The following is a 144,179-nucleotide window of genomic DNA, read 5'->3' as shown; positions in this document are numbered from 1 at the left end:
AGCCGTGCTTTCTCTCTACACCTGCTTTTGAAGTATTAAATAGAACCCAGATAAAAAGAACTTGTAACTGTTGAAACTCAACATCTTCCCTTATTCTACTGGGTCTCTTTTATGTAATTCAGGTTTTTTGAAAATACATCTCTTTCTAGATGACAGCTAGACAGCTGAGTTCCTACATGCTGCAGCAAGTTCAAGGCCTATTTAGAAAAGTCTGAGCCTTACATCCTTTTCGATTTGAGAAATTCAGACTGTGAAGTGGCATTGAAAATAAAAATTGATGAAGAATGGGGGAAAGGTGGGTTTGTTTTTTTTTTCCAAAATGTAAATGCTACAAATTTGGTATGAAACTTGAAAGTTAAACTGTTTTTTCTTCTTCTCTTATTGTGCTGCATGCAGTAGAATTTTACTGTGGGTAGATTCTTGAGATTCTTCAACTCATAATGCCTGCAAAGGCGCATGAGGACTTTGCCATAAGAGGTGGTTCCTCTATGATGACACTGGGATGTCAGTCGTGTGGGTGCTTGGATAGGTTTCAAGTAATAAAGTGCAAAAGGCACCACTGTAAACATGTTCATTATTAAAAGCATAAGGATTTAGCACACGCTTATACTCCATTAAAAATCTTGTGCCTGAACGTAACTTGTGTGGTCAGCTCACACTGTACATGCCTCCCTGATGTCCTGCCTCCCCAGCTGCCACATGCATCCTTAGCACATCACCGTGCAAGTCCTTGGAGAAAGTCACGCTTTGCTCCTGGTCACCTTGTATTTAGCATAGGGTGAAAAGCCTCTGCTCACCTAGATTGGCAGAGAGTTGAGAGAAGCATGAGACTGAGATTGTGGTTTTCCCTTGAGGCTTTATGGCTTTCGAGGGCAGAGGCAGTGTGTGTACATATGCACCTCAGGGGGTCTGGCAGGTGTTCTGTGTATGTATATGAGCTGTACATCCGGGGTCTGACACTCGAGCCTGTGGTGCACTATGCAGAGCTGTTCCCAGATGTATTCTCCTCCTCTTGGCAGTAATACCTGTTCATTGCGCCCTCTGAAGTGGCTCTTACTGTTCATTGAGCCTCTGGAGTGGCTTGTGGCTCTATGGAGAACTGAGCCACAGTACCCCTACTGCTTCCCTCACAGGCAAATACTTGGCTTTGTTGTTGTTTCCCAGTGGGCTCCTATAGGAATTGCTCACTCTGCAGCATGAGGACGAGAGGCACGCAAACCAAGCCATATCTTCAGTGGCATTAGGCTGTGTATGGGTTGCTGAAAGTATAACTTTCTCATAAGAAATAGCTGCTGTGGATGAAACTGACAGATACAGAAAGAATCAAGGGTGACTAATATTTTCTGGTTGCCTATCATTTGAGGGGGTTGTTTAGTTTCGTCTCATAGCTAAACAACATGTTAGAGAAACAGGGGTCTATTTGACCCTCCCTACTGACGTTTTTTATGATAACCCATCAGATCTGGCACTGTATTATTCTAATGTAATAATAACAGCTTTATTTTTCTATTTCACATCTTTTCCCATGCTTTCTTTTCAATTAGATCTGACACCTTTTAGATTACAGATCCTGTAGGGTATGAGTTTATAAAATACACCACAGAAGGGCTATATATATTCTCTTAAAGCCATTATGAGGTAACCAAATACTATAATCCCTGGTTATGTGATGGAGAACTGGAGTCATAGACTTGTCCAAAACTGTAAAGTGTTTGGCATGCTAGAGTTGGAACCCAGAAGCTTTCTTGGCCCTATGCCCCAACCGCCAATATATAAGGCTGCTTCTTCTTAGAGCTTAAATATAACTTGAGCTTTTGATCTAGTACTGAGAGAGAATCCTGCTCTTGATTTAAAGATGCATTTAGTAAGCTTGTGTTCTTCCACAACTGATTTATGTCAAGCAGATTTATCACCTTATGTTATGTAAGAAGGAACTGGCCATGTGGGATGCTCCATAACTTGTAACGGCAGGATGGATATCCCCCGATTCCTGGTTCAGACTTCATAGAGCTAGATTTGCCTTTGGGCAAATATGCAGCATTTTGGTATGCTCTGAGATGAGCTCTTCCAAACATGTGCCATTTCAATATTTGGTTACATCCAGTCATTCCTTTCTATTAAAATAATGCTGTTTTGAATGGTATTCTTGCCAAATGCCCCTGGTCAGAAAAGTTCTTCCTCTCTGCCGAAGGTTCAGTTTCTTCAATTTCACTGCAGCAGGCCAAATTCTAGTTTTTTTGACAACCCTATGTGCTTCACTATAGGAAGACTTTGTTTTGTTGCATAGTCAAAATGGCTTCGGTTGTCTTTGATTAATAGTATGTGGAATAGGGATTTCCCTGTGTAGTCTGGGACACTGGTTTTGGCTGCTCAGTATGTGTTTCAGTCCTGCTGAGTCTTCCCTTTGCTGTTCCTCACATTTGTCTATATTGATTTTTGTCTGTGTTCAGGGCAAAGATTTAAAGGAGGGTATTGTCTAGGAGGCCACTGTAAGCAGTCCCGATAAGAGTAGTATCTTAAGCAACACTTACTAAATAAAGTTTCTTATCATCTTATCCAAAAAAGCTACATGAATTCAGAAGAGGCAAAGATGGTTGCTTAAAGCAAAACTGTAGTAGCTAGACATAAAGAGTGTATCTCTTCTCCTACATGTCCCTGGAGTTACAGTGGTTTGCACCAGCTGAGATCTTGCCTAGCATATACTGATTTTGCAAGAGAAGTCCTAGCTGGGATGGAGAGCTCTGGCTTTCCAGATATCTGATACAAGCAGAGTAGAACAATTCTAAATTTGACTCATCTTTAGCAATTGCACTAGCAAACACCTAACTGCTGAAAACATAGGCCTCTCACAGGCTTTTTATATAACTTCTATGTACTGAGAGAAGTAGTGAGCCTAAATACAAGCACTACAGGAGTTTTGATGTCACTTTTAATGTGTTAGTAAATGATACTGTTGTGCTGAAATGCAGAACTGCAAATTTCAAGTGCAGTTTACAGACTGCAAGTTTTCTAACCATGATTTGTCACAGCTGAATTGTGCAGCATTTGTGATTTCTGGTATGAACCTGGAAGGGTTATGTAAGTTGTATTCCTTTATAAGTACCTGATTATTTTAGCATAAGATAATTTTCTTGCCTTTTTCTGCATTTCAGATTAATCTGCTAAATACTAAGGGCTTTAGGAGCTCATGATATGATGTCAATGTACCTATTGTGACTTTAACTCCTAGTCCCTCATAGTTCCATTACTTTAACGGGCATGTAAAAATTAGTGCAAATAAAATATCAGATTAAAAGTGAGTGCATCTACTGGACCCTATATATAGTCGTGGAAGACATGACCCTATATATAGCTAGAGAAGTGAGCATATTGTAATACTGCAAAATATTTTTTTCTATATCCTCTTTAGTGGCTGGTAGCATTGCAACTCTCAACTACTATTTCCTGTAGTATTTGTAATTAATATTGAAAAGATGCTGGGGAAATACTCGTTGTATTTCACTAAATGATGTGTTGCTCTGGGTTTACTGATGTTCCACGGTTTCATCCAGCAAATACTTAGGGCTTCCAGTAGAGGTCAGGATGACATTGTCAGATATTTTGTAAACGTGTTGACCTAAGAACCTTCCAACGCTCCTTATTCTCACAGGCAAAACGTTTGGGTGGGTTTTGTTTGTTTTACTTTTTAATATGAAGATAAAGCATAGTATAATTATTTTTGTTTCCCCTGGGTTTCATCAGCAACTCTGTAAAGTTTGGTGACAAACGTGTCAAGTCTCTTGAGAAAATGTGAAGGTTGGGAATAGAGGAATAACAGTGGGAAAGAGATGACCCTGAAGAATTAACACTGCTATTGAGGTAAAGGTCTGTTAAAGTGCAAATGTTAGGACTAGAGGGCCTGGGAAATTGGTTTAGAATTGTTTTAATTCTTTATACCAAGTGTGTGTATGCAAGTGTATACCTACATGTATATGTATGTATATATGTATGCATATCACACACATACATGGACATACATATATACATGAGAATGCATGTATTTTTATCTAAGGCTGTGCTTCACCTACACAGCAGCAATACTTAAGCAGCCTTTGCTTTGGCCACTCATTTCTGCTTTGTCATTGTAGCTGCTGTGTTCAGCTTAAGTGAAAAAAAAGAACTGGCTGAAAAAGCCACCCTGTGGAAGCGGGGGGGGGGGGGGGCATACATTGTTTTCAGCCATGCCAATTATTTGATCAGTTTTGCAGCATAACCATGCAAATAAACATACCAACACAATGCACTGAGCTGCTTGAGGCAAACAGGGCTACCTAAGCTGCATTGAGGACTGAAAAGAGCTAAGGAACACATTATATATTTCTAAAAATTGAATCTTCTTCTAGACTCTGCAACATAGCTTTTCGACCAGGCAGATTTTGTGACAGACTCTGTAATGCAGAACCACAAAGTACGTGTGTGCTGGTGCTGTCACCTAACACTGTGGGTTTGTTCATGCACATACGCAGGCAGATCACAGAATAGCTTACTTAATTTTGCACAGTCCACTGGTAGCTGACATTGGAGTATGTGTTTCTGTTTTCAGGCTTGCTTTGCTCTAAGATCTCAAATATGCCCCCACAAGTGCTTCTGCACCCATGCTGCACAGGAAGTTATCTGTGGTGTATTACATGCCTTCTTGCCATTCCAAAATTGTGGTGGTTATGCTCCATATTCTTACTGGCACACCCATTAGTAGCACATCAGCAATTTACATGTATGTACACACAAAGCGCTTTTGCAGCAAATGTATGGTGGTCTTCTCTGGAGGTGTGTATGACCCAACTCATGCAACCAAGTTTTCAGTGGGCATCAATGCCTGGCACACTCATGTCATCATTGTATTCAGAGGTACTTCAGCATCTCTGTTCAAAAAGAGCTGTAGCAGCCTGTTTTTTTACTGCCTTTTAGACTAGCTACAAAATGGTTTACTCTACTTGAAGTAGGAGCCAACTACAAAATGCTTGTAACATTCAGGCCCCAAAATGCAACTTGGTTACCTAAAAGGAGGAGATGATGTTCACCATTTCTGAGTATATAAAACATTGTAGAGTTGCAACTGCAACTGAGGTTGAGGTGCAATAAGAAGAAAATGAAATAAAATCTGCTTTTCCTGATGTCTGTTCTAAATTATCTTGACAATAAAGGTTTTATCAGACTGTAGCATGCTTTCCAAGGGGAAGTGGTAGAAGTTCATATTGCTAGTGACATTAATTGCTAGTCTGGAAAAAACACTTTGGATGCTTATAGGGAATGAATCAAAAAAGTTCAGCAAGATATATGAGGTAGGTCAGGTGGCCTTTTCTGATCTACTTATTGTGACAAAATAAAATTAAATATCATGCTTTATCTCTCTTGTTTTAGGATTTATTTTACATCCACATAGATATTTCATCTTTTTATTGGAAACAAGGATAATATGAAATCAAGTGGTTCTGGACCAAGATGATTGCAAATGAACTAAAGCAATACTGTCTCACATTATATGCTCCATAATGTATCATATAAGCCAAGGATAGTTTACAAATGACAAGGTCACCTTGCGTTTTAGGAGGTTAGGTTTTCTTACCAAAAATGGGGTCTCTTTCCTCATAGTGATTATTATTTAAGAAGTCTACCTAACTAGGCAATGAATACATTCTTATTTGCACAGAAATCCTGAGAGAAGTCAGTTGATACATTGGGCATGAGATACAATTGTTGGGTAAAGAAGGGTGGTATTTTATCAAACTTATGGGCAAGAAAGCTGGTGAAGGGCCTAGAGCACAAGTCTTATGAGGAACAGCTGAAGGAACTGGGGTTGTTTAGTCTGGAGAAAGGAAGGCTCCTTACAACTACCTGAAAGGAGGATGGAGTGAGGAGGTGGCTGATTCTCCCAAATAATAAGTGATAGAACAAGAGTAAACTGCCTCAAGCTGTGCCACAAAAGGTTTAGACTGGATATTAGGAAAAAACTTCTCCACTGGAAGGGTAGTCATGCATTGCAACAGGCTGTCCAGGGCAGTGGTGGAATCACTAGGGCAGTGTCTGCCCAGGGCAGTGACCGTGTAGACAAGATCCGTAATGATATGGTTTAGTGGTGGATTTGGCAGTCCTGGGGTGTTGATCTTAAATATCTTTTCAAACCTAGTTGCTTCTGTGTTCAACACAGTAGGATCAAGCTGCTTCTTCTGAGCTGAGAGCTGTCTGGGTGCTTGAAATTCAGGCTCATCTTCACTAATCAACCATTAAAAAAATAATTCTTTAGTAGAGACACAAAACAGGCTTACTTTATTTTACACTTCAGGTGCATTTTTAAGAGAAAAGTTATTAGAATCATAGAATAGTTAGAGTTGGAAAGGACCTTAAAGTCATCCACTTCCAGCCCCACTGCCATGGGCAGGGACAACTCACCCTAAACCATGTCACCCAAGGATCTGTCCAACCTTGCCTTGAACACCACCAGGGATGGAGCATTTACAACTTCCCTGGGCAACCCATTCCAGTGCCTCACCACAATTACAGTAAAGAACTTCCTCCTTATATCCAATCTAAACTTCCCCTGTTTAAGTTTGAACCCATTACCCATTGTCCTATCACTACTGTCCCTAGTGAATAGTCAAACCCCAGCATCCCTATATTCCCCCTCAGATACTGGAGGGCTGCTATGAGGTCTCCATGCAGCCTTCTCTTCTCCAGGCTGAGCAGCCCCAACTTTCTCAGCCTGTCTTCATACGGGAGGTGCTCGAGTCCCTTTGTCATCCTTGTAGCCCTCCTCTGGACCTGTTCCAACAGTTCCAGCAGTTCCATGTCCTTTTTATGTTGAGGACACCAGAAATGCACACAGTACTCCAAGTGAGGTCTCGTGGGAGCAGAGGGGCAGGATCACCTCCCTGACCTGCTGGTCACGCTCCTTTTGATGCAGCCCAGGATACGGTTGGCTTCCTGGGCTGCAAGCACACACTGCTGCCTGATGTTCATTTTCTCATCAACCAACACCTCCACGTCCTTCTCCGCCGGGCTGCTCTGAATCTCTTCTCTGCCCAACCTGTAGCTGTGCCTGGGATTGCCCTGACCCAGGTGCAGGACATTGCACTTTGCTGTGTTGAACTTCATAAGGTTGGCATTGGCCACCTCATAAGCATGTCAAGGTCCCTCTGGATGGCATTCCTTCCCTCCAGCGTATCAACCGAACCACACAGCTTGGTGTCATTGGCAAACTTGCTGAGGGTGCACTCACTCCCACTGTCCATGTCACCGGCAAAGATGTTGAACAAGACTGGTCCCAACACCGATCCCTGAGGGACACCACTCATTACTGGTCTCCAGCTGGACATTGAACCATTGACCACAACTCTTTGTGTGCAGCCATCCAGCCAGTTCTTTACCCACCGAGTGGTCCATCCATCAAATTGATGTCTCTCCAATTTAGAGACAAGGATGTCATGTGGGACAGTGTCGAGCGCTTTACACAAGTCCAGGTAGATGACATCAACTGCTCTACCCCTGTCCATCAGTTCTGTAGCCCCATCATAGGAGGCCACCAAATTGGTCAGGCAGGATTTCCCCTTAGTGAAGCAGTGCTGGCTGTCACCAAGCACCTTGTTGTTTTTCATGTGCCTTAGCATGCCTTCCAGGAGAATCTGCTCCAAGATTTTGCCAGGCACAGAGACAAGACTAACTGGTCTGTAGATCTCTGGATCTTCCATTTTCCCCTTCTTCAAAATGGGGGTTATATTTCCCTTTTTCCAGTCATCAGGAACTTCACCTGACTGCCATGATTTTGCAAATATGATGGACAGTGGCTTAGCAACTTCATTCACTAGCTCCTTAGGACCTGTGGATGGATTTCATCAGGTCCCATGGACTTGTGCACGTTCAGGTTCTTAAGATGGTCTCAAACCAGATCCTCTCCTACAGTGAGCCCAAGGTCTTCATTCTCACAGTCCCTGCATCTGCCTTCCAAGACTTGGGTGGTGTGGTCAGAGCATTTTCCAATGAAGACTGAGGCAAAGAAGTCATTAAGAACCTCAGCCTTCTCCAAATTCAGTGTAGCCAGTTCTCCTGACAGCTTCTGGAGAGGGCCCACGTTGTCCCTAGTCTGTCATGAAATACCACTACTCTGATCGTTTTTTTACTTACCCGGTGAGGCAGGGGGGGCGAGCCCCAGGGGGGCTCTCGCTTCTGGTGCCAAGTGCCATGTGTGCGCCACGTGTGACCGGCTCCAGGGACAGTGGCAGGTGGGGAGTTTGACTGGGGTGGTACACCTGTCAAAGCGTAATGTATGTGTCCTAAGGTGAGCTCAGGGAGGACCAAAACCTCCCGCAGAGCAGAAGGGCAAAAGCTCACTTGATCTTGATTTTCAGTACGAATACAGACCGTGAAAGTGGGTCCTGACGATCCTTCTGGCTTTTTGGGTTTTAAGCAGGACGTGTCAGAAAAGTTACCACAGGGATAACTAGCTTGTGGCCACCAAGTGTTCATAGCGACGTCGCTTTTTGATCCTTTGATGTCTGCTCTTGCTGTCATTGTGAAGCAGAATTCACCAAATGTTGGATTGTTCTCCCACTAATAGGGAAGGTGAGCTGGGTTTAGACCATCATGAGACAGGTTAGTTTAACCCTACTGATGATGTGTTGTTGCAATACTAATCCTGCTCAGTGCGAGAGGAACCACTGGTTCAGACCCCTGGTGGGTGCAGTTGCCTGAGGACCCAGCGGCTTGAGGTGACCATCTGCAGGCTTATGACTGAGCGCCTCTAAGTCAGAATCACACCTAGACGCTTGATGTTGTGCTGTTGCGTCATTGGTCGCTCAAGATTGACCCACGAGATGACAGTCTTGTTCAGAATGTGTGGGTTAAAGCCCTTCCCGAATCTTCGTTAGCAAAGACAGGCCTTCCTCATAGGAGAAGGAAAACTCGATCTTCAAACCCTGGCAGATGGAGCTTATCTACCCTTGTAAGGTCTTCCATCTAAGAGAAGGACACTCTTACAAAATCTACGACCTGAGCACTCTGCTGTCACCATCCTAGCTAGCCAGGCCGTGGCAGTTAAACCTCAGGTGTAAAGGGTGGGGCCAGTTCTGTGCAAGCTGCGCCTCACCTAACAAATCCACTGTGCAGGCTGGAAGGGCTCACTCACTTGTCTGTATGGACGGGCGAGGGTCGAAACAGCAGGTGACAAGGTGCATGGGAAGCTGCAGATCCAACCTTGCATGCGGGTGGACCAGCGCATGGGTAGCTCAAGATCACTCAGGAGATGACAGTCCTGGTCAGACACTTCCTGATTGCCTAAGCACCCTTTTTTCCAACCAGATTTGCATATCCCACATGCCCTTGGTCATTGTGCTTGTAGTAAGCATGGGTAAAGCCGTTCCCAAATCACTCACGAAGCCAAGCCATCAGTCAGTCAAACCTATAGAATCCTTTCCTGTTATCTTTCACATCCCTAGCCAAGTTTAATTCTAACAGGGCCTTAGCTTTCCTAACCTGTCCCTAGCTTCCCAGACACCATCCTTGTATTCTTCCCAGGCTGCCTGTCCTTGCTTCCACCTTTTATAAGACTCTTTTTTCCCTCTGACTGTCCTCAGCAGCTCCTTATCCATCCATCCTTATTCATCCAGGAAGTCTCCTGGCTCTCCTGCTGCATTTCCTTCTAGTCAGGATGCAATGCGTCTAAGCTTGTAGCAGGTGATTCTTGAACATCAACCAGCAGTCCTGGGCTCCCCTGCCCTCTAGGGCTGTATCCCATGAAATTCTACTAAGCAGGTTCCTGAAGAAGCCAAAGTCTGCTCTCTTGAAGTCCAGGGCAGTGAGCTTGCTGCATGCTCTTCCCACTGTCCTGAGCATCTCGAACTCAACCATCTCATGATCGCTACAACCAAGGCTGCCCTGGAGCATCACATTTCCAACCAGCCCTTCCCTGTTGGTGAGTACTAGGTGAAGCATGGCACCTGTCCTTGTTGGCTCCTCTATTACTTGCAGAAGGAAGTTGTCTTCCACACGTTATTGGTAGTGCAGTGGCATTTGGATTACTTGGGATTTATAAGGAGTTTTAAATGAGACATCTTTGGTGGTTTTAACCTGGTCCCTCTTCAGTTCTTGTCTGTCTCCCCCTAGCAGTTACACGCAGTGTAGGAATACAAAGTGTGTTCAGGTTCTGCCAGCTTTTATTCTGTTTGGCTTAAGCAAGATGCATTCCTGCAAAGACCTCCCTGAAGACAGTCCCATCACTCCCATGCTTCTTCTGGTAGCTATTTTCTGTCACTGGCCTAACTTTAACTCCTGTTTCTCATAAATGGCAGACTTTCTGATAGCCTTGTCCAATGGCACTTCATCCTGCCTAGCCCTAGCCCTAGCCCCAGCCCCAGCTAGTTCTGAGCAAGGCAATGCTGATGGTTACTGGTACTGTATCAAACTGGGTACTGATACTCGAGTCCTCCTTGCATTCGTTTTCCTGAATAGCTGCCTTCTGCTATGCTAGAGTACCTAGCCTTTTGTCTAACTATAAACTTATCACCCAAGCTTCACCAGTGGAAGATCTTGATCTCTTATAATACTCCAGCTAAAAACATTTTCCTTTTTAACTGTTAACGTATACATCTCTGCAGCACCTACCACACCAGTGAGGAGGAAGGGTATCCTTTTCAACTTTGCCAAACTCTAATTTTGCCTGTCAAACTCTTTTCTCTTCTTGAGTCCTATTGTGTGTGTTATATCTACTTTGTCAAGAAACAGTAAGCAAGGCTGGAGAGATGGGGATTTTTTTTCGTTATTTGTGGGGCTTTTTAGTCCTTTTATGCTATTAGGTAGAAACCAGTTCACTCTAGTTTGTTGTTTGGAATGTGTAAAAAGGGTGAAGTCAGCATATGTCTGCCTTCCTGGTCAGAGCACAAAGTTAACACTATTGATAGAGCAGATATTAAAGAAATAAAGCACAAAAATATTTGTAAAAGACTGCTACTTCATTCTGGAAAAAGTTACACACTTATTTCTGCAATACACAAAGTACCTATTCTCCAGGGAAGTGTTTTAGGAATGTGCCGTCCTCAGGAAAAGGCCTACCATAATTATAGTTATTGCTGAGCAGTAACTCAGCATTGTTTGACTTTCAATTTAAATGCAAAGATCTGATTTATACTTTTATTTCATATTCATTGCAGGCTTACTTCACTTTTGTTGATTCCTTTGCAGAGAGGTAAGAAACTTTACATTCAAAAAATTAACATTAGTAGTAGTTTTTTGTTCGAAATTTAAATTGAAAATGCCACAGAGCACCAACGGAACAGGCTCAGCTCCTATCCTGTTCTCCTTTTTGCCCCTATTTCTTACCTGTAATGTAGAATATGACCTCTAAGAACCATAAAGTGCTTACCTTTTAACCTCTGATATCCAAAGAACATCCAATGAAGTATTTATAAAGACAGGTTTTTACTGTTTCTGAAATACTGTAGTTAATACATGACACGTTAGTCTCTTGTTGCAGCCTGTTTTTAAATTTATTTCATTTAATACATCAAGTATTTAATAACCAGAAAGTTGTAAGTGTCACCATTTTTGTAACAAATATATAGTGTTGATCACTATTCTCAGATCATGGTTTGGAGCACAAATATAAACTGTGTACTGAATTTTGAATGTTTATGTGAGTACATTTTTGCAGGAAATCTTATGAGTACAAAAAAGATTAAATTCTGTCATTTAAATCTGTGTTGAGCTCTGTCCTATTGTGTTTACTGTTGCCCCATTCCATATGCTCCATATTTATGTGCACCTGCCTCCGAATTAAATCTTCATTAGCATGCACATCCACAGAAGGTCTACTTGCTTTCCTCTTACTTTAAGTAGTAGATATTTTATACCATATAAATTTCTAGCTTACTTCTGAACTTCCTCAAGAAGCACAGAAAGATTAAAAGCCCAGAAGTGAAAAAAACCCACCCCAATATTAACAAAATTTTCAGACTCAAAAGTCTTGTTAATTTTTTCTCTGGTTTCTTATTTTTTATATTTTTTCATAACTTTTTATTCACTGCAAATGTAAATATATATGGAGTTTTCATTAGACAATTTGGGACTGGCTGGCTGTTGTCTGGAATGGTTGTTGTTCTTCCAGAAAGCTCTTATTTAGTAAGAGAACCTCTTCAAAAGTCTCCAAATTGTGGGACTGATTACAATGGGAAGCAAGCAGTCCACTTTATGGCAGTGCTCAAGGAAACTAAATTTACCCCTGCTGCCATTAACACTTCAAGTAAATCATGTGCTGTACATGTATTGTGTACATTTTCAAATGAACTTGCATTGAAAATCTGACTGTGTAAGAAATGTAACAAATGCTCACTGGTATAATGGTTGGTCTCTGTTCAGTACTAGAAGCACAGAACTAATGTCTAGAATACAGAAGCTGTTACTCTTAACAAAAAAAAAGAAATATAACCATTACTTCAGGTCACCTCTGAGGTCACTGACAGCACAGCATGGGGGACTCAAGTATAGCAGCATGACTGCAACTAGTCATGGCTGTGAAAGAGATCTTTAGTCCCCATTGGCACTGTGTACTTAAACTGGAAGAAGCAAGAATACATTCTTTTTTATTTATTTACTTTTTGAAAAAGCAAAGAAAAAGGAAACCTTAAAAATGAAATTTGGAAAGAATACCTTATGATTAAACATTACTGTCTCTCTTGTCATATAGCGTGCCATCAAGATGTAGCCTGTAAAATTAGTAAAACCAATGGTGAGTGGGTTGGTGGGGAGACCCCTCTGCAATCCGTACACTGCTTGCTTTAATACTTAGATTTGGTCCTGTTGTCAAACTGTAGTCCAGCTTTTATCATTCTTGGCAGATAGAGCGGTACAACACTCTGGCACTTGACCTGCCCATTAAAACTTGAACAAGAAACAGCAATAAATAATCCACTCAAAAGGCCCTTGAGAAAAGCATTACACTTGATTTCTAATTGGAATTGCATGGTACACCGGGGGAAAAGTGCGGGCTCTTTCAAAACACAGGCTTTGTATTGTTAGCATTTTTGTCAATTTTTACAATTAAATGTCTCAGTGGTAGCTTGAAAGATTTTTTTTTTTTTTTTTTTGTATATAGCAGAGCTGAGAGAGGGTTCAAAATTTTTTTCACTTTTATTTCTTTTAACCAACATAGAAATCATCTTACAGTATATACATAGACAGCCAGTGTTTCAAACCAACCAACCAACCAACCAACCAGCACTCATATGAGGGCTTCAGAGTGGTCCTGGGTTATTTCAAATTGGGAGCCTGATCATTCTTGCTCTAAGTGGAAACCTTCATCATTCTGCAGTAAGAGTCTAATCGCGAATCAAACAAGGATGTACCTCGGAACATCCCTGCTAACTTGGTGCCTGTGTGTTGCAGAATGGCCCTAAGAGCAAGGCCATGGAGCCTTAGAGGCCTGTGCGAGCAAGGCAAGGGGTAGGCCCCACAGGTAACCGGAAACCGGAGGTGGGAGGAGAATGTGGAGGAAGCTGTGTGGATCTAACCAATACTGTTGTGCCTAGGAGGAGTGGCTGAATACCACTCCTATATATATGTGAACTGCGTCACAAATAAAGTAGAAGTTTGCTTATCACCCATATTGGGTTGGCCTGTCTGCTTCTCCTCGCCACTTACAAATGGCTCCTGAACAGGGACCATGGACTACAGGGCCCCGGCTACCGGGGACCCGGATTACAGGGACCGGGTTAACGGGGACCCGGATTACAGGGCCCCAATTAGTGGGGACCCGAAAAACAGGGCCCCGATTAGCGGGAACCCGGATTACAGGGCCCTGACTAGCGGGGACCTGGAATACAGGGCCCCGGTTAGCGGGGACCTGGAATACAGGGCCCTGAGTATCAGGGACCTGGAACGGTGAGTTAGCGGCGCCGGCGGCAGCGGCTGGGGAGCGCGGGCAATGCTGCTGCGGTGGCGTGACGGACCCGGGTGCTTGGACTAACCGAAAGGAGTCTGCCGCTGGGGTGAACCAGACACTGCTGTGTCGGGAGGCCGATCCGGAGACCGAGGTTACAGGATGATCCAGAAGAAGACGATCCGGAAAAGGCTGGCCATGAAAATGGACCAAGAGGTAGCCCTGGGCTTATTAGAGTGCTTTTTATAAAAGCGGGGAATTGAGCCTGAGACTCTAAAGTAGCTAGCGGGTCTAGTGGCTGTAGGGGAGGCTAAGGGATTTTTTGTAGATCCTAATACAGTTTTGAGGAGAGTGTGTGGCGAAAGTTTGGTGATGAACTATTTGACTCAATGCTTAATGATGATAAAATGGCAAAGAAACTCGGTAAGCCACAGAGAGAAGTAATAAATTGTATAAAAAGATACAAGGCGGAAAAGAAAACTGCCGTGGTAGCAACAGAGAAACTAGGAACAGACGTCCCCGGTCAGTTGAAGCCGGGGGAAGATTACAACTCGTTTCCCCCAACTCGCGGGAGCACAGGGTCCCCCCCACCTTCCTTTTCTTCCCCTCCATCAGAAGGTGCCGCGGAGGAGGTGTAACCCCCTGCTCCCCCACCACCCCAGTTCCGAAAGTAGGGACTTTGAAAAGGACAGAGAAAAAATTAGGAGGGATATGCATGATGAATGTCGAGGAAGCTGAAAGAAAGAGGGTGGTGCCTCGGCGCCGGATTGATTGGGGCACCATTTTGAAGCACGCAGTAGAAAATAGAGATCATGCGCTAGCGGGAGATTTAAAGGAACTGCGAGCTTCTCCAACCCACTATGCCCTAGAGTGGAAATTTTTAACTCAGCCACGGAGGAGCCAGGTCTGCAGAGGGCTACATACCGAATGAGAGACATCTGATAAGAAAGACACAGCTGCGAGCAGCGGAGACCCTGAGTTCGGCCCAGGATCAGACCCCGAATCCCTTGAATCCGAGCCAGATTTATATCCTCTGCTTCCAGACTCTGACTCTTCGTCTCCCGGGTCAGTCTGCTCAGACTCACTGGCCCTGGAGACGCTCAGCTGTAACAATGGTTAACCAAAGATGCGATCATTACTGGTGAATTTTCTGCAATGGGCATCTCTGCATATCCTGTGTTTACTACACAGCAGGGGGCTAAAGAGTGGGAAGCTCTTGATCTCAAAACAGTTAAGGAGGCCTGACAAACAGTGACCACGTATGGGTTAAAATCCTCTTATACTCAAGCTGTATATGTTATGATTTTTTTTGCAATTGACAGGGGGAGCCCATACAGTTTCTCTGTGACACTCATGTACTAGAAGTTGGTAAAAATAAGTATGTCCAGGTTTCTATCAACCCTTGGAGACCTCTGTAGATACTGCTGGCCACTTCTTCCAGCACAGGCTGGCCACCTGTGTTGGAATGAGTGTGCATTTTGGTCAGTGTAAAAGCCCAAGCCTCATACGATGTGGGGGAGGCAGAGCCTTTGCGGGGACGCCCGCTAAGGTTGAGCCTGCCACCTCGAACTGCAATGATGCTTCTCGGATCTGGTTTGCTGTTAGTCTCCACAGGGTCCTTGTGATACGTTCTGTACGTGGAACTGTAGTGGGAGTAATGATTGTCTGGATTTTGTGCTTCAAATATTGTAGTTGTGTGGCGTGTGCTTGGGGGATCCCATACGCATGTGTGTGTGTGTGTGTGTGTGTGTGTATGCTGAGGGCAGACAGTGTTCTGTGTATTTTTCTTGTTGTTGGGTTCATGTAAAAGCTTTCAATGGGTAGCTGTTTAACATTTTGGGCATGAAAGGGTTAATGTAAAGGTGCGGTTGCCGGCGGGTATTTATGGTTGCTGCTGAAGCTGCTATAGTTGCTGCCCAGCAGGACGGCTTTTGCAGGGACTAAAAAAAAAAAAAAAGGGGGGGGGTGGAGAGAGAGAGAGTAATGATGCTTCATTTAACCTGTCTGCTTCTCAAGAACTGATAACCTGGGGGAGGGGGTATATTTGTGCCCTCCTGCCTACAGGTCCATGGCGACTGTCTGCAAAGTTTGTGAAGCCTTGCCATGAGCTGGACAGACGGACGAATGGAAAAACCTGATGCCTCAGCTACAGGAGCTGACCGTGATTACCCCAAGCAGAATGAGATAGAGGAAGAGAAAGAATGAATAACTGCAAAACATCACTTGGGGGCAACTGAAAAGTAACATCCTGAATATGTGTGCTTGTAAAGTAGCTATTATTAGAGGTTGTGATTTTGTGTATAAAACCACCTGTATTTACTAGCTAGTTGCTAATAAGAAACTGCACCTTGTATTGTATAGATTTGTCACTTGTAAAAGAGATGTTAGATTATGGAAATTTGCAGTAGCAGCTAGAAAATGCTAAGGCAAAAGCTGGAAAGATTTTAATACAATGGTAGTGTTATAAAGCAGGTAATGGAACAAGTTAAGAGGGTGGGAGAATTCCACTGGTAAGAAATTTCTTTGGCTAGTCCCTCACTGCCATCAGCATCTTCAACATGCTGCTGCACCCTGTAATAGTTACTCTGCTAATGTAAATGTGTGTGTGCCTTGCTGTAGTAGCGACTTGTTACTGGATAAAACAAAAGGGGGGAGATGTGGAGACAGTGTTCTCACGGGAGAATGCATAATTGGTACATAAACTTTGAATAATCCTGAAAGATACAGCAAGGCCATGAGAGGCCTGAAGAAGCTTAAGCAAGCAAGATAAGAGGCTGGAATTCACCAAGTGAACTGTGGACTGTTGGCAAGCTTTCAAGGTTGAGTTCTCACACCTGTGTTTAACCAATTATATGCTAGTCACTAAGGGTCTTCAAGGCATGTATCCAATCATAATATGCCAAATCACTGTAAGTGCTTCAGCCGGGGCCTTGGCTCAACTAAGCAGACTGGGTTGCTGAGTTGCTAAGCAGACAATTCTACATCGAAGGCAATTTCTGATTTGTTGTTTAATGTTGACTCTCTAAGACATGCAACACTGCAGAACCTTTTGTTGTTGGAATAGGGACATGGATGTGAAGAGTTTGATGGAATGTGTTGTATGAATCTTTCTGGTCATTTTAATTCGATACATGCGCAGCTGAAAACCCTGGCTCAGTTTACCCAGCAACTGCAAGTGAGCAGTGACCTAGGGATAACTAAATGGTTGTCCTCATGGGGCATTACAGGTTGACTTAAAACACTGCTATTTGAAGGACTGCGCTTATGTATCATTGTTAGGTTAATCATTGTAGCTATTAGACTTGCTTATAGTTGTGTGATAAAACAGGTGAACAGAATAACCCACAATGTCTTGCTCGCACAAAGAAAAAGGGGGGAATTGTTGCAGAATGGCCCTAAGAGCAAGGCCATGGAGCCTTAAGGCCTGTGCGAGCAAGGCAAGGGGTAGGCCCCACAGGTAACCGGAAACCGGATGTGGGAGGAGAATGTGGAGGAAGCTGTGTGGATCTAACCAATACTGTTGTGCCTAGGAGGCGTGGCTAAATACCACGCCTATATAAGTGAACTGCATCACAAATAAAGTAGAAGTTTGCTTATCACCCTGTCGTGGTTTGAACCCAGTCAGGTAACTCGTTCACTCACTCCCCCCCTTCTTGCCCTCCCCCTACTCCCAGAGGGACAGAGAGGAGAATCGAAAAGAATGCAACTCCCATGGGTTGAGATAAGAACAGTTTAGTAACTAAGGTATAACACAAATCACTACTGCTACCACCAATGATAATAATGATAAAGGAAATAACAAGGGAAGAGAATACAACACTTCACCACCAACCGACCGATTACTCACCCCACCCTACCCAACTAAGCACTGACTGATTCCTAGTCCAACCCCCCAGTCCCTCGCCCTTCCGGGTAACTCTCAGTTACATCCTGGGCATGACGTGCTGTGGTGTGGAATACCTCTTTGGTCAGTTTGGGTCAGGTGTCCTGTCTCTGCTTCCTCCTGGCTTCCCCTCCTCCCTGGCAGAGCATAGGGCTCACAAAGTCCTTGGCCAAACCAAAACATCGTTGTTATCAGCTCTGTTCCCAGGCCGAAAGTCAAGACACTGCACTGCACCAGCTACCAAGGAGGAGAAACATGACTGCTGCTGCTGAACCCAGGACACACCCATATTGGGTTGGCCTGTTTTGCTTCTCCTCGCCGCTTACACCTGGGCATTGAAATGGGCATGAGGTGAAAAAGCTTACCCAGTTTTGCTGGAAATTTCCTCACTCAGTTTCTGAGGGAAGTGGAAGAACAGTTCAGTTCTCCTTCTAGCCTGAAAAAATAGACCACCCCTGTTTTTATTTTTGCAACATATTTTTAGGCTCTGAAGATGCAATTGGTTCCACAGACGTTTGCTTCAATCTCTGGCTTTCCTCATGAAGTGGATTAGAGAATTAAGGGCATAATCTGTAGTGGTTTTAGTCACAGAGTAAGTTGTCTTTTCATGTGTGTACATTTATTAATTTTTTGTGTTCATTTTAGTGCCCTGAATGAATCTTAACTAATTTGTGAGGAAAAGTATAATCTTTAATATTTACCAAGAATAATTTGTGAGAAAAAGGCTTATGCAGACTACTATTACACTTCTCACCTTTAGTAAATTAAAATGATTAGTAGTTAAATGCAGTGGGTGGGTTTCTTTTTTTAATGTTTTCATTCATATAGTCTGTTTCCAGCTGTGCTAGTTTCTAAGTAGATTCAGAAATTTTGGAAAAACAAAACACCAAAAACCAGAAACACAAAAAAAAGCAAAGCAAAACCAACCAACCATTAACTTATTTTTTCCAGTTTTTATAATTCAAACTCCTAGATTTTTGGCTGGTTAGATAAGTCAGCTTTATTGTAACTGTTCTCTTGGCTTGCTGAAGATATGTGTATTTAAATATCAGGGTAGTTATTGCTCAAAGCCAGAAATTCTATGAAATATTTTCCAATTTGACAGGAATGCTGTTGTTTGGAAATAAACAGTATGCTGCCTGAGGAGGAAATTAATAAAATTCTAGATCTTCCTAAGAGATCTTAGTCTTACACTTGGTCTTAGTTCAAAAGTTCAAACCCAAATGAACATGAATCTTGTCTTACAGGGGTACAGAAACTAATATCTCCATTTGGTTGCACTTTCTCCAGTTTGTGCCTGCACTTTATACTCCCTAAAAGAACCTGGAATAACTAATGCAGAAAGGTAACTGGGACCAGGTTAACAGTGTAGCAGCTAAAAACCATTACAGAAGTTGATTCATTTCTTCATTAAAGGTATATTGATGATGATGAGGCCCATACTTAAGTAGGCTTTGAACCCATTCCATCTTCTGACCTCTCCTCGCAGAGAAGGTGAAAACACATGCTCATCGCCACGTGCATGAATTTACCTATTTTACATAGGGGCAAGAAATCACTGCTGACCAAATATATATAGGGTAGTCAATGGCTGCTACTTGCATCCCTTACTGAGCAGTCTTGTCCCAGTCATATGCCTGCTGAGATTTGCTGGTAAGGGTATCTCGATACACTGTAATATTGCATTTATGTGCTTTACTTCTCATTCTTTCCTCTTGTATTTTTTCATAAGCAGAATATTGTGAATAGCTTGAATGGCTTGAAATGTTGGTAATTTCTATAGTATTCAACCAGATTGGAATACATGAGTGATTTGGTAGCAAGGACAGGTAAAACTTTTGGATTCTGCCTGGTACATAATAGTTAAGATATAAGCATTGTCTATTTAATTTTTCAATTTTTCCATTAAATGCTCAAAACTGTGTGTAGCTTCTGCAAACAGCCACCCGTCATGTTAACCTCATTTGTTGAGCGGTTTACCCTTATACCAAGTATTTATTTGCCTACGTGGACTTCATATGTTAGTGAAGAACTCATTTATTTATTTAGTAATTTTCTTAGTTATTGACTGTGCAAAAGTTTCCACTAATGAGAATTCTTCCCCATTGTGAATCATTAATACATTAAGTACACTTCAAATTCCTCCAGTAATGATACAATGAGAATTGCTTAGCTGATTTAAATGACACAGATGTGGTACTAATTATACATTTTAAATTGGCAACAAATACAATTAATTTGCTGATTATCTAAAACAAAAGTAAACTTTTTTATTATAGTAATTTACTATAATTTGTCACACAGCCATTTTCTTAGTGTAATATTTATACATTTGACAAACCTACAAAGAGACATATAATTAGACCTGTTTCATTCATCATTGGCTGCCTTTTAACCAGAGGTTTTACGTGAACAGTTTACAAAGACACTATCAGATTAACCAGATTAATGGTGGCATCTTTTCACCAATAAATTGGGGTTTTTTGTTTGGTTGGTTTGTTTTGGGATTTTTTCTTTGTTGGTTTTGTTTTGTTTTTTCCTAATTTGTATAGAGTATTAAAATTGATTAGTTTTCATTTAACTTACATTACTTGAAGGTATTTTACAGGGCTGTTGTTTGGATTGCAGTTTGATTTACTGTAGTTTACCACATCCATCTGTGTTTAGATTGCAAATTCTTTTGAAAAATTCAAAACAAAATTCATTTGTGGGCGTTTTTTTGAGGGGGAAAACTGCAACCAAAACCCAAGAAAACAAAAAAACTTTCCCTGGGGAAAAAAAAAAAAACAACCAAAAAACAACCAAACAAACCAACCACCCCCCCCCTCCCCCTTCCCCCAACCCCTCTAAATTCTTTATGCTCAGGGAAGCTTCAAATGATTTGTCCATTGATTTGGGAAATCAGAGTGAGGCCATTGTAATATTTCATTTTCATTCAAGCCTGGATCTGAAGCATTAATAATCTGCAACTGTCCTTATCAAACCCTGTTACCCAGTCATTTATTTGCTTATTAAATAGTGCAATGGTAGCTTTAGAGAGCTTTTTACTGGTACCTATAGTGTCAGTGAAATTTGCCAGATATATAGCATCATTAAAATAGTCTTCAAAGTCTATTTTAATGTAGAATAGAGAGGCACATCTTGTAAGAGATTATAATTGTTGGTTCTCATATAATTATTTAAACTGACTGTAGGACTAGGAATTAAAAATAACAAACAACAAGCCCAGCCTTGATCCCAGCCTCCCCCTTTCCAACCCAGAACAACCAAAAAAAATCTCTATTAGATGCTTATTCAGTATTTTAAATGTCACTGATGCTTCTAGAAGAAACATGTGCTAGTCATGGTTTTGCTAACTTCAAGGCCTTTCAGTTCATTTAGAAATTTTGTACGTTTTCAGCTAGTGGCACTGTTGTAGCCACCATAGGGTAGAGAAACATGTAATATCCTTTATCTGTGCCTTCCTCATTCTTGAGATCCTTTTTGAAGTTGAAAACCCAGTTGTTTTCTGTTAAATGCTTCCAAGTCAAAAATTGCAGCTCTTGATTTTTCTGGGTCTATGCATGATGGGTAGAATAGGGATATGCAATCCCCTATTTAAAAAGGAATTTAAAAATGAAAAATCCTACTTGTCATTATTTTTTCCACACTGGAAATTATTATTAACTTCAAGGAAATAATAATGTATCTAAAGGGAGAATGGGATCTATTAAAGAGAATCCAGAATTTCTTTCTATGGACACCACCAATATCAGTGCCAGTGGTGACAGGTGCCAGCAACAGGAGCAGCGTACTTGTCTTAGGTGAGCGCAGGTGCATTTGAAGATGTACCTCCATCCCCTCTCCCAGCATGTTCATTTACCCCTCATCATCTATCTCCAGCTAGAATCACAGCCACATGCCAAGAACCACTCTTCCATCTGTGATCTCAAACCCCCAAAATATTCTTCAAAACAAAAAAAACCTTAGCACCTGCTTGTATTGTATTTCTGATATTGAATCACCTAATTTAGAGGAAAGGCATCTATTTCTGTTTTAAAAAACATGGTGTAAAACATGGGCTCGGTAGAAAGTATTTGCACAATGTGTTTTCTCCCTAATTTTAATTTATTTTTCCTTCCTTATTTTTTTTTTCAGAAGGAAAGATGGGTAGTGGTGGGTATACAGGTATGGCCATGCAGTTATTTGGGAACAATTAAGATTTCTTTTTGAAAGCAGAAACCAGCAATTTCATTATGTAATATAATTTCACTGTATTGTACCTTTAAAAAGAAAAAATGTGGTTGTTCTTGAACTATTAAACTGTATGTGTCACTGATTTATCCTGTTACCAAAAGGATCTCATGTGTCACTTGGCAGACTGACAGCTTTTTTTCCAAGTGTATTGTATACTTGTGTTTTGTTAGCTGTTTTTGTTTTATAAATAGTGTTTGAAAGGAATCTCTGAAGATCTGGATTTTTGAGGCAGTATTTTTTTGCTGTTCTTTGATGTTGACCTTCCCCCACTCCCATCGCAGCAACAAGAGCAGTATTTTGTTCTCAAAAAGTCACCATTTCTATGTCAGGAATAAAGCATTTCTTTTTCATGTCAGAGTTTTTGCAGGCAGGCTGACTCCATTCCAACAGATTCCTCGCTGAAACTCTTCTGAAAAAATTTCCCCGGGAAAACTAGGTTTGTGAAAAACTTTTTTTATTTGAAAATCTGCGAAGAGACTCCAGCACTATCATTCTTCGTGTGTTTAACTACGTAAGCTTGCAATGTTAGCATTGGTATGTGCTCTTTTTCCTTCTGACAATTTCCCAATCTAGAAAGAACAACAACATGGGCTCTCGCTTTGCCTGTATATTTAGAGTAAGAAACTTCTCTTGTAGTATTAAATTGAAGTCCTACTTATTGAAAAATAATTGACTAAGTTCTTATTCTATCTCTTGGCAGTTATGGAGGGAAATTATTTGTTGCCTGCTTTATACCAGGTTTTACAATTTGGAAGTCTGTTTTTAAGACCTTCCTCCTGCTTAATCTCCTTTTCTTTTTACTAAACAAATGCAGTTCCCTTAACCTTCCTTCTCAGATCATGTTTGTGGAACATCTTGTTAGTCTTAAAGTTTCCCTCAAGGTTCTCAGCAATTTCTCTGCCTTTCTCAAGGAGAAATGACCCAACTGAATAGACTATTCCAGCCGAGTCTCTTCATTGCCAGGAGAGTAAAAACTTACCTCCTATGTCTTTTGCACAACACTTTAAAAAATATGTTTCGGATTGACATTTTCCAGTTTTGTAACAGCATTATGTTTCTGGGCTTCTAGTCAGTTTGAGCTATTAGAGCACATCAACTTTGCTTTAACTACTGCTGCTTAGCCAGGTAACTTCCATTTTATATTGTCCTTTCACTTTTTTTGAAGTTTGCCTTAATTGAACTGAATCCTGTTGGTATAATAACACTGCTTCAATTTCTGGAATGAGTACAAAATCTAATCCTGCTCTCGAGGGTGCCTGCAGCCTCTCCCAGCTCAGTGATAGCAATAAATATTCTAACTTTGTTGCTATCCAAGTTGTTGCTGAAAATATTTAAAACCAACCAGATTTTTGCCAAGACCTTGCATGATGCAGCCCTCCAGTTTGACAGTGAATCTTGTCTTTGAGAACTGTTCTTCAAATTGTGATAGACAACTGTTCTATAACTATTCTATGCTAAAAATTAAATGCACATATATTCTGTGTTGTGTTTCTTAAAAAGATGTGCGCTTGAGGTGCAAGCCTCAAAAGGGGGAGACAACAGCTGTGTTGGCAGTGCCTGAGTGTGCTTAGCTGGAGGAGACTTCTGGAGTGCAGGGTTAAGCAGGCAGGCAGCCTACAGTTCAAATGAGATGGAGATCTCTGTGGAGAGCAGGAAGCAATCACATAACCATGCCTCAGAGACTTATCACAGCAAGCCATTGTGTCCTTGCAAGAGACCCTATTTTCCAGTCTTGCTTTTCAGTGTGACAGCTTTCTGTGGTCGCAAAAATTTCTACCTTGTCTCCCAAGGACAATGGCATCTCATGGGCTAGAGGTTGTCAGTCCTGCCTATTGCTAATAGTATTATTGTTGTATTTGTATACTAAGATGAAAAGTAGTGAGTTTTAGAAGTAAGTTACATAGTAGGAAATGAAGTTGGGTTTTGATGTTTCTGCATCTGGCTATGTCAACTATATATGTAATCTTCTATAGAGAGATTCTCCAAAATTTAGATCAGTGCTAAGGCCTGGTCTGTGATATAAAGTAGTGATGAGGTAAGGGGGCAACCCTTCCCTAAAATTACAAAGCCCTGTAAGCACACTCTGCTTTGTATCATCCCAACCATGCAGAGGGACATAAAGGGAGCTGGGGAAGCAGTCATCATTCTCCAGCCTTCTTGCATGGTGGGGACTAGTGGATGACTTTGTCAGTCAGCATTATTTTCTGTTATTGAGCTAATGCTTAAGCTGTCTTTTAAGACATTGATGGTAAATCAGAATGTGAAATTATATTCTAATTATATTCTGCAAACACTTGTAGTTGTCTTGGGTTCTTCAAGTTTACAATATTGGTCTCAAACCACTCAGAAAAAAAATGCTTGACCTGATGTTTCTCTTAAACAAACTATGATTTGTACAAGAATATTTTCTCAGTACATTTGAAAAATAAATAATCAAAATTATCTAAACATAGGAAATTTATAGTCTGGCTCATCTTTCATTTTCTGGAATATGGGTTCACAACCTGATAAATTTTATAGCTCGGCCGACTAACTGATACAATGACACAGCCTTTTAGAATTGCCAGCTATAAAACTAATTCTGGCAGAAGGATTGGCCAGATGTATTCCTCACCGTCCTCAGTCTGAACTGGGTTAGTAGGGACTATAAACAGCTTCATAAATATTTTACTGTGTCTACATTTTGGTCTTGATATAAAAGACTGAGTAATAGATTGTTCAGATTCTTCATGAGTAATACCAAACAGGGTGAATAAAAAAATTATCCTTACTTTAAATAAGTCAATTTTCTCCTGTTTCTTTAATATCTCCCTTTCTGGCTGACCAGTGATTAATAGTATCAGCATCCCTCTGTTCTTCATCTAGAGGCTGGTGCTGAAACAATGGCCGCAAAAAAATGGTGATTGCTGTTCACTTCAGCCAGGAAAAGACTTTTATCATGGATGATTTTCTTGTGCATGTGGCCTTAATTTAAGAAGGAGATGAACTACAGAAGGTATCATTGTTCAAACAAAAGGGGAGTATTTTGTGTTTGTTGTTTTTTATCTGCTGTTCTGATCAGGAAGCCTTGTCCTAAATTTAAATACGAGCTTTCAATTGAAGATAGATGTGTCTATGCTCTCAGTCCAAGTGCCTCCACATATCCTTATTGAAGTTAATTTACTTATTGAACTTTGACAGGTTATTACTGAAGCTTATTTAAGGTGTGCTGTTTAACTTTATCTCAAAGGATCTTAACTAGCAATTTATGGAACACAGTGCAATATAGAAATTAGAAGGTAATCTACATGTATTTGTACCCTATGGCCGCAAGAGAAAAGAATCACAGCTTGGCTTTAGAATTTCTGTTGTTTTGAGCCAAGGTATTTTTTTAACCCAATATTTAAGGTGGCGGGAGAGGTGGAAAGGGCCTTGCTATTCTGGATGTTGAGTTTGGAAATTTAAGTGGTAATCTATTCAATTTTCTTTTCTTTTTTTTTTTTTTTTTTGTCTTACTCTTTCAAAGAAAGCTAGTTGTTTGCTCATGTTAATTTGTGTTTGTTTTAGGGAAACACAAGACTTAGTTTAAGGCAATATTACTAGAGAAATCTGTGTGACAGGTCTCATCTAAGTTTTGACTATCACAGTACTTTTCAGGCCTTTCACATATCAGCAAAGCTTTGCCCTCATTTTCTAGTTCTATTTTAGTAAAGAGAGTTTAAGCATGTTCTTAATATGTGGTGTATGGGGAATGCTTTGCTCATTTATGAAGTCCAGTCCTTAACTTGCAAAGTGCAGCTGTCCATCCTTGTTCTCATTTAGAGCAAAGATGGGATCCATGGCAGGTAAAGGCCACAAAATCTGATTTTATTTCATTCAAGAAACCGTTTGGCTGTCCAATGTCTGTAATCAGATGCATTAGTGTTCACTGGCTTTGCTTTACAAATTTGATAGAAAGCAAAAACAGATTCCTTGCCTGCTCCATAATTCTTAGAGAAAGCCAAAATTCCATGAACAAGTCTTTTGGTTTCCCTTCCCACGGCCTGCACTGGCATGTATCACAGGTGTGACTCTAGGACAAAAGTTATCCCACTTTTGTAACCTATTAGAATGTCTTTTTTTTACATGTTTAAAGCTCAATCTCCTGTTCCAGTAAAAATATTCCAGAGGAGAAAGCATATTCTGTGAGGGTCATGTTCTGTTGCATACCAACTATATATTGATACCCTCCATAGTTTTTTATTTGAGTTTCTGTAAAGTTTCGTTTGTTACAGATAATTTAGTTTCGAACTAAACACCCAATGGATGACTTCTACAGCTGAGTAGTAGTTATTTAATTTGTAACTCCGTCTGTATATGTTTTCCTTTAGAGCACTGTGATCAGGATCTCAGATGAAGGAAAACCCAACTTCTAAAGTTTCTTATGAATAAAAATATCTGTATGGTTTTCTTTTTTGATAACTGCTTTTTATCCCTCAGACCTGATTTTCTTTATGCTAGTTATTTTTCTTGATACTATGCTGCTGGAAAAGGCTAATGTCTTTAAACATACCTGGATTAAAATTACAAAAGTAATTGGTATTATCCTTTTTGGATATCAGTCAACTAAACCAAGTTGGGTAAAGCTTACTGTTTTGGAACTGGACATCCAATGGATATTCTTCCAGCAGGTTTCATTAGGGAATAGGAATGAAAAAGATGCTGTGATAGTCTAGAAAGTTTGTATCAGAATGTTTAGGTATAAAATGGTTTGGATTAAATATACACACATAGAACAGACAAGTCTCCTGAAAATACCACTGAATATTGCTTTGCTGGTTGGAAGTAGTGCCTTTTCAACTGTTACTCTATTTCTCTGTGGGCAATTCATGCTGCTGGGGGTGGAGAAGCTTAAAGGATTTTTTGCAGGTGTCTTGTCTCAAACCTATATTATGTATCGTGGTTTAAACCCAGCCAGACAGCTCATTAACTCACTCCCCCCCCTTTCCTCCCTCTTTCTTTCCTCCCCCCTACTCCTGGAGGGATGGAGAGGAGAATCAAAAAGAATGCAACTCCCACGGGTTGAGATAAGAACAGTTTAGTAACTAAGGTATAACACAAATCACTACTGCTACCACCAATAAAAATGATAAAGGAAATAACAAGGGAAGAGAATACAACACTTCACCACCAGCTGACTGATTACTCACCCCACCCTACCCAACCAAGCACTGACTGATTCCTAGTCGAACCCCCCAGTCCCTCGCCCTTCCGGGTAACTCAGTTACATCCTGGGCATGAGGTGCTGTGGCGTGGAATACCTCTTTGGTCAGTTTAGGTCAGGTGTCCTGTCTCTGCTTCCTCCTGGCTTCCCCTCCTCCCTGGCAGAGCATGAGGCTCACAAAATCCTTGGTCAGACTAAAACATCAGTGTTATCAGCTGTGTTCCCAGGCCGAAAGTCAAAACACAGCACTGCACCAGCTACTAAGAAGGAGAAAAAATGGCTGCTACTGCTGAACCCAGGACATTATGTCAAACAATAGCTGAAACTTCTTTGCTGTTCCCTGTGGTTAAAAAGAGGAAAAAGATTCTCTAAATGAGCAAGCTAAATTTCATCTTCACAGCGTCAGAGCTCCAACTACACTGCCCCTCAATTGTCTCCAAATATGTGGCAAGTGTCCTGGATGACAGAACTAAAGCAGCAGACCTAGGCCTGAAGTTTTTTTTCCCCCAAAACGATCTAAGTTGACCACAACATGTATTTTGTACACAACAGATACATACAGATTATTTTATATAAGTTGATCTGTGCACTGTTATCTCAAACTCATCAGCTATCAAGAAACAGACCAATGTTTGTCTGTGATGACTGTTAGGAAAAGGATTAGGAAATACCTTTTCCATGAATCAGACTATCAGGCTGGTCAGACATGATCAGCAGAGTTTTGTTACAAATACAAATTTAATTAATATATTGTTTCATACCCACATCAAAAGTTTTCTATCAACTACAGCTAAGTACTACAAGCCTAGTAAAAATGCTAACAAGAAGGACAGGTAATTCCTAGCTCTTACGAAGTGCAGATGCCCAGGGGTTTACAGAAATGCCACTTATCTTTTATTAGTGCTTAATGATCAGAGCTGTACAACAACAGCATCAGAGGAAAAAGAAATTGGGGGGAACCTTACTCTATTTTCTATCATGCAGAAAATAAGATCTCAAAATAAGATAAAACAGTGTGGTCAACATTCAGAGTTGGAAGAAAGGGGTGGCCTTTATTTTTTCTGAAGAAGTTTTCAGTCTCTGCTGTTGGACTGGCATGTGTTAGTGAAGCATGAACTGCTGTCAGAATTTTAATTAATTGATAGTAACATACGTATTTCATATCTCTTGTATGAAGCAGTAAGTTTATAGAATAAGTTATTATGATTTCATCACTGAGGAGCGAAAAATCTGAATACTTAGATATCCACTGATCATTTCTCAGTTATCCTAAAACAAAGCCTAATACATTAGGTGGTTACACAATTTTAGAAGCATTTGTTGTAGACCACTTTTGACCTCAAAGCAGCTTTTAACACTTTGTTGCTGTACTGCCTGCCCAGTATAATGTGTGAGACTGTGTCAATAACATAGATATGTTCTTATCAGAAGATGAAAAAAATTGTTATCATCGGGAGGATACTCTTTTAGGAATACACTGTTGGACAACAGCCTTATGAAGGGGAAGTTAACATTCTGGTTCTTAAAATATTCTACAAGGAATGGTTCCTGGTTAAAAAAATAAAATAGGTAAGTAAACTGAAATTTATCTGTAGCCTAACGTTGGAATCTGTGACTTGAAGCTAAATAATACCACAAAGAGAATTACAAAAAATAACCAAACTCTTCTATTTGGGGGCTGCAACAGACTATTTTTATAGTTCTTGTTTGGAAAGCAGTTTAAGAATGAAAGAAAAAGAAAGTGGTGCATGAAAGTAAGAAAGAAAGAACAACATATGAAGAGTATGACAGCAATGTAAATGTTAGGTAGAGTCAGGTTATCCATGTCCAGATCATGTATACTTGATTTTATGGCTGTCTTATTCTGGGGTAATTTTTGTTGTTCATTTTGGTTTAGTTTTTGTTTTTCAAAAACTGCATAGAATTTGCTGAAATTAACCGGTCCATTTGGAATCTACTTCAGGTATAGACTGTTAACATTTTAGAACATTGATGTGTGAGTTTTGAAAAAGCAACTCTCAAGCCTATTTCAACACAGAATGAGTGATGGGGATAAAATGAAGGAGGAACTATGGGAACAAATGAGGGCTCATGGGTCCAAGTTTTTGTGTTCAGTCCGAGTAAACATATAAGTGTGAAGTCTGAAGAGTGATTTTTTTAGCATTCCAGATATTCAGAGGCTTTTAGGCCTCTTCAAATGAGGTGGAAAATGGTGATATCAACAGTGACAGATATTATTTGGAGATGAAATCAGGATATTTTTTATTTACTTTTACAATTTATTGCTTTAAAACAATAACAAACTAAAAAAAAATAATAATCATCCTTTCTTTCTGCAATATTACCCATAGATCAATTCCCTCTCTTTGTATAAACCTTTGTTAATGGTGCTGCATCAGTTATAATACACTTTACAGGAGTATTTGCTATTACTGCTGTCAAGTAAATTTGGCCTTAATTCTGAATTGCACATCAGTTTTTAAAATGAACTAACAGCAGTGGTATAAACATAATTATGATGCCCTTAACTGAGCACCATACTTTAACCTTCTCTATTTCTTTTTATTTTCAGGGATTGAAAATTACCATTGAACTATTACTGAGAACTATTACTGTTGTTGTTTGTTGTTTTTAAATAATTCTGCAATATCCAGAGGCCAAGATCCCATACAAACATATAGTTGATTGCTAAACTCTGAAGCAGGAATGGTCTTTGCCTGGAGAGTCTGTTATAGATGGATGAAGAGAATGTGGTCCACTGCTTTGCATTTCTTCTGCCTGACAGTTTCAGTCTTTCACTCCTCCCCCTCCATTCTCTGGAAGACTGAATTTGATTCAGCTGTTCTTCATGCTTTCTACTCCCTTTTTATCATACATCCTTTCTCTTGCTGGCCTCCACTGAACCTCATGCCCATGAGCTCTACCAGCACACTCAGTGAGTTACATTGCCTTCCCTTTCTTGCTGAGACTTGCTTTCCTGGCTGGGTGCCTCTCTTCCTATCAAACAAAATTTTTCTCATTTTCAGCTCTGCCCAGTAGATTTGACTACCAGATGTGTACACCTATTTTCACTCATCTAGCTGCATTTATGGCTATGTAGCAGTAACTTCTGCATGGTTTTGTGTTTAATGTTCTTCTTGGATAGTTGTGTGGGACAGGGAAGGAGAAGGAGGGATTGTTCATTTGCACTGTCTCAAGAGTGCACAGAATTACTTGGGACAAACCAATCCCTTTGTTTCCAGTAATTATACTAAATGGTTGGATATGCATCTTTATTAACCTGCTAGAACCATGACTGGCAAGTACAACCATTTCCAGGCAATATGATTCATTCAGTACTTTACTGGAACATTCATTGTACACCATGGCTGATATGAGTAGCATGGCAGATAAAGGCAATTATTACTGCAGCACAAGAGAAATCTAGGTTATGGGTTTTTTTCTTTCATTTTCATTTTAAGTGAAAGCATTTCTGGCTCCCTATTAGACTGCCCATGCCAGGAAAAGTCGAATGTTACACCTTTTCATCATGTTTCCTGGTTTGTTAGAGTGTTATAATGAAATCTCTCAGAAGTTAAGGTAGCAGTTGAAACTGTAACGCTATTCAGTGTCCCCAAAAACTAATAAAGAATCATGTTCCAGTGGGTGTCATCAGTTATCAACAGCCCAATAAAAAATTAACAACAAGAATAGTGACACTATCCATGTATCTTGCACTTTGCTTCAGCTGGTTTGAGTTACTTTCAACACTTATGTAAGGGATTTAACAGCTGAAAGCGTTTTGCTGCTTGTGGTATTTGTTAGAAATGCAATCTGAACTGCTGCAGTGGAGGAAAACCTGATCAAATTTTCAGTGACAAGAGACCGTTTCAGTTTTGAAGTCAGCCTTGACTTTTCAGCATGAGAAGACAAAGATGAAGAAATCCCTTGTTGTGTGTTCACAAACAGCAGGGTGTAGCTTTCTAAACAGTGCCGGGGCAATGGGATGTGACACTTGAGAGGACATGGTTTGTGGCCATGTGAGACGCTCAGTGGTTTGAAGCTGGGCTATGTAAATTTCCACACCAAACAGCTGCAAAGCTTTTTTTTGGAGAGACTCACATAAGACAGCAGATGACATATATGTCATACATGTCATCTGACAATAATTAAGGGAATGTATTTACTTTTTTCTGTCAAGGTTTTACAAGATCTGACTGCTGTCCATTGCTGTATTTGCATTTGTCATGTTGACTTGCTCTATTTCCCTGCATATGGCAAAAATGTATCATATAAAGGAACTTTCTTGACTGGTTTTAGCCAGCCATGCTTGCATTTGAAGTATAACCTGGCTGGGCTGATACTAAGTATTAAAAGGTATATGCAACATTGTCTTTCTCCTTTACACACCTTCTACAGTATGTTTTGTGGAACATGAAGAATTTTTGATACATTGAGTGAAGTGTGTAGGAGGAAACAAAATAGCGGGATGCCTTCTGAAAAAAAGAAATAATTACTACTTCCCGTTTCAGAATTTGAGAGGAGAAAAAAAAAATCCTTGCATTTAGAATAGCACATATGTGAACAATAGCATCTAAACATTATTTTTTATAAATGTGCCTCTGTAGCAAATCTTATCATTTATCGTCTCAGTGTCCATGCGTAATATGCACACGTGAAACACATACCTTTACCTGACAGCAATACCCATTGGAGGCTTTTCAGTCTGACTTTAATCCTTTTCTTGAAAATTGGTGTGTTTCTTGTTGCTCTGTATAAATATAGTATTTCTTGATATTTTTATTTGGAGATACATATCCAGTATGTCCTGGAACAAAGTATTTTATATCATGCAAATGACTAGAAAGATCAGATATGTTCATGTTATTAGTTTTGGTTTACTGCAATTAAAAAAAGTTCATGATGCTTAAATCCTGTACTCCTCAGTGGTTTTAGCATTGGTTATTAGCTGGAAAGTGCCTCTGTATAACTGCAGCAATTATAGGAAACAAGACACCTGACATCAACAATGGTATTAATGTTCCTTATCTAACACTACTGATAAAGCTTGTCAAAGGCCACGGGGATGTATTATTTGGATTAATGCAGACTGGCATATGGAACAGCTGTATCACGGTTAGGGAAAATTGAGTTTTTTCATCCCAAGTTTTAGGGGCCAGAATCAGACCTCTGCAGCCTCTGAAAAGCAGGATGAAAATAGAAATGAAGGAAGCAGACGACTAGGTAGATCAGAGCCCTTGAGAATTATGTTCATTTCCCTCCGTTGCAAGAGGGAGAACACATACAAATCTGTGTGTTACATTTATGGAAAGAAACTATATGATGTTTCTCATCATCTTTGTGTTGTAACAGAAAGATGATGATAAGAAGATGTTGTAACTTTGTGTTGTTAACAGAATATGTATGGAGGACTTCTGTAGAATTGGACAATAAGTTAAACCCTCTCCGACTGTTGGACAGTTCTCATCATTGTTCTGCCAAACCAAGCAAGACACTTGCACCCGATAATATCTTTCTTGGGTGATTACGCTGAAAAAAAATGGGATGATATGTAATGTCTGCCTCCTGTTTAAAAAATAGTATTGCTGTGTCAACATATGGGACAGGTAGCTTGCAGCACAATTGATGATCAATGTCAATTCCTCAATGCCCTGAAGTTTATATAAAGAGGTTTACAGCAGCAAGCCATAGGTTCAGACATTGCATAGCAACATAGCAGACATTAGTGCTCGGACTTTAACTTGAAATGATGTGTTTCATATCCACGGTCCATTTGTACATCTCACATGCATCATGTTCATTTTGTCTTTATTCAGTAGTTCTTTATGTGGTCATATTATCTACATGGATTTCATGTCTGAAGACCTGTTTTGTAGTAGAGGGGGTACTCCCAGAAGATGTGGATTTACTGTACACTAGCATTTGGGAACAAAGTGATAGCATGATTGAGCTTTTCTTACCTTAGTACTAGCCACATGACTACTTTCTCGGGACAGTACTTTTCATGTCTTGTGTGCAGGTTTGCAGGGGAATGAAATTCCACATTACCCTGGCACCGTGAGGCAGGTTAGGATGCTGTCTTGTCTGAAGAGACCCATTTATTTCTCAACAAAAACTTGACAAAAATCTCACCACCAGGCAATTTCTACTCATAACTCTTGTTGAGTTCCTCCTGGTACCTGTATTCCTGAGCATTCAAACAATGATGTTGACTGCATCCTCGTTGCCTCATGGATTTTTTTTTTCTGTTCCTTTCCTTTTCTAGCTTCCTTCAGAACAATTAATGCTAAATATATCTTGCATGTCACATATGTATTGAAGATTGCTCCTTTTCAAATTTTTTTTTTTTTAAGTAACGTACGAACTAGTTCTTTAGATAGGGGTAGAAATAGAATTCTTAGCACAAAACCCCCTGTTACTTAAGGCTTTTATCAAAACAGAGCTATTTCATCAGTGAGAATGAAGAAAGCAGCTTTGTTTCTCTGCAAGTCCCTCTGCACATCTTATTTCAGTCTCCCTTGCCTTTATTTATTCTTAGAACAAGTTACTGGTCCTCAGAAATAACTAGATTGGAAATTGGTTTTGAAGTATGCCACAACTTGCAACCTAGTCCAGTGTCTCTCCAGGAAGGTGTGTTTGGCTGTAAGTGGCATCAGTAGGAAGGTCTGAAAGCAGGGTGTTGGTGATCATGGATCATGGATCACCCACAGATCTGGGTTTCTCAGGCAACCTCCCAGTGCAGAATCAATTTCTGACAACACTGTTGCTCATCAAGAGCCTTGTGGGCTGACCATGCAGGCTGTGAAACTAGGGTGACAACTGTTGAAAATAACTCTGGTGACTGGTCATCCTTTTGGTTAACTAACTTGGCTGTAGCAGCTCAGTTTTTCTAGCTAAATCCTTCAGGAAAGCAAGTAATGCAGGGTTACCAAAGAAACTTCATAGGCGTGTTCACTTTACTCCCAGACAAGTTGAAACAAACAAACAAACCAACAGCCTAAACAATTATGGGGAACAGCAGAGAATCCTGATTTTTACAGCACATATTGCTCAGCCCAGAACCTCTGATGAGGCAGAGACTCTTCTGACTTTCTGCCCAATCCCCAGAGCACAAGAAATCCTGAGCCCTTTTGAAGCAGTCCTTGACCTTTTCCATCAGGAAACCAGGGTGAGAAACCCAGCCATGTGCCTCTAGAGCAGGGATTTCCTAGCTCTGTGTAGAGAAGCCTGCTCACCAGACTAACTGGGCCAGACTCTCAGTGCTCAAGGGCAGTATCACTACCGGGAGGGATAGTGGGAGCCACACAACACCAGTATCTTAGTTTCATGTTCCCTTGTTAATTTCTTATGTGCCTTGTGTTTTATATCAGAAGATCATTGTATACTAACCTTGTCAAGGATTTCGGCATCACCAAGCCGTGTTAAATCAGGGAGAAGGCAGTGATACAGACTTTGGCTGTCAACATTGTAGGGAAGGTTGCTATTGCATCAAGTGTGCAGTTTGACTTGGGAACAGTCCAAATCCTTTCACAATTATCAACATGTTTCAAACAGCAGCTTGTACTGAATACATGCATATTTATACTAGGAAACCTATAATTTATTAATCCTAGCTATTTAAGTAACACATAGGGTGCTTTGATTGATACCTGGCTCTGCTTCTCAAGAATTACACAAAGGGGAAATACCTAATGTAATAGATTACAAGTTTTCTCCTTAGTAAAAAGGAAGTGTTTAGGTGGCCTCTTCTGGATATTCCCATGGCTATGTGTCTGGGGTTGAGTTGGTCAACCATTTTTGTCATTTTCCAGTTAAAGTAAGCATTACTATAACTGTTGTTCCTTTCTTCAGCAACATGCTTGTCTGGAGAAGCTCAAGAAGTCTATGGAGCAGTCTGTTATCTGTCAGTGGTTGGACCTGTAGGCCTGGGTAGAGCAGCTGCTGATAGTGAAAGCTATTTCTAATGCTTCTGCTCTCAAAAGAGTTGTCCTGCTCCTGCATTGCAGATTCATAAATGGGGATAGTAACCTCTTAGATCACTGCAGCATAATTGCTGGAGTAGTCAGAGAGAGGTTTTGAGCAATTCTTGTATGAGTTTTTCTTTCTATGTCTCCACCTTTGTGGAGGTGAAACAGCAGGCGGAGTTTCTTGTATCTGTTTGTGGAGGGAATTTATTGATCAGAAAATGGTCTTTATACATGTTTTGTCCTGAAGGCTCACTGAGGATACCTGTCCATGGAAAACTGAAACAGTCAGTAGAGAAACCTCACCTTGGGATACCTGTCCATGGAAAACTGAAAGTCTGTAGAGAAACCTCAGCTTGGGATGAAAAGCCATAAGCACTGTAGTGTTTCATGCAGGCAGACTATGAACACTGTGCATGTTCGTTTAAACACTTTATCAGTTAAGGAGAAACCTGTGTGAACTGTTGAAGTTTTTCAGTCAAGAGAGGCAACAGAGTACATTGGGTTCAGATGCTCCAGCTCTGTCAGGGGCTGCAGGGGCCTCTGTGAGAAATAGCCTGGGCTGCCCCATGCTGGACACATCCAGTTCCAGTGGACCCACCTCAGGGCACGGCTGAGCCCCACAGACAGGTGGTGGTGCCTGGGGGAGAAAGGGAAAACCCTGCTTGGATGGGAGAGGAAAAGTGAGAAACAGCCCTGGGAGCACTGAGGGGAGAGGAGCAGGAGGGGAAGAAGTGATCCAGGGGCCTGAGCTGGAATCCCCTGCAGCCTCCGGAGAGGGTCATTGTGGAGCAGGTATCCATACTGCAGCCTGTAAAGGACCCACACAGGAGCAGGTTTATCTCGAAGGACTGCAGCCTGTACGAAAGACCCATGCTGGAGCAGGGGAAGAGTGTGAGGAGGGAGTGGCATAGGGCTGCTTTTACTGGCTGACTCTGACTCCTGGTCCTCATCAGTTGCTGAGGTGAGCAGCTCGAGAGGACGCCTTCAACACCGGAGCGGGGGGAGATCAGCGTCCAGGCGCCTTAACCCAGAGCGGCGAGAGCCACCGAGGGAGCCTCAAGTCCTCGACAGGACCTGCCCAGGAGCCGGCAGCTCAGTGACGCGGGCAGGGACTCACACGGGGCGGAGCCAGGAGGGGCGGCACCAGCCCTCAGTGGTTAAAAACCTGCCCCAGGGAGCGCGGCGAGCAGAGAGGGTCGAGGCAGTTCTCGCGGGCAGGCGAGTGCTCGGCGTAGGGCCCGGTCCCGGTCCGGCAGCTCTGCTCTGGCTGCCCCGGCGGTGGCCAGCGTAGGCACCCACAGAGAGCCGATGAGAGGGGAGGCTGCAGTGCAGAGCTCGGGGTGTAGAGAGTGCCTGCCCTGGTCTGGTGAGGGGAGGGTGCACAATGGGCAGGGCTGCACTCGGTGCTCCCTGGTGGAGGTGCTCCGGCAGCGGGGGCTGAGCTGCGGGATGCTGTCAATAGGTTGCGAGATGTCAGGGAAACTGAGAGGAAGCAGCACTGCTTGCTCCAGGCCCAAACTGTGCAAGGGCCTCAAGCATACACTGTAGCTCCTGCAGGAAATAAGGTGGCCATTAACCCAGGAAGCTGGGAATTAGTAATTAAAAAAACCACCCCACCCCCCAAAAAAAAAAAACAAAAAAACCAAACAAACAAACAAAAAAAAACAAAAAAAAAAAAAGAAGAGGACAGTTAAAAGCAAGGGGCTTCCTCCTAAATCTGTTGTCCCCACCCAGAACCGCTTTGCAGTTCTGCAGGCGGCTAATGAAGAAACACTCGCATCACGAACAACAGCTGGCGCACTGGTGAAGAAGATCGCTGCTGGCACTGCCAGGAAGAAGTGGCAGGTCATAGTAGTAGTGGACTCTACTTTGAAAGGCACAGAAGCACTCATCTGTTGGCCTGAGTCAGTCTCGAGGGAGGTGTGTTGCCTGCCAGGGGCACAGATCAGGGATGTTGAAGAGAGGCTGCCTGGTCTAGTCCCCGCTTCTAGTCATCCGTGGGGGTGCTAGTGATATAGATAGCAGTAGCCCGGAGGACATTAAAGAAGGACTACAGAGCCCTGGGGGAGGTGGTTAGGGGCTCTGGAGCTCAGACTGTCTTTTTGTCAATTCTCCAGGATAAAGGAGAGAGGACCTTAAAAAGGCTAGGTGGATTTGCTAGGTTAATAAATGATTAGAACAGTGGTGCCATAGTCAGGGGTTTGGGTATTTAGAACATGGGACTCGATTTGGGAGGTCAGGTCTACTGGAGGCTGATGGACCTGGTCTGAGCGGTTTTGGTAGGAGGCTTGCCAGTCTGGTCAAGAAAGCTTTAAACTAGATGTGTTGGGTGAGGGGGGCATCATTCCATCCCAACACACCCAGCCAGTTGCCAGCACCTATAATAAATGCTCAGAGCGATGTAGAGATATTTCAGCTGCTTCAGCCAATGAGCTGGCTTCATTTGGAGCTCGGCTCAGATGCCTCTATACAAATGCCTGTAGCATGGGGAACAAACAAGAGGAATTAGAGATGTGTGCACATCTACAGGGGTATGATATAATAGGCATCACAGAAACATGGTGGGATGGCTCCTATGACTGGAATGTTGCAATGGAAGGTTACAGGCTCTTTAGAAAAGACAGGCCTGGCAGGCGGGGAGTTGCTATTTATGTTAGGGATAGGCTGGAGAGTGTGGAACTCTGTCTGGGGACAGGTGAGCAGTCCACAGAGAGTTTGTGGGTCAGGGTTAAAGGGGGAACAGCAATGGGGGACATTACCGTGGAAATCTCTTACAGACCACCTGATCAAGGAGAATCTATGGATGAAGCACTCTATAGACAGATAAAAACAGCCTCATGCTCGCAGGCACTTGTCCTCATGGGGGGCTTCAACCACCCTGATAACTGTTGGAGCAACGGTACGGCCCAGCACAAGCAATCCAGGAGGTTCCTCAGTTGTGTGGAAGGCAACTTCCTTCTGCAAGTAATAGAAGAGCCAACAAGGAGAGGTGCCATGCTTGACCTCGTGCTCACCAACAGGGAAGGGCTGGTTGGAAATGTGACTGTCGTGGTTTAAACCCAGTCAGGTAATTCGTTCGCTCACTTCCCCCCTTTCTTGCCCTCCCCCTGCTCCCGCAGGGACAGAGAGGAGAATCGAAAAAGAATGCAACTCCCACAGGTTGAGATAAAAACAGTTTAGTAACTAAGGTATAACACAAATCACTACTGCTACCACCAATGATAATAATGATAAAGGAAATAACAAGGGAAGAGAATACAACACCTCAGCACCAGCTGACCGATAACTCGCCCCCCAAGCCCGACCAAGCTCCGACCGATACCTCCTCCAACCCCGCAGTCTCCCAGCCCTTCCGGCTAACTCCCAGTTACCTCCTGGGCATGACGTGTTGTGGTATGGAATAGCTCTTTGGTCAGTTTGGGTCAGGTGTCCTGTCTCTGCTTCCTCCTGGCTTCCCCTCCTCCCTGGCAGAGCATGAGGCTCACAAAGTCCTTGGCCAAACCAAAACATCCTTGTTATCAGCTCTGTTCCCAGGCCGAAAGTCAAAACACTGCACTGCACCAGCTACCAAGAAGGAGAAACATGACTGCTACTGCTGAACCCAGGACAGTGACACTCCAGGGCAGCCTTGGTTGTAGCGATCATGAGATGGTGGAGTTCGAGATGCTCAGGACAGTGGGAAGAGCATGCAGCAAGCTCACTGCCCTGGACTTCAAAAGAGCAGACTTTGGCTTCTTCAGGAACCTGCTTAGTAGGGTTTCATGAGATATAGCCCTAGAGGGCAGGGGAGCCCAGGACTGCTGGTTGATATTCAAGAATCACCTGCTACAAGCTCAGGAGTGTTGCGTCCTGACTAGAAGGAAGTGCAGCAGGAGGGCCAGGAGACCTTCTTGGATGGATAAGGACCTGCTGAGGAAAGTTAGAGGGAAAAAAGAGTCTTATAAAATGTGGAAGCAAGGACAGGCGGCCTGGGAAGAATACAAGGATGGTGTCTGGGAAGCTAGGGACCAGGTTAGGAAAGCTAAAGCCCTGTTAGAATTAAACTTGGCTAGGGATGTGAAAGATAATAGGAAGAGATTCTATAGTTACATTGTGAATAAGAGACAGACTAGGGAAAACGTGGGCCCTCTCCGGAAGCTGTCAGGAGAGCTGGCTACGCGGGATTTGGAGAAGGCTGAGGTTCTTAATGACTTCTTTGCCTCAGTCTTCATTGGAAAATGCTCTGACCACACCACCCAAGTCTTGGAAGGCAGACACAGGGACTGTGAGAATGAAGACCTTAGGCCCACTGTAGGAGAGGATCTGGTTCAAGACCATCTTAAGAACCTGAATGTGCAAAAAAGTCCATGGGAAATGATGAAATCCATATGCAGGTCCTGATGGAGCTGGTGAACGAAGTTGCTAAGCCACTGTCCATCATATTTGAAAAACCATGGAAGTCAGGTGAAGTTTCTGAAGACTGGAAAAAGGGAAATATAACCCCCATTTTGAAGAAGGGGAAAATGGAAGATCCAGAGATCTACAGACCAGTCAGTCTCACCTCTGTGCCTGCCAAAATCTTGGAGCAGATTCTCCTGGAAGGCATGTTAAGGCACATGAAAATCAACAAGGTGCTTGGTGACAGCCAGCATGGCTTCACTAAGGGGAAATCCTGCCTGACCAATTTGGTGGCCTCCTATGATGGGGCTACAGAACTGATGGACAGGGGTAGAGCAGTTGATGTCATCTACCTGGACTTGTGTAAAGCATTCAACACTGTCCCACATGACATCCTTATCTCTAAATTGGAGAGACATCAATTGGATGGATGGACCACTTGGTGGATAAAGAACTGGCTGGATGGCCGCACACATTAGTTGTGGTCAATGGCTCAATGTCCAGCTGGAGTACCAGTAATGAGTGGTGTCCCTCAGGGATCAGTGTTGAGACCGGTCTTGTTCAACATCTTTGTTGATGACATGGACAGTGGGATTGAGTGCACCCTCAGCAAGTTTGCCAATGACACCAAGCTGTGTGGTTCGTTTGATACCCTGGAGGAAAGGAATGCCATCCAGAGGGACCTTGACATGCTTGTGAGGTGGGCTGATGCCAACCTTATGAAGTTTAACCATGCCAAATGCAAGGTCCTACACCTGGGTAGAGCAATCCCAGGCACAGCTACAGGTTGGGCAAAGAAGAGATTCAGAGCAGCCCTGTGGAGAAGGGCTTGGGGGTGTTAACTGATGAGAAGCTCAACATGAGCCAGCAGTGTGTGCTTGCAGCCCAGAAAGCCAACCGTATCCTGGGCTGCATCAAAAGGAGTGTGACCAGCAGGTCAGGGAGGTGATCCTGCCCCTCTACTCTGCTCTCGTGAGACCTCACCTGGAGTATTGTGTGCATTTCTGGTGTCCTCAACAGAAAAAGGACATGGAACTGTTGGAACAAGTCCAGAGGAGGGCCATGAGGGTGATCAGGGGACTGGAGCACCTCCCGTATGAAGACAGGCTGAGAAAATTGGGGCTGTTCAGCCTGGAGAAGAGAAGGGTATGTGGAGACTTCATAGCAGTCTTACAGTATCTGAGTCTGGGCTATAGGGATGCTGGGGATGGACTCTTCTTTAGGGACTGTACTGACAGGACAAGGGGTAACGGGTTAAAACTTAAGCAGGGGAAGTTTAGACTGGATATAAGGAGGAAGATCTTTAATGTAAGGGTGGTGAGGCACTGGTATGGGTTGCCCAGGGAAGTTGTGAATGCTCCATCCCTGGCGGTGTTCAAAGCCAGGTTGGACAGAGCCTTGGGTGACATGGTTTTAGTGGGAGGTGTCCCTGCCAATGGCAGGGGAGTTGGAACTAGATGATCTTAATGTCCTTTCCAACCCTAACTCTTCTGATTCTGTGATTGTATTATCTCTGTGCCACTAGAGCATGGCAATGAGTTAACTTGTTTTTCATGAAGTTGATGACTGAAGTTTTGCCTGTGATGGAAATTGGTGAGTGATCTCCCTGTCTTTATCCTGACCCAGGAGCTTTTGCATCTCATTTTCTCCCCTGTCCTGTTGACAATAGGGATGAGTTAGTGAGGGAGTGGATGGGTGGGCATCTGGCAGCCAGCCAACATCAACCCATCCCAATATAACATAATGATAGTGTACTGCAAATGGTGGGTAAGAATGCATATTTTTCTCTGCCAGTGCATTTAGTGTAGTAGACATGCCTCATAGGGATGGCACAGGATTCACAGTCTTGTGTCCCTTGAGGCCAGGTGGCACTTAATTGTTTAACACTAAACAAAGGCCGCCAAATCTTGCCCAGTGATTGTTCTTTGTATTTGAGGAGAGTTAACCTGCGGTTACAAAACAGCTGACAGAGAAAGGTAGGTACCATAGGCTTTCTGCTTGGTTGCTGGTTATGTGGTATGCTGAAATTTTAGCCAAAGAAGGCTCCATTAAAAGCAGGTTCTTGTGTTCAGTGTAGATTAAGAAATTCCAAGTGTGTCTTCAAAGCAAACAACAAAAATCCTTCATAATGAAGGTGGGTGTGTTCGGTGCTCTTCACAGCACTGGTACCTCATCATGAATAAAGAGACTAATAAAGCCGAAATTATTACCTGTGCCCTGGTAAGTCAAACATTCAACAGTACCATAGCATTCACTAGGCTTCAGACAGACTCACTCTGTCTTGAAATAAAACATTTAGAGATAGATCCATCATTTAGTATGTGGTTGCTTTTATCAAGTGATATAACCCAGAGTGTTTGCTACCGGAGAGGAACATTTATTGAGTTTTACTTCGTGCATGTGCAAGAAAAAGAAGCAATTTATCAATTTAGTTCAGGTAATACAGTTACAGCAACAGCTTATGGTAGGCTGCAAATATACAACAGGTCAGATCCTCACATAGCCCATGTAACTTCTCCCAGAGTATCCTGTTCCCAAGTAAATAAGAGACAGGTAAATTGAAATTTGGTTTAAGGTGGGTGGTGTGCTGCAAGCTAAAAGTGCTTACAGCACTATAGCTACTGTGGAGAAATAGATGCTTAATCATATGTTTACATGCCTGTACAATCAGTTCAATTAAATTACTGTCAAAACCGTATTATTGAATTTTTCCCCTTTAGGAGGACTAAGTAGAGCCTGAGGAAAGGATGAATTCTGAATAAGGGGAATATGGTATGTAGGTCAGCAAAATTTCCTGGAAAATCTGAATTTAAAAAGGGAGAAAAATTGCTACAACTCACTATCTCAAACCATGTAGGGTTGTCTGGATGGATATTCTCATGAAACATACAATGGTAGAAATCCTTCAGTGAATTTTAATGTGTTTCTCTGTCGGTGCCCTAACTCAACTGGTTAGGCCCTGGGCAATGAATTTCTAAGTTTCAAGCACTTCTTCAGGTACAGATATTAGACACAGATATTATTAGATGATGGCTAAACTTTTTAACTTTTTTTACTGCTACTTTTTTAAACACCTAATATTGTATACCAACCCAAATACTAGTTGCCACAAATTTAAGTAGTAATATTGAACACTACATTTTTCACCTCTTAAGCCATTGCTGCTTTTCCACAAAAGGTTACAAGCTCAAGCTCACAAAGCTCTATGCCATCAGAGCATTTGGGATTGTAAGAGTGAAAAAGATCAGGTCAATATTTACATCAGGTCCTTTAACAACAAAAAGTGTTTGGCATGTGCACCCTATTATGGCTGTTCAGTTAACAGGAGCTCCTGTAGTGTGTAATTGAGCTGCGTGTTTCTGGCACTTCTGAAAGTCAGATTACCTGCGTATTTAGGACCTTAAATCTCAGTTATGCAGTAATTTTCTGGAATGAAGCTTGTATCGGGGCTAGAGTTTAAATATGGATGCCAGAGCCTGAGTGTTGTTTGAAAATTCAGACCATAATTCAGAAGCTAAAGATGTAGCAAGTATATACACCAAATATCATCATAACTAGTGTTGTTGACATAGTGTGGTCTGTTCTGGGAATTTATAAGAACTTGAATAAGGGACTGAGGCTGATAGTACTACGTGCTATACAAATACAGAACAAAAGATGTTTTTAAAAAAACCAGCAATTAAAATTAAGGGTGTAGAAAACTGATATGATACATAGTGTGGTTCTAGAATTAGAAGCCTTAGTCTAAACACAGGTATATTTTTTAACTATTATCCATTTATTTTGATGGTAGGTATAACAAATCAGATAATTTTTTTTCTGAAATTTCTTAACTTACACTATTGTTACAAACATTTACTCTGCTGGAATGAATTAAAAAAACCCTAAACAAACAACAAACTGTGGTATGGTAGAGATTATAAAATTAAGAGAAAATCTGGGCACCTTTAGAGGTATGGGGTTTAATTTTCTGCAATAAAATGCTTGAAATTTTTGGGGTGCATTGCTACAAACAAGAAACATTAATTTTGTCTCTCAGTAAGCACAGAACACAATTAACATATTTTTTTTAAGCAAAACTGCCTCAAAATTTTCCATGAATACTTGAAGTTTTTTAAAGGCTTGAAGGCTTTTAAAAGGCTTGTGCCTTAAAAATTCTATCACCATTCTGCTGTCTAAAGGCTTCCCTTTTAGCACTGAAGCTTAATTTTGTGCTTTATGATGTCATAGCCCAGACCTTTAAGCTAAAGGGAAAAATTTGTAATTAGCTCACAGATCTGGAGTCGCTGGAGTTTGAATTTTAGGTAGAGACAAACACAAAGAAGGTATTTGGCAGCTTATTGTTTTGACAGAGACATTGACAGTTGTCTGGTTGAAGAAATATGCTTTAGTTAATATTAATGGATTTAATCTATTTTTCCTGTTTACTTTGGTTTTGCAAAAAAAAAAAAAACCAACAAAAAAAACCCTACTTTAATGAAACAAACCCAGTTTATTGTGATTATTTTAAAATACACTTCCAATATTGTTAGTTAAATTTGTCTTACTAAAAAGTCTATATCACCTTTTTATATATATTCTTATAATGTAATATATAGTTTCTGTATTTCAGAAATATTGCTGCATGACTGCATTGAAGGGCTATGTTTTAAAGAAATCTATAGTATAAAAATGTAAAGAAAAAAGCTATTTTTGGTTCTTTTGCAATATTGTTGAACACAGTGTTTTCTGAAAACTGATATATAGCAAGGCCTGTCAAACATATGGCTATTACATTAAAATTTTCCATTGAAAAATTAAGTTTTTTCACCTTGCTGTATGTAGTATTATCTTTACCAAACACAGGGAAATGTAGGGAAAATCACACATCTGTAGGTGATCTTATCTGGCTATTATAAGGAAATTTGGGCTGTTTTGAGTGGCAGCTACCAGAGAGATACACAAACATTTAAAAATAATTATACTAAATGCATATAAGGGACAAGGTTACAGTAAGCATAATGTGGTGGGGGAAATTGTTATAAAAATCAGTGCACACTGTGTTTACGGTACTGCCTGAATTATCTTTCTTCTGGTGATTTGTTTTTCTATTTATTTAAAAAATAAAGCCTGAAAGTCAATCAGAGAATATATTTTATCAGATTTGGAAAACATGCAGTTCTAATAAACTGGGGGAAAAAGCCACCTATGATAATGAACACCAATTTTCCTGGGAAAAAATATAGTTCCCTAATTCAGAGCAGGCATTAGAATATGAAATAAAGATTTTTAAGTATCAGATGGAATTTCTATTCCTTTCTGAATCATTCTTATTTTTGTGCATTCATGGATATGTCCAAAGCATCCATAAACTAAAAATGGTCTCTAATGCAAAGATAAAACTTGCAGAACATTGGGCACCAACTGGAAAATTATTTTATTTCACCTACCAGTGGATGATTACTAATACACAGATTTCCTTTGCCTTTGTGTTCAGAATACTTACATGTTTTTGTAAGCCATCTACCCACAATTTATAAATAGGAAATAAAATAACCCTCAAAAGCCAAACAACTTCTCCTTGTCGCCATATGCTGCATCTTTTCCCCCTAGGTTTTGTATACTCTGTATGCTGAAGAATGGTGTCTTTTCTTTTCATGTAGCTCTGTCGGCGGTCATAACAGCTATTCTCTTCATGAATATGTAAATCCCATGCATAAAATCAGAAAAATTAGCATGGCGATTCCCATTATAGAACGTGTCCAATTATGTCTGTCTAATACGTGAATAGTGATGATTTAATCTTTTGACTATATGAGTGGATTCAGGTACTGTTACAAGAGATGCTATAATTACAGAATACCCAAGCACACAAGCTGGATGCATGCACAATCTGGGGGATCATCAGGCTTTTAATAGGAACTGGGCATCTGATGTGTGGCTGTGATGGAGTGCATGCAGATTCATTTATAGGCGCTTACTCTGATGGTTAGTGACAAGGGAGAAAAATGCCCTAGGTCTGAAGTACCCTTCCCTTTACTAACTGAGACTCATTTACATTTAAAATTTGGGTTTGTTTCTTTTTTTTTTTGTTCCTACTCGATGCTTGTAATTAGAACAGAATGAATAAAAGTTTGGATAAATAAAGGGAGAAAATGGTGACCGTATTTGCTAGGCTTCCTTAACTCATTTGGTTTATCAGGAATGGGTGTTGGAGGGGGAGGAAGGACATTCAGAAAACAAAAACAGAAAGGCACCACCAGCAATTGATGATTTTGTATTTAAATAAGCAGGCGTGCTCATGCATATTTATATGACGTGCATGCCTATGCGGCGCTCTGAGCAGTGGCACTGCGGCTCAGCTGCAGTAATTAGGCTGATGTAATTATGGCAAAACAAAGCAAGCTTAGGCTGATATTTTTTTCCATACAGTGGGAACATTAAAGACATATGCGTATTCCAGTGTACAAAAAATAAACCCGAACTGCTGTCAGAGGCTAGGAGGACAGTGTGGCCAGTGCACCTATTGTGTCACTGCTGCAGAAAGCAGCTTAGCGATTGGCCACTGTCTGCAGCACATAATACTGACTGGTTATAAAGGACTTGTCTAGAGGAAAGCCTGTAGGTACTCCATTGTCTAGCAAAGTTGATATGACTGCATTCTTTTTGCAGGGGGTCAGACAGCTGAACTGTAAAAGCTGCACAGATTTTTTTTTTTTCCCCTTCTTCCTCTGTCTCTCTCTCTGTCTCTTCCATACAGCATTTTTCTTTCACGCCCTGTCTCAGTTTGCATAGTTAAAGAGAATGCTAATTAAGATCCCTTGTCTTAACCTGAAAATAATGACTTGGATGTAAATAGAAAACTGGCGAGAGTTTAAAATATTCTTGCATAGCACCAAGATATATGGTACCGTTCTAGGGGAAAAAAAAATGAAGATTTTTTTTTTTTTGTAATTAAGGTAAACAAAGAAGAGTTGTTGCTTTTCTTTCATTCTTCTTTCTTTTTTTTTCTTTTTTTTTTTTTTTTAACCCAATGATGCTGTGCTATTGAAGGTTAGATAATGTTTTATTGCAGAAAGTGTGCTAGCTACATAATTTAAAAGTCCACAAATCAGTTGCAATTTAGTGCTTATTAATCCTTCTTAGGATGTAATTCGGTGAAAGAACTGCTTTAAAAAAAAATTCTTTTCTGTATTATAGACGGATCTAGCAACGCAGTCTGGGCTCCGTGCCAAAGGCTGGTATTTCACAGCAGCGACCGCCTTACAGATGAGCTGTGGGAAGCAGGAGGGAGACTCTCTTAGGGTGCCACTACTATGGAGACACAGCTGGGCTGAACAAGATTTGCTTCAAACGACAACAAGAGAGACAGAAAGTGTCTGGTTCGACCGCTGCCCAAGCAGGCAGTAACCAGAAGAGCTAGCAGCCAATCCGGCCATGCTGCACTGTTCGAAACCAGCTCTACATCCCAGCCAATCAGTGACATCACTGGTGAGAAACTCATTTACATCATGCAGTAATGAACTTTGTTTAACGTATCCTTTTTTCTTTTCTTTTTTTTTCTTTTTTTTTTTTTTCCTCACAGAGATTAGGTCCTCCATTAATTATTCTGCCAGCATAATTTGAATCGCTATACAAAACGGGGGCTACATTTTTCTGATTTTTTTTTAACTGTGTGCTGTCTCTGCAGGTAACCATGGGCATTGTTCCATTTTGGGTTGGTTTTTTTTTCCTGTTGGCCCCATAAAACCTTTAAGAGTCTTTTATTATTAATATTGTGCATATATTTTTCTTTCATGTATATTTGTCTCCTTGTAGTCCTTACCTAATGTGGTACTGCTTCCTCCAATTATAGTCTGAGATTACCTTTAACCATCTTGGAAGGTAAAAAGGGTGCTGCTGCAGCACTGAGTTTGCATCTTTAGCTGCCATCACGGTCTAAGTACTTTTTCTAATGCTTTAGAAATCATTTCACTGTGGCCATTTTACATATCTGGCTTTCTCTAAAGGTTCTTACATGCATCTGTTACAACTGAGTGAAGTTCAGTACTGTTATATTTCATTCTTCACCACTTTCAGCCAAGATGTCATTTTATTAATAAATAGAACTGAGATCATTTCTGAACAAATTTCACCCCCTTCCATCCACCTCAATACAATGCACCTGATTTGCATCCATTTACCGGAATAACAGAATACAAGAGGCAGTATGAAAGGAAGTCAAGGGATAGCTTGCATACTGCTTCAGGGTATGTTGCAGCAAAGTGAAATACAGAATTTTTGTTTAGCTATTTCTCTCTTTACTTCTTAACCTACATAGAAAAGATCAGATCTTAGCTTGAAAAATTATTCTCTACACATTTTTTTTTTGTATTAGGAAATAGATTTGGTGTTTGGGTTGTTTGTTTTTTGTTTTTTTTTTTTAATAATAAACATGCACATTTTCTTGAGATGTGTTCAATTAAAATGGAAAACGTTTGGACAAGCCAACATTGTGTTGCACATTTGGATTTAGTTCTTTGTGGGTAAAGTAATTTGTTGTGCGAACAATTTAAAACTAGCCCAGAATACTGTGGAATGCAGAGATTTCAGACTGCAAATCTAATGAGGCAAGATTTTTCTCTTCAGTATTCTAATAGCTGAAACAGAATCAGATATTAGACAAATTCAATATTGTGCTACTAAATTAAAACCATATCTATTGCTTGTGGGCTTTGGGAGGTCAAGTCTTTGCTAAAGCAAAATTTTATTTAACAACTATTCTTAAATAGAATTTTTGTCACAACATGGTAATTTCCCCCCTTCCACACACACAATAATGTACAATTAGTTTATGGAGCTTCAGTTATATATTGACCCTTGTAGTCACTTTGAACGTACCAAGGATTTAAACACTAAACCATAGCTCTTTCAATGCATGATGCATTCCATCATCCCATCATCAGTATTCTGTGTGCGGCTGTCCTGATTCAGCCACTAGCTCCCCTGCTGCAGATCCTGTAATTTGAATCATGCGTAATAATATATTATCCTACTGGGGGCCTTCTTTCAGTAGGAGAGTGGTTTTATACCTTCTGCTATAAGAGAACTGTTGGCTTCTTGCCATCTCGTAGCCATTATTCACGAAGGCAATCAAGATAGTCTTCCTTAAGGAATAACATCTGCACAACTGCATGTGCCAGAAATATGCAGCCTTCCCTCACGTTGTAAATTTTGTTTTCTTGGAAGCAGGAATAGTTGAGAATACTGGAGCATAAGAACTGGACATTTACAGGAATTCTCAAAAGTGTATTGAATGTACCATGTGCTGAAATCCAGCTGGTGAGGACATTTAGAGTGGCTAACAGGGGCAGAGGAGCAGAAAATAGAAGCTGGAGGCTATTATGTGGCTCTTGCTCAACTTTTTCAAACTCAGATTATTGATTTATCTGATGATTAGTACTATATTAAAAATGTGATGTTTTCCTTGCTGACAAGGTACTTTTTTATCTAATGTGCTGCGTTTCCCAAGTTGAGAATCTAACGTTATTTGATATATTCAACAGGATGCATTATCAGTTAGTAGTGAATAAAAAACAGATATAAAAAGGGTCTAAGATTATAGAAAATATGGAAACTTCACAATGAAGTAGCAGATCTCAGAAATGCAGAATCTGAGAATACTCTGAAAATACAAGTTTATGCATTGTATCTGTTGTTAAAAGCTCTGTAGGGCATCTGAAGGTTAGTGAAAGCAACTGTGTGGGGGCAGAGAAAGAAAAACTTCAGATCTGCTCAACTCTGTCATCTATAGAATGTAGATTGCTGCCATATGTAGCATATCTACCAACACTGTGGCCTGTTCTCTTTTCTTTCATTCATGTAGCTATCATCCCTAAACCACAAACAAAAGCCCATCAAGATCTTTTGTTTTACAAATATTCTTTTCATTTGATCATATAGAGAAGTGGAATTTTTTCTTACGCACCAGTGGTTAGACAATTCCTGTTAGCAGTAGCAGAGGTGTTATTTTCGATTCAGGGATGAGAGAGATAAAGCATTGGGGAGAAGAAGAAGAAAAATTCAATTTAGAATTTTTATCTTATCGTGGAGCATATATATTCCTCATCGAAGAACAATAATACAACTGTAGTAACTAATCCTACACAAACTGCATTTATTACAGTACTGTTGAGACATACAGAGATGAGAGGGAGTCTTCTTGTTGCCATCATCTCCTGTTTTACCTTCTAAAAGACAGAAAGAAGATCCATAACGTGGCTGAAGATTGGAAGTGCTAACATTTAGGAACAGATTTGCTTCTGAGACTAGAGGAATGATAGTTAAATATCTGGCTAACATTTAAGGAATCTTCTTAGAGGGAAGGCATAACCCCAGCACCTGAAAAATCTGTCATGTTTAAAATACTGTACAAAAAAGATTGGCATTCTTTAAAGAAATAAGGGAAATGCAGTCATGTGGCCTAGAAATGAACTAAAGTTTAGACAAACAAGTTGGTGGTTACTGCTTACTCTCCAGCTCACACCAACCTACTAGTGAGGAAGGAAGCTTCACAGACCATTAATGCTCCCTTGAAGAACATCCTCCATAAAGTCCTTGAGCTTTCCATTCTAGGGATCACGTGGAAAAACAATACAAAAGAATATAAAGATTTGATAGGTGCCAGGGAGACAAATCATCTTTATGACAGCTGAACTCTACTTTGAAATGAGGAAACAGAGTAAGTAGAGTATGGCATTTGCCATAGTTCATCCTATTTAAGAGAAGAGTTATAACATTCTGGAGGATAAGCCAGTAAGTAGCCACTGGAAATTACATGTTCTTTTTTAATTCCGTGAACAAATACATTGTTCTTGATTCTGTTCTTGTGTGCTGGCATTTCTGCTTTCTGATGGAAGTCCTAACAAAAAGTCCATTCAACATATTGACAGTGGGATTGAGTGCAGCCTCAGCAAATTTGCCAATGACACCAAGCTGTGTGGTTTGGTTGATATGCTGGAGGGAAGGAATGCCATCCAGAGGGACCCTGACAAGCTTGTGAGGTGGGCTGATGCCAACCTTATGAAGTTTAACCATGCCAAGTGCAAGGTCCTACACCTGAGTCAGAGCAATCCCAGGCACAGCTACAGGTTGGGCAAAGAAGAGATTCAGAGCAGCCCTGTGGAGAAGGGCTTGGGGGTGTTAATTGATGAGAAGCTCAACATGAGCCAGCAGTGTGTGCTTGCAGCCCAGAAAGCCAACCTTATCCTGGGCTGCATCAAAAGGAGCGTGACCAGCAGGTCAAAGGATGTGATCCTGCCCTTCTAATCTGCTCTCGTGAGACCTCACCTGGAGTATTGTGTGCATTTCTGGTGTCCTCAACAGAAAAAGGACATGGAACTGTTGGAACAAGTCCAGGGGAGGGCCACGAGGATGATCAGGGGACTGGAGCACCTCCCGTATGAAGACAGGCTGAGAAAGTTGGGGCTGTTCAGCCTGGAGAAGAGAAGGCTGCGTGGAGACCTCATAGCAGCCTTCCAGTATCTGAAGGGGGCCTATAGGGATGCTGGGGATGGACTCTTCATTAGCGACTGTTGTGACAGGACAAGGGGTAATGGGTTAAAACTTACAGGGGAAGTTTAGATTGGATATAAGGAGGAAGTTCTTTACTGTAAGGGTGGTGAGGCACTGGAATGGGCTGCCCAGGGAGGTTGTGAATGCTCCATCCCTGGCAGTGCTCAAGGCCAGGTTGGATGAAGCCTTGGGTGACATGGTTTTAGTGGGAGGTGTCCCTGCCCATGGTAGGGGAGCTGGAACTAGATGATCTTAAGGTCCTTTACAACCCTAACTATTCTATGATTCTATATTTCTTCTAACAAAAGCCTATTATTTCAATATCTAATGTTTCTAAAGAGGACACCTACATGAGGAGGATACAGAGAGTGGTAAATGTTTTCTTCCATGACATGGTCTATAAAACGCCTACCTTTTGCAGCTCAAGTTGTACCATTTATAACGAAAACAATGAGATTGCATGGCAGACCTGACTGCTAATGTGAAAGACTACATTTAAATTTTTATATCATATCTAATTTTTTATAGTTCAAGAGAATGTTCCTGTTTCTTCAAAGAGTTAATTTTTTAAACAAACAGATTAATTCAATCAGTTCTTAGAATTAAGGGTGATCATACTGGGGAAACACACTAAGAAACCAGTAACTTCTAGGTTCCTCCTTCAAAAATAAGAAGAGTAACTGTGAGGAAGATGTAATTGTTTCTTTTTTGTTGATGCCCTTTCAGCTGGTATGTGTACATCCTCTCTTTTTGCAGCATGCTACATTGAATTGGTTTTAATACTAAAGAATAAATCAAGCCTAGAATACCCTGTATATGTTTACCTAAAAGCAGAGGATATTGAACGATTACACACACTAGATTCTTTTATAGGCAACAGTCAACAGAAAGCTATAGAGAAACATCTGCCCTTGCTGAGTTTGTTCTAAAACTCTAGAATAGTACATACATATATATTTCACTTGGGCATATAAGTGTTGTTTATTTTTCTGGTCTTAGCCAGTACTGAGATGCATACTTGTCTAAGACTGTGGAGGAAAGAGCTTATTTATGGGATATTTTAATACTGAATCAAAATACAATCTTCGGTAAACAAGGTCAGTTGTGATTTTATTGCAACACTTTAGCTTTTCTCAGTTTAAATTAGGCTGTGGGAAATAAGGTGCAATGGCTATTCTATGTATCAGAATAAGCCTGTAAGGGACTGAAAACCATTTTCTAGAACCAAGTATAAAAAAGATGGTGAATAATAGATGGAGTCATCAGTTGTTCAGGGTCAATCCTACCATGACTTATGGGTGATACAGGAAAAGGGGCTCTTTCTTGGCCTTAACACTGCTCTGAAATGTTGTTTTACCGGTGGGTAATGGCAGGGCAGTTGAGCAATGCGTGTTGGAGTACATCACCCTGAAGGCCGTCGGACAGGGGCTTTGATGTGCAAGGCAGTGAACTGATGACTTTTGTGGTTGTGTTTTTGTTTCTTACAGTTGTTTACATTTTTCATGTCAGACATCAATGTTGTATTGCGCTTAGTGAATATTTTGGAATCAGACATGTTTTATTAATGCATTTAGAATTTTTCATAAATTAGTCTAAAAGGCCCAATGACATAGACATTAAGAAAAACCAACAACACAAACCAAAACCCAAATCTTAGATTTGCAAGATAGCTATTAAAGTATATTGAAATAATCTCAGGCAATGTATAACCATAAAATGGGGTAGAACTAAACCAGGAGTAGCATACAAAGAATGGTACAGATCTGATTAGATGTCAGCTGTAGCATGAACCAAGTTACTTTGGAGGTGGAAGCAAGCTTGCTTTGTTGACAAGGTATGGGCTAATATACCTTTGCAGATAACCTAATTAGCTGGAATAGATCCCTAGTGTAGTTGAGGTAAATTTAGTTTCACCGGATGGTTCCGAGTTGTGCAGTATATATCCAAAAATGGCTAAACAGAAGTTCACAAAAGCCCTATGAGCCAAAATTAGCTTGAAAGCTGAGAACCAACCCTCATTCTTATAGTTACAAACTAGCACCACCATGATTGGAAGTGAAATTAACTTTCTTCATGAAAGGCCATATTTCATAATTACTTTATATGACATGTAAAGACTTCCCATACTATCTGGCAGTGTCCTTAGTCTGGCAGGGTATAAATTTTGTGCAAAATCGTACTTGTAAAAAGATAAGTGGAGGTCTTTAAATTTCAGGGCAGAAAGCTTGAAACTGAATCATTGGGGAACTTAACCTTACTGCAAGAGGCTATGAGTGCAATGTCATTGGTTTGAAATTGATTGTTAAATACATCAAAAGCTGTTTTTACACTAGTTGAATCCTTGCTGTTGAGTGCTTTTATTCCTGGAAATAAGTTTAATAAGAATGTACAAGGATTGAAAAATGCATCAGTCACAACCTGCTGAGTATCTGACAAAGTGTAATCAGGTCTTCTTGTCCACTGCAAAGAGAAATGGTTTGGTTTGTTTGTTTTTTCTCTAGAGCTATTCATCTGTTGGTGGTTTGGAGGACTCTGAAAGGGGCAGGAAGCTTTGGGCTGAGGCAGCAATGAGGATGACTGACTTCTAGTGTGGGCGTTGTAATTAGGGAGCAAGGCTTGCCTGCTTCTCTTATTAGCTGCTTCATCCTTGGGATCCTGAATCCCTAGGATTTAACCTCACCTGGACACAAAGAAATCTAGGGATATATTCTTTTCTATTCTTCATAGAAGAGATGCAGATTAAGGGACTGCCTGTTACTATTTTTTTCAAAGGCTTTGAACAAATGCCAAATGGTGATAAGAAACATATTTAAAATAATTTGGACTTTCCAGGGAAGGTGGAGTGGTGTTTGGTCCTCCTAGGGTTGGTATGAAGAGAGACCTACAAAGTCTGTCCTGAAAAACACTATAGCTCATTTATGACCATTTTAGTGCATCTGATCTAGTGTGCAGAATTTGGAATGTTTTGCAGCTCATAGAGTGGGTTGGGAATTTATAATTGTTCTGGTTGTCCAAGAAAAATTACTCTTTCTGTAAAATCTGAGCTATCTTTGGGTAATGTTTGTAATCAAGAATTTTCAAGTTTGAATCAGGTAAGGAATGGATTCATCAGTGGATTGAGTCACCTCAAAACCAATAAAAATCACCGAATAAAACATCCATGAAGAACTGTTGAACAAATTGACATTAACTCTAACTTGGGATATCCTTGAGATGTGAATTGCTTTAGGCTAGGAAGTTACATGGGTAGGACAGTATGTGTTTGTGTGTCCTTGCACTTTTCTCTTTAGGCATCTATTGTCAGAGGTAGGTAGGATACTGGACTCTGATGTTTTATAGTACACACATTATTAGGTTCCCTGAGGTGCTAAGTATGATACCATTCAAATTTTCCTCAGGGCTGTATATGGGAATCAATTGATTTTAGCTATAATAAGCAAAATATAGTTGAGCAGATGGTATATGCACAAAAATGAAAACAGCAAGACGCTAAATTGTTCTTTTTAGATGTTGTGATAATACAAGAGAGAGGTATTTTTATAGTGCATGAAATAAAGCATGTTGAAACACTGTAGTCAAACCAGGATATTTTGATTTTTTCAATGTTCAGAGGTGTTTACCACATCATCAAAATTAAAATATTTCTGGGTTTTTGATTTCCTTTGGAATGTCTCATTCAACATAAAAGTTTGAAATTTCTGTGATGAAAAAAATCTAAAATGGTGAAACATCTTGCTACATGAAAAATTCATATTTTGATAATTTATTAGGCTGCAAGGCTCTATTCCCTTTTTCTAGTAACAGAAGGATGCTGTCCTGACCTGAAATACTTACGAAACAACCACTATGTGTGAAATAGCTGCTTCTTAGGTTCCCATTTATTTCTCACACAAAATTTACGTTCAATGGCTATCTGTTGTAGATTTATTAGGCTACAATTTTTTGTGAGAGGCAACCATAATTGTTTGGGTCTTTAAGTTCTTATGATATAGTTCATGGTAATGAATGCAACATCTTGAAAATGATGTAGGTTTACTGCCCAAGCAGAATGGGCTAGGTACATGTAAATGAACATACTTTTAAATCAGCTGCTCTAACTGGTCTACAAAAGTGAAATTAGTTCCTTGTTTCTTGTCCTGCAAATTATGGACATAGAACTAAAACTATGATAGTGATGACTGCCAAGCTGAAAATAAATATTTACATTGTAAATAGCACCCAAGCACGAGTTAAAGCTGAAAACAAGACTATAAGGATTTGACAATCTGTTGGTGTTTTGTAGCAAAAATATATTTCCATTTGAGTCACTGAACAGCAACAACGTCTTAAGTGTTTCCACAATTTTTAGAAAGTTATAATGATCAGAGAGACCTGAAAATTCTGAGATTTTGTGCTTCGGTGGAAATATTTCTAAATAGTCAATGTAGTGTCAGTATCAAAACCAATAATTGCATTTGTAATTTCTTTTTTTTGTTTTGTTTTGAGTTCTTTTTGAAGACACTGGGTGGTTTTGTTTTCGATCCAAATTTGTGAGCCAGTTTGGGAGCCAACATCAACATGAATGTTGATGTGAATATAAACCATTATGTTGACATAGTTACATAATTTTACTATACATATTCATTTTCTGGCATGTATTTGGAACTATATTTGTGTATTTTCAAAAAGTTTTGACTTAGTTGACTGAATGAAGACCTGTCCCACAGATGGATTTTCTTATGCCATTCTGATGCATATCTGAAATAGCCTGTGATTTTATTGCATTACCAGTCATTTTGCATATAGGGAGCCATGATATTCCCTTTTGGCCTATGTAGATGTGAGCTATCTGGGGCAAAACTTACCTCACTGCGATGTGTGCTTATTCAGGGCCCAATACAGGGAGGCCAGCAGAGCATCCAGAGATTCACACTGTGCAAGTCACAGCTGTGGGGTCAAAAGAAATGGACATGATCAGTGGAGCAATGTAGTAAAGAAGGTTATTTTCAAAAATCTGTCTGCTTTTCTTGGGGCTTCTGGGAGACAATCATTTAGAAACATGGCTATTGCAGGATATGCAGATACAGCCTGAAAATGACAGCCCAAACACAGGCTGAGCCATTATTTATACTTTTATACCTTCCGCTTGTTTGAAGATCTACAGCTACCCATGAACAGGCATTGGAATGGGCTAGGTATGTGAGTCATTATGTTGCAGGCAACTCTACATATGGGATAAATTACTATTATTTCTTTTATTCCTTAATTTAGCTGCTCAGGCCCCCTTTTGATTAGTATAGTTTCTTTTCCAAGTATCTATGAAAAATAGAAATATGTGTCTTCATTAAAATGTATCTCTGAGAGAGACCTGGATACAAATTTTGTGCACCTCATAACCAGTTGTTTCATATTCCTAATACTTAGGCTCTCCTAACTGGTGGCTACGTTATTAATTTTCTTTCATTCCTTTTTGCAGTTCCCTTTACTTCTATTGCTTATTATTGATGTGACTTACTAAAATTTTCCAAAGACTTCATAATAATTTTCAACTTCTCTTGCCCTTATACCAATGCAATTATTATTTTGATCTTAATATTCAGGATAACAATCAGAAGAACTCTTTTGATGGCACTGGAGGCCTAATCAGAACTGGGAGCTAGTGTCATTACAGTTAATATAAAGAAACAAATCCTTTTGAAAAAACAAAGGAAAACAAAAGGAGAAAAACAAAACAAACCAAACAAAAAAAAAACAAACCCCAAACAATGCAGTGTAGCAGGTATCAGAACAGTATATGTAGTCTTATTTCTTATTGTTGCTGCAAAATTTATCAGCCTCAGTACCTAAATCCCACCTAATTTCTTTAAAATGTAGACATTCTCATGTTGCTCAAAATTAGCATCATGCAACAACATGAAGATTCCTCTACACAATCATGTAAAAATGTATGTTGGTACCTTTTCCAGATTATGCATAATTAAAATCTATCACCTACTTGTTTCTATAAATGGTGTTATTTTGCTCTATTCAAGAGGTTTTGTAAATAGAGTTAACCACACACTACCTAAGATCAAGCAGGGGAATCAAGGATCATAGAATCATAGAATAGTTAGGGTTGTAAAGGACCTTAAGATCATCTAGTTCCAGCTCCCCTACCATGGGCAGGGACACCTCCCACTAAAACCATGTCACCCAAGGCTTCATCCAACCTGGCCTTGAACATTGCCAGGGATGGAGCGTTCACAGCTTCCCTGGGCAACCCATTCCAGTGCCTCACCACCCTTACAGTAAAGAACTTCCTCCTTATACCCAATCTAAACTTCCCCTGTTTAATTTTTAACCCGTTACCCCTTGTCCTGTCACTACAGTCTCTAATGCAGAGTCCCTCTCCAGCATCCCTATAGGCCCCCTTCAGATACTGGAAGGCTGCTATGGGGTCTCCACACAGCCTCCTCTTCTCCAGGCTGAACAGCCCCAATTTTCTCAGCCTGTCTTCATACGGGAGGTGCTCCAGTCCCCTGATCATCCTCGTGGCCCTCCCCTGGACTTGTTCCAACAGTTCCATGTCCTTTTTCTGTTGAGGACACCAGAAATGCACACAATACTCCAGGTGAGGTCTCACAAGAGCAGATTAGAAGGGCAGGATCACATCCTTCGACCTGCTGGTCACACTCCTTTTGATGCAGCCCAGGATAAGGTTGGCTTTCTGGGCTGCAAGCACACACTGCTGGCTCATGTTGAGCTTCTCATCAGTTAACATCCCCAAGCCCTTCTCCACAGGGCTGCTCTGAATCTCTTCTTTGCCCAACCTGTAGCTGTGCCTGGGATTGCTCTGACCCAGGTGTAGGACCTTGCATTTGGCATGGTTGAACTTCATAAGGTTGGCATCAGCCCACCTCACAAGCATGTCAAGGTCCCTCTGGATGGCATTCCTTTCCTCCAGGGTATCAACCAAACCACACAGCTTGGTGTCATTGGCAAACTTGCTGAGGGTGCACTCAATCCCACTGTCCTTGTCATCAAGAAAGACGTTGAACAAGACTGGTCCCAACACCGATCCCTGAGGGACACCACTCATTACTGGTCTCCAGCCGGACATTGAGCCACTGACGACAACTCTTTGCGTGCGGCCATCCAGCCAGTTCTTTATCCACCGAGTGGTCCATCCATCAAATTGATGTCTCTCCAATTTAGAGACAAGGATGTCATGTGGGACAGAGTCAAATGCTTTGCAGAAGTCCAGGTAGATGACATCAACTGCTCTACCCCTGTCCATCAGTTCTGTAGCCCCATCATAGAAGGCCACCAAATTGCTCAGGCGGGATTTCCCCTTAGTGAAGCCATGCTGGCTGTCACCAAGCACCTTGTTGTTTTTCATGTGCCTGAGCATGCCTTCCAGGAGAATCTGCTCCAAGATTTTGCCAGGCACAGAGGCAAGACTAACTGGTCTGTAGGTCTCTGGATCTTCCATTTTCCCCTTCTTGAAAATGGGGGTTATATTTCCCTTTTTCCAGTCATCGGGAACTTCACCTGACTGCCATGGTTTTTCAAATATGATGGCCAGCGGCTTCGCAACTTCATTTGCCAGCTCCTTCAGGACCCGCAGATGGATTTCATCATTTCCCATGGACTTTTGCATGTTCAGGTTCTTAAGATGGTCTTGAACCAGATCCTCTCCTACAGTGGGCCTAAGGTCTTCATTCTCACAGTCCCTGCATCTGCCTTCCAAGACTTGGGTGGTGTGGTCAGAGCATTTTCCAATGAAGTTTGAGGCAAAGAAGTCATTCAGAACCTCAGCCTTCTCCAAATCCAGTCTAGAAGGATGTTTAGTTTTGATTCACAGAGCTGAATGATAAAGGATCACCTGCAATCATAGAACTGCCTGGTCATGTGGACTTTTACGTTGTATTTTCTGATCTGTGTCAGTAAGATGTACTTTAAAAAGTGGTACAAATACGCAGAAGCATTCAAAAACTTTGAAGAATTCAGTCAGTGATAAATAAGTAAATGCATCCTCTACTGTATTCAGGAAAAGTAGAGTCATAGGAAGGATTGGAAAAGAGAGAACTTATTTCTCAGGACTTAGCTGTTCTGATAATCCATTTATCAGTTCTTTTCCAACTTTGGAGTCTAGCTAGTGAATTAGACAATTTGCTCTCCCTCTCTTCTGTACAGGTCATATTTTAAACTTTGATAGCAGAAAGCTTATTTCATGCTGTACTTAAACCAGTTTGGCCCATTGGTTCTGTCTTCCCTGTTTTACTTGGTGGATAATTTCGGCAAGTCTCTCAGCGTGCATTTTCATCCAGTTCAAGGGAATTAGATGGGTTCTCAAGGGAGCTAAAGTAGCTGTTTGGATCAGTTTTGTTAAGGTTATTCAGTCATTGGTGAAAAAAATGAAACACCAACCAGGAAACATAAGGGCATTCTTGAATTCCTTTTCCACTAGAATAGCCTTTGAAAACAATGCTTTGTGTAGTATGTATTGATGCAGAACCATAAGGCTAAGTGCACCTGGTAAGCAACAGGCAGCAAGTCATTTCAGCAAAAAGTTTATTTGCTATAGACAGAGATCCTGTGAATTGCTCACTAAATAAAAAAAATTCTATTTAAGAGGCCTTCAAGGAAATGTTTGAGAGAAAAAAGATTTATGTTACAAGTCAGTTTGAAAAGGTTTGGGGATTTTTTTTATCTCTTTGACCTGATTGTCTGAAGCATCAGCATCATATCAATCTTCCAATATGCACACAAACCTCAGTGTTAGATGTTTTCTGCAGCACCTGTGTTAACTTCTGTTGAGCTATTCCTACATGTTAAACTTACAAGGATTCACACTCCTTTCTTCTTTCTTGTACAGAAATATGCTTCCAGCTTCTATAGCTTACCCTCTTGTTAGTTGAAATATTCCTTGGTGCATAGACAATGTTTATTCTTCACTACTTAACCCTGATACACAGTTTAAGCTATTATTTGCCCTGTGCATTTTTTGCCAGATGCTCTAAATCCTGATAAAATTATATGACTAGAATCTTTGAAAAAATAATGAATGAATGAATGTGGAATTCTAGTGGTGTCGTTTCTCATTGTATGTAGATAAAACATACAATTTAAAGGACTTAAAAGACATCAATTGGCCGTAGAGAATACACTTGCATTATAAAGAACAAGCTTTGTGTTCACATTTATTGAAAGAGATAACATACATTTGGTATTCATTAATATCCATTCCACCATCATCTTCTCTGAATTATGAGTTGGTTGATCTGCACCCTTTCTGTTCAAATTTGGGTTTTTGAGTATCTTGAAAATGAAACATTCTTTAGAGGAATTGCCTCAGTCTCAGTCTTGCTTTAAACTCCCTCCTTGTCAAAGTTCTGCTTTGCAGTGTTGTTTGAAAAAGTTTTTCCATTTGTGTGATAGCGTCACACACGTATTCAGTGACTGTTTATTATAGCAATGTGTGACAGACATCTATTAGAAAGAAGAAACTCATGCATTTTTCTAGATTAGCTATTGAATTTGCCTGGGCCAATCAGACCAGAGGTTTCAATATCACTTGTGAGACTGCTGGGAAGTGCTACTTAGGGAAAAAAAAAAGCTCATTTGCTCAGGGCATATGTGGCTATACGTTATCTTTATAGAAGCACCTAAATGTATTAATGACTTTCACAGATGAGTTTAGTTCTTCAGTGTTATTACAAAAGATAATGCGGTTTGGTAGCTATTCCCTGGTGGGTTTCCCTGTTCAGAGATGAGTTTTGGAGATACCGTCAGGTATTGCTACCTTTTATCACAGGAAGATTGCTAGTTTTGCATGTGGTTCTTGCTTGTGTTGTGTGTTCTCTTTATTAATTTTGTGTATTTACTGAATTTACTTTATGGATAGTTGGAAAATAAGAGCTAACCTTTAACTGTTACAACTGTGTCTCTATGTGGATTTTTATGGCTTTTTTTATATTTTGTATAGCTTTTACATTAAAAATCACAGTGTATTGAGGAAGGATACTTGAAAGACTATTATTTTTGTGTATCTTGTTATAAATATTCACATTCTTCAATAATATTTGATAAAATTACTATTGAGGCAGGATACAGTGTTGAAGATGATAGCAAATTTGCTAAAACCAGTAATTCTGTTGGATGATATGGGATGAGGATGTGTGTTATGGTAATCATGGTAAATAACTATGATTTTCCTTTTTTTTTTTTTAATTATTATTTTTATTTTTTTGGAGTGAATATAGACTAGGGAAGCAGTTTAAATGTGGCTTGTGAGGAGATACAAGATACAAATCAATAGTCAGTGAACACCTGCATTGGTACAGTACAAAAAACTCATCAGACTCATGTTTGGCATGAATGCTTTGTGTAAGTTTTATGTGATGCAAAAAATGTAGCTTTCATTTCCTGATTTGCTCAGGAGTACACTGCACTGTCTTGAATTTTCTGTGAACATAGTCCTTGGAACCTTTCACACCAGCATTTTTCTGGGCTACGTTGGCCTTGAAAGACTGGCAATTTTCAGAAGCATTTTGAAATCTTCCAGCCTGAGCGGAAACACTGTATTTATAGACAGCTTCTTGAAAAACTAAAAATTCAATCCCACTATGATGAGCTACAAGAACTGAAAAAACCTGCTAAGAGAAAACAATAATTAAAAAATGCCAGGACAGCACCTGTGTGTGACTTGCTCTGCTTTTCCCTTTCAAAAACAAAGAGACAAACTAAAATTACATTAAAAAAATTCTTCCAAAAATTCTTTAATGAGAATTTTTGACCCTAATTAAAGTATTTAGGTATTTTTATAGTTATCAGATAGCAAGGTAAAATATATCTTTACTAGGGATACATTTTAATTGTCATGTTTCTTAATTCAGCTTTTCTCTTCTCAATCAAATATTGAGTCAGAGTGTTTTGTCCAGTTCTGTTATATGGTGATTAAAATGTAAAGGCAATTCTAGCACATATTAGAATTTTTTTTGATTGCAGATTTGCTGCTACATAATATCTTGTCTTTATGGCTAGTATCTTCGTGGGAACTGTTGCCAAAAGTGACATATTTCTTCAGAAAGGGTAGAAGGCTTTTCTCTTACAGTACTCTGCTGAGTTTCAGATGAAGCACAAATAATTCTAATGGGTAACTGAACATGGAAAGGTTGGGAAAAGTAGCTAAGCCTATGTAACCCTTTGTGTAGTCTAGTACTGTGCATGTGTGGCTGCTTATGTCATGTTTCTGGGAGTTTGTTTTTAAGATTAAATGACTTTAGCAAGAAGGACCAAGGGGTAACAGAACCCATGTCCATGAGGCAGGTTCAGTTACAAAGGTATATAGCAAAGGACTGTAACAAAGGAGTTGAACTCCAAGGTCTCTTCTACACATAGGTCTGCCACAGCTCGACTTGTGGATTAAAATAAAGGACTGCTGCATGTTGAAGTAATGTCATTTTTATGTAAGAACTTTGACTTCTGTCTTGTTCTTCCCATTCTACTTTTGGAGTGGCCTGGGAAAACACAATGCTCATGCTTACATTGAATCCTTTTTGGAAAGTTCAGCATAACTATAAAGCAACTTTTGACTAGTGAAAACAAATTGTGTTTCTCATATAAGAGAGTGAAACTCACAGAAAAGAATGAAGGTCAAAAGGTAAATTCTACTTCCTGCAACAAATGTGTTTTGATCTGATTGCTGTTCAGGAGATGAGCACAGCTTTCCCTTGCAGGGCATGTTGAACAAGAGATATCATCTAGCTAAAATTATGCATAAAACCTTCACCAAGATGCTTTTCCTTTCTGAGTTTATCTTTTGTACTTTTTTTGTTTCTGAAATTTTCTGTAAATGGACCACTTCTATATCATACAGAATAAAAGGAAAAGGGATGTGAAAAGTAAAATGAAGAAACATGATTTGATAGGAAAACTGTTACTCAATGACATAGAAAAGGACATTTGGGAAGGGATAAAAAGAAAATTATCCACTGGAAATCAGAGCTACTAGCAAAGACATAGTGTCAGAATTGGAAGTAGCAAAATTAACAATTTACATTGTTTTGAAAGTTGTTTCCATTGATTTAATCATAAGCTCTTCTAATGCATTCTGATTCTCTGCATTCTACTACAGTCTCTGGCTCTAATTAAAGCGTGAAGATTTGATTTCAGAGCCTGATTGTTACCTTGAAGCTGTTCTTCTGGACTCTGTAAATAGTTTTCAAAACCTTCAAAAACCTTTGGTATGCTGAACTTTGCAAGAAATCTAGTGAGAAGCAGTTTCTTGTTACGGAATTTCTGCATCTGCTCTTCATACTCCAGAGCAAAAAGTGCTGAGACCATGAAAAGAACCTGACAATCAGGTTAGGTAAATGGGAGTGAGACACATTTTTCTTATACAAAGAACACCCCTCTTTTCCCCTGTGCAAGACATTCCTCTAATTAAATGTATTTTCCAGCAAAGCACCCATGGAATCTGTGTCTCTGGGGGCAAAATTACCTTCTGATAGTATACAGGTGGTTCCTCCATCAATGTCAGTTAACGCCATTTAGCAAGCAAATGTGGGAACTTTGAGCTGTGTTCTATTACTACACTGATGGAGAACATGCTCATACTTCACAGACTACTAGAGTGAAACTAATTGTTATTCTTAAAGGGTAATTTGGGGGAGTCTTTGTTTTGTTATTGAGGGTCATTGCCTAGGAAAAGACTGGGAGATAAAATGGTGTCTTTAGACCAAAAATGCTATTACTTTATCCTTTTTTCTCAACTAGCTGCATAAATACTATTTATTTTCAAAATGAATTGACTCTTATATTTTTCCTGTGAATCCAATACAGCCTTTAATAATACTGTGGCTTTTCTAGCTGGATCTAGAGTTAATTTTAATTGCTATCACTGTTTTTAATTACTTATTTCACTTTTATTTGTTGAAGCTGCAGATTTTTTTCAATTTATCAACGAAAGAGTGTATGAAGAGATCATAGCAGCTTTAAATGATTAAAATCCTAGTCTCAATTAAGTGAAGCCATATACATATTGTCACTAAAACTGTTTCTTTTCTCCTCTTTAACTTGCTGTACTTAATTATAACATACAGGCAATAAAAATCCCCAGCTTTTATTATTAAACTTTCTAAATTAGGGTCTTACCCCACCACTTCATCTCACTTTGAATCATGTCTTTACACACAAGTAATTCTACTGTTGCAGTGATCGCGATTGCTTATATGGCAAGAAAATACTCAAGAGAATGAGAATGACTTGAATAATGAGATGAGGTGCTTTGAAAATGTTTAAGTAGGTGGGTAGGGTAGCAAAGATTTTACAGATGTATCATGGAGAAGTTAAAGCACTCATTATTTGAAAAGCAAAAGATGAGTGCCTTCAGCATAGAAAGGCAATGTGATACCCATTCTTGAATACTTCCAGCATTGGTCTCACTCTGCCCTGAAGGTGGAATCCAGCTGATGATCATTGAAATAAAATAAGCTGTCCTTTTCACATTCATAGCATATTGAATACATTATGGAACAACTGTTATGACAGTTGTACTCATCTGTTACATTTTTGGAAAACAGAACATCTCATTCTCATGTCCTTTTTCATGCGTGCCCATGGCAGACATGTCATTTCACTTACTTGAACTGCCTTATACTTCTGCTATCCATTCAAATTTAACTGGCTGCCTGAAATCTTTCATTGCTAATTGTGGCTATAAATGTGATGGACTGATAATTAGAGTTGTTCAGGCAGTGTTCCCCTTTAAATCTAGGAAAGTCTGGTCAAATTTAGGCAGTCTTCTGCCATACTTATTAGGTCTTTAAGATTTTGATTTAGGCTCTGTCAGAGGTGGCTGAGTGTTTTCAGTTTGCTTTGGTTTCTCTCAGAGCCTTTGGCACAATTCTAATCTTTTTTTTTTTTTTTTACATAGCTCCATCTTTCTAAAAACACCTTAGATCTGAGATTATTATTCTTTGTGGTTTTGAATTTGTGTTGCAAAATGGTAAAAGTGAAAAGTACAGACCTCGATTTTTAAGATTTGATGGTAATGTAGAAATCTCTCTCAGAGCTCTGGCAATTTTAGCTCGATCTATGGGGTTAATGTTGTTGTTTTCACCAGATGTCATGAGGGTTTGTTATGGGAAAACTTTATATGCAAGTCTGATGATAGAATGACTTAAAGATGTGCTGGAAAGGACTATAACTAGTGTGCCTGAAGGTATTCCCCTTGAGGTTCAGACTGCCCTACATCTATCCTTGTTATTATATACCCTACTCCTCTTAGGATTCCCATTTTCTTCTTTGGGTACAAAATCAAGTTAATTCGCAGTCTTTCTGTTCATGCATAGTCATGAAGTTTTGCAAATGAAATGTTACAAAGTGTGATAGGTCCTCAAAAAAGCATTTATGAAAAGTTTCAACATTACTTCTTTAATTATATATGGATGACTCTGGAGGCTGTGTTGCTCTAGCTGAATTAAGCAAAGTACTTGTATTTCACAGCTTGAGTAACCCTTTTCTTGGCTTACAGGACAGTCTTTGTTTGAAGTATCACATGTGGCTGAAGCATAAACAAACAGGCATGCTGACTTTGTTAAAAAAAAAAAAAATCACTTTTTATTTCAAACGATGTAAGAAATAGAATAAAGAAATAAATATATTTTCTCACCTTGTTTCTTGACACCTCTCAGTGAAATAGCCAGAGTTGCCTATGGCACTCAGAAGTCTTCTTTCTTTTTATCAGTGTCTTCTGGAACAGAGTTTCTCTTGTACCTGCAGTTATGTTCCATCTGCTCTCTTTTTAAGAAAAAGCAAGTAATCACTAAGCTTCTCTTTATAAATTCTTGTAATTTTTTGTTAGGTGACCTTCTGACTGGTCTTATCAGATTATTAAAAAATACTTCAGCATCTAATGTATTACTAGCTACCACTCTCATGTAACAAAAATTGTGAAGACACACTACTACCCCTCATATCCCAATAGATATTCAATAAATCATTCAAAGAAGATTTTGTCCAAACAGTATTCACCAAGATTTAATGTTCCTTAGCTGCTAACCCTGCCTCATTTATCCCACAGATGGAAATTTTCTATCAGTCTGATGGGAAGTTCACAAAGACAACACAGAAGATAAATGTGTTTCATTCTAAAAGGAGTTTGCAGTCAGATGCAGATACACAGAAATGATGTAGTCAGAAAAGTCAAGCTGTCATTAGGAAACCTCTATAAATATGTATGAATACTGAATGAATATGTATGAATACTTAAATGTCTCTGTGCAAACATGTAGCATGGGGAATAAACAAGACGAGTTAGCCCCTGCAAGTCTATGATCTTATTGGCATCATGGAGATGTAATGAGATGGCTCCTAAGATTGGAGTGTTGAATGGAAGGATACAGGCTTTTTAGGAAGGACAGGCAAAGGAGGTGAGAAGGACATGTCATCCTCTGTGTCATTGACCAGCTGAGTGCATGGAGCTCTGCCTGATGATAGATGAAGAGCCATTTGAGAGCTTATGCATCAGGATTAAGAGAAGGGCAGGGTCAGGTGACATTATAGTGAGGGTCTGCTATAGGCCACCTGATGAGGAAGACCAATGAGGCCCTCTGTAGAAAGGTAGGAGGAGGCTCATGTTCAGAAGACTTAGTTCTTATGAGGGGACTTCAACCACCCCAATATCTGCTGGAGGGACAGCACAGCAGACCATAAGCAATCTAGGAGGTTCCTGTAATGCGCTGATGATAAGTTCCTTCTCCAAGTAATAAAGAAGCCAACGAGGAGTGGTGCTCTGCTGGACTTTGTTCTCGCCAAAAAGAAGGGGGTTGGTGAGCAATGTGAAGCTTGAGGGCAGCCATGGCAGCAATGACTATGAAATGGTGGAATTCAAGAATCTTAAGGCAGTAAGGAGGGTGAGGGCACACAGCAAACTCGCTATCCTAGAATTCAGAAGAGCAGATTTTAGCCTATACAGGGATCTGCTGGGTAGAGTATCATGGGATAAAGCCCTGGAGGGAAGGAGAACCCAAGGATCACCTCCCAAGCTTAGGAGCAGTGCATCCCGACAAAGAAAATTTGGGCAAGAAAATACCAGGAGTCCTGCCTGGGTGAACAAGGTGCTCCTGGGCAAACTGAAAAACACAAAGGAAGCCTGCAGAGAGTGGAAGCAAGGAGAGGTAGCCTTGGAGGAATACCGAGAAATTGTGCAAGCAGCCAGGGATAAGGTTAGGAGAGCTAAAGGCGTGGTAGAATTAAATCTGGCCAGGGATGTCAGGGGCAACAAGAAAAGCTTCTATAGGTACATTGGTGATAAAAGGAAGAGTAGGGAAGATGTGGGCCCTCTCTGGAAGGAAACAGGAGACCTGGTTACCAGGGATATGGAGAAGGCCAAGGTACTCACTGAATTTTTGCCTCAGTCTTCCCTGGCAAGTGCTCCAGCCACACCACCCAAATTGCAGAATGCAAAGGCAGGGACTGGAAGAATTAAGAACCACCTGCTGTAGGAGAAGATCAGGTTTGAGGCCATCTAAAGAACCTGACGGTGCACAAGTCCACACACCTTATGAAATGCATTCATGGGTCCTGAGGGAACTAGCAGATGAAGCAGTTAAGCCACTATCAATCATATTTGAGAAGTTGTGGAAATCCAGTGAAGTTCCCTCTGACTGGAAAAGGGGAAATATAACCCCCATTTTTAGAAAAGTTAAAAAGAAAGATTCAGGGAACTACAGGCCAATGAGTCTCACCTTGGTGCCAAGCAAGATCATAGAGCAGACCCTCCTGGAAACTATGCTAAGGCACATGGAAAATAAAGAGGTGATTGGTGACAGCCAACATAACTTCACTAAGGGCAAATCATGCCTGACAAATTTAGTGGCCTTCTATGATGGGGTTACAGCACTGGTGGGAAGGGAAAAGTGACATAATCTACATGGACTTGTGCAAAATGTTTGACGCTGTCCTGCACAATATCTGTGTCTCAATTGTAGAGACATGAATTTGAAAGATGGGCCACTAGGTGTATAAGGAATTGGCTGGATGTTCATACTCAAAGGGCTGTAGTCAACGGCTCGATGTCTGAAGGGAGGCCAGTGAATGAGTGTTGCTCCTCAGGAGTTGGTTTTAATGTATTTGTCAGCAACATGGACAATGGGATTGAGTGCGCCATCAGCAAGTTTGCTGATGACACCAAGCTGTGTGGTGCCGTCCACATGCTGGATGGAAGAGATGCCATCCAGAGGGACTTTGACGAGCTCAAGTGGTGGGTCACTGCAAATGTTATGAAGTTCAGCAAGGCCAAGTGCAAGATCCAGCTTCCGGGTCAGGGGAATCCCAAGCACAAATACAGTCTGGAGAGACTGGATTGAGAGCAGGCCAGAGAAGGAGGACTTGGGGGTGTTGACTGATGAGAAGCTCAACATGAGCCAGCAGCATGCTCCTGCAGCCCAGAAAGCCAACCGTATGCTAGGCTGCATCAAAAGAAGCATGACCAGCAGGTTGCGGGAGGTGATTCTCCCCCATACTCTGCTCTCATGAGACCCCACCTGGAGCATTCAGCTCTAGGGCCCTCAACATAAGGACATAGACCAATTTCAGCAGACCCAGAGGAGGGCCAAGAAGGTGATCAGAGGGCTGGAGCACCTCTCCTGTGAAGACAGGCTGAGAGATCTGGGCTTGTTCAACCTGGAGAAAAAAAGACTTCAGGGAGACTTTAGAGCATCCTTCCAGTACCTAAAGGAAGCTGATTTTCTGGTTTGTTATGAAGTTGCACAGGTTTCAAGGCATGACTGTTCTCACAAAGAGTGCTAACTAGAAAACTGAAGGCTTTCTTGATCTAAACCAAGAGAGTTAAATTAGTATGATAATGTATTTGTTGTTGTTTAAGTAACCTTCTGTAAATGTCAGGCTTTAGTAATTTTGTTGCCTTTTTTTTTTAAATTTCATTATGTTTTTGTTCCTTAGATGGAGTAGCTTTCCCATGAGAACCAGAACTGAGGATGCTCATGGTTTCAGTACTGGCCATGAACCATAATAGCACTACTGTCCTCCCCTACCACACCGTTTCCTCCTTTGTTTTCCTGCCCTTTTTTTTTTCAAACCTTGAGCTTTGACAGCATTTGCTCAAACACTTCTCATTTGGATCTGCCTAATAAAACCACTTTGTTTTTATTTCAATACCATTTTCTACTTCCATCAGCACCTACGCATGTGTTCTTTCCAAATTAATGGATTGGAAAGGGCTTTCCATCAATTATTTATTTTCCAGTTTCAACAATCCCAAAATGTGAAGAGTTAAAATCGCATTTTCACATGGTCTAGAAAGTTGCTAAAGAGACTGAAAAACTGTTCAGAATTCTTTTTTAAGTATGTTTCTCTGTGATTGCTTTAGTCTTCCCCTGTTTTGTGCTAAGTTGCTGAACTGCATACTGCTCATTAAGCATACTGCCACATGTAATTTCTAGTTCTAAACACTAGAAATACAATCTAAACACTTTGGGAAGTAGCTGCTCTTGCTTCTGCCTCCTCTGGCATGATGCTATGAGTGACAAGATATTTGTGAAGTTAAGAATACAAGTAAAATTTCTATCTGATCTTAAGAATCCGCACTGAATTCCAATACTTCAGAGTTCAGTCAAAATAGCAACGATCATGATGTTTCCCTTCCTATGTATCATCTATGTAGTATTCCACACAAAGTTGATCAGAGCTAGTATTTTCATCAGGTTTCTATGCCCATAAGTGATCTTATAGCGTATCAGACAATTTACTTCAAGCTAAGGTCATCAGAAGCAAGAATCTAAAGCTAAAAATTCTGTTAGGTTTTGAAATAGAAAGTCAAATCTGTACAAAGAGAGAAAAATCACTTTTAAATAAATAGAATATTTCTTTTCAGATAGCTCCAAACTAAAATGATCCTGTGAGTTGGGTATATAGGGTATCAGCTTACCCAGGACTTAAAGAATCATAGAACCATAGAACAGTTCGGGTTGGAAGAGATCTTCAAAGGTCATCTAGTCCAACCCCCCTGCAATGAGCAGGGACATCTCCAACTGGACCAGGTTGCCCAGAATCATATCCAGCTTGGCCTTGAATGTCTCCAATCACTTCTGAAAATCTGGTGCCCCTCAGTCCTATTGGACTGGCTGCAGAGCGGTTTCAGATGTCTATGAACCGCAGATAAACTGAACAGCTTTGGCACTCCAATGATGTGGTGATTAAACTCCTGAAAGCAATTCCTGAAGGAATTCCTGAAGGAATTCTGAAGGCACGGGAGGTAATTTTCAGCACTTCTAGTTTATGTCCACATTAATAAAAGAAATAGGATCAGGTAATTATTTTTAGGCCTAGTATGCAATTGTCTGTGCTGTTTAATTGTTAGCATGCTTCTTGACACAGTTTTGGCTTGTGGCTGAACGTGTCTCAAGCAATAGCATTGGCCAAGCAATATGATATGACAGTATGGATGTGCATCCTATTTTTAGGGAACAGTATTAACTACATGGTTGCAAGCCTTGCCATTCTGTCCTCAGGGCCAGAGGACAGGTTTTGTTTTCCCAGTAAAAAATAACACAAACTTTCCATTGGTCTTTCAATACCTTTTTTTACAGATCTAACAAGCTAGCTGTCATAGTAAAGGATGGAGTTGAATTGTCTTCCAGGCTTCTTGCTACACAGCATAGAGCCTCACACCCTAGGACAGGTTACTGAAGTGTGGCTTGCATAGAAGCCTTCCAGGGAGGGAATCATTGGAATTCACCTTGTGCTTCATCAGAAGTCTGCTTAAATTGATGTGGTTTGGTTTTGTTTTTTGTTTTAACTTATGCTACTTGGCTTTCATAATTTGGTTTTCATTATCATCATAAGCATCATTTCAGCATCATGAGACTTATGCTAGGCATAAGATTTTAGTCAAGTCTGTGCGTTTTAGGTTATTGATTTTTGAACAGAGAGTGCCAGCAAGCAGGGTGACCTCACAGATGATAATTTTTTTCATATTGTAGACCTGAGACCAGCAGCTATCTTGCTTGAGCCATGGGAAAGCCCATCTGCTTGTAGAAAATATTTTCTGACATTTTCTATACAATATCAGATGAGTAAGAAGAAGAAAGAGAACAAATTAGGCCTTGTCCATGCTGTGGGGGTAAACCAATCTCCAGTATTAAAAGCAGTACTGAATATCAGCTTATTTAGGCTAACTCAATAGTTTTGCTGTAACTCTGTATATGACATTGTAACTTAACTGAATACTTTGGTTGTTTGGTTTTTTTTGAAATCCCAGAAGATCTTAGTCAGTCTGCTTTCCAAAAAAAGTACATGAATTTTGCAGTCAAGTATCTTCCCAAAGTAGTGGAAAAAATATTCACCCCTCTTTTATGATCATCTACCTGGGAGGAAAGGAAAAGAAATATCGGCGTACGTTAAAAATAATAATTTAAAAAAATAAAAGAAGAAAAAAACCCAAACAAAAACCTCAAATCTAGAAACATTTCAAATACCAAGGTTTAAGGCTTAACACAGACAGCTTAAATAAATGTTTGATTTTCAGAGAAGCTAACCATCCATAGTAATTTCTGCTTACTTTTTAAGTTTCAGCAGCACAGTTTTAAATGTGGTCTGTGAAACTTTAATGAAGTTCCCAAATTTTTATAAATATGTTTCCATAATGTGACAAAGAATCTATATCCAAATGTTGATTATGTGCAGTAGGTTGTTAAAAATTCTATTGTAAAATACCTTACATGAGACAGTGATACCATTAAAGCAACATTTAAAGTTCCCGAAACTTCGTAAATGAAGACTAAATATTGCAAATATATGACTCTGCAACCAGTCCCTTTCCCTTTCTATTTCTCTTCTATTTCCCTTTTCATCTTCTCTTTCTCCTTCTCCTTCTCCTCCTCCTTCTCCTCATCCTTCTCCTCCTACTTCTCTTCATCCTTCTCCTCCTCCTTCTCTTCATCCTTCTCCTCCTCCCTCTTCTCTTCCTCCTCCTCCTTCTCCTCCTCCTCCCTCTTCTCCTCCTCCTCCTTCTCCTCCTCCTTCTTGTCCTCCTCCTCCTTCTCCTCCTTTTCCTCCTTGTCCTCTCCTTCCCCCTTTAAGGGCCAAAGAGTAGCTGATGTGCTGCAGAACATTCTGCCTTGTCTATCTCACTCTTAAAACAATTCGCTTGGTTGACACTTAAGGACTTGTCTGTATATCTTAAGGTCTCTGGATAGGGCAGGTTGGACTGGGCTCTGAGCAACCTGACCTAGTGAAAGGTGTCCCTGTGCATTGCAAGGGGTTTGGACTAGATGACCTTTAAGGGTCCCTTCCAACCCAAACTATTCTATGATTCTGTGATTTCCTTTCAATCCAACAAAACACTTAAGATTTTATATGCTTAAGTGCCCTAGTTGTCTCTTTCAGGAGAAGATGTATTATGAGCAATTTCTGTTTCAGGAGAACTAGGTTTCAGATCCACCCCACAATGTGACACTCTTGTAGGGTTAAGACTTGGTTTCATGAGACTAGGAAGAGGAGAAATGTGCCTGTACCCAGCAACCTGAATAAGAAATGACTGTCATATTTTTTGACTCTACATGGAGTAAGTTATATGGTTATGCACTTGTTAGTAGATAGAGGCTGTCTCATCTCCTCCTTTGCTATAGTTATAAAATTTATACAAGGATCTCTGATTATATCCTTTTCCACTAGCTGTAACATGAACTTGTTCTCTCACATTGTTGATTTTAGTGTAATTAACAAAAAGTTCATTTATCCTTGAGGCATTCACCCACTAGTTCACTCAGAAGTAAGATCAGCTTGCAATACCTCTTGAAATTTTAACTCTGGGGTCCATAAAGTTTCTTTTAGTTTTTAATTTCATTTATTTATTTTACACAGGTTTGGTATGGTGTCAAGGACAAATAAAAAAGCAATTATATTTTTAGGACACTCCCTAAATGCAATTTAAAGCAATGTAGAAGCTTATGCACACCAATTTCTGTTTCAGGCAAGAAGTTCTTATTCAGTTAAACCCATTAAGACTTCAGGATTTGATTGCTGAACTTTTGCATGAGCTGTCTTTTCAAGCAAAAGATCTTTGATTTCTCAGGTAAAGCCAGTAGGCAGAATATGATAAAATAAAATTCACTGAATTCATCCAGTGGTACCAGGAGTTGTGAGATTTCAGAATATCTTTTCCTTTCAATAGGTGGCTTATTTTTAATTAAATTGGCAAGACTTCAATTATCTTAAGTAACTAAATACATTATGTATTCATTTAGAGAGCCTATATTGAGGCTTAGTACCAGTTGCATGCATTTTGACAAATTTTAGGCAGAAAAATTCTCAGGGGAGTCCTGCTTTCTGTCATTCAGAAAGCTTTTATAATCACTTAGTCCAAAATGGTGATGTGGGCCGAAGTTTGAATCCCTGGCATATTGCTATAATGCTGCATTAGCTTAATCCTTCATTTTCTTGTCAATTAAGGACTTATCTTTATTCACAGATTCACTTATCTGTTATTCTTAGTGTATTTTAATGCTAGTAGTTAAAATCCCTTTGTTTATGGCAATAAGGCACCATTCAGTTTGTGAACTTTATAAAAGCAACCTCTGCCAATTTTGCTGTTTGAGAATTGCTGTAAAGAAGTGTTCCCACAGTAATTACTTATTCCAAAGATGTTCACTAAAGAATGAAGTAAGGGGAAAGTGTATAAAACAATTGTACACCAACTGAGGCAAGTTTTACCAAGCACCTTCCCAGCAACGACAGGGCGTTTAAAAAAAAAAATAAAATATCCCTGCACAGCAGTACACAAAAATGTGTTGTCTTTAATGCAGTTGCATATACTGACTTTACAAATATTGGCAATTACTTAAGGTATTCACATTTAAATTAGATCTGGCCAAAAGGTTGAGGAAAAAGTGAGGGAGGAAAAGGGGGGGGGGGGGGTTGGCAACCTCTTTTCAACATGGGGCTCAGCTGCCCATCATTACTTGCTTTCAATGCATTGGGTCATGGGTAGTGTCACTCATTTTAATACCCACTTAGGCACATTGAAGTAGAAATGGCTGTGCTGAGATAAAGAAATATGTGATAAACAGAAACATTTGCAAAATCTTTCCAGTTGGGCATTTCTTACATCACATGTGGTTTATATTTTGTTATTTTTGAAAATGCATTAAGTTAAAGTGTGGGATAGGAAGGTAGTGTGCTAATAATATTCAACAGTGATTGTGGAAAACAGCCATGAGTTTGTACTTTGAGCATTTTATTTTAGCAGTACTTGTAGAATGTTCTTAGCCTAGCAAACCATTGTGGAAAGCTTTGTGAAACTTTTAATGATGCCAGGAGTTTACCCATGACAACTGCCCAGTCACTTGAAGCATCACTTCTGAGAAACAACTTGCAAATCTGGAAGTTTCTGTTTTCGTGCTACCTCAGCACATTTGATCAACAAAAAGTTGGAGTAAATTCTGCCTTGGAGACCCTACTTGGAAATGCATCAGCTTTCGTGTAACATAGAAAAGACAGAAAGAAAAGAAAACAAGCGTGTAAATTTTTATTCACATCCAATTTTTAGTATTAATAATGTAAGAGTTAGATGTGTTATGCTTTTTGGACTTCAAGAGCCATATTTATTCATGGGCAATAGGGCAGATGTTGGAGAAAAAATCTTCTGCTTTCTCAAAAAAAAAAAAAAAAAAGGTATGGCTCATTTTTCAGATGCCAGAACTATAAGAAGCCTAAACTATTTCAGATAGCTTCACCTGGCACAGCCTTGTACAGAGGTCTCATTTTGGGTGCTAGGTAGGCTTTTTTTTCTGAAGACAAAGGCCAGTTGAAATTGTCACTCTTCTGGCCATGCATATATACGAGTTGGTGTTTTCCTTACAAATGCAGAGAAGGTTTGGCTTCCTTTGAGGTCAGAAGTGAATTTGTCAAGGAGAATATGGCTGGTAATTGAAATTGCTGTGCTCAGTCATCCTACCGGTGCAGAATGTCTCCAGGAGCAAGTGATCAACAATCTGACACAAATGGAAACTATATAAAATAAAAACAACAAACCCTATTAAACTGTTAAAAATTGTAAATCTCTCTCTAGCATTTAAAATAGTAATTTCATTGATATTGTACAATATAAAGTATTTCTCATTGACTTCAAAGGATACCTAACATTACCTTTCAATTTCTATAATGCAATCAGATTAGTGATCTTGGTGGAGAGGGGGAGTAATTTGTTGGAGAGTGCTGAAAAGAAACTGAAGCTTAAATTTTGGTGTATAATCTTTTAAGTTTTACTGTAATCGAATAACAGCCACTAAATAAGTTTGTCTTTCAGACTCTAAGGTGATTCAATCCTCTTGCTTTTAGCTTAAAAAAAAAGGAAGAAAATCAAAAAAGGGAAAGTATGCCTGTTCTAGTCTTTGTTCAACTGAAGAAACTGATGAAGATTTCTCCTGATAAACTGCAACAGTCACTTCTAGCTTACATTTTCCTTCGTTATGGTTGCTTCAAGAATAAGGCTAGAAAAACTGACTAAGGAAAAAAAAAAACCCCACAGCTTTGTAAACAGTCAAATATTGCCCCAAAGCCTTGCAAGAAAGGATTCACAGATTCCTTTTTAATAGGAACTTTTTTTCAGGGAAAATCTTTACATGCTAATTTTAAAGACCAAGCTTAATAGATATCTTCTACTTTTCAAAATATTTCAGAACTGGGTTGGTAACTGGATTTTAACCTAGAAAATTGGGCTCTCTCATTACTGGATTTTGCAAAGGATGAACCTTTATTCTGCCGTTCACTTTTTTGCCTACAGTTTAATGGCACAGGATGACACGATGCTACATTTTCTGCCAGATGGCAATTGTCAGCAGAAAGGTCACAATTTAAAATTGATTCTTTCTGTCTATCTGGTATGCTGCATTAGACTAAATTAGTATATTTTTTGAAAGTGCCTGGTTTTGAGACCTGTTATATACCTGCCATACCAGGCAGGCACGTTCTGTCTTTGTTGTGAGCCACAGTGGTTTCTCCAATCAATAGAGATTATGGAGAAAATGTTGACTGCTGGTTCCAACTGGGCTGTATACTAAACCCTGAGCCCTGTGCTCATCTTCTTGGGTGAACTCTGACTCCTAGTCTGCATTCCTCCCATGTTACTTAAAAATGACATTTGCCTGCTAGAAGCACAGCATGAGCAATAGCTGTAAATCATTGCCTAAGGATGGAAAAGCTACTGAGATAGTTTCACAATTGGGTTAAGTTTTCTCTTGCAGGGGAAATACTTTGCATAGCATTTGCTTGAAACCAGGCAGTGCCTGTTTCCATTGCCCTTGCCTGTTTTTTTTTATTTTTAACTGCTTTTTTAAAACATGGATTCCTGTGAGCTATCTTCCGTATTTTTTAATTATTGACTGTCTCAGTATGTATGTATCTTCACAGGTTTTAATCCCTGGCTTGTTTTGGAAGGCAATAATGTACATTTGTACTGAGTAAAAGTGCATATGCAACTATAACATTTTGCAGTATCTTCTATACCATTACTTCTGTGGGATACTACTTAAAAATGCTATTCTAGTAATGAAAGCATGGATTGTAAACTATAATCTCCCACAGCCATTTCGTGCTTTGGATTCCATTAAATGATCCCCATCTTATCTTTTAAATGATCAGCGCAGCAAATACTTAACTTCTGGCAAATTCGGTTGTCTTAAACAATCTTTTATAAACGGATTCTTCTGCCAGTTTGTAGCGCAGTGAATTCAGCTGTATTCTGCTCTATACAGCTCTAAGCTGTAATCCAAATGATGGGAGAGGAGACAACAGTGCTCCCTGTATTAAAGATGGAGCTTATTATTTTATTGAATCATAAGTGGTCATGGTTTAAAACCAAAACACAGCACTGTACCAGCTACTAGGAAAAAAAAAAATAACTATTACAGCTGAAAACCCAACATAAGAGGTCAGTAAAAAGAAGTTGCCTTCTAATGAAATTTCCTTTAGACAAGGCAAGTGGCATATGTACAAAAAAATCATATTGGTTATCAGGTAGGTCACCCAAGAATCAGTATCACCTGTGGCAAAAGTCACATGAGCAATAATTGGACCCAGGTGCTGACCACAGTGACTGGGAAGATTAGTAATCAGTTTATGATGTGCAGTCAAAGAGAAGCTGTCTGGAAGGGGTAGGCATTAGGCCTTGGAACCTGGCTAATGAAAGGATCTGTAGTTTATAAGTCTTTCATAACCAAGCTGTTTTCAGCAAGTCACAGAAACTGGCCATGTATGAAGCCTAGCTACCTGAAACTGTAAGATGCATGTTATCTCAGAAATGTAGTATCTGTTCCCTTAGATAGTAAGGGGAAATCTGGCAGTGGAAGTAGGTAATTTTTCTTTCTCTGCTCTGGTTCTCACAAACTGACACCTGTTAAATGGGTGCACCGGTTTTGAAAGTCCAGGTAAGATCACCTGACATATCCTATTTGTCTCTCATAACACCTATCTGCTAAGTAGTTTCCAAAAGATCTATTAGACTAAGTGAACTGTTAAAGAAGCACTGAGTTATTTTAAATCTCATAATTAAAAAAAAAAAAAATAAAAAAATTGGGTGCGATGTTCTCAATGACTATTAGTGAAAAAGTGTAGAATCTGAATTTGGGAGGATGTTATTGATACTTTGAAAACTCCTTAAACACATACTCTTCATAAATATGCTTTTCTATGCTTCTGATACTTCTGCATCTTACAGATTGTAGTCAGCTACAAGGATAATATTACTTTCACCTCTTACATATGCTTTCTGGAGACATGCTTTGGAGCCACAGATGCCCATGGCTATATCTTTTGACTGCATGTGAATATGAGAAATGCAATAGGTTTTCTGTTTGTCTGTATTTATCAGACACCAGTATACCTCAGAATTATAACTACCTTAGTTCTGACACAGGTAATGGCTTTGTCCAATGCTTTGCAGTTTTTGTAAATATAAATTAATACCATGAAATGTAGACACATTTAGAATGTATATAATTCTTTGGTAGCATGTTAAAATTAAATTTGCTATCTAAAACACTTGTTCTGAAGTGAAACAATTGTATATTTTTTAATATCATTTTTGTATTTTTAATTTATTACAGTTTGTATTTCTTCAATTTCAGGTAAAAATATATTTGTCAGTAAAGTAAGCCAGTTTCCTTTTTTTGTCAGTAGCTTCTTAATAAAAGCTACTCTAAACTCGCTTTCTGTTCCCTTGCAAACTTAAAACAGAGCATCTAGTTTCATCTTAAATCAGTTTCAGAGGCATTTTGTTCTCCTGTCATCAAGGACCTGAGATTACGATTGGCATAGTTCAGATTGAGCTACAACTTGAGTCCAAGAGCCTTGGACTTTTTCTTGCGCAAACTTTTCCTTCAGGTGTAATCTCAATGTGGATTTTGTTAAACTTACATAAACATATCAGATATACACAGTACAGTATCTAGGCAATTAGTAAGATTATTTTTCTGAATAGAAAATGATGTGGTAGCAGGTTTGTGTAGATTTCCCAAATAAGTAAAATTGCACTGTAAAAATTACGGATATTTTAACACGTATTCTGAAAACATACAGTGGTTTTTTTTTAGGATTTTTAAGAGTGTTTCCACTTCCCAAATATTTTAGCATATCTTTCATGAAAATATTTCACTACTTGCTTCTTTAAACAGAATAATTTGAGCAAGTTTTTCATTTAGGCCCAAGTCAAATTTGATACGTTGTATGAAAAGAAAAACCACCAAACCCAAACCACAATAAACAAACTAAAATGAAAGCTTGTAAGCCTTGTCTTAGTCCTGGTAGTTAAATATACGAAGACTAACACGTAATGTCCTCTACTGTGAAAGGCTCATGATGGACACAGATGGATCAGATAATCTATAGGTTCTTCTAAATGGGTGATTTAAGATAGTATGAGCCTTGTGAAGGCAGGGTCATAGTGTATCAGTGAAAACAGAGGTAATCTGGGGAGGGAGGTGAGGCTTCATTAGCAAAGGCCAAGCTGAACAGCTTTCATTACTTTCAATAAAGATACAAAATGCTTATTTGCTGTTTAACAAAATTTCCAGTCACAGTACCTAGACCACAATACACCTCTGTAGCCTTGAATAATCTGTAAACTGCTTTAAAAAGTCACTGGAATACTCATCTATTTGGGAAAGTTTCTTCTGCTGTGAAGAACAGAAGCAGATGGGACATGATATGGGACCATATAAACTTCAGTATAACGTCTATTCAGGAACAGGCAAATCAGTTTGCTCTTACTATTCACAGTCCTTACTTTTTTCTGACTGATTTACAAAACATGCTATTTTTTGTTGCTATTGTTGCAGAACATGGGGTAAAATATCTTATGTCAAACAAGGTAGAATGTGAACCATGTCTAATATTAGCCAGGCAGCAATAACATGATGGCCTGTATGCTGTATCCAGTAGGAACTCAAGCACCTATTCTCCTCCATGAACATTCCATTTTATACTTTATAATTTATACTTAAAATTTTCCTGACTTCATGAGACCTGCTGTCGTGGTTTAAACCCAGTCAGGTAACTCATTCACTCACCTTCCCCCCTTCTGGCCCTCCCCCTACTCCCGGAGGGATGGAAGAGGATCAAAAAGAATGCAACTCCCACGGGTTGAGATAAGAACAGTTTAGTAACTAAGGTATAACACAAATCACTACTGCTACCACCATTAATAATAATGATAAAGGAAATAACAAGGGAAGAGAATACAACATCTCACCACCAGCCGACCGATAACTCGTCCCCCCCCAGCCTGACCAAGCACTGACAGATACCTCCTCCAACCCTGCAGACTCCCAGCCCTTTTGGGTAACTCTCAGTTACATCCTGGGCATGACATGCTGTGGTATGGAATACCTCTTTGGTCAGTTTGGGTCAGGTGTCCTGTCTCTGCTTCCTCCTGGCTTCCCCTCCTCCCTGGCAGAGCATAGGGCTCACAAAGTCCTTGGCCAAACCAAAACATCAGTGTTATCAGCTCTGTTCCTGAGCCAAAAGTCAAAACACTGCACTGCACCAGCTATGAAGGAGGAGAAAAATGACTGCTACTGCTGAACCCAGGACACCTGCATAAAATCATCAACAAGTATGTTAAAAGGCACAACTTTAGTAACCATTCTTTTGTTAAAAGGGTGAATTTGTCCATTCTTTGTCAAACTTTGAGAGGGTAATTTAATCTTCACTGATTTGAAGGGGGAAAAAGGAACAAAAAAGAAAAGGGAAAAAAAAAAAAGACAAGGCATTACATGACAAAAACCCAGGTGTTATCTGTATTTTTACACGTGGATGATAACATTCTGAAGTTATTTGATCCCTTCCTGTGAAAGGGTATCAGTTTGTTTTCAAGGGACTATTATGCTCACATGTTTTTGTGAACAAAAAGAAATAATAATGTTTCAATGATCACTGACTATTTTTTGTTTAATACTGGATTGCCGTCATGGCTAAGATGTCCTCTGTAGGTAACGGAGTAAGGAATTAGACCTTCTGTTTCAAGCATGAGTAACTGCTTCATGAGTTGGGTTTTTTTCTTGATCTACTGGTCATGATAGTGATGCTCCTGCTGTTCTGTAACCTTCTGATAGCGGTCACAAACCTCAACAATGGAGGTTTAAACTCTACTCTAGTAAAGGTGTACAAATTTCAGATAGGAATCCTTTTTAAGGTTATATGATTTCTTAATCTGAATGGAGCTTGAAAGAACTCTAACAATGCTTAGCTCTGCTCTGGTAAACTCGCAAAATTGCAGAAATGCGGAATTGAATTTAGAGCACTTTGAAGTCTTTGAAAGATAAACCAAACCTGCCTTTGACCATCTGTGAACTATTCCTGGAAATACGTTTATTTTGGCAGTGTTGTGCCATGCCTAGCACAGTGACACTGTGAGTGCAGGCAGTTCAGAATCTACCTTTACCCCTGGGCCTCTCCCTGCAAAGCAAAGACAGCCTGCCTGGCTGTTGTGTCTGTCCAGCAGGCTCAAGTGAGACCAAGCTTTTGAGCACCCATTTCTGAAAGGAAAGGAAGTGAACGGTTCCTATTCAGACTGGGCTACACAGCTTAAACTAATTTATAGCAAACCAAATCTACCTTTCTTCTGTTACTTAGATTCATAGAATTATAGAATAATTAGGATTGGAAAGGACCTTAAGATCATCTAGTTCCAACCCCCTGCCATGGGCAGGGACACCTTACGCTAAGTCATATCACCCAAGGCCTCGTCCAACCTGGTCTTGAACACTGCCAGGGATGGAGCATTCACAACCTCCCTGGGCAACCCATACCAGTGCCTCACCACCCTAACAGTAAAGAATTTCCTCCCTGTATCCAATCTAAACTTCCCCTGCTTAAGTTTTAACCCATTACCCCTTGTCCTGTCACAACAGTCCCTAATGAAGAGTCCCTCTCCACCATCCTTATAGGCCCCCTTCAGATACTGGAAGGCTGCTATGAGGTCTCCACGCAGCCTTCTCTTCTCCAGGCTGAACAGCCCCAACTTCCTCAGCCTATCTTCATACAGGAGGTGCTCCAGTCCCCTGATCATCCTCGTGGCCCTTCTCTGGACTTGTTCCAACAGTTCCATGTCCTTTTTATGTTGAGGACACCAGAACTGCACACGATACTCCAGGTGAGGTCTCACAAGAGCAGAGTAGAGGGGCAGAATCACCTCCTTCGACCTGCTGGTCACGCTCCTTTTGATGCAGCCCAGGATACGGTTGGCTTTCTGGGCTGCAAGCACACACTGCTGGCTCATGTTCATTTTGTCATCAACCAACACCCTCAAGTCTTTTTCCGCAGGGCTGCTCTGAATCTCTTCCCTGCCCAACCTGTAGCTGTGCCTGGGATGGCTCTGACCCAGGTGTAGGACCTTGCACTTGTCATGGTTGAACTCCATGAGGTTGTCATCAGCCCACCTCACAAGCATGTCAAGGTCCCTCTGGATGGCATTCCTTCCCTCCAGGGTATCAACCAAACCACACAGCTTGGTGTCATCAGCAAACTTGCTGAGGGCGCACTCAATCCCACTGTCCATGTCGGCGATGAAGATGTTAAACAAGACTGATCCCAACACCGATCCCTGAGGGACACCACTCATTACTGGTCTCTAGCTGGACATTGAGCCACTGACGACAACTCTTTGTGTGTGGCCATCCAGCCACTTCTTTACCCACTGAGTGGTCCACCTATCAAATTGATATCTCTCCAAGGATGTCGTGTGGGACAGTGTCGAACGCTTTACACAAGTCCAGGTGGATGACATCAACTGCTCTACCCCTGTCCATCAGTTCTGTAGCCCCATCATAGAAGGCCACCAAATTGGTCAGGCAGGATTTCCCCTTAGTGAAGCCATGCTGGCTGTCACCAAGCACCTTGTTGTTTTTCATGTGCCTGAGCATGCCTTCCAGGAGAATCTGCTCCAAGATTTTGCCAGGCACAGAGGTGAGACTGACTGGTCTGTAATTCTCTTGGTCATCCATTTTCCCCTTCTTGAAAATGGGGGTTATATTTCCCTTTTTCCAGTCGTCAGGAACTTCACCTGACTGCCATGATTTCTCAAATATGATGGCCAGCGGCTTCGCAACTTCATTTGCCAGCTCCTTCAGGACCCATGGATGGATTTCATCAGGTACCATGGACTTGTGCACGTTCAGATTTTTAAGATGGTCTTGACCCAGTTCCTCTCCTATAGTGGGCCTGAGGTCTTCATTCTCACAGTCCCTGCATCTGCCTTCCAAGACTTGGGTGGTTTGGTCAGAGCCTTTGCCAGTGAAGACCGAGGCAAAGAAGTCATTCAGAACCTCAGCCTTCTCCAAATCCCGTGCAGCCAGTTCTCTTGAGAGCTTCCTGAGGGGGCCTATGTTCTCCCTAGTCTGTTTTTTATTTGCTATGCACTTGTAGAATCCCTTCCTGTTATCTTTAATACCTCTAGCTAAGTTTAATTTTAACTGGGCCTTAGCTTTCCTAACCTTGTCCCTAGCTTCCCGGACAACATCCCTGTACTCTTCCCATGCCACCTGTCCTTGCTTCCACTTATTATAAGCCTCTTTTTTCATTTGAATTTTCCTCAGGAGCTCCTTATCCATCCAAGGAGGTCTCCTGGCCCTCCTGCTGCACTTCCTTCTGGTTGGGATGCAACACTCCTGAGCTTGTAGCAGGTGATCCTTGAATATCAACCAAGAGTCTTGGGCCCCCCTGCTCTCTAGGGCTATATCCCATGAAACCCTACTAAGCATGTTCCTGAAGAAGCCAAAGTCTGCTCTTTTGAAGTCCAGGGCAGTGAGCTTGCTGCACGTTCTTCTCACTGTCCTGAGGATCTCAAATTTGAGCATCTCATGATCGCTGCATCCAAGGCTGCCCTGGAGCGTCACATTTCCAACAAGCCCTCCCCTGTTGGTGAGCACGAGGTCAAGCATGGCATCTCTCCTTGTCGGCTCCTCTATTACTTGCAGAAGGAAGTTGTCTTCTACACAATCGAGGACCCTCCTGGATTGCCTGTGCCGGGCCGTACCGTCCTTCCAACAGATGTCAGGGTGGTTGAAGTCACCCATGAGAACAAGGGCCTGTGAGCGTGAGGCTTTTTTTATCTGTCTATAGAGTGCTTCATCTGCAGTTTCTCCATGATCAGGTGGTCTGTAACAGATCCCCACAGTAATGTCTCCCATAGCTATATTCCCTTTAACCCTGACCCACAAACTCTCTGTGGACTGCTCACCTGTCCCCAGACAGAGTTCCATACTCTCCAGCCTATCCCTAACATAAAGGGCAACTCCCCCTCCCCGCCTGCCAGGCCTGTCTTTTCTAACAAGCCTGTAACCTTCCATTCCAGCACTCCAGTCATAGGAGCCATCCCACCATGTTTCTGTGATGCCTATTATATCATACCCCCGTAGACGTGCACACATCTCTAATTCCTCTTGTTTGTTCCCCATGCTACAGGCATTTGCATAGAGGTGTCTGAGCCAAGCTCCAAATGAAGCCGGCTCATTGGCTGGATATCTCTACATCGCTTCAAGCATTTATTATAGGTGCTGGCAACTGACTGGGTGTGTTGGGATGGAATGATGCCCCCCTCCCCCAGCACATCTAGTTTAAAGCCTCCTTGACCAGTCTGGCAAGCCTCCTACCAAAACTGCTCTTTCCCTTCTTTATCATCACACCAGCTCCACCAGCCCCCACTTAGACCTGGCCTACAAATTTGGGTCCCCTGTTCAAGGCACCCAAACCCCTGACGATGACACCACCCTTTTAACCAGTTATTAACCTAGCTAATCCTCCTAGCTTTTTTTAGGTCCTCTCCTGTACCCTGGAGAATTGATGAAAAGACTGCCTGAGCTCCAGAGCCCCTAACCACCTCCGCCAGGGCTCTGTAGTCCTTTCTTATGTTCCCCAGGCTACTACTATCTATATCCCTAGCACCCACATGTATCACTAGGAGTGGGTACTTGTACAACCATAGTTTAAATGTGGTGGAATATAATTGTACACACAACCTCTTCAGGCATTTTAAGGAAAAAAAATTTTTGTCTTTTTCTTTTCTCCTCTATTTGCGCAGTTGCAGAGTGGCCTGAATTTGAAATTTAACTGTTCAGAAATGAAGTCTGAAAGTTTCAAAACTCTTTTCTGTTGTCCTGCTTCCTTTTCTGCCCCTTCTCTCTTCTCACCTGCTTCAAAGAATGTGCTGTGGACTGTAGGCTACTGCACAGTTTTCAACTGACAATAACAAATGTAACAATGGATATTTGTGTTTTGAGAATAAAAAATACATTCCTCAAAGTTACAAGATTATGATGAATCACAAGTGAAAGCCAGCTACATGTGGAAGTGTGTTTTATTATGTATTTTTCTCTTAGTTTTAATTTATTCTCTTTGGTCATGGTATTAATAGAGTTTTAATAATGCACTAAGAATCAGTCTCTAGAAGTGTTTTTCAGAACACAAGTTTAAGGTAAAACAATGGTTTTGAATGGCTGTTCAGTTCTTCATTTCATGGCTAAGCGAATGGGATGATTATAGGACTGTGTATCTGTAAGTTGTGTTTTATTCAATTTTCCATTCCTGAAAGCCTTAGCAGTTCAGAATTGCAAGGTTATATTCCAAGAAGGGGAAAAATGACTGCTACTGCTGAACCCAGGACAAATCAGAAAATGTAAAATATACCAGGTGAAAGTTAATGAGTAATTTGGAAAGGAATAAATAGAAACACTTCTTGCATTACTCTGGGATGCTGAAATTGCATCACTGAATTTCATAGCAGTTGGCAGGTTAAGAATGCTGTGAACATTTGACAATTACTAGCAAGTATCTACAGAAAAGTATGATGCATTCATAATGGTTAAAATAGTTGTCAGACTACAGGCATATGCTTACATGGAGGAGGCAAGTAAAACAAAACCTTACAGAGCTTAAGAATGGAAAATGTGGGAAAACATGAAGAACCCAAAAAATAAAAATTCTCTCATCCTTTGGAAGATCAAGTAGTTTACTGTCCTAAGCTAGAGATTATATCTATGTCTTTGTTTTAATGGGTTATGGTTTACATTCTTGCATACATTTTCAACTTTTTTTTGTTTTAATTTTTTTAACATTTACACTTAATGAAACCTACATTTTATGACGATGAGTTCCAGGACCTAGATAAGATAGATAAGAGCTATGAGGAAACATACTTCTATGTTTTAAAGCTGTTGCCTGATAATTGTACTTGAGGCTCCATAATGGGTAAAAGCAATAATCATTACTCCTCACTTTCTCTGTCCTGGTTAGTGATTTTAGAGCTTTCTAACTTATCCTGGTACAGAAATGTTCATGCGCCATAAGTCACAGAAAAGTTGAAAAGGACAATCTAATTCCTGCCATGGGTAGAGACACATCCCAGCAGACCAGGTTGCTCAAGGCCATGTCCAACCTGGCCATGAACCCTGCCATCCTCCTAATTTTTCCCTTGTAGATTTCTCATACATCTTTTTTTGGTAAGGTTGCCAGAATTGTACCTGGGCTTATTCTTTATCATAATGGGCTTATATCACTTGTTATCTATTCTATTTCTATAAGCTTCTAATATTCTATTTGTCTTTTTGACACCCACTGAACATAAAATTGGTATACTTATAAGGTTACACGCAGTAACTGTCCCAAATTGTAATAGCCAATTAAGATTGTATCATTATGTATATGTATAATTAGTTACACAGGGTATATATACACTTACATGCAAATATATATGCATAAATATGTATGGATATTTGGGTCAATTTTTCTTAAGCATACTACTTTACATTTATCAACAATGAATTTCACTTGCTATTTTATAAGCTGATGATTTGATATGACAGGATCTTCTATAATTCTTCCTATCCTTTTGGCTACACAAGTAATTTTGTATTCATAACAGGGTCTTTTCACTATTCCTTCTCCTTTTGTTATTTCCTATAACAAAAACTGCATCATGAATGGTACAAGGCCTGGCATAGACCTGGCATAGGACTGCTGTGATAGATTTCTCTTATTGTCAAAACCAAACATTAATTTCTTACTCTGTTTCCTTGCTTTTAACCAGCTCATAATTGTTCTATTTTATCTTAAGAGCCATGCTGAAAGCCAAAGTAACCAATATGAGAAGGCAAACAGTGATCTGTCCTCAGCTCTTCTCTTTGTCTAATAAAGCTTGAATTTTTTCCTAATTTTGCTTTTCTCATGTCACAAACATTTAAACAAATTTGAAAGCTTCAGAACAGTTTTGAGTAAATTTGCAACACAGGAGAACATAGTGTGATCTAATATAACCTTATATTTATCTGTAGTTGATTTGTAGCTATTTCAACTTAAATGCATAATCTGAATGCCATTTGCTAAATTTAACTGTTTTGTTTTTTTTTTTAAATCAGTGCAAAAGAAACCAAAATGATTTGGCATAGTTTCCTTATTAAGAGCAACTAAAAAGTCAGTAACTGTTAAAATGTCAGTATCTACTTTGCACTGCAGCTAAAACAAGTTGTAACTTCTTAAGTGTTGCTGAGTGATTATCTCAGTTCATTTGTAGTAGCTGCATAGTTAGTAAGAGACTTCAGGGTTTTTTTTTAGATATTTGACTTATAAACCACAACAGGAACAAAAAAAAAAAGTCAATTTTCCTATTTGTACACTTTCTTTAGGGAGATCCATTACGTCACTTTGGTCCCTGTTTCTCTGCTGGATCAAACATTATACCTTGGTCACTGAATGTGACTTTCAGAAGTCCTCACAATTAGCTTATAGTTAAATGTCACAGATGCCAAATCACCTTATCACCTGTCTGTATTTTGTTTTTAATCAGACCTAAATTCACACTGGCCCAGCCAGGTTCCAGGTCAGTGAAAGAAAGAGAGGGAGCAGACCAATGCTTCATCAGGCAGTCTTCTTTAACACTTTAACAAAAGCATGAAAACCATAAAGAACTGGCAAATTTGCCACTTGCAAATATCTATGCCATGCCATGACCTGATTTAAAGTAGTCTGACTGAGACTTAAGAATTTATATTTGGTTCCCTACTGTGTTGTATCTTTACCAGAGGAGTTTATTGGTTTCCACTGCACTTCAATATAAAAGATAATTTGTAAGATTACATCACCAATGCATATGGTCTGTGCCATATGTTTATATATTAGTAACAATGATTCTTTTACTCATCCATAAGGACGCATGGTGCCTTAGTCATTGCTCCTGGCATGGTGCTCTCCTGTCTCTAACTGCATCCAGTCACAATTGAAAGAAAACTGAGTCATATTTTCCTTTCATGAGAAGACAGGCAAATACAGGGTGCTTTAAAACATGGCAAAGTTTCACTAAAATGATTCTCAGTAGAAACGTAAGGTAAATAGGAAATATTATTTCAAAATATTACCCATTAAGACATGACTAATTTTAAGCTTTGCCTGGAAGTCAAACATAGTAATTTTTGTGAATATACTGTCTGCACTTGTCCATCTTGCTGTCATACCTGTCAAAGTATGCTACCTATTTTCCTAAACCAGACATGGCTGGAATGTTTTAGAATATTAGGAGTAGTCCAGGTGAGTGTGCTGGGTTTTGATTTGTTTGGAGGGCAAATGCTGCTAGAGAGAAAGCACACAAGCAAAGGAAAAGAGACAAGAGCGCAGCCGTGAGGTTGGGAGCCTCATGAAAGCCAGTGTCGCTACCAAACTCCAATGTGCTCTTGGTCCTGTTCCTCTTCCTGCTACACTTGAGGTGGCCATTTTTGGTCCCAGATGCAATCCTCATAGCCTGTAAGATACTAGACACCTGTGCTTTGCCTTCTAGTTGCTTTACCTTGCTGTGCGATTTATTCCCTAACAAACTAGTTTATGTTTTCAGCCAGAGCATACCCACCATAGGCTTTTTACTTGCCTTAATCTTGGGTCATAATAATAGTATAGAGACAAACTTCAGTCCACATCTGTAAAGCTCCCAAGCAGTTAAATTGGGGAAGCCTTATTGGGCAATTTAGTTCTTTATTTATCTATTTATTTATTTATTTATTTTAGCCACAATTAGATTGTTTTATGGGCTGGGAAATGGCAAGCACATGGGATTGCTCTTTTTTCTGTCTTTTTTTTTTCTTCACATTGGCCTCTGTTTTGCACTGTATACTGATTAGAATCTAATGTGGCTGTTGTTTAACTGAAGTGGCTACAAAATTAATGCAAATATAATGCACTTCACACAGTTTTGTACACAGTACCCACCTGTATCTCTTTGCACATATTTCATTCTTCATTCTTCTAGGACTTTAAAACTGTTTAGATTTGTGGGGTGGTTTGGTTTGGAGGTTTTTTTGGGGGGGGATTAGGGACTGTTGAGATGTATTTTTGTTTGTTTGGGGTTTTTTACTTGTGGGGTTTTTTTTGTTTGTTTTCCTTTTGTTTTTGTCTGACATGCCAAAGCGCTTCTGAGCTGGTTCCTTGATGATGAGAGTTTTCCTGAGTAGAGAGATAAAGAGGTCTCTGTGCTACTCAGGGCCCAGGAGAGAATTGTCTCTTATTTAGTCTGACACAAGGGCATAAATAAGACTGGGTGAAAAATCCTTCATCTTGTGAGTGGCCTTTTGGCTTGTGCCCGTTTCCCTCAGTTGCTGATTTCTCAGTTTTCCAGAAGATTCTTGATTATGGGGAACGCAGGGCCTTCCCAAGGCACTGGCCGCTAGAGGATGCTCCTGGTCAGGCGTTGGAAAGCAGCGTGCCCGGGGCCGGGAATCCTCCTCCCCGACACAGACCTCAGCCCAGCCCCCCGAAGATGAGATCGCCCAGCAGGAGTTACCCGCATAGCCTGCGATATATAAAATGCTACTCTGTGCTGGGAAGAGTCGGGGTGTTTTCCATCGTCTAAATGGAAAAGAAATTCCATTCAGTTCACAGGCAAAACCACAAAATACTAATGACAGTAAGAGAAAGACACTGTAGGAATTGGAATGGGTTTCTATTGGATTATTTAGGGGATACTTTTAATGGTATATTTGCCACATAACCCACAATATCAAAGTCCTCCTGTGGATAATCACACCTTGGTCATTCAGATATTCATCTAGCTTTCATTTTTCATCCAACCTTTTTAAGTGATCCAAATCACAGTGCTTAAATGAGACTTCAGTTTTATTCTTCAATAAATATAATGGAAAATACATTCTTAATTAAACAAGGGACTATTTACCATGCATGTTTTTTCATAAAAGGCACACATGTGAAATTAGTTCCATGTTTTAGTTGAAAAACAACACCCCCAAAAAAATCAAAATAAACCAACGATGCCTTAAGCAAAAAGCAAATCATAAAATTCAAAGAAGTTTTGTATGGAAATATTTTTCTTTTTGTCCTCTGTTGCCCTTCCAAAATTCTATTGTAGCATAAGTGAGTTCTCTGACATACAAAGGATGGGATTTCATATGGCAATAACATGAAAAAATAATGTACAAAGAGCATTTTTAAGGTAGCAAAGTGGAGTACTCAGAAGTTATGACAAATTTTAGAACGTTTAAGATAGTTCATTTTTTCATGTGTATTAGAACACAGTCTTTAACTATGTAATTACATGCTGCCTTTCTCTGTGTCCTCACCTCCTGTGGGATTTCTGCCTTATCCAGACTACAAGTTAGACCCACCTAGAGCACATAGGCTTGTGCAGTGGAAGACTGCTCATTTCTTGCAATTGGATGGCATGTAGTAGATAAATCAGAGACTATAGGAAAGGAAATACATAGGTGAGAAGTTAGATAAGAGTCTGAAAAATAGGACTGTAGTCTTGTCTCTGCCACTGATGTTTAGTAAAGTCAGTAAGTTTTTCATATCATGCATGTATTCCCCAGCTTCTGCATGCTGATTGTGAGATCCCACGCTCTGATTAATCAGAAGTGCTGAACACCCACACTTACTCCTGAAGTCACTAGAGAGCTGTTTTGAGCCTACAGAATAATGGATAGTGCTATCTACTATTCCAGCTCATGTGCCAGATGTCTGAGATTTTGTGTACCTGTATCGCTCTAACTGTAATCTCAGTGCACATCTTTTGTCATCTGTAGAAGACAGATGCAGACTTTTACAATGCTGCAATAAAGATAATACATCTGAATCACTTGTATCCCCTAATGATGAGCACCATACAAATGCCTGGACAAAGTAAATAAATTTGTCTTCATAGCAGGTTTTGAACCATGTATAGGAAATAGAGCCCACTATAAAGGATTATAATATGAGCAGTGGAACAAAAGAAAATACTGCAGAGCAGGCTGCTCTTAAAATGAGCACTGTTTATCTTGTGCATTAAATAAAGCAACATTAATGCTATGTATTAGAAGATTCTATCATAAACTATTAATCAAGCCTAGATAAATATTTAGGTTGAGTTTAGATTGCACATTACTTCTGCAATTTCATAACACATATGTACTGGATTCTGTAACCTGACTGATATTGCTTTGCGTGTGTGTGTAGATTAAAAAGGGAAAAAACCTTGAGCTTGCAGGCTAGCACTTTCTAGTTAAGGAAGGTTGTACAAGGTAAGATTCTAAAATAAGGCTTAATTCTAATTTTTAACTCTTCTATTTGGTTCCCTGAGTAAATTGTATGAAAGTGAAATCTACTTCATGCAACAAGGCGCAAGGTACTTAGCTGTTTAAGAACAAAAACTTGTGGGAATGGGTCTGTTTTCTGATTGGAGGGTTCTATGTGTTCTACAGCCACTAATCTTAACATGATCTCCCCTTTCTTATGTAGAGGAATGGAGTTACTGTGTTTCTGTCCTTTATTTCTACATTTCACTGCATGGAAACAAAACGATTTTATGGCACATGCTGAATGAGTTTGCTTCCGGATGCTCAGGAATTGTCAGACTTATCACACATGTAGACAAATCCAGATGGGGTGATGAGCTGCATCTTTCCAGAAGCGTTAGACTCAGCATCAAGTACACAGTGGATAGCTACTCCACCTTTGCCCTTTTGCCTGTCTATGCAACTTGTGTTGTGTGCAGAATTTTTTTATCTTGCAGTTTAGCAAATTACTCTCCAAACTATAGAAAAGAGACCCTGGAAGATCTGCAGATGGTGTTTTGTGGATGTGATAAACTAAGAAATTTCCTTTCATTCAGCCAGCAAACCTAGCTGCCTTTTTGCCTCTGAAACTTGTTTTCCTGCTTGTAAGATGTTTAAACACCCAAATCCAGCAAAGTAACCCAGAAAAAACTTTAGAGATGCAATTCATAAAACAAAATAATTCACCCCACTTGTATGCATTAGGAAGCAAAAGATTTCTATGTTTGACTTTGTAATGTGGCCTGGAATATACTTGCAGGATACAGAATACAAGCTGCGATTTTTATCTATAGCATTTTTTCATTACTCAAATCTGTTTTGTTTTCTCTGTAGCGTGGGAGTGTGAAAGAAAGGGAACCTCAGAAATACTATTTTTAAAATATGTATTGGAGTCTGCATTACAGCTGCTGTCTTTTGCTATAAAAATAAACTGACATATACCTTCAATCCAAATAGAGATAGGGAGAGAAATAAAAATGTTATGAGACCAAATGACCAAGAAGCTTAATTTATATTCTCAAGTGATTTAGGAACCATACTTTAATTCACTGCTCAAATTGTATTTACAAAGAAGTTTAGTTCCTAATTCACTCGCATACATTGGGAAACCTTCCCGGGAGGGGTAAAAGAATTGTGGTGGCTGTGGATGTTATTAAAGTATTGTTGTTATTTAAGGTAATTTTTCAGCAAATGATAGATTTATTTCTTGCGCTTCATCTTAGAATTAGAAAAAATGTTGGATGCTTTCACAGTCTCCTGTTGGGGGGGGGGGAGGGAAGGAGGTTGAAGAACAGAATAGATTTCTTAAATGAGGTTATTACTTTTGTGGTTTTTTGCAGTGGTAGTATTTTGTTACACTCTTGAGTGAGTTACAGTGTGTTTTCCCAGTTTTTTATGTTTGGTTTGATTTCAATGTCTTAGCTTGAAGATGAATATCTCTTTAATAATGTCTTTTTTTTAATATGTCCGTTTTTATGAGTAAAGGTATTGGAACAACCATAGCTCTAACCAAGTAAAACTTTTGCTAAAGAATGTATAAAACTGGAATTTGGTCCTGTTTATGGTCTGGGAGATTGTGCTGTGAAAGGCAGTGGGGCAGGAGGTGATCACTGAGCCCTGCTTGCACCTTGAGGGAATGGAGGCACATTTCCAGGCTGTGCCCTCTGCTGGTGCTGCTGGCAGGAAAACCAGCTCTGCTGTGGGCACCAAATTCCTCTAGCCACATCAGGCCCTGCACGTTCTGCCCTGACACGGTGTTCCTGATCTAAGGTGTCTTTGTTCTTTTATTTTAAATCCCATTTCTTCTTGAAATCCCCTGTTTTCCTGTGGGCTCAAACATAGATAGTCAACACCATCCTATGGCTCCCAGTCTGTAAAGCAGTCAGGTGTTAGTGCTGGTGCTTTACAGGTGAGTTCTATGAGGAGCTTCATGAAAGGGATTTCAAAAAGATGGGAGGATGGCTTCATCCCATAGGCAGATGGGCAGTGAGGATGGGCAGCCTGCTTCTCTGGCCAGCAGATCGAAACACAGTGGACTGACAAGCTGCTTGTCTGTGCAACAGTGCTGGCTGGTCTGGCAGAGGTGAGCATTCCTCCTGGGGGCAGAGGCCTGGCTGGGGGACTGCAAACATCGCCTCTTTGTGGTGATGCCTGCTGATAGGCAGCAGTGACAGTGGGAACACTGTTTCCCCATTTTTTTCTTGGCTAATTTCAGTGAAAACGTATCGGTCAGAATAGTCCTGTTGGTAATTTATGGTGTGTCGTGCAACCAAATATGCACTTTGGCCATTTTTTATGCATTTTGCTAATAATGGGTCACACAGTTTCACTGGAAGGTTTCAAAGATTAAAGCCATCAGAAAAGGAAGCCCTAGTGACTTATACTCTCTGACCCCATGACCTACCAAAGGCCATAGTGCCACACTAAATAATGCTGTCTCAAGCTCATCACTTCTGTTGGGCTCTAACATAGACTTTTAAAAGATGCTCAGGCTTGACTTAAAGACTTTCAGGATTTATCTGCCATGTCCATAAACAGGCAGTTTTAATTAGCTTTTATTCTGTATGCTAAAAATGTCATTCCTCTAATAGAAATTTGTCCAGCTTCCTCTTGTGACAAATTACTTTCTAAAGGTAGTCTTTTCCCACCTATGTATCAGAAAGTACTAGCTGACTTTATTTATTTCCTAATAGGAACACCTCTGGATTATAAATAGAAGTGTTCTGGTAGCAAGAGGCCCCTCTTCTTTATGGTATTGTGAAGTTCTCCTTATTAAGTGCAAATATCTGAGAACATAGGTGGACTTCTCCTGTCCATGCAAGTCCTGAAGTCTGCAATTCAGCATGACAATTTCTGTGTCTTCTTTCTGTATAAAAGGCATTGGAACAGCTCCATACAGCTGTCTTCAAGAAACATGAATAATAGGGAGAATCCTTTTGATCTTGAAACTGAGCAAAGCAGATTAAAATGCTGCAATAGAGGCATGAATCATCAGCAAAATGGTTATGTTAGGTACCACAAAGTCCAAACTCCGCTCCACTTGTGGGGATTCCCAGCAATCGTGTCATGCTGAAATGAACAGTGTTCCAGCAAAGGTAATGCTGGAATTTTCACCTCTGAGTTGTCTGTAACCTGGCGCAAACACAAGGGGGAGCAGATCCCATTTCCACTTGGCTGTGGGGTGCTGTGAGTGCTGGAAGCAAGGGGAACAACACGAAAGTACCCAGCTGCTTTCTTATGCTCTTCTGCATACGGCCCACAGTACAGAAAACCTTTTTTTTTTTTTTAATAAATTAGCTTACCCAACTAACTCTTCAACACAAAGATTTACCTCACAGCCGTTCTCCAGTAGGAGTTACACTGTATTATGACTCTTCATACAACATACCATATATATTTAGCCTGAAGATTGCACTTCTTGTCATGCTAGTTTTTTAATTTACTGTCTCTGTTTTTCTGCTAGCACCTTTAAAACTCACTGGAGCCCTGCGGGGGTGACTCAGCCTCCTGTTTCCTATCACCTCCTTTAAGCTATTGCGTTACAGTCGCCTGTCAGAGATGAGCAGGAGTAAAGGAAATGGAGCACCTCAAGTGGCTGACACTGCTGAGCAGATATCCTTCTATTTTTGCTGAGTGTTCACATGCCACCAGAGTACTGATGTGTCTGAAATAGATTAGATACACAGAAAAGTTGTAATACCTTCATTTTATAATAATGGCAGCCTGGATTCCACATGAAAATCATATGAGTTTAGCAATGGCTATGACCTATGAGTACAGTTCCTTTGCCATGGATGCAGTCGTGGCCTTGCCTTATGCCAGACATAACATGGCAGTTGTACTTATATAACGTTGTGGCTAAAACCAATCATTGTACCTCTTTCAAATTTGCTAAGGCAGTGAAATTCTTGAAAGAAATCAGTCTGAGATGGAGGAGCGTTGTTTATTGTGCGTGATACGATGTTTTTCTCCTCCCTGAAGTCTCCAGACTGTACATCCTGTCTGCATCCCGTTTCCATTGCACAGCAGTGTTGGGAAAGAGAATGCGGAGAAAAGAAACCATCACAGTGTGGTTATCCTGATGATAATGACTGGCACTGCAATAAACTATGTAGGATCTATAATAAAAATCTGGCAGAAGTTTAGCGAATAAAATCAATGGTTGCAGCTTAAAGAATATATACATTGTTATACTACAGAATATACTTTACGGGACTAACAGCAGTGAATATTTAACTCCTGCAGGTATTCTAAGGCATAAATTAGGTACTTTTCAAATAAGACTCCCACTCCTTTTTCTTACAGTTTTGTAGAAGTGGGTTTATTATGATAGATTGCAGAAGGCTTTATAATTATGGGGTGTTTTTTCCTTATTCTAAAACAAAATACAAATTTCCATTCATGTCTGAAAAATTTTGAATTGGCTCTCTGGTTCTAAAACAAGTAGTTTATTGGAATTCCCAATTAAGCCAATTTCTTGCATGATTCATTTCACTTAGCAGCAGAAATGTAAGCTATGGCCTCTGGCCCTAATGAAATCCTTTATATGCAGTCTACATAGCAAAAGGTTAAGGGGCCAAGGCACGGTTTAATTTCCCAATAACACTTTATAGGAATCTTTGTAAATCTACTTGCTTCTGGAGTTTTCTAACACCCCTCTCTCTGAAATCATAGGCAATTTGCAGCCTAGAAGTTGCTATATTAAAATTACATACATGAGAGAGGTTGGAGGGCAGTGGGCTACAGGACCTTCCTGCTAAATTGCTAATCCAAATTGGGCCTTAGTCAATCTCTTACAAAGTTGTCAACATCCAGTGACCTATATGAAATGAGTTGGTAGCTTCAGTCCAGTTCCTAGAGAGGTGTGCACATCAGAAGAGCAGTCAGCTGGCACTAATTGGCACCCTGGCTAGCAGCCTAAGCAGAGAGCCAAAGGTCTGCAGAGTAACAGCAACTGAAGTGCTCTCTCAACCTTAAAGATGGTCCCTCTGGGTCAGAGTTTAGGGCACATCTGTAATGTCATATGTGGAATTTTGTTGTGCATCTTGCAATGCTAGACTGGAGCTGTGGCCAGAGAACTGCACTCCTCAGGACTTTTCTAGGGCATTTTGAATGCCACAGGGCATTTTAAACTGTGAACTCACTTCATCTTTCCTGCAGACATAAACATGAAGAGAGCATTCACTAAGCAATAACCTGATATTCTGAGGTGTCAGATGACAAATAACCACTCCAGTTGAGAGATGGCACTGGAAAAGAGAAAGAGAAGGAGCGTGTATTCCTTAAAGGCAAAACTTTTTCATGTCCTTGCTCAGCACGCATAAGTACCTTTGCCAACTTTTCCACCTGTTAGGATCAGAAAGGTTATAAATTAGTGCAGCTTATATATTAAAAATATATTGTTTTGTGAGTAGGTTTGTGAAGTTCTGTTCATTATACAAGCATAGTAACACATAGTCTTCCTATACTTGGAATTGTTCCCAGACCATAATTTCAGAAAGTTTATTATGGGTTATTATCTTCCCCAGAGCCTTGCATTTAAGAAGTTTATTTCTTGTTTTGTTGCTCTGTTTGCAAAGTTTCAGTCATTCAGGCAGGGTGGAAATAATGTCATGAACTTGAAGCCATTGACCCTTTCAGCATTAATACAGGAAGTGAAGTAGCACTAAATTAAGAAATGAATAATGAACCTACCTCGTATTTTAAGCCAGGTAGTCAAAGGTGATAAAATATATTGTCAGATTTAGAAGTTGGGCAAATTTTCTTAACCTCCATTTACCATTGGACATATGAATGAGTAAGAGCAGCAGTGACAAATGTTTGGTTGTCTGTAATTGTCTGCTAAGCAGGAAAAATAGGTTCATTTGATGGAGGCTAGCCTGTTTCACAAAACATTTGGTGTCTTCAGAGAACAGTTTTTGTCTATCTATATATTGTGCTTACTGGCAAAGACAAAATGAAGGTCCCACATAGAGCATGCATAGTTCCAGAAATCAGAGGGTTGTTTTTTTTTTTTCCTCCATAGCTTTGCATTACTGGAATTACCAACAACCTGCTGCAGTTTTCCCCCCCTCTAAATCAGATAACAAAATAAATCAGGATTGCAGCCATAACTGATATGATAGAATTCTAAAAATAATATCCTTTTCCAGACATGTAGTAGTTCACTTTCACTGCCTCTCTGCTCTCTCGCTGGATGACGTGGTGCACATTTATCTGACAAACCTGGAACAGCACAAAAAGTAAGGCAGTATTTGCATCCTTGAGCATGGGAACCCATGCAACAGCTACAGGATTGGGGAAGAATGGCTGGAAATCTGCTTGGCAGAAAGGAACCTGGGGGCGCTGATTGACAGCCATGGAACACGAACCAGCTTGTGCCCAGGCAGCCAAGGCCAGTGGCATCCTGGCTTGTATCAGAAATCGTGTGGCCAGCAGGATCATCCCCCTGTTCTCAGCACTGGTGAGACTGCACCTCAAATACTGTGTTCAGGTTTGGGCCCCTCACTACAAGAGAGACATCGAGGTGCTAGAGTGACTCCAGAGAAGGTAGTGAAGCTTGTGAAGGGTCTGGAGAATATGTCTTATGAGGAACAACTGAGGGAACTGGGGTTGTTTACTCTGGGGGAAGGAAGGGCTCAGGGGAGACCTTATCGCTATCTACAGCTACCAGAAAAGAGGTTGTAGTGAGGTGGGGATCAGTCTCTTCTCACAAATAACAAGCCATAGGACAAGAGGAAACAGCCTCAAGTGTGCCGGGGGGGGGTTAAGCTGGATATTAGGAAAAATCTTTTCACAGAGAGGGTGATCAGGCATTGGAACAGGCTGCCCAGGGAAGTGGTGGAATAACTGTCCCTGGAAGTGTTCAAAAACGGGGAGATGCCCTCGGTGATATGGTTTAGTGGTGGACTTGGCAGTCCTGAGGTATGGTTGGACTCTATGATCCTAAAGGTCTTTTTCAAACTAGTTGATTCTATGATTCTAAGATTCTATGACCAGCTGCTGTGAAGAATCAGGGGGTTTGTAGGTGGACTCTGCTCTCAACATCGCTGTGGCCTAATTGTCCTGGGTTCAGCAGTAGCAGTCATTTTTCTCCTTAGTAGCTAGCAACGTGGGGCAAAAAAAATCAGTCTGGATAATGCTGTGTGCTTGTGTTCTAATGATTTGCACTGAAACACAGTGCTGCCCTGAAAGTATAAAGTGTTACCTGTCATTTGTGTTTCCGGAAACAGTATCCCTTGCTGCAGTCTGGACATTGCTCCAGGTGGTGTCTGACTCTTAACCCAAATCAAACAGCAATTGCTCAGACACTGTCTGGCTCTCATGTGGCGGACAGGGAAAGCACAACACCCTTCCAGTCGCCTCTTAGTTAAGTCCAGGCAAGGGCTTAGGAATTTCCTTTCCCTTAGGAAATCTCCACCTGTTTTCCTCATAGGCCTTTAGAGTAAGGTTTTAGAGTTGCATTCCCCATTGCCCTCACTACTGTGGTAGGGTCCAGTGCACTTGATGAGCAGACTGCATGCTGTGAAAGCCTGTGATGAAAGAGTGGTGCTGCAAAGAGAACAAGCATAGGCTTTTATTTTTCGTTTTGCCACCACCGCCTTGGTAATGTAACTTAACCTGGGAGTAGCTGGACTACAACTCTGGAGTTGTAAATGGTTTGCCAGCAATTGAAATGTGGTTGCCAGTTTAGCTCTTAAGATCACTGTCAGGACTCAGTAATTCAGATCCCTGGCTGCTGAAACAAAAAACTCAGCAGCTTTCTCTGAGGCTGCCATCAGAACGGCTGCAGGTACTGTACGCTCCCCTCAGCTCACTCTGCAGCAGCATTCCTTCAAGTCATGATTATACCCTGCTTATGAGCTACCCCTGGAGTCCCTTCTCCTGTCAGTTCCGCAAAGCATGGGGCATGGATTCAGCCTGGCTTGCAAAGTCAGGAATTCCCTAAAAGTATTACAGCAAAGATGTTAAACACTGATAATTCCTTGAAAACTGCTGGCTTAAACTCAGTAACCCTGTGCTTAGGACTGCAGCTCCTGATACTTTGAGAGGTGATGGGCTCCGTGCTTATAAAATCCGTGCTTATACAACTTCTAGCTCAGATACAAAGAAAAGATTAAAAGTATGACACAGTGCTTGAAGGTGTATGCAGACAGCAACAAGCACTCTAGACAGTATGGACTGCCCTTTACTTAACCAAAATGTATCACTGCCATCCAAGGGCAGGATGTGGTATGTGGTTTTTGCCCAAGAGCTGCATTTATTTAATCCTGACTTAAACCTATTTATTTGGCTTTTTAACCTGAACTTGTAATGTTGTCACCTTTGCACCCAATGAAAATAGCTACATATATATTGTAGACCTGAGCAACAGCCAGTGTCTTCTGTGAAAGGGGCAGAGAAATAACTGTTTAAAAAAAAAAAAAAATAAATGGTTCAGTGTTATGAAACCCAAAGAACAACAAAGTTTTTACAGTCAATGAAAAATAGTTACAGTTATAACTAGTAATTAAGAAAAGAAATTATATATTCATTTTGGAGAAGGGATTTTTGATATTAAGAACTGTTACGATGAAACACTGGTGATGGTGTATTGACTTGAAGAGCTAACCAGCTAACAAAAGAGATCTTTAATACCTCTGATTATGAATTGTTACTCTCTTCTGTAACTGTTTACAGTCTTATTTTTGAATGTGAGATAGTTCAGCTGTTCTAATTTACTTTCCTGGGTAAGTAAACTAAGCAATATAGCTTTGTACTTTCTGATTTTTGTATGAACCCCATGCCATCTCTGGAAATTCATGTTTATCCTAGGGAGGACCAAAAGAATCTACTAACATATGCATGCTGCCAGAATAAATGATGGCTGGATTCCTGAGCTAATCTTTGCCTTTGATCTTGTGTATCAGAAAATTTATTTGGTATAGTAGTGATGAAAAGATTCCTGACCATTCTGAAGTATCAGCTGCAAACGGGTCAGACTTTGATTTTCAAGATAAATCAGGATATTTTTTTCCCCTCCCTTTCCAATCCTTGGTAATCTCCATAGACAGCTTTATAATAAAGCAATTCAGAGAGTAGCAATAGCCATTCTATATCTGGCACTTATAACTTTGTATGTGAAATTGCATGACATGGTGTGTCAGTGTGTGAAAATCTGACTATATTGTTACCTCTGAAAGTAATGGCAGAAAGAGGTGACAACTTTTGTCTTACAGTTTTATCTCATTGGCTATGTTTTTTCCTTCTTTCCTTGATCTACATAAAAGTTCACAATTCGTGGTGTTTCTGTGCTCACAGAAAATAACATAAAAGCATAGTAGTGACACATGGTCATGTCTTTCTCGCAGTGGATCTCCAGCATGGAACTTGGTCTTTTTTTTTTTATTTCCACATTCTACACAAAAGAACCCTCAAATAGCACTGTTTTGTGCACTGCTTATTACTGATCTTGCTTTGATGGTTCCCCCACTTGCCCTTGCTGTATGGAACCTTCCTTTTCTTGCAGTGTCCATTCACTTCGTATTTTCAAATGTTTAAATGATCTCATATTTTAACTGATTTATTGTGGATTTTTCAATACTGTAGAACGTGCTCTTTCATTTTTAAGACATATTGATGTTTTGGTGTAACTCTGCAGAAATACCTGGAAGCTGATCTTTGAATCTGTTTTAGATCCTTTCTAAGAAGGGGTTGTTTTTTTTTGATTTTCTAGTTGTTGCATGGTTGGGTTCTTTTTTAAAAAAATGCAGCCTACTTTTTGCAAAACACCTACTTTACACAGAATAGCACTTTCTGATTTCAGGACTTTCTGATGTTTAGAGCCACATGTGGGAACAAAACTTAAAGTTTTTTAGTAGTTAACTGTGTAAAACCTATATGCTAATGAAATCCATGCTTGAAACAGCTTATACTTTATGTGGAGATTTTATAGATCAGAAACTGAGGTACAGAAAGATTAAGCTGCTTCATTGAAGATTAAGGAGATCTGGGGTGTAACTCTGGTTAAATCTTGAGCATGTTTTAAGACTTCTTTTCTTTCTTACAAGCATAGATCATCATGGCCTTATCTACTAGGGTAAGAAAGACATTTCTAGAAGGAAAAGTTCAAGTTCTCTTTATCCTGGGGAGATAGGGAGCAATGACTGTAACAGTTGTTACTGCTATATTATTCCTTTTGTCAGTATGTTCTGTCTCTGTCCTGTCTGTTTTGATCAGTGGTATCCAGGAGTATGGTACAGGCCTGAACTAAACCTATCAAATAGCCCCATCCTTCTCTCCAGAGGTGAAGGAGTGGCTGTAGACAAAATGGCCAGCTGAGGAAGGTCACCCTGCCTGCCCACAGGCTGCCCAGCCAGACACCACACCTTATCTTTGCACTGTAGTGGGTGTAGAGGCAGTTTCCATTATGTCAGACAGCTGTCTGGCCTTATGGCAGGTAGAGGCAGGGATGATTTAGGAAGGCAGAAGGGTATTAGTAGTTTCCACAGGTACCACAAGGCACAGAAGAGAAGGCAAGGACTTTTTAACCTTGTTCTGGCCTTGAGGGGAGAAGGAGAAAAGGGCATCCCTGCTGCATATCTGTAGCCAGCAATGGCTGCATACACAGTTGTTGCAGTTTGTGATGTCTCCAAGCTGAAAAACTTATTTCCTGATTGCTGAGTGTAGATCACTTTCAGATGGTAAATGTGAGCTGATGGAGTCCAATACTGTTGTTGCCAAGCTATATGGAGAAGGTATGCTTTTATGTGCACTTGAACCAAAAAGGGTAATGAAAATATTTTAAAAAGCTATTAGCAATTAAACCAATATTAAACATAATCAGTAATAGATTAGTAAAGAATGGGTTCTTATTATTTCTTCTATACTAGTGTGCTTGATAGATATCAGGTGGATAAAATATGGTGTCTTTGTCCCCTTCCCATTTTTTTCATTTAGCTCATGATTTTGTCTAATGGAAGAGTCACTTCTCACATATTAGCTTGACAATTTACAAGCATTTGTTTGTGCTGAATTAAGTACATTTCTAAACTTTGTTTGTTGCTGCTGACAGTTTGGGGATTGATTTTTATCCCTAGAGAGATGCCTTTTTGTCTTTAAGGCAAATTGAAGTTGACTGCTGGAGCACTCCCTGGTAAGAGAGAGAATCTACATTAGGGATATTTTTCTACTGAGAATTCATCTTTAACTGAGAAGCTGCAGCGAGGTCATGTTTTTCATGTCACCGAAAAAACGTTCACAGACAAAAAAGTAGCATTAACTTCAAAGAAAATAAATAGAAACAAATACTACCAAGTCTCTTTACAGTTCTCTGTCAGGGAAGTGTGCTTAGATATGCAGTAGGTAACATTTTTCTAGACTTATATTCTGAAACACATGTTAAATACTGGTGTTGGAAATGGCAAAAAAAGGTTTTACCCATCCATGTTTTTTTCATGTATGTTGTGAGTTTAAATTTTAAAATTTCTGTAACATTTTTTAGGACATTCAGATTCTTTTAAGAGCAGATGCACTGCTTGTCCACATTGGCAACGTGGGGTGGGGTTTGCAGGTATGAATGGATTAATGTAGTGAGTTGTGTGGGAGGATGCAGGATCTCTGCCAAACAGGTCCTTTATGAAGTCTTCATTCACATCAAGAAGAGTTAGATCCTCTCTTCTCTTACATTAAGCTCTTGCGTCTGGACATGCAGCACATGACTTGCTTTCTAGACTTTCTCCAGACTACATCCACCCACCCTTCGCTCCCTTTCCCCAGTCAGCCTGGCACAGTGTTTGGACACAAATACTATATTGTTGCTGCATTAACAGAGATGCTAGGATTTGTTATTGTATCTCCCCATTCAAGGCCTTTTTGACATTAGGAATATTTTTTACAAATATAAATATTACTAAAATAAAATGGTGTCTATGTATGTATCTGGTCTGTTTTACATGGTCAAAATGAGCATTGCGTCAAACCTGACCAACAGAGATTAATCCAACCATCCTGGCCAATGGGTGAGTCTAGTGAGATTTTTATGATGGTACCTGGCAGGTTACTGGTGAAGTGATGGTCAGACCTCATTAAACTCTCATTTAGTGTTTGTCTCTGGAATGATCGTGCTTTCTTGAATCTCTGTCTTTGTATTCACTCACACTTCTAAGATCCAAGTGACTTAGAAAAAAAGAAATAAATTACATTGCTCCTTCAATGAGGTACCAGATGACAAATTCAAATCCACTTGTTTTCATTTCCTGGAATTGCACCAGCTGAAGTGTTTTTTACCACAATGCACAGTAACAAGTTGTAAGAATTAGTTTCTTCAGGAAAGTCTTATACTGCTGGTTGTAAAATCTTCAAAGAAGCTGCAGGTCTCCACAGTCTTCCTTTAAACCTGCTTTGAGATCTTCTCCTTCGATTTTTAACACATTTTGAGTCCTAAATTTTGAGTTATCTTGGTGTATTTCTGGATACCTGGCTATCACCTGCCAGAATTTCCATTTTCCTCTTTGATCTTTGTTTTTCCTTAGTAGCTACCATACTAAGACATTTGCAAAAGCCAAAGCCAAAAACTTACAATATTCATACTACTAGAAGAAGGAAAATAAAAAAAAACAGAAACCAAACCCTCAAACTTGTTCAAGCCTGTATATGCACTTGTATATGCTAAAGAAAACACTTGGCTGGTGTTTAGGAGCCGGTAGGTGAGAGATGATAGGAAGCAGGGGCTGATGTTGCTTGGTTCAAAGTGGTGAGCAACACTACGCAGAGTTGCCACACTACTAAATCAAGGGGGTATCCTAAACAGCAGAGAACTCACATTTTTTGCCATGTTCTCAGTTCCACAGTTTTGTTAATTAATTTTAAAAGTTTTTACCCAACTTAACCTTAAAGCTTTGATCGTTTCTTGAAAGGAAGTTATTTTTACATTAGATCATAGTATTTATTGATAACGTGAATGTCTGAATAGTCATATTGTCTCACTTTCTCCTCCTATGTTTAATTAGGCAGCTGCGAACTGCACCTTTTTTACCTTAATCAAGCTTGTTTCTGTTTTGGGTTGGTTTTTTTTTATTTTGTTTTGTTGTTTTGTTTGGGTTTTTTTTGCCTGAAGACTTCTGGTGTTTAGAATTAACTTTGTTCTCAGTCCTTTTCCATTTTGTGTACCATTATGCACCTAATTAGAGGTAATTATTTCCTTGTTCCTACAGCATCATCCAAGCAAGCAGCTCTCGGCTACATCTGCCTATATGGGGGCTTCATCCCAGGAAAAGTGCAGCAAAGACTCTGGTAATTTACTGTTTCTCTCTGGCTCTTCCATTGTTCTGTAGCTGTAACGAATATGTCTTAGATGTGTTTCACCTTCTTCACTAAGCTGAGGAAATCTTGGAAACCTGTGTGTTCTGGGTTGCCAAAGAATGGTAGCATGAAAATTATAACACTGTCACAAATGCTTTCAATCAGTATTTATTTTTTTTTCCTAACATTTAACATTTAAATGTTAAAAATTTAACATTTATTACCTTTATATCAGGTTCTCTGTTGAGTTTTATTTGTAATTAATAATAAGTGCATAATTTTACTGATCTTGCTGCAACTTTTTCAAACTTTATAGCTCCAGGAAGGAATTCTTATCTTGTCTGAGTCCCGGATAGCATATATTTGACTGGGTCTAATCATGACAGAATGCAAGTTTCCATTAATTAAGTTTGTAACTGTGGAGCAGGAGGGACAACAATTTATAGAGGCAGGGGTAGGAGGAGAACTTTCAATAGCAGTGCATGGTGAATGAGATGCACAGATTCCATTATCAATAGAAGCTGCATGTCTAATCCACCAGACTCTGTACTGAAAAAAATGTACCCTGGGATGTCAGGTGTTAAGGGGAAGAATGGGCCTCTCACGTTCTTTGCACTTACAAGCCGGCTGTAACCTTTTGACTCTCTCTCTCTTTCTTTTCTTGAGTTTTGTTTCCTGAAAGGAAAAGGGGGGGGGGGGGGGGGGAGGGGGGCGAGAAGGCAGGGGAAGAAGGCTTAAAGAATGGAAGATCTGTTTCAAAGTACTGTAGTGTATTTGCAAGCTTTTCATAATTTTCTGGAATTAGTTTTGATTTATTAAAGGAGTGGTTGCTTTTATTGTGGAGTGTTTAGAGCATGACTAAAGATATGAATGTCTTACTGAGTACCACTATCAACACTATAAACTTTACACATTCTACCACAAGTGTTTTGCACATAACCTTTTTATCTTTCTAACAAAAATTAATATAATTTAATTTAAGAGCATAACAGAGGAAGAGAGCTAGTTCTCTGAATTAATGTTACAGGTCTTGTTTTTCATATTGACCAGTGTTATGCAGAAAAACAGCCCCCCACATAACAAGAAATCCCTTTATTCTCAAAGGATCCCCTAATATAGCATGATCATATATTGATATATTGAAAGCTCTGGTGTATTCTCATCCTGAAAATCTGCATACGTAAAGAAGCTGTATAATGTATACTTGCACATTTCATGCCCTTCTACCTGTAATTTAGTAAGTAGTAAAATAATTCAGTGCAAGGAGGAAGATGCATGCACTTTAGGTGAGGATTTACTTGTTAGTATGAAAAAGAAGTGACAAGTATAAAGTGACCAAAAAAAAAAAAATAAATTGGCTAATTAAGGAAGGTCTCCAAAACTCATGACTTTTGAGGAAAAAGAGCAGAATATGGCAAAATATATGAAAACTTATATTATCCTTCCTGGAAATACAGTCTGTTCTGGACTGATCCTTGTTAGAATGTAAAAGTAGAAAGGCTAAAGTGGTGTTTACTTTTTATTAATTAAAAGGCATCTCACTCGTAGGGCAGTACCCTCAGAATGCTAGAGTTTTGTATATTTCTGTCTACCAGCTTCGGTTTGAGGGCCATGCCCCTCTTCTAGCTCTGCATCTTCATTAGTGATTACTTTAAAATGTTTCACATTGCCTTTGCTTGGCTGAAATGTGGCAGCAATGGAGTGGAGCCAGTGGAGGGGTAATTTTACAGCCAGCAATCAGGAAAAGGAAGAGCCCTTAGCCAGGGGACTGAACAGTGCCAGGAGGAGCCATTATTCTATTATTATTTCCAGTCTGGAAGTATTGTTTTAAGTTTCATTAAAAACATCCTTTAAATTTCTTTGTTATATGTGTCATAAATTTTCCATATCAACATTCCCAAAAGAAAGGTGTTTGAACCTATAATTTATATATAAATGTAGTGCTTGGGTGTATCTTGCTTTAGAAATTGTATGTTAAAGGGGAATGGATGAAATTAGTGGTAATTCTTCTGACTTAGCCTGGAAGCTCACAGAGATTGGCTAAAGTTGGAGCGAGTTCTCTGTTTTGTAACACTTGCTGTGAACAACACTCTAGACAGCCTGTTGCCAGACAGGCACCATCTTCCCAATTTTTCTGCTGTTAAGGACTCCCAACTCCTTATGAGTTAAGAGCCCAACCATGTAAGCTTTCCAGCAGCCTTCCATTTAGATGGCTAAAGGAGACAGAAGGAAGTGTACATTGTAATTATGTGCATGGATTTGCATTTATCTCCTGAAGATTGTGTGTATATTGAAGCCCATAATGGATCTGAATGATGTTTCAGGAGATTTGATATAGCTATAGTTTCCTTGTTCTCAATTACTCAGAAGTCCTGTGGCAGTAAATATTTTGTATTTAATTCCACTATGTAGAGCATATGTTGTGAACCAGTATTGAAGGGATGCATATACTGAATGTTATTTTCATCACTTTTCTATTGATAGACATTGGGGAAGTGAAGGCCTTACATCTGTAAGGCAGGTGGTATTTGGCATAAATACAAAAGATGAAACAGTGTCTCCCAAATCATTTGGGCTGTCTGAGACATGAATGGGAACAGAACCCAAATATCCTAAATCCCAGTCCAGTATCTTAATCCTAAACCCATTTTTTTCATTCAAAATTAAAATTTCCATGATTAGTATTTCTACTGCCAGGGCTTTCCAAGGATTTCATTGTGACCTAATTTATTAAATGCTGTCTTCTGTGCAAGACAGAAGAAAAATCCTTACCTCAGGGCACCTACTCAGTGGCCCTGATCATGCAATCTGATCCCTGGAATGAATGTCTGAACTAACACAAGCCATGCTGCCTGTTCAGTGAGTTTGACTGGGATTTTAATGGAGAAGAGACACTTAGATTGCAGGTTGTCTACAACATCCTCAATGAATTTCAATACACTACCTCTACTTTCGTATATTATTATGTGTTTCTGTGAGTTCTTTACAAGCTTTTGTGTAGCTGTTGTTCAGTTACCTTAAATAGAGGGTGAAGTTTGGGCTGAAGTGTTTTGTTTTTTTTGTTTTTTTTTTCAACTATATATAAGCCTTGATCTGTGGCACTACTTAAAGATGCTTTGCGATGCACCTTGAGATTAAAGTGCATCGCCCCTGGGGCGCATTGATCTTGTCTGGCCCCGAAAGGGGTTGTCATAGATCTGCTTTTGAAATCAGGTCTCCTTCATGGATTTCGCCAAGGCATCATCTCCATGTCATTGTGTTGGCAGGATATGAAGCTGAGGGTCTTTTTGAAGTTTTCCTTCACACCAAGGGGTGTATACTTTTCGTGTGGGAATCACAGTAAGTTACAGCCTCTTTTCCCTGTGCGTTCAATGCAGAATAACTTATGGCAGTATTTAAATATTCCAGACCCTTTAAAAAAGTATATTGCTTGATTTGTTATGTTCTTCATTAAAATGAAGAATGGAATCAGAATGCTCAGAACTTGTTTCTTGCAAAGGACTAAAAAATGTGGGCTGAACCTCATGAATTAATTAAACAGTCCTATAAACATCTATTCCTTTGCAGCTGCAGACAATAGTCTTATTTTAGGAAACATGATCATGTGCTTCATTAAATATCACTCATGCCAGTATTTAGTTTTTTGCATAATTATAAAGCATATATTTCTTTAAAGTCTGATTGTGTATCTCAGATTTCAATCTTGCTTTTATTTTTTTTAAGCACAAAAAAGTTTCCTGCATCAAATGATTTGTTATTGGAAAAGCAAAGTTACGTTTTTCTTTTCTCAAAACTCTTCTTCCTGCAAAACTGTGGTACATGGAAAGTATTTTCCAGCTTTCAGAGTTTATTTGATTTTGAACACTTTTGGTTATGTAAGTTTTAATAAGTAGCTTTGGTGTACCCCTAAAGGCACACCCCACACACTTATGTTGTGTGACCCAGGGTCACAAGTAATGGCTGCAAGCTAATTGATTGAGAAAGGCTTGTCTGACTGGGCCCCTTTGAGTCCTCCCTTTACATTCCTAAATTTCTGTAAAGGAGGCACTGGCAGCTTTGCCTGGTGAGAGGAGGGGTTGGGGGAAAGGGAGGAAGTTTCTCAGTTTCTGATTATGCGCAGAGTTTCCTTGTACTGAGCTTATGTTCTCCACCCACTACTTAGTAAGAACTCCTTAACAACTTAAAGCTTTATCCCTGTGAGTACCAGAAAAGTGATCTGAGTATTTATTGAGCAGGGAGAACAAACTGCTTGCTCCAGGCAGAGAGAAAGCTTATGGAAATGATATTAGACCATCAGCAAAGTGCACAGCTGCATCATACAGAAGCTGAGACTCAAACTGACAGGCAAATAAGCCAGATCACGGAAGGGGCCTCTGTGTGGCAGCTCTGAGCTACCAAGTGTTGGACAACTAGGCAAAAAGTGCAATGGAACAGGGCAGAAAATAACACATTAACTCCAGGCAACTGTTGCTTTTTCATGGTGAGTCCAGATTTGAAAATGTTGTTTGAAATGTAGCTATTTTTGTTGTTTCTAAAAACCCTTCCGTTTTACCACAGCAGTCCTTTTGGGAAGCTCATTGTGTTACAGACTATATGTCCGGATGTGCACTTCAATTCTGAGCGATACAGAAATGCACAGGGATAGTCCTTTCCTTGCTGCTTGCTCTCTCTTTTTGCTTTTGCTTGCTTAGGAGACAGGTCCCATTTCTAAAGCGCTCTGCGTGGCTTCTGATTTGGAAAGAAATAGTTTTGCAGCTAGCACTTGGTGTGCAGCTGCATGTATGTGGATAAATGAGCATAACTTCCATGCACAGTTTTCTGCAGTTTGAGCTTTGTGGCACCTCTCCATTGCTCCTTATTTTGCTGTGTTATCTTGAGAATGTATGGTACGGTCACTATGAAAAGAGCTTTGTGTTTGAATTCCTGGTGAGTCGAAGGGTCAGGGCCTATGAGTTATCTGCCTGCCAGCAAGACTCATTGCTGTGTCCCTTTATTTTTCAAGCTGAAATAGAAAAAACATATGTCCTCATCCCTTTTTTATAAATGTATTTTAAATTCAGGTTTTGCATGCTGTTTGTGTGTGCTTTGTTCTTTTGACAAACTTGGGTTTTGGGGGGAAGCCAGTTTTATTCTATCCATATTTATTTTATTTACTCAAGCTTTCCTGCAGCTTTTTGCATTCCTTTTTTGTGATGCACATAATTTTGTCATAAAACAACATTCAGTGATTCTGATTTCTGCTAAGAGAAAAAGGATTTACACTGGATTCATATTTCAAAAAATACCAGGGAGCTATCTGAATTTTAGGTAAGTTGCAAAATTATACAGAAGATAAGGCTTTTGTAACTTTTGCCTTGCTTAAGGAGGGAAACAGAATACTTCTGGATAAGCTCTTGAACAGATTGTGTTAGAGACACTAGTCATATAGTGTAATGGTAATAAATACGATCTGAGATAGAATGTTATTTCAGTTACTGACTTAAGTTTGAAATAGCTGCTTTATTAGCACAGCAACAGAATTACAGATTGCACGCTGACAGTAACATTAGAAATATGCTTGCAAAAACTGCTGAGTGAATGAAATTTAGGGTAATATATCATTGAGGCGTGTCAAAGTTACTCTGATGTTTTAAGATGTCTGTGATTTAGAGGAGAAATGGGTCTGTTTTTCCTCCTGCAGAAGTGTGATTCTGCACAAAATTATTTTGTTGTTTCTTTAAATAAATAGTTTTCTTAAAATAAAAAAAAATTAACTAATGACAGAAGGTACAAGAAAAATCTCAGAATTGCCCAGTGCTTATTTGGAGCTAAAGGGGAAATGCTCGTTTGATAGAATAATTCTAATATGCAATGTAAGAAGTTGGTCAGATGAGCTGTGTACAGAATGTATGTTACTACTTGTTTCTTCCCCCATCTAAGTTGTATGCTCATATGAAACTTACTAGCAATCAGCAAGATGCCTGTCTTAAAAAAATAGGATGACGCTTCAGGTCTGAATTGATCTGATCCCTAAGTGCAGGAGTTGATGTTGTTCGTCTACTGTGTGCATCTCATTTTCCAGTTTGCGATCTCGGGTTTGCCCATGAATTTTGAAAATACTTTTTAAAAGACAAGGCGGGAGGGGCATTATTTCAAAGAAATGCTAAAAATATGGATTTGAAGGCACTGCTGCAACAGAAGATGATCCAAATGGACTTCATAGTTCTTGTTTTCTTATTTAATTCCTGTCTATGCTGACTTGGGCTAAACCTTTACCTCCTAGAAGAAAATTCTTGGCTGTGTCCTTAGTGCAGTTAAGGTGTGCTTTTCTTCTAAGAGTTTCAGTGTTCACTTTGAGGGAAAGAAATGTGCCCTCTTGAGTAACATATATAGCTTTCTTCTTGGCTGTGCTGTGATGGAGGAATACCCTCCTGAAGTGCTCTTTACACCCTTAAAACCTGAAAGTAAAAGAAACTTTGAGGAGGTGGTCTTCTCCCATCTTTGGTGTCCTGGACTGCCAGGAAGCCAGCCATCTCCTGGTGGTCACAAGGTACTTGGGGAGCAGGCCATGGTGGGTGCTCACATGTGTCCACTTCTTCCAAAGGCACACAAGTATAGGACCAGCCGTTTCTGTGCTGTAGGGTTTCAATTGGCAAAATAACACCAGTGGTGTTGTGACACCAGATTAGAGGATTATGAAACATTTCTTCATGCTCTGATGACCAGCCTGATGAAGGGGAAACGGTTTAACGAGGAGAAGAATTTAGTGAGGATTTTATGCCTGAATCTATCATGAAAAAGAGAATATCTACTCCCAGTAGTTCTGTGATTCATGGAAACCCCTACAATAATGATGCAAATGATGATTAAATGTGGTGTTCTTACTGACTGTCTGAGGACTGATACAAAATAATGTGACTGGCAGTAAGTTTAAACATCAATAGTATATCTCTCTTTGCCTTTCTATATGCCTATAGAAAGGCAAAGAATCATGAGTTCAGACTGTATACCAGCCAGTATACTGGCTTCTTGCATTCTCTCTGACACCAGTTAGAGAAAAAGGTAGTTTTAAAAAGGTTAAAACACTATTGCTTTATAGCTTTCATTTTTAATGTTTACTCATGGAGGAATCACGTGTATTTTGTGATTTTGGAGACTCACTTTTAGATTTGTTTTCTTCTTCTTTGTGGAAGAAGGAAAAACTTTATCTACTAGACATGTTCATTTTGTTGACATCCATATATTACAGAAACAGGTCTCCATGGTTCTTATGGATATCTTTACTTTCACATGAGAAAGGATGGAAATACAAGGCCAACAGTTGAATTTTCTGTCAAAGAGAGTAACTAGTTTGTGTTGTCACAAGGTGATTTATGTACTGAGATATGAAGGAAAATTGACAGAAACTGGAGAATTGTAGCTCTCATGATTTCAGTGAAACACAGTGTTGGTTAGTCAAATTAAAAATACCCATCTAATTTATATCCTAGCAATTTTGAAACAGTTTATTTTTAAAGAATTTTTTAAAAGACAAAAATTTCCTTCATCTTCTCAGCTACAACTCATAATCACATTTTTTAAGTTCTTTTGTGACTAGAATTTCTTGGGCCTTAAATTGCTTTGATCTCCAAGTTTATGGATCCAGGAACCATAACTGTTAAAAGGGAGGAAAAAAAAAACCAAACAAAACCAAACCAAAAGTGAGAATTGCTGGCATTGGAGCTCTGGAGTTCAGTAAATAGTTGAGGGAGCAAGAAACATAAGATGTACACATGCTTGTCCATGATAAAGCATAGAGCAGAGACCTGAGCTTTAGAATACCCAAGGTGACTTTCAGTTCATTTTTACTTTCCTGAAACATATTCAGACCATTAGCAGAAATCCCAAAAGGTGATGAAGAACAGATATAAAGAGAAACATTTGGCTCATGAAGTGATTTAAGTGATTATAATATGTGGGTAAAAACACATGGACACAGAGAACAAGCAGACGTAATTGGATATGAGGATAGGAGCAGTGAGAAGAGAGGCATGACCTTAAAGAGGAAAATAGAGGTGGTCTAAGAGCAGAAGTAACATGGCACGAAAGAGGAAACCCACCCTATCTAAAATGGTCAGTCACTGAGATGAGCCCATGCCTTGGGAATTTGTAAACTGATGTGAAATCATCCGGCTTCAGTAAAGCGAGAGGCAAAATACTGAAGAAAAAAGTAGGAAAAACAAAGTCAAAAGTGCTGTCTTTCTTCTAGTTGTTGAGAAGCATTTTCACTGCTGGTATCCGGTTTCATACCTGAAGTATTAAATTCACCCAAGAATAAAAGCTCTTTCCTTTCAAAATTATGGTCGCAGCATTTCAGAACGGGGGAACGTGGGAGGGAGGAAATCTCTCTTTTCTGCCCAGCATCCTCCTATATTTACTTTGCTCTTTCTAGCAGTGAAGGTAGACAGGTGAGGATAGACGGTTGCAGCTGTTGTGACAGGTTGGTTTTTTGAGCACAAGTTAAGTTTAGTTTTTTTTCAGCACCAACAGGATTCCAGATTTTTTTTTTTTAAATTAATGTAAAACCCTTTGGAAGATCTTTTGGGTCTGGGAAAGGTGCAAGCCATTTGCAGCATGGAATATGAAACAAGAGGAAACATGAAATCAGTGGAGTGAAGGACAAGAGAAATGGCAGTGGATTTGCCTCTACCTCTCCTCTGACCAGACTACCCGCTTCTATTTTTATTTATTTTTTTTTTCTTTTTTCATCTCCCAGGGTTTTATCCAGGACTCCATCAAGGATCCTACTGATTAGAGTAGGGGTTTGGTGAGACGTTATATTCAAATCACTCACCCACCAGTTCAAAAGAGTATTCACAATGGTCTGAAATGTGTATATATACGTGTCACCCTTAAGTTTAACATTTCTCAGCATTCTACTAGAAATGACACCCAAACTTACACAGCCAAGGTAGTACACTGTAGTGTTACCTCCAGTGGCTGAAATACCTACCTCTCCTTTATAGAAATGTGCTGTGATTTAGATGATATCTATATCATTTTTCCAATTCTGTGTTGCCTTTTAATTCCAAATATGATATTTTAGTATTATGTAATCCTGGTTTATTTAGTAATAAAATTATGTAAGAAATATAGCTTCAAGTATTGCAAAAAGCACCTTCTCCCTCTTTTAAACCATTTTGAGTGAAAGTATTCAATTTATATCACCAGCTCTCCACATCTCCTCTTAACCCAAGAAATGTCCTATGGACCATTAATGTCCTGTGGAAGATGTGCAGACCCTTTAATCAGTCCTGTTTTGAACTGTGCATACTTAAAGGTGTTAAATGATAAAGCAAATTATAAATTAAAGAGAAGGCCCTGCTGTGAAGTACATGAGCCATCACTGTTGGTAATTTTCATTACTTCAAAAAGCAGCACCAACTGAAGACATCCTTCCAAGAATAGTCCTTTGTGGCAAAGTGGGTTAAAGGTACCCCAGTGCTTTCGCTGCCTCTTCTTCCACTTCTCTGCTGCTGCTGTAATGGTGCTTGGAGAAATGCTACTTGGAGAAATGGATCAGAATTGACCCTGGTTAAAAATAATGCTGAAAAAGAAGACTGTTTTTAATCTGGATTGATCTGGTTCAGCATATACCCCACTAGCATTTTTACTAGATCCAGGGCTGTGCAAGCAAAAGAGTAAAGCTGCAGGGAGGGAGGCACATTAATTTCCTTTACTGTTAACCAAAAATATCTGGATTATTATGGGTAGGCTAGTGGAAGTGCCTTTGAGTGGCTGTTTCCTAAGGCAGCTTGACTTCAACAGTCAGGATCAGCGTCCTCTGAAAATATCAACTGATTTTGTGTATATTTTATGAGTTATTCATAATTATGACCTAGTTGTCACTGACTATCTGTTATTTCAGCCAGCATATAATAAATTCCTGAAATAAAAAATCCGTGCCCCTACTAGAGTAAGTTATAAGAGAGTAAATGAGGAAAATGCAGGGGAAAGGGATCAGCAAGGAATTTTATTCATAAAATATACAAAATAGGGCACAGCAGAGTGATAGAATAAGTCTGTCTTGAAAATAACTTTGTATTTATCATGTGGAAATCGGATTGCACGATGTACTGGCTCTGTAAAACTTCTTTCAAGCTCTGGCTGGAAATGTACAAGACAATTTTTTCCAGAAGTACCCAGCGCAGCTAACCTTCTGCTGCAAGCAATAAGAGTTAACGTCAGTATAGAGCAAAAACTGTAAAAATTGATAGCTTGAGCTAAAGAAAGAGTAGGACTCTTCAAATTCTTTCCTCTGTATTTTTTCCTCTTCAATTTACTGACAGCCTCTGGAAAAAAACAAGACACTTGGCAGGATCTGGTAACTTAATCATGTTTTATATTAAAATAAACCATTTACTTTCTAGCATTTTGCTGTTTTTTAAACTGTATTTTTTGGCCTGGAATTTTCCATTGTGTAGTTAAAAATCACAGGTGATTTTTCTTTTTTCTTTTTTTCTTCTTTTTTTTGCTTGTTTGTTAAAGGAAATATATTAAAATTATTTTAAGCGGCGGAAGTGGGAATAAATTACACTTTTCCTGTTAAAAGTGAAGCAAACAAACACAACAAAAGTCTTCAAGCAGTTTTTTAAACACTGTGATCTACAGGTGGTTTGTGGACTGTTTTTAAAGGATTTGAGGTAAAGAAAGATCTAAATTTTTAAATACTAGAGATGCGAAATTATAGTTACATGTCTTTTGGGTGTGTTAGGCTACACAATGATTTTTTATGGTTTTTTTATTTGCTATGAAGGTCATAATAAATTGGGCATTGCAGATATATAGCACTGAGTGTAGTGTCCTTAGAGACCATGATGCTGAAGGAACTTGGCATGAGCATGTATCCAAGGTTAACTTTGCTGGGTGCTGAGAAGCGAAAGCACAGAAAGCCAAGAAGAAATGAACTCTCTCCATCTTCCAGGTTCTTAAAGAGTTATTAATACTTAATTCTGATGTAGATTATTAATTTTATTGCTGCTGTTGGCTCTGTTTCCCAGGATAATTTTGACTTCATTACTAAACCAGAAGTTAAGAATCACAATCAATTTCTACTAGTTTTTTTATGCTGTTGGGTTTTGGTGTTTTTTTGTTGGCTTGGTTGGGTTTTGGGGATTTTTTGTTTGTTTTTCCTTTTTATAAAAAGAAGGAATGCCACTATGAGGCATTCTGAGTTACTAGAGCTTGCTCAAGTTTCATGTGGATGTTGCTATATATGTGTGTATGGTTAATAATACAAGGAGATGCTTGGGTTGTTGTTTGTTTTTTTCCCCACAAAGCCTTCTTAGAGCATAATTTAAGCAGCATCAGGCTGCATCAATTCAAAATATACACGTGTGGAGTTTTTTCTCCTCTTTATCTCATGCCCTGTATACATAATTACAATAATTCAGCAACCTCTGCATCTCTCCTGACATTGCCACCAGGCAATTCACAACAGTGCTGCGACTACTTGGTAGACACAACTCAGCTAATTGGCTGCCTGGCTGCTCTCTGGCAGGACAGGCAGTGGCCGCCTCCCGCATTTTACCTCAAAGCTAACACTAATTTAAGTTTGCTTCTTTTATTCAGATACTTGTGTGTAAAAAAATTGTTGGTTTTTTTTTTTAATAGGATCATGCCATTCACTACTAGATTATGGAGTGGAGACACATTTTATTTTTGGTATATCAGCAGGTCGTGGAGAATATAACTTTTGATTTTATCTATTTTTTTTTTAAATATAGATAGTTCCATAGGAAAAATACTAAACAAATATTTAATTATTCTAGTTAATATTTAAATATCAGCGAGCAGTGTGATTGTGACACACAGTCTTGACTTTATTGCATCTGTTACATCTTTTATGTTATTAAGTCTTAAGTCATATTACATATTTTTTTTTCAATGGCATGCTTAATTTCTTGTATTGGTTCAACACTTGCCTAAAATTTGGCCAAACTTCCCTCCCCCCCCCCCCCCAATGTATATCTTTCTGAAACAAACAAACAAAAGAACCCAGAGCAAGCCATAAGTAAAAGCAATACATGACAGCTTACAGGGAAATACTTAAAAAGGTAACCATTTTATGGGTGACTGGAAACAGAAATATAGTATACAGTAGCACTGACATTGTGTCCATATCTGCCATTCTGGGTTTACTCTTGGTTTACTGTAATATTAAGAAGTCCTAAAAGTTTCAGTCTACATCAGAATTTATAAATCAAAAGGTTTCATCTAACTCTGTACCTGTTAAACACATTAATTTCTTACTACTAAAATATTTTTAGTATTTCTATTTTATAAATTAATGTGTTCCTTTTTAGCTCCAAGTATGTTAATTTGATAGCATCTGCATAGAGGGGCTTGTGTTTTTTTACTTTGCAAGTCAAATTTTCTGTGTTGTGTGTGTAATTGCTAACATCTGGTTGGATGTATTTGTAGGCATTCATTGGTATATCTAAAATCAGGAAGCGAGAGTCCTGTATTTTAATGTGCTAAGTATGGTGCACGTCACAGTTACAGATTCCTGCCATATTGAAAGCACGGTCAGTTATCAGTCCTAAAAATGGATTTGAGAGCCTAATCTTAGAATCTGTTAAAGAAAGACAACCCAAACCTTGGCCTGGCATTTCACAGAGCTAGTGAACTGTCACATTATCAACAGTATTATTCTTAATATTTGTTATTACTCTAAGAAAGTGAATCTTCTACTAATATTTGCCTGTTCCTCTTTTTAATTTCCCTCACCCATAGGTTTTGAACACTGTTGTCTCTCACAGTTAAATCTGAAAGGCGAAATTCTCAATGAATATCATGTTTTATGAAAATCTGTGACTGTATGGAAGAAAGACACCCAGATTGGTGCCAATTTTGAGGAGAAGGTAGGCAGAGCATAGCTGTTATACATTCTGTTTGGCAGAGGCTCAGTGGCCAAACAAAATGTACGCAGTCCCAGACTAGACACAGCACAGTTTCTCCTGCCAGGTGATAGTGTAATAGGCAATGGGGAGACATCTGGCCATTTGCAATGAGAAGAAAGAATGTAGAGTTACAGAGCAAAGAGCATAAATCTTTAGGAAAGCAGGTTTCATTCAATCTGTGCTTACAGGACACCTTGGGTTTGCTATTGCAAAAGAATAAAGGGCCAAATGCCAGAAGATCTTAAGAGGATGTAAATTGCTTGCTATAGGCAAACAAGAACATCTTGTTTGCTGGTTTTGGTTGTTGGTTTTGGGGGATTTCTGTTTTTACTGAGAATTTTATCCTGTATGAAAAAAAATAAAATCATTATTTCAGTCATCACAAGCAACACTAAATGCATGAGATTTGTACTACTATTTCATATGAGATGCCCAACTACAGTTAAGTTCTGCATAGATAATAAAACAGGGATGCCAAAATACTAAATACAATAATAAAAGTTAAGTTAGAGGAAACCTGCTTTTTCCAGCTGGGAATTTAGCCAGAACTTTTTTTTTGTTTTCTTGGCTCTGTTAGCATTGACATGTTTAGAAGAGGTTAAAAGCTTGATTTTAAAGCAGTTCAGAATTTTGTTTGCTTACATTTAAAATTACTATGTATCCCATCTTACGTTGGACAAATTGCCTGCATCTTTAGATTTGGGATTACTTTTCTGGAGATGAGAATGATAATACTGGAAATATTCATCCTTGTCTAATATTTTTGTTTAAATAATATTTATGAAGAGTGTTTTAATTCTTGGCCAAATAAGCAGCATCAGTGGAAATGAATCAACATTGCCTTTTATGAGTCCATTGATTACATGGATACAATTTCTAAAATGTTGGAACTAGTGTTTAAGATATCTTTCCTTGTCCTAAAGTCATTCAAGATAAGGGAAAACACCAAATGGTTTTTGTTAGCATGCTTTTGTTTTACAAGCTGAGTGACTACCTGATGATGATCATCAGCAATCACTAGTTTATTTATTAGAGGAAAATAGAAACGTGTGACATTTGAGTATCAGTTGTCTTTTATAGACTACTTTAAAAGGTACTATTTATAAATATTCTGCTGGGTATTTTTCAAGATAGGAATGTTACCACTAGCAAAAGGAAATCTTAATGATTCAGGTCACTGAAGACAGAAGTCCATTCAGCAGCAAGTTTTGGATGGAATTTGTAGCTGAGTTTAAAAAATTATTAGCAATTAGGATGTACTCTGTGCTTTGAAATGCTGAATAACAGAGGGAGCACTATATACATTTTAAATGAAAAAAAAAGCCAAGTGAAATGCTAAAATCCTATGTTTCAGCAACAGTGCAGTTTTATGTGAGTTTAAATATAGTAAGGAATTTATCACAGACCTCTTTCTGCCTCAGTAGTCCTCTCCTTCTTATTCATTCTAAGTGTTCTTGCATGCAGTTATGATCCTAAAGGTTGTCTAAGGGGCAACAGACATGAAAGTTCGTGGTTCTGTGTGATAGTGTTGGTTCTGTCTAGGAGCAAGTTTTGCAAGAAGCCTCATTGTCCATCACAGAGTATTCTATAGGTACCAGAAGGTAAAGCAAACAAAACCACTCCAGCTGATCATGCTAAAGGTATTTTAAATTAGTGACAAACTGACAGAACAATGTGAGACCCAAAATACAAAATTCTGTTTAGAAGATGTAAAATTTGTTAAATTCTCTTGGAGCAGGATTTCACTATGTGTTTAGCTACATTTCACAAGATGGAATCATGCAGATGAGAATGGATTTTCCGAACAGCTCAATGCGATGATAGACACTAAGGCAAGCAGTCAAATTTTAAAAAGCACCTGATCTTCTTTAATATACAAACAAATAACATATAAAATATGTTTTAAAATAGCTTTTACATGTCTTTATGTCTTTATTTGGCAATACATCTGCAAACTTGTGTATCTGAACCTAACTACCAGCAAGAGACTTCTCTGGCATTTGGACACAGTGGCCATTCTCTGAAATCTGCTGTACATATAAATTCTGTGCTCAGGATGCCAGTCTTATCCCCTCTTCAGTGCATTCAGAGCTTCAGAAACATCTTTGGAGCAATATTCCATTCTTACATCTTATAAATCAGAACATAATAAGTACTGTGAAAGTAGCATCTGAAGGTCTTTTTATTACTCCTTTCTGTGTATTTCCGAACATCCTTTTTTGGTGGGTAAACTGGGGGGATTTTCTGAAGGAAAGATTCTTCAGTACATGCAATAGCAAATTATTACTTCCAAGCAAGTGTGTTTTTTCCCCTTCAGAGCTCTTCAATTTAATGTCCTTTCAGCAACCAGGAACCAGACCAGTAGTGTGCTTTTCCTTTTAGCAGCATGTCATGATGTTAGAACTTCCTGCAAAATCATGTGTTTCATATGTTTTTTATATTTTAATCACATTTTTTTAAGTGCTTCCAGATGAAGGCATATATTTGGTTACAGTTTACTGCACATGCTTACGCACTGATAAACTGGTACAGCCTGCATCCAACAACCTTTAAATCAATATGTGGCTTTCTGTTGACTTTCAAAAGTTCTGGTTTGGTCTGTTGGAGTTGTTAGTATAGTCAATAGGTTCAGGTTGGCAGTTTCCTCAGAGGTGTTCAGTAACAGTGCAATAGTTACAGTAGCTTAGTAACATGAAAAGTGCTATTGCATGAACAAATGCTTTTCCTTTTTGTTCCTCCTTCATAAATCAATCTACTCATGCTTTAGTTGACTCTTGCCAAAGATAGGTTAAACACCCAGTCAAATAGAGTCTGGTTGTGTGCTTAGGACTACCATATATCTGTGCAGGAAATGTTAGTCTTGCTCTGCATGCATTAATGTATTCTGAACTTAGAAAATCTTCATGCAAATGCCCTGTACATGCTAATATAACAGGCAAAATGACTTGATAAATTTTCCTTATTTCCTCTTCTCTGACTGGCAAATTCATGTCTGTTCATGGCATCACTTCACCAGAGGCCCTTGGTACTTTCCCACCAGCCAGTCCTTCTGGGCACAGGAAATGCCCCTAGGGGAAGCAGGAAAAGGATGAGATAAATTTCTTACATAATGCAATAAGTGACTGGAAGTGAATGCATAGTAAGTGAATCACATGTTGGCTTTGTAGAAGGCTCATTCCTACTTGTGCTTCACATATATTTCCTTTCCAAGCAGGGATCATTAACAAAAACACCAGTATGTCCTTTGTTGCTAAATCTGGTTCTATAGGAGCTCAAGCAGACTTGTATGGAAAGCTAAAAATGTAATGCAGCTCTGTGTAGTGCCCCTTAAGTGCAGGTGGTGGGAAGCAGGTGAAGCCACTTACTTCATTGCACATAATCCGTTTTGAAACTCTCCTGGTTTGGAGGAGAAGAGGTCTCTGGGGAATCTAGTGTCCTAAACAAGAAGAAATCCATAAAAATGGCCATGGAATAGACTTCTGGGAAGAACTGGAGGCTCTGGGACAGATAGAAGTTCTCAGCTTATAGGTGGAAAAATCAAGAATTTGTAAGTTTGTCACAAAAGTAAAATTGGATAATTTTAAAGGACTCAGTGACTGGAATATGAGAAAAAGAAATTTTACTTGATATATTTATTCATAGTCAACAGTAAATTAGGAGAATTGGGAAGAGATGGTTGCTGAAGTTTGTTCAGGTCAGACCACGCAGGGGCATTCTTTGGTAGCTTGAGGAAAATCTTCAAACAAAAGGTCGTGCAAGCGTTGCACAGAAATGTTCATCATTTATCTGAATCACTTCAAATGTGGCAAGGTGAAATCAGTCTTGGCTCAGAGGCTGCATGTTGCTGAGTTTTACAAAAAGCAGATTTTATTTGGTTCACTTGGGACATCCCAAATGTTGATAAACTCAAAAGGACTGTGCCAGTATTTCTGTCATATGGTGACAAACATGTACAACAGAAATGTACTGTGCAAGGAATCAAGTAACACAGTTTCTATTCAGATCACAGCCCTGCGGGTAGATTATAGAGAGAGCAATTTTAGCTCTCTTGGAAGTGTGTTGCTAGAACTGCTGTATAAAGAGCAGAAATAACAGAAGCCTGGTAATTAAACATGCTGAATTAGAAAAAAATTGGAGGGGAAAGTATTTATTGCAATAAGATTGAAATACTTAAAATCTTTTCAGTTAGAGTCTCACATCAGCCTTTGTGCACCAGTGGCATTTAAATTAAAACCACTATGTTTCCATAAATAGAAAAGTTGGTTTTGATGAAGGGAGAATTTTTTATGAAAACAGCTTCCATTTGAAATCCCTGATTGCGTCTATAAAGCGACCCTTTGAACAGTATCCTGCTGGCATAATGTTGATGGCAATAAAGCTAAATATGAGTACAGACATATCTGCAAATGTGTGCATCCATTTAGATATTTATACAACTGAAAATTTCAACTAATTGGGAATCTCATCTTATCTAATTCAAATGCAGATGTGATCTTATGAGCCCTTTCCCCATATCTGGTCAAACTGATGTATTTACAGTTCCTTGACCGTCTAGAGCATAAGCAGTGCCCACTGTACCACACCCAATGGTGTGTGATGATAACTGCAACCCTGCCACAGTACATGTGCTTGTATGAAGAGCACACACAATTGCTGAGAATGGACATCTTGGAGAATATTCAGTGGTTGATACACATTTTCCAGCATAGGCTGGAAAACATGAAATAGAACTATAAAATCTTCACAGGAAGAGGTTATTTTTTGAATTTTTTAACCTTTTTTGCTGGTTCTTGTGAGAAGTATGTCTAGGAGTAATTATTTCACAATATCTGTCTTTAAAAAGGAAAAACTACTGCTACTTTTTATTATATATTTTTTCACTTTTTTTTATTATGTAATTACTCATATAATTAAAGTTAGGATGGTTTTGATCCATTGAATCATTCCTGTGGCATCTGATTTTCAATTTCTATGTTGAGAAAATAAAGATTATTTTCTTACGTGTGCAATTAAAATGAATGCTGAGGCAATCTTCCATTGAAATACTTGTCCTAAGGAAGGAATCGTTGCTGTATGAAACTTCATCTTTTTTAAAGGTGAATTGTGATAAAATAACTAAGACAAAAATAAGCTGCAAGCTCAAATCCATTAGTGATGTTGCCTGCTTGTTTACCACGTATTCAGAGGACCCTGTAAGGTCCCTTTGTTAGTGCTTTCATCCAGTTGTAGTTCATGGCAAGATCCATTAAAGGCTTGTTTTCAGATACTTTTTTTTTAATCCCCATTATTTAGTTTCATTATCTTGTACCTATAAGCATATCTTATTGTGTATTTGTAAGGAGTGTGAATTTTTGTCCACTGCATGCTTCTTTGGCAGAATCTATAGAGCATGTACTGTTCTATAAGGGCACTACATTTATACTGAGAAAGCAAGTATTTACTATTGCTCATCTTGTATATTTTTTAAGCATGTTAATATCATCTATGATTCTGAAGTTGGAAGAAAAATGTCACTTGGGACAAAGAAGTTCTTCTTACCTTCTATTTTCTTTACTTTTTGATAGAAATAGTAGTAATTTTCTAAAACTTAGGTATTAAGCAGTATAATTTCTTGCAAGTGATTTACTTATTGCAGCAAATGGTTTAATCTTAACCTACATAAAGACTTCTGTACAGCATGTGGGAAAAACATCCTGACCAGCACTAGGAATCACTGGATCCTTTAATGCAGAACTCTCTCATGCAAGGAACTTATAATAGTAGTATTGGCAACTTGGAGAGTGCATTGAGGTTTTAAAGTCCTGAGGTTATGAGATTAGGTAAAAACCTTGATTTTCATTAAAAAATGTCAAAAAAAAAGGTGCATGGTCCAAGTTGTTATGGAAAGGAGTATAAGACATGACTTTAGCATGAATTCAAGTCATTAGTGGAAGTAAAGCTTAGAAACCCACAATTCATTTTAATTTAATTTAATTTTTTAATACCACAGTCATTTAAAGTCTTACTCTGAGTTTGTACATACCAGAGGTTTAGCTTGTGTAGAAACATAGAATATGTATCTGTATATATATGTAGAGAAAAACAAGAGATCACCTCAAAATGTCATCTGATTTCTTTGGTTCTTGCTTGCTGAAAATAGCTGAACACATAAAAAATGGAGCAGAAATCAGAGCACAGAAAATGGTATTTGGCAATTTAATAAATAAATAGATGACAGTGTAAGTATCTGATGTTTGTAGTGTCTGGGGTGATGGGGACAGGGTTCAGTGCTTCTTCTGCTTTGTAATGCTTTAGCAATGCTTGTAGCCATAAACCTGCCTTAAAATGCCAATTAAACAGGGTTTATGATTGCTTTGTGTTATTGAAGTGATGCAACAGATCAACACGTATCAATGAAACTGGCCTATATTTTTTGCCTTTGGGTTTTTTTTGTTTTTGTTTTTGTTTTTCTATGAGCTGAGGTCTGGCTAGGAAGGTAGGCAGCAGGTGGGAGGTAGAAGTATCAGGCTGAGAAAGTTGGGGCTGTTCATCCTGGAGAAGAGAAGGCTGCATGGAGACCTCATAGCAGCCTTCCAGTATTTGAAGGGGGCCTATAAGGATGCTGGACAGGGACTCTTCATTAGGGACTGTAGTGACAGGACAAGGGGTAACGGGTTAAAACTTAAACAGGGGAAGTTTATACTGGATATAAGGAGGAAATTCTTTCCTGTTAGGGTGGTGAGGCACTGGAATGGGTTGCCCAGGGAAGCTGTGAACGCTCCATCCCTGGCAGTGTTCAAGGCCAGGTTGGATGAAGCCTTGGGCAAGATGGTTTAGTGTGAGGTGTCCCTGCCCATGGCAGGGGGGTTGGAACTAGATGATCTTAAGGTCCTTTCCAACCCTAACTATTCTATGATTCTATGATCAGGGACCTGACAATAAAGATTGAGATGAGGAGAAAACCTGGAGCCAGGAATAGGTTTGAAAATCTTTACTATTGTAGTAGTTGCTCCTACACAGAGCTTTTCCCTAAAAGCTTTTATTTAGTCACTTTTAAATCTTCTCATTCACCTCTTTTCCACACCTGTATATATCAGTCTAAACTGTGCAGTGTGTGCCGTGTTTTATATGCAGTAATTTTGCTATATGCGTTATTCTTTGCTGTTAACGTTAATTTAATATGTGAGAAGAAAAAAGGTACCTTTAATAAGTAACTTGCCAATGTTGGAGTTACATCATATTAAGCAACCAGTATTTCCATGAACAATACTTTGCAACTATGACTTCTCATCAGAGCTTTTAAGGCTATTTTACAATGTCTATTGAATTACATAAGCCTGAATTATTGTTATGTGTAGTGGGTGTTTGTAGATCAAAAGAAAAAGCAGAACAAAAGAACTGTGATAATTCAGGCTAACCTGCTGTGTCTAATGTAAATGAATTCCTATTTAAAGTATGATTTTCAGAATGCAAGATCCAACCTTTATTTAAAAGGGTCAAGGACAGAGAACCTGTCATCACCCTGGGGAAGGTGTTCCAGTGGTGAAGTACTGCTTCCTGTGTATCTGCATCATATATCTGATCTGAACTTGTCTGCTAGGGCTTGTTTGTAGTGTCATCTGTTACCTGTGAGAGCCTCCTGTCAAGACTCTTATAGACAGTGATCAAATAAGGCATAATTTTCATAGGATAAATAGAGCTGCATTAAAGTGTTTCTTCCAGTCCTTTGTTTACAAGGTTTTTCAGTGAGCTTCTTAAATTGTGCACACCAGACATGGATACAGCCTTCCAACACAGATGCTTGAGTGCCAAGCATACACTTAATCCAGATTCTCCAGTCCTATTCAGGCTTCTTCCACAGAGGCCTCTGGGGATGCATTTTTCCCTTAAGCCCCAACAGCACATCAGCAGCTCATGTTCAGCAGTTCACTCTTAGTGCCAAGTCTTTTAAGAATTGTTGCTCCCAGCATAAACTCTTGCTCTGCCAAGAGGACCTGACTTTCTTGTTTAATTTATAAATATATAAATTGTTTCTGAGAATGAAGTGACTTACCCTAACAGTGGCTCACTGTGGCACAGCCTGGGAGGAACAATCAAACTCTTAAATATCATATGATGTTCTTGCCAGTGAAGTGTTCATTTACTCCTTTCTTCCCCTATTCTTTGTGATGCATGACTGAATATTTTCCTGGTTTCCCTGCATAATCTGCAGCTCTACATCTTCCTTTTAGATGTGGTCTAGTTTCATCTGATGAACAGAGTATACTTCAGGGATTACAAGGTGGCAGTGCTATTTCTAATAGTGTTTATTATTATTGCTACAAAATCTTATCTTACAGGGTTAATTATTTCATGTAGTTGTGTGATGAATAAAAGAATCATCTCAAGAATAGTATGAAATACCTCCCATCTCATTTAATTTGGGATTAAATTTATTTCATTGCGGCTGGGCCCTGTTCAGGGTGGTACTCTTCCCCTGCTTCCTCTGGAGAGATGATATCATGCTTGTTTGTAGTATTCATTAGCAGCCCAACCCTTTTTCCAGGGATAACCTCTGGTTATGCCCATTTCATTTGCTTCTGCTTTTAAAAAGTGCACCAAGAAATTAATTATTTCAAGAAAAAGGAGTTTGAATTGAACCTGAAATCTACCTCATGGGCTAAATGCAGCAGAATAAGAGGGTGTCTTCTTGAAATTGATTAAAGTTACCAACATGACACCCTTGCACTAAGAGCAGAAGCTATAATTTCCAAACTCAGATGGTAGAAGACTGTTCCCTGCTGCCGAGTAGAAGAATGAGACTACTTTTTTAGTAATACTCTTGTCATGAAATGCTTCTATTTGGATGGAGCAAGTACAACCAACCGACCAAATAAAAAAGGCCAACACAAAAACTGAACCAACAACTGGATCCCTTAAGATATGAAACTGTATGTGAAAATAAAAAATGAATCCCATGAGAAGCTGAACCAACTTGAAGTTCCTAGGTTTTCTTAATGATTTCTGGAACAGGTTTTCATCTTACTTGCAATGAAGGAGGACTCTTTTTTTTTGTTATAATTTTCTCTTGAAATTCATTGCTAAAGCAATTGTCTGGTGTAAATTATACAGTTGTAGGTCTACAGGCAAGCACAGCCATGCTGGGTCCTACCAAGGTGCAGTGAGCTGCCCATGGTGGCAGATAGAGCTGCCTCTGTCAAGGGAGCAGTGATCAGTGTGGTTGATGTGATGTGGGTGGAGATAGCAGTGGCTCCCTGTTTCTGGACACGTGGCATACACTATGGAATTCAAGGTCTCCCGCTGCTGTGGGGACACGTTGTATGCGGTTATGTACTATCTGCCACCAGGAGGGTTGAAACATCACCATGGCTACTGGCTAGTACCATGAGGTAGAATATTGGCATGGACAGGGAATGCTATTGTGTTGAGGGGACATAGTACAGACAGGTTTCCAGAGATGTGTGGCCATCACAGAGTGCCTTGAAACAGTGTGGCATGGATGCCCATCATCCAGAGTTCACATCATTCACTCTATGTTTTTCCGGTGATGACTAACAGGACAAGTGGAGAGGTGGCAGTGCTGTTGTGGGGCTAAGGCACATGCTACAGGAGGTCTGGAGGAGACCCCTGGGGCCAGCCCAGTGCAAGCTGCTGCGCTCCTGTGCTGTGTCCTTTCTGAGGGTGCTAGTCTTTGTGGGGTGATGGGGTGCCCCTCAGCCTTTTGATTGGCATCAGGTCTGCAGTGCTGTGGGCCAGGCCATAAGGTGCTTCAGCAGCCTCAGTGGTGGCCAGAGCTGGTCAGAGCACACACCCACTTTGCTTGGCCACAACACAGGGTACCCCTCTCCCCTACAATGCAGATGGCCAAGCCCCCCATGTCCCTCCCCCTGCTCTGACCTGGACCCTTCTCAGAGGGGAAACACAGTGACCAGCACAAGGCATTTTAGAAAGAGCAAGACCAGCAGACTCTTCCTCTTGTGAAATCTCTCAGATTCTGGGCTGGCTGGTGTGCAATGCTTTCTTGTGGCAGTTCTTGAATTAAGAACTAGATGGTATCTATGTGCTACAGTCTAAGTGCATCAGAAATACTTGGAGGATTAAAATGAATCATTGGAGCAAAGCAGGGCCGGGAGATGAATGACTGAGTGTCCATACAAAGTAGTTTGCTTTTTGGAGGCATTTAGAAATGCATTTTACAGTACTCAAAAGTGCTAAGTTTTCAAATCCATAAATCTGCTCTCCGTTTTATATATTAAACTGAATAAAAGATGACCACAATTATTTTTATACTTCAGCTTTTTGTTTTATTTTTCAGCTACCAGGTAATGAGTACTTATGAAATTAGAAAAGCAATCCTTGTCTGGCTTGGGTAAATAGAAAGATTGGCTTGTTCTTAAGTGATTGATTACCTTTAAATTACTGTGAAAGCTCCTTTTAAATAGGTCAGTGTAAGTGACAAAGTAAGCAAAGCTACTCCTTTCCCCTCTTTGTTAGGGCTAGCTTTAAAATTTTTGGCATATGCTTACAGTGTGGAAGTTATGATTAACACACCTCTAACACACTTCCTAAATGATGCAGTTACTGTGAATGGGGTAGAGGTGTTACATGCAATGAAGTTTAAAGCTGTTTAGAGTTTTCCTTTTAGATACATTTTTGGGGAGTTTGTATCCTCTGTGACGCTCAGAAGCTGAAGCTGCTTTAGAAAGTTTTTTTGTTTTTTTTTATTTTTTCATTTTGGTTTGGTTTTAGGGAGGAAAGTAGATTATACCCTGCTCTTAAAAATTTCTCCAGCTTAAACAGCTGGGGAGGGATGAACCAATTTTGGCAGTGAATTCTGTAACAGTTCAAGGTGCTCAGCTAAGTTGTCTGCTGAGCATGCTCATAGACCAAGTCAGCTCTGTGTTGGAAAGTCAGAATTTGACATATCACTAGGAATTAGAAAAATAACTGGAAGGAGGCATCACCAGATAATGTAAAGTGTACCGGGGCTCAGGTAGGGGTTTTGCTTTTTAAAACTCAGCATTTGTCTCCTCCTTACAATTTATCAGAGAATAGTAAGTAGTCATATTACACTGTCTATCAGCAAGGTCCTAACTCTGCAGGACAGCCTATGTAGTGACTTGATTTATGAAGCTAACATTTAATAGAACAGTTAAGTGTATCTACTCATATGACCTAAAGTTTCTTCACCATTTGAGTATGTACTGTTCACATTTTATAACTGAGATTTGCTGCTATGGAATAATTTACACTGCTTAAAGTAATCTGTATAGTAATCTGTCCTTATATCGAAAGATAGCACAAAGTTACCGTTTTAAAACTAAGGAAAAGTGTTTTATGGAACACTTGTTCTGAGATCTGTTTTCTGAGCCTGTGTTTGACTTCTCTCTTAATGCCAATGAAGTAGAGGAGCTAGGCCCACCCATAGACTTCATCATAGGAAAGCAAATGTTACTTTGCTGGTGTATCATCATAGTTTGATAACTTTGGAGAAATACTGTCTGACAAGTCTAATGTAGTAGAAAATATACATGTAATGCCAATAATGATAAATGTAATGGGAGCTAAAGTCTCTTAGACAGTTAAAATCAATACAGTTGGTTAACCTCACTGTAGGATCCAAGACCTTGTTCCTTTGCCATATATTTCTTTTCTTTTAAATAAATCCTAATGAAATTTGCCCCCTGGTCTCCCAGCAACTTCCTGTGTTGTTCCTCTCTAAACCATTTTGTGGACAACACAGGTGCCTAGTGGCATTTCTTCAGAACCATCTCCGTGGTTGTTGATGCTTCTTCTCCAGAGTGATATCTGCTAAGCCCTGAGTTGCCCAGCATCTTTCCAGAAGAGAGGTACCATGACAGAAAGAACTTGTGCAGCTTGCATCTTTACTTTCTGCTGCAGAGGAGAATTTAAATCTGTGTTGTGGAAGCACTTAAAAGGGGCATGGATGGGGACAAGCAAGCCCAAAAGTAAGAAGGGAGCTTATTAGGTTGAAAGAAAACAAAAGTGGGTGCACCTTGAGCAGGCCTGCCAGAGGCAGCTGAGGGCTGGCATCTTTGGCTTTGCAGATTGCTGAAGAGCAATTGGATGCAAAATAAAGATTTAGGAGAATTAATAAATATTTGGGGAAGTACAGAAGTGGAATAAGTCTACTTTAATGTGTAACTTGTTTAAAGGACACAGTTTGGCATCCAGAACTGTTTGCAGGTCACTCAGATGCCCAGTGAGGAGTCTGCAGTACCTGTCCATGCATTTAGTAGCTCTCCGTCTGTCTGAAATCCTAACTTTGTTACAGATGTTTGGTACACAGATATCTTTATAAATGACTTATATAAAGTTCAAGCCATAATGCTGGCTAGCAGAAAAGAGACACTTTTAAAAATGTGTTTTAAAAAGCTAAGAAACCACTCAATTATTAGTTTCAAAAATCTCACATCTGTATGGTTTGACTTACAGCTGATGGTCCCAGGCAGCATTCATGCAGTTGGTATTCATGCAGTGGACTATGCCAGAAACATGATGGCTGCCACACCAAGAATACCACTGCATCCTGCTGATGGTTCAGGTCAAATCACCTTTGAGTAAACAGTACTAAAGATCCATTTGTTTGAACCTCTTATGTTTGCTGTGTCTCTCTGAAACCAAACTAAAGGTTTGGCATTACAGTTTCATTACATCTTTATGAGGACAGCTGCACTATCCTGAAAGCTTATTAAGATATTAGAACTTTAAATGTAGCTCTTCAGAGTTAATCATAGAATTTAATGCATCGGTTTGCTTGTTTACATTAGCAAATGTTAGAGTGCAATAGAAACAAACTAAAAAGCAAAACATTTGGTCTTGAGGACTTGATGTCCACAGCTGAGGACACTTTGGGGGTTTTTACTTCAGATTAGGTCCAGTCTGGTTCTGTGGACTGTGTTTTCGTTTATGATCAGAGAGAATAATGTTCATAAACAAGAAGCCCCACTCTTATTTTTACTCTTTATTTAATATGGGGTTCTTTTTTCCTCTGGTAGGAGATGCGTATGATGTTCAGGTATAGGTTTGGGTTATATGCCTGACATATAATAAGTAGCACAATGAAATGTAAATTAAACTTATGTTGATTCAAGAGGGTTTTAAAATGAGATCCTACTTTACAAATACCACACATTTTGATGAGGTTTCACTACATATTTTACTGAAATTAATGTTTTAGGGCCATGGAGATTGCAAGCTGAAACAGGTTGCAGGCCATCTGCTCAATATGTTTTCTGTGATTGCAGCCAGTTCCAGGTGCTTTGCAGTTTAGAAGTTCCTATATTAAATGGCTGTGGAATAAAATAGCCCCAGGGCTATGTCTTTGAGGTCCATATCATGTTCTCTGTTTGTTATATTACCTTAAGCAAAATATTTTGAAAACATTTTAGTTTGAAAACAAATATGGTTTACATCATACATATCAAGACATCGGCAATACAAAGCACCTCTCTGTGTCCGAGCTTTACATACAGACAACTTACAAGCTTCACCACAGTATCTTCAAATGGCTGAGCATACCCAACAGTAATGATCTGCAAGTTATAAATTACTGAGATGAATTTCTAATTTCTGTAGATCAGTTGAATCAACTTGGAAACTGCCTTGTCTGGCTAAAATACTTTTAATGATGAAGCAAGTTTCTATTAAGGTTTTTCGTTGTCTTTTTTGTTTGTTTGTTTGTTTGTTTGTTTTTTTGTGCTATTAGTCCAAGTCAGCTATGAAAACACAGTATCCATCCTTTACCTCCCAAAATGGTTTCTCATCCATAGATGCTAATAAACTAAAGATTTCCACCCTATGCCTGTCTAGAATTTTTGTAGCTTTTTGCAGTTCTTCTACCTCAGGAACTTTCTTTTGGATTATGCTTTCTAAAGTTGCACCTAGGGCATTTGAAAATAGTATTCAAATACTTGGGCGGGGGGGTGGGGGGGGGAACATATCTGCAGTGAAATGGGCTTTCAAGTAATTGCAGTGTTAGTTTTTTTTCTATTTTTTTTTTTTAATTATATATAGTATTCCACAGTACACTCATACTTTCCGTACTTAAAACTTTATTTGTGTAACTTTCTTTGCCACTGGCAACATTTTTCTCTCCTGTACACTTCAGCATGCTTTTATGAACAAGCACATTTCATTAGATTTCTCTTTGACATTTGTGTATTTTTTTCAAAACTGAAAATGCAGTAACTTGTCACTCAAATCCCTGCAGAAGACCTGGGTTTGCTCCATCTGTTCCTCACAGGCTGATAGGGAAGGGCAGAATGGCTGGCTGCAAAGATTGCTTGTGCAACCCAAATTGGCACTCACAAAACAGGATGCCCAAGACAGTAGTGAAAGTTTCCAGTTGGAGCACAGGGGTGTAATTTTTCCTTTCTCCTCCTTCCTCTGCCTTGTGAAAGTATTGGACAGCATTCACAGCTGGATTAGCTGTTGACAGGGAAGAGCTGTGGAAATCTAAAGCAGCTAGTTTTTGGAAGCCATTTTTTTCTTTTAATGACAATGGGGCTCAATGCAAAGAGTTTATATTCTGTTGTGAACAGGGTATGTAAACCAGAATGAAGCTGAAAGTTGTGTGTACAGCATAATTGCCTGCATCTCCACCTATCTTCCTGTTCCTGTTCTCTAAGCTCAACATGAGAACATCCTGACAAAATCCAGTTCTACCCAAACTTTACATTTTTAGATTCTGTTTGCGTTTAGTTGACATTTGGACCTTCAGTAAAATACTCCACAAGTAAAAACAGCTGGGTTTTTTGTTTTCTTGATCTGTATTCCTTCCCACACTTCTCCCAACGAGTACCTTCAGGCTCTCCTGAAACTGTTCTAAACTTTTGCTTGCTCAGAAAAATCACTCCAGTGGTTCTTATTTCTATAATATTTAATATTAACAAAGCTGTCTTTGAAGCAAGACAAAGCCTGTAATAAGAAACAGCGACAGGAGTCTTGCTAGTTCCAGTACTGAAATTAACGTGAAAATGAAATTACTCTGCACTTTACTTTGGATGGGGTGGAAGAATAAATCTTTGCAGTGTGAATACTTACGTAAAATGTGCAGAAGATAATACCATTTAATTCAATTACGTAAATAAACCAAAAAGCTCCACTTTCTTGTCAAGTGACTCTTAACAACTGACACTTTGAAATTCAAGACAATGGATTTTTATTCATGTGTCTCTTACTAACCATGTACATTTTGTATTCCCAAATGTACAATAACATAAAGGTGAGAAATGAATAGCTTGCTTTGGGACTTTGCTGTGGCCCTTTCACAAACTTCTAGCCTGCTTCTCTTTGGGAGCAGATAGTTGGTTCATGTCTACTGCTGAGCTGATGACCCTTAGTGCCTCTACATGCTCCCTTTTAAGGAGACTGCACTTCTTAAGGAGCCTTGAATTGGAAACAACTTTATGGACTTGCTTTTTGTTATGTGAATTAGCTACTTGAATTACTTGTCTTTCTACTGTGTTTATGGACTTGCTTGTTTCTTATATGAACCAGTTTAATTAGCTGTGTCACTTCCAGTGCTTGCAGAAATATTTACAATGGTTGATCTTTGCTGATATTTCCACTCCAGAGTCTCCATTATACACAATGTTAGCACTCCGCAAGGGAACATACATAAGTGGAGATCATGCTGTGATGGTTTGTTAAGGACTCTGGCATTTGTGTGCCTGTGTGTCGGTTGGTGCGCATGTCTTCATTTTCCGTATAACTAAAGGCTATCTGTAAGTCCTATAGGTACAAAGGAAATACTTTAGCTGTATTGGAAGTGATGATATTTCTGTTTAGTTCTCCTTCAGTTTATTTGGTTTTAGTTATTGGTTATACGTAGCTTCTTATTTAGTGGCAATAATATCTGGTGAATATCATAAGTAAAATACTGATTTAAGAAATACATAGAATATTTTGAAATATTGATGTCACAGTTACACTTTAATAATCTTTTATGTTTCTAGCAATATTAAAAGTCCAAATTGTTGTTTAAAATCTCTTACAGACAATCTGAAATATACCTCCAGTTTAAAAAATCAAACAGAAGCACTGGATTTGTATGATGTTTCTCATCACATTTGATTTTTCTTCCTCTTTGGCCTTTAGGATGCTCCTAGTGCCACTTTTCCTGCTAACTGTGTCCCAAAACAGAGTTTTGTTTTTGAAGGTACTTGAGAAAAATTGGTTATATTGTAGCTTCTTATTTTGGAGTCTGATTTCTCTGTGTTTTGCAAGACTCATTAGCTTAGACTATGATGCGGTTGAAAGAGATGGTTTTGTATGTTATGAAAAGATTGTAGGCCAATTTATTTATCTAGTACGTAAGAGATTCATAATCAGAATCTCTGGAAGAGATAACCTTAATCATTATTTCAAGTGATAATGTAAGTATAAAGTAATAAGTTAGAGAATTTTTCAGTATTAAATTAGGCGAAACCTTAAGCAACATGGTCTTTTAAAATATTTTTCTTTTTTTTTTTTAACTGTGGAGAATGTTGGGATTTTTTCTGACCTATAATAACTGCTAGTAATTTTGCTGTAGCACATCTCACCTACTTTAGTATGTAAGTTTATGAGTTAATTGACTAAGTAGATACAGGATATTTTAATATGCATATTAATCTCTCATAGCCTTAAAACTATCTGTGCTATAAGAAGTAAATAAATGCAAAGAAGTATTATCTGTGCCTTCTTAAAGTGAGTGATATTGAACCAATGTGAAAACGTGTCATTCCTAAACAACATGGTCAGGTGAGTTCAGCCCAAGGACTTGAAGGTAGCTATGAACACAACATTTGGCATGTGACTTAATGATTTAAAGTTACTAAGTTAGCCTTTATGGGCACAATCATGTTGAAAATTCAGAAGGCATCAATTCCAGCATCATTTAAATTAGCCTTTCACTGATATGTTTAGCTGGATCTCAAAACAGAAATCATACAAAATTAAACAGACCTCCAGTCAAACTTAGTAAAACATGTTTTTCTAACTGGCTTTCATTGCCTTCCTTTTCTAGGTCTTTAGGGATTTTACACTGAATATCTGGAAAAAACAAGTTACCACTTAAACACTAAGTCTACAGCTTGAATAGTAAGGGGTAGCTGCATTACTGTGCTTTATTGCTCAATTAGTGTGAACCTAATATGACTTGGATGAAGAAAGTGCCATTCTAGTTTCCTTGTTTGGAACTTTAATGCTTCGAGTCAATATACGCCTCAAAGAACTATTTCTTAAAATCCACGCAAATTCTTTTTAATCACTTCCATGCTCATAACTATCTGCTTGCTGCAAAAAGCTGTAGCGACTCTTAAGCTCCCATTGACCTCTCTGCTGTTCTTGGACTTTGCATATAGGCCTTCTGTTGTATAGATTTCTACCTTTTAACATAGTTAATGTTTTAAAATATTCAATATATAGTTGCTTAGAATTCCTGATTTGTATCATCCAGGTTTACAGTGGTTTTGCCTTCAGGCTGGCAAGTGTTTTCTATGAATGATGCCTCCTATTTTCCACTCTAAGATCCTGCTTGCAATCAACTTCTGGCAAACTAATTTTTTAAGTTAAAATTATTCATCTTCTTCACTTTTCCCTTTCTGCCAAAAGGATTCTGAAATTTAGAGGAAAACCTTTCTTCTATTAATATTCAGGCAACCTCCTCCAGAAAGTGTCTTCTGCTCTTCAGGTAATGTAGGAGAGCAGAAGCAAAAGTGCCTTTTGTAGTACTACAGAAATTGCCCATATTGTCCAAGTTGCAAGCCTTCAGAATGCTTCAGTTTTTACATGCTCAGTGGAGAGCTTTAGACCTTCACATCTGAAGAGTTTGTATTCTTCCACATTGAATAAACATCTATTTAGGAATAAACAGAATATTATTTGACGCTTCAATCAGGCGCTGCTGCATGCAAATTTGGATTTTAGTATAGAAGCCCCACACTAAAAGCAGGTTGACTGTATCTTTCCTGGGCTCTCAGGGGCTGTGTTTCTGGGTCTGACGAGAGCAAACTAGGCACAGAAGGAGGTAAATTAAGTCAGTATCCTTCAAGAGATATTTATACATGAATAGTGAGCCCAGAACTGGAAGAATGTTGAAGAATTTGACAAGTACAAAGTGTATCAAATTAAGATTGCCCTTAGAAAGAGAAACTTATATTTATTAGAGGTAATCTGAACTAAAAGTCATGTTGGTTTCTACAGGATTAATTATAATTATTTATAGCACACAATTAATTGTAATTATTTATAACACATACTGACTGTATTTTATTTTTTTTTGTGTGTGTATGTGGTGATAATTACAACACTGGAATAAATTAATACACCTTCACTATACTGGAGTTTGGACAACTGAAAAAGCAATAATGTCCATGAAGAGTACGGGTCACTCCTCACAGTGTTTCAAAATGCACCTGGAATTCACAAAAGGGAAAGTAGTCCCTGGATTTCCAAAAGGCTCTGCTCCAGTGCTTTATAAAAGTGCTCTAGGCACTTTTTCTGTATGTCTTGCAAGAGCTCAGTTGGTCTCTTTAAGTTTTCAGTGGCTTTCTGAAGACACTGGCTTTTCAGAGACACTGGCATTTTTCATATCCACCTGTTGGCCTGAGCATACTAACGGTGAACTATGACACCACTTCTCCAGTCTCTTCAGTGTACCAAGTATACCAGTCAGGAGAAACCTGAAGAAACAAGATTCAGAATCTTTAACTATTTGTTGAACTAAGTGAAAGGATAAGCAAAAGATAGAACAGAAAGGACAGCAGACATAGGCAATGGCAAAAATTGTTGAATAAGTGATTACAGTTGATTTATACACCTCTGTTACTGTATAAATTAGCAGTATGACTAAGGGACCATATTAGAAATTCAGAGTGAAAAGAATCAAATTAGAAAAGGTCACAAAAATATCCTATAAAATATTATCAAACATCTGTAGGTAGTAGATACTTTCGATTGATTTCTAGGAATAAAAATCCAACCTTTTCCTTTGGGTGCTTGTATATGAAGCCTCTGGCTACCAAATCTATCTTTGGATCCTGTTTCAGGACAAGCTGGCCCTTTCAAAGCAGGCTTCTGAGATATTAAAGATAGTCTGAAACACACAATTTCCTAGGGAAGTAGCCTGGGAGTACAAGCCCAGCAGAAAGCAAACAAGGAAGGCTGGAAATCGATCTCCTGGAGGAAAAGCCCAGTAGGAAAGAATGAAGATGCCCATCTTAACTCCCTAGTAAAAGATGTGCAGGATGATGCCTCCAAGGGATTGCCAGGCAAAGAAAAGCACATGGATGACATTTGGAATTTATTTCTCTCAAACAAAAAATGGAACCTAAAACTCATGCCCTGAAGAAAATTAACTTCTATACCTCAGAGAAACTCTCTGAAACAGTAGCCAGTGAATTAAACCACTGATCTAGAGGTTTCTCGGATAGCTAAAAAATATATGAAGTCTTCAGGGCAGGGGAATCTTTTCTAAATGCATTTGTATGTCATCAAGCACACTCAGAGAGTTTGTTCCATTTCTGCCAGTAAGTGCAGAATGAAAACTACTTTGAACATCTATATCTTAATTTTGGTTTAAGGTATTTAAAAAAAATAAAAAATAAAATAAAAACACCACTGTTCAACTGTGTGGTTTTTTTGGTTTTTTTTTTGTTTGTTTGTTTTTTATGTGGTTTTGGCCTTTGAAATTTTTGGAGAAGGTGGTATCACCAAAGTAACAGTTCCTAGAGCATCTAGAATCCAAAGTAAAGAGATAGAGCACTTCTGTCTAGTTGGCATCTAGAGCACAAAAGATCGGTAGACAGCTAAAAATCCTATTTTGTGCGGGGGAGTGTTCATTGCCAGTATCTGTCTATGGAAAGGACTTGGAACAGACAAGGGCTCTGTAAGATGATTCAAGGAACTGTGAATTTTAAGGTAAAATAGGACAGCATGTGAATCTATTTCAGACCTGTTTGTTCCAAGCTTTTCAAAGATTCTCAGTAGCCAGTTTGAAAGAGGAGAGCTTCATTGTCTTTTATGACACATGATTTTTTATTCTTTGAAGTTTCATTAAGAAGAAAGCAGTTACAAGCTCCTGTGTGTACTCCATGTACTTATGCTTGGAAAGTTGCCTACATGTTACATACTTAGTCTTTCTGAAATCATGGAGATCACAGCATCACAGTATAAATGGGTCTGGAAGGGACCTCTAGAGGTCTGTAGTGCAACTCCCTGCTCAAAACACATCTAATTAGATCTGATTGCTTAGAGCTGTGTCCAGTCATGTCTTGAATTCATAGAATAATAGAATCTTAGAACGGTTTGGGTTGGAAGAGACCTTAAAGATCATCTAGTTCCAACCCCCTGTCACAGGCTTCAATTCCTCTGTGAGGAACCTTGCCAGTGTTTGAACACTCTCACAGTAAAACAACAAACAAATGAAAAGTCCTTACATCTAATCAGAATTTCCCATGTTCTGGCTTATGTTGGTTGAGTTCTGTCATTCCACTGTGAAGCTCCAATCCACTGTGAAGCTCCAAGAGGAGTCTGGCTCTGTCTTCTCTGTATCCTCTGATCAGACAGCAGTAAGGTATTCCCTGAGACTCCTCTTTTGAGGGCTGAAAAGGCCCACCTCCCTCAGCCTCTCCTCCTACATCCTGGGCTCCAGGCCTTCAGCATCTTGGTGGCCTCTGATAGCTCCAGTATGTGATTCAGATCTTTCATTTCTGTATTATATATATGTGTATGTGTGTATACGTATTTTTTCTTTAAATGGATGAGCCATGTTTGTCTTCACTTTATAGCTTTCCCTTGTAGCTTTTTGTATCCATTTGTCTTACCCCAAATTGGTTTTGACTTGTTTTTTCTCCAGCCTGGATAATTTAATAAAAATAGAGTCTGGTCGCTGAAAACAGTAAACATGCAACTGTGTTGTGTTTTACCATGAAGTTTATCTTAATGCCTAACATACAGAATCAGACAGTGGCTAAGGCAGGAAGGCATCTCTGGAGATTACCTGTTCACATCAGGGTCAGCCAGAGCAAGTTGCTCAGGTCCGTGTCCAGCTGGGTTTTGTTTGTTTTCAAGGACTGAGACTCCACAACATTTGTGGACAGCTTGTTCCAGTGTTCAACCACCCTCACAGTAATGAAGTGTTTTCTTACGTTAAATGAAATTTCCTGTATTTCAGCTTGTGCCCCATTGCCTCTCATCCTGTCAAGACAGTTCTGGCTCCCATCTTCTTTAATCCCCCGTCAGTTAGTTACACATGTTGATAAGATGCCCCTGAAACTTCTCTGCTCCAGGCAGAGAACAGTTCCAGCTCTCAGCATCTGCTATTATGACAGATGCTCCAGTCCCTTTGCTGGACTCACTCCAGTATTTCCCTGTCTCCTTTGCACTGTGAAGCCCAGTTTAGGAGGCAGCACTCCAGGTGCATCTCACCAGGGCTTTGCAGAGGAGAAGGATCACTTCTCTCAACCTGCTAGCAATGCTTATACTAACAAAACCCAGGATGACAACGTGTCACAGGGGCACGTTGCTGGCTCAAGATCAGCTTGATGTCCCTGAAGACTCGAGATCATTTTCTGCAGAGCTGAAGCTGGTCAGCCCTCAGTGTGTATTGGTGTCTGGAGTTACTCCTTCCCAGGTTTGGGACTTTGCATTTCCCATTGCTGAACTTCCTGAGGTTCCTGTTTGATCATTTCTCTGGCCTGTTGAAGTCTCTCTGAATGACGCAACTCTGGCATATGAGACTTTCCTTCCAGTTTTGCATTACCAGCAAACTCTCTGAGTGTGCATTCTGTCTCATCACCTGTGTCATTGAGGAAGATCATTGAAAAACATTACTCTTGGTATCAACCCTAGGGGTAGAAAACTAGGGACCGGTCTCCAGCTGAACTTTGTGCTGATCACAACCTTTTGAGCCTGGCAGTTCAGGCAGTTTACAGTCCACCTCACTGTCCACTTATCTAGTCCATATTTCATTACTTTGTCTATGAGGATATTACTGAAGACCAAGTAAAATATCTAAAATCAAGGTAACTGTTCACTACTTATTTCATAATAAAAGGCTCTAGGGTTGGTCCAGCATGATTTTCCTTTTGCAGTCCCCTATGCTGACTACTCCTATCATTTCCTTGTCTTTTACAAGTTTGGAATGTTTTTCTGGAAGATTTGTCCCCACACCTTCACAGGGACTGAAGTGATGGCTGACTGGCCTGTAGTTCCCTGGATTCTCCTTCTGGCCCTTACTGAAGATGGTGGTAACATTTGCTTTCTTCCAGTCCTCAGGAACCTGTCCCAGACATCATAAACTTTCAGAGACTATTGGAAGTGGCTTCACAAAGGCATCAGCCCACTCCCTCAGCAGTCATTGGTAGATCCCATTAGGTCCCGGGGACTTGTTTATGTCTATTTCAGTTTGTTGAAATATTCCCTAATCTGCTCCTTCTCCACCAAAGCTAAGACTTCTTTGCTCTAGATTTCCCCTCACGTCTCAGGGCCTGGGATTCCTATCTTGCCAGTAAAGACAGAGGTGAAGAAGGCATTGAGCACCTTGGTGTTTTCCATGTCCTCTGTCACCACATCCCCCACTCCATTTACACTGCAGGCCCCCATTCCCCCTTGTCTGTCTTGGCTGCTGAAATATCTGTAGAAGCTTTTCTTGTTACCTTTCACATTCCTCACAAGATTCAAATCCAGGAACCCCATTCCTGCACACTCAGACAGTTTCTCTACGTATATCTTCAATCAGGAAATGTAAATATGGACTGTCAGGAACATATAAAGCGAACAGCATATATGCAGGAATATATTATGGGAACAAATGATTTGGGTTAAAACTAAGCACTTTAAACGCCTCAACAGCATAAATGTGAAACACAGCAAACAGAACAGTAATGACTAATCTAGAAACAAAAGGTTTTTTTCCTAGGAAGAACCTCATATAAATATTTTTTTTCTGTTCTGTATGGAACATGCCTGAGCTGCCAGTGATAGGCAGCATGTTTTGTTTGTTTCCTTCTTTGTCCTACTGAGTTGATAAAGATCAACTTATGATCCATAGCTCCTTAAGTAAAGTTTCTAGTTTTCCTTGATTATTAACAATTAACATTTTTTAGGCATGTGTTATTTAAACAAGGGCCAGATACTGGAGTAGGTACTAAGTGAACTTCCTTATTTCTGAAATGTATTTGAACTGCTTACAAATAGTCCTACCATGTCTTGTTTAATAAATAAAAACATTTTTCTTCTGGTCCCAGACTTTTTAGGCAAAAAATATATTCCAGGTCACATTTGGAAAAGGCTTTATCTCACTTCTCTAGAACGTAAGTTTATGCTAAGTGTATCCCTGGTGTACTGAAGTAGTCTCAAGTTTACAGCTATCTTTATCTGTCCTGCTTATATAAACAAAAGTTGAAGCATAGGTAGGTCTCTTGGTGGTCCTTCTGTGAGTGACAGAAGCTTTTAATCTTTATCTTAGTTTAATTTGTGTCCAGTATTCTGCATAGTTATTTGATATTGTCAGCCCAATGCTAACATTGGAGTTAGGTAATTTCTGCTTACTCATTATCCTCTTGAATGCTCTTAAGTGAATGTGGTTTCACTGTACTTACAGAGAGGATTAATTAAGATAATCTTGGATTAATCCCATTACACTCTTTGGTCTTGTTTATGGCTTTCTTTGTTATCAAATCCACACAAACTGTGAAAAGACAGTATTCTGTTTGTGTTGTACTGTCATTATAATTTATTATAGAATTTCCTCCCTATAAAAATGTACATCACCTTTCATTGAATCCTACAGCTCACAAACACAGAAAAAGAGACATACCAAAGATTCTGCATTACGTTACTTTAAAAATACTGTCTTTTAGGTACTGATCTTACACACATTAATATGTATATATTTATATGATCGTGTCAAATTTACGGTGCTGCTGATAAAACTATAGTTTGACACTTCAGTTTTAGGCAGTTCAAGACTTTTAGTGAGGCATCAATTCAAAACATTTCACTACTAGTGGAGGTTAAAAAAAAGGGGCTCTTACTCATCAGCTACTACAGAGTTTTAAGAAGTGAGTCTATGCAAAGCAGCCTAACATAATGAGCATTTATCTTTCTCAGTTCAAAACTATTAGCACAACATTTATGGGATCATGAAAAATATTTCTTGTTGAATTAGTGCTTTGATGAGCAAAGCTGCTAAGAGCACAGAGGTGTACATTACGCACTGTAATTTCAAGTTGAACTATAATCATATTTTTTTATGTGTTAATAGGTAGGGGAGTAATCTGTTTCATTTAAAGAAAAAGTGAGTCTGATTTGTTTTCCCTGGGTCAATTGCTGTCACTAATCCAGAGCCTTTGTCAGCTCGAAGGCTTTTTTGTGTGGTGTGGTTTTTACACTTTTGCTTAAAAGGCAGGTAAGAGGATATTGTTAGCACTTTCTGCTCTTGTGGTTTTTACTTGGAACAATAATGTGATAGACTTTTAAAGTAGCTGCTTTTAGCAAATTCTATTTTTTGCATGTAGTTATTGAGAGACAGATGGTCAGAGAAGGATAGAATGACTTTATTTACATTAAGCATTTTTTTTTCTTTTTTTCTGTTTATGGTGTTGTCTTTAGTGTCACACAATGAATAAGTCTTGAAATTCATTCATGAAAGAAAAACTTTGATATTCTAAAAGAAAAAGAAAAAAAATAGGTTGTACTCTCTGAAACATGGCACAAATGTTTAAGAAATGCCGTATATTGTGCCGGAGTCTGAAGGGAAAAAATTTCACTTTCTGTTCTCTGAATATTTAACCAAAATCTCTCAGGACTCGGTTGTGTCCACAGTATGAGTTCATCTCCGTTGCTTTATATTTGGACTTCAGGTCTCCCAACTTTGTGCATATTTCTACTGGAGTGTCTTTGCTGCATTTCACATGGTTTAAATTTTGCATCCTAATTGTCACTATTTCAGACTAGTATTTTTGTGGATATTTCTTAGCAAAATTTCACATAGAGTGGAGAAATGAGTCTGTGGTTGAGAGTGGGTATCTTGTTCTGAGGTAGACAAGGAGGGAACTCTACTGAGTGGCTTAGGCTTGCAATGAGTCCACATTCAACAATATTGTTTAAAGTACCTGGCATGCAGGGATCTTTCGGGATGGGGTCCTGCAGGCAGTCAACATGATAAAGAGCATTAATTCCAGCAAATGAACATATACACAAGGACAAGAGCCCTCGAAGTTGCGTACTGTGTGTTTATGTATAAACACATTATAATGATCTTATTTCCTAGCTTTTCAAGTATTTCAAATTACTACAGCAGTGGGAACTACTTTGTGAATTCTAGATGAGATAGGTGAAGTCCTCAGAGAACTGATGCTCTGAGGCTGTAGAGCCTGGCACAGCTTTATTTTTATCCCCCCCCCCCCTTTTTTTGGTAGATGGAATATTATTAAAACAATTTAAGCTGCTCCTTTCTTCGTTTTGGTGGGAAGGTTTTGATGGGTTTGTGAAGCTTGAATTTTGACAGAGGCAAACCCCAAACTGTCTGGTACTTTTTAAAGGATTAAAAAATTTAAATTAAAAAAAAATATAAAAAACACCCAACCCAAAACCCCACAAACCAAAAAAAAAGAAAAAAGCTGGTGTGAAGAGCAGCTCGGTATAAACCCACGGGGAAAAAAAAAAAACGAAAAAGCAACAGCAAAAAACCCCAACAACAATAAAATAAAACCCCAACGCAGAACCCACCAACCAACCACCAACCAAAAAAAGCTGTTTCCTAGTGCTCCTCCCTGGCCAGGCACAGCCAGTCGAGGTGTCCCCTCCCGCACACTCCCAACCTCTGTTTTCGGGCGCTGGGGGCCGCAGAAGATGCCGAAATCGGCGCTTCGTGGGAGCGAGGCGGCCGCCGCCCGCTCGGGACCTGGGCCGGGGCCGGCTGTCTGTGCACCCGAGGCGCCGCCGGGCTGCGGGGCTGGCTCACTGCCTGCCCGATCCGGCCCCCTCAGACCCCTTGGGAGAGGCCGGTCGCCCCGGCCCGGTCCGCAGGCGGGACCGACCTTCCCGCGCCGGCAACGCCTGCGGCTCCCTTTCGCAGCCTCACCGCAGCCAGGGGGTGCCGGCGTTTCTCTTCTTTCGCTCGTCTTTCCCATAGAGCACGGGGGACTAGAAAATCGGAAATGATCTTAATTAAATGTTTTCTACACAGAGACAACCGGGCCTTTTACGCTAAGCGGATGCAGCAGACCTTATCACAAAAGACAAAGGCAAATATTTATCAGGGAACAAAAGATGTCTACGGTTGCTTGCGACGGAGGAGATTTTTCTCTCTCTCTCGGTGAAGATGTTTAACCGTGGAAGATGTTTATCGGGGCTCCTTGTTGAAATTCTTTGTCTCCCTGTAAGATCTACAAATGAAACTGTTTTTCTTTCTGTGAAGCACACAATGAAATCCCCGAGTTCAACTGCAGAGAATGCAAACACCTGCTTGTCCCTCTGTTGACTCTGCGTTTCAAGATGATCTTTTCTGTTTCACATGATAATGATCGGGGGCCTCGGTTTTGTTTATGGTTTTCATTGTGTGAGGAGAGAAATGCTCTTCTCGGCTGTCTTTCCTTTTTGCCGCTTCTGATGCAGTGTTTGTCTCCGTTAAAGGAAGGGCAGGTTGTTCAATAAAAGTATTCCTTCTCCCATAGAATCTGGTCAGTGAGTGAATAAGCAATTAGATTTTACACCCTTGCCTGTCTGGTGGCTGCTTATTTTTATATGCCTTAAAAAAAAAAAAAATAAAAAAAAATGCTCCAGTTGATGAGCTACATGTCCAGCAACTTCAAATTTTAAGCTATGAATGAAAGGGAGGAAACATT

This window comes from Pezoporus wallicus, unplaced genomic scaffold (genome assembly GCF_028554395.1).
Source record: "Pezoporus wallicus isolate ANWC-B61680 ecotype Strahan unplaced genomic scaffold, APGP_CSIRO_Pwel_v1 contig_6484, whole genome shotgun sequence".
Classification (NCBI taxonomy): Eukaryota; Metazoa; Chordata; class Aves; order Psittaciformes; family Psittacidae; genus Pezoporus; species Pezoporus wallicus.
Note: the sequence above shows the minus strand (reverse complement) of the source record.